Source organism: Lonchura striata, chromosome 3 (genome assembly GCF_050655825.1).
Source record: "Lonchura striata isolate lonStrDom1 chromosome 3, ASM5065582v1, whole genome shotgun sequence".
NCBI lineage: Eukaryota > Metazoa > Chordata > Aves > Passeriformes > Estrildidae > Lonchura > Lonchura striata.
In genome coordinates, this window is record NC_140705.1 from 42922028 (window position 1) to 43038963 (window position 116936).

Consider the following 116936-nt stretch of genomic DNA (forward strand, 5'->3'; position numbering starts at 1 on the left):
CAGATTTTTCAAACAAACTTCTAAAGAAATCAATTCCTTTCTTTGGCCCCACTGGCAAATGCAAATAAAGAAGGAGAACGACACGTGGAAAATAGCAAACTCCTCTGTTTCTAACATTTTCATAGAATCATTAAAAAATTAAAACAAACCCAAAGGCAAAGAAGGAGACTAATGGCTGAAAAGAGGACAGAAATAGTTATGTAAACACACACAGCCATTGACAGCTAAGAAACAGTTTGGACCATGAGCATTTCTGGGGGAAAGAAAACAAGACCCTCAATAGCATCCTTCTATAGTACATTTCATGTCCTTTTTGCTGCCAGCATGCAGAGAACATTTAACTGTAAAACTGAAGTAATTTCTGTTGGTTGAGTTTTATAGCAGACTTGAGGTGGTTTTAAAAAATAAATCTGTTGGTCAAAATGAAGCAAGACAAGAATGCAAGACCAGAATGTGAATAAAAACATAGATTAAGAGGAATAGTCTTCTGAGATCAGAGCTGTTCCAAAGGGCAAAAAGCTATGCCTGGAAACTGGGGAGCAGAGGCAGACACTCACTGCCAAGAGCATCTCAGTCATATCAGTGTGTCCATTGGCCAGCACAGCTTAGTGCATAATATGTGAAAATGAGTTTACGAAGATTGGCATTACTGTTGGCCGGAAGAGCCATCATACATATCTTCAGAAAGCAGCAGCATCTCTCCTATGAGTTGTGAGGGGCAAGAACAGAGGAGGTTGATTAGAAAACCATGAGGAAAGCATGGGAAGTTAGTGGGCAAATAGGACAGGCTAAAAGAAGGAAGAGGAAAAGGGTCATGGAATGCAGTGGAGGAGGGGAAAAAATATTTAGAAGCATGTCTACAAAATATGGATTTGGATGGCAGGCCACTTTAACAGGTCTTTAAATGCTATGGCTCATTAAAATGCCTAGGACCATTTAATCTGCATAGGAAGAAACAAAAATTTCAGCAACTTTTCAGGGGGAAACCCTATGAACAAGATCAGTGGAAAAAAAAGCTGAAAAAATGAGAAAGTAATGGGAAAAAAAGTGCAGTGTTTTCACAGCCTGTTTGCTGTGATTTATTGAAGGAGTTCAATTCTGATTATGTTCTGTATATAATTTGTTTTATACAAGCTTGCTACAAAATTAGGTTACATCATATTCTGAGGGTGTTATTTATAACAAAAAACAAAGCATATGGGGAAGCTTTTTTTTCTGCAAAAATAAATACCTCAGCAGAAATAGCGGGTACCAGGAAGGAACTCTTCCCCATCTATAAGAAATAAATAAAAAATAAGTGAAAAACCAACTTCTGACCATACTTTGGTTTTGCTTATTTGTTTTTCAGAAAAGATCACATAATCTCAAACTATTAGCCAAATACAACTAAAGTTGTGTTAAGGTAATACAGTTCTGGGCTAGGCTAGATTTATATAGGTACACACAGAGTATGTACCAAATTTTAGGTAACAGAGTCAAATATTAGGATCTAGATAAATGCAGGTACTTAAAATCTCATCTGTAAAACATGAAGCAGCTTTCTATGGCTGTGCCTAGATAAATTGAAGTGAAACAGTTTGGTCGTTTGGTCCCTGGGAGACTCCCTCCTGAGCCTTGGAAGCATCTCTGTTCCACACAAAACCTGTCTGAGCTAAGTAAGGCACAGTGTTTGAAAGCTATAGCGACATTCCACAGCTGCTTTAATCACAGGCTAAGATCACATAGAAAAATTCTGTGGAAAGCTTTTTCTGTTGAAAGGAAGTTATAAAGCAAAGTATGGTAAGAATTTTAGTACTGACTTTGTGCTTGCTTACACCAAAAAATGCTAATAAATTCTTGAAAGTCTTACTGTACCCTCAAAAAATAAATCTACAAAGGAAAGCCCAAGAATGGGAAATTCAAGGCAAGTATCCTAATGCCTAATGATAGAAAAAACATGCGAACTGGGCTCACTACAGACCATGGTTTTATCTTGTTCTCTTAAGGAAATGGAATTGCATTTGCTATCCATCTCTTTGTTCTCAAGCTAATTTTGAACCCTTTTCACAGGGTTTCAGCCCAATTCAACGTAAAGGACCCAGAAATACTACGTGTCATGACGAAAACCAGCAGTCAGGAAAATGAGACAGCAAATCAGTGTCCTCTCCAGATGGAGGACGGTGTGACTTCACCAGTTGCCTGCTGTTTGACTCACCAGTTGGCTAATCCTCAGCACATGTGAGGAGCCACACTGCTGAGAACCATATCCATTTTGCTTGTGCATGTGGAAAGTGATGACTACTGGAGCCTGTGTAGCATGGATTGCTAGCAAAAGGATGTGGAACATTGGTCCATAGGTAGCCAAACTTTGTTAACCGTTCTATTTTTAGAACAGCGAACAATATACCCTTGGGTAAAGTTGATGCTGGCTTATGACAGTATGTAAATTACCATTGGGGTAAGTCAGGACAAGATAGAAAAATAAAACTTTGGCATTTTTAAAGTCTCATATGCCAGTAAAGGAAACCAATCGTGCCGCAAGACTACTGGGAACAGACAAGTTCTGGACGAACCAGTTGTAAGGTGGGAATTCTGCCAGCTTTGAGAATGTGGACTGCACACCAGCAGACCCTCCACCTGCAGGTCGTGGCTGCATCTGGTTAAGACGCGCAAGATCGTCCACACAGGAGCGATGCCCTCCCATTTGCCAGCGGCAGATTTGAGAGTGAGCAGCAGCGCAAGAGACACCGCAGCTGGAAAGTGCAGTCCTCGGGGCGGCGGAGCCGGACACAACCACAAGTGCCAAATGGCCTCCACGATGTGCAGCCAAGGAGGCGCCTGGGGGAGGAGGTTGTTGGCTGGATGCCGCGACAGGGGCCCTCGCCCTGGGCGAGGGTCGGCTCCGGCGGAGCCGTCGGGGGACTCCCGGGGGCGCGGCCGGCCCCGCCCCGCCCGCCGGCTCCCGCTGCCCTGGAGCGCCCCCGCGCGCAGCCGCCGGTGCCGCCCGCCCGCCCGCGGGGAGGGCGGCGGGGCAGGTGCGCGGCGGCTGCGGCGGCGTGAGCCAGCGCCGGGGCCGTGTCCGCCCGCCGCCGCCGCCCCTCCTCGCTGGCTGCTGCTGCCGCCGCCTTCCCGCCGGGAGCACCGGTTCCCTCTGCGCCGCAGCTCGCTTTCTCCTCCTCCTCCTCCGTTCCGTCCTCCCAGTGGCTCGGGAAGGCAAAGCCCCCCGGCCGGGGGCGCCCGTCGGTGGGTGCGCGCCCCCAGCCCCCGCGCTCGCCTCGCCACCGCGGCAGCCGCCGGCACAGCCCCGCTCAGCCCGGCCACCATGGCGTGCGGGAGGTAAGCGAGCTCCCTTCACCTCTCCCTTCGCGGGTCTCGCCCTCCTGCCGGCGCCGCACCCGCCGGGGCGCTGGTGGGCGGCCGCGGGGAGGGGACGGCCGGCGGGTTTCCTCCAGTGCCGGCGGAAAAGTTGCGCTGGGCGGAGGCGGAGCGGCGCCGCATTGTTGTGTGTGCGGGCGCGGGTGCTCCCTGCGGGCGGCGGCGGGGCGGGTGTACTTCCGGGTTCGCACCTTTCTCCCTTCGCCACCGCCGCCGCGCCCCCTCCTCCGCCGGCCGCCGCTGCCCCCGAGCCCGCCCGCTCCGGCCCCGGCTGTCCGCGCCCGAGCCGCGGGCACGGGAGAGGGGGCGCCGGGCCGCGCCGCCCGTCAAACGCGAACGACGACGGCAGCCGCGGTAGAGGAAAGGGTGAAGGGACGAAGCCGCGCCGAGCGGGGCGCTGGGCGCAGCGCCCCGCCGAGAGCCGGTAGCGGCCGGGGCCGAGGGACCGGCCGCGGGGACGGTGCGACAGCCCGACGCCAGGGGGCGGCCCGCGCCCCGCCGACAGCCGCCGCCGGATGGCGGTGACCGCCCGGCGAGCGGCCGCGGCCGGGAGGAACGGGCAGGGACCGGCGTGGGGCGCCCGCGGCCCGGCGGAAGGGAAGGCCAGGGGAGGAGAGCGGACTGGCGGCGGGACGGGACCCGCCGGGCGACGCGTCCGCAGCGAGGCGGCTGGGGAGCGAAGGATGTGGCGGAGGCGGCGCTCCCCGAAGGGTGCGGGGCTCGGCCGCCCTGCGGTAACCACCGGCGGGGCGGGCTGCGGCCGCGTGTCACGCGCGGCGCCGTGTGCGCGGTGCGGGGGGTTTAACGCGAGTGGCGGCGGGGCCGCCATCTTGGATAGCTCCCGCCGCGGCGCGGGGTCGCGGCCGGGCGCTGCCCGCCCCCGGCGGGGCTGCGGGCACGGCGCCGGGCCCGGCGCGTCCCTGCCGGCGAGGGGCGGCGGGCTCTCCGGGCCACTGTGACACGCGTCCCTGCCGGCGAGGGGCGGCGGGCTCTCCAGGCCACTGTGACACGCGTCCCTGCCGGCGAGGGGCGGCGGGCTCTCCAGGGCACTGTGACACGCGTCCCTGCCGGCTCCGCGGGCGGCTCTGGGGTGCCCGCCAGGCACGGACGGTGCGGGACGCGCTCCGGGAGAGAGCAAATAAAGTGCCGAAATGTCTCCAACACGCCTTGCTCCTCCCTGTCCGGTTGCGCGGCCGCTGCCTCCGCGGTGAGGGTACGGCCGTGGTACCTCTGGGCTCCGCGGGCAGCGACCGCGTCTGAGCGCCGGCAGTTCCACTCGGCTGTTGTGTCGTTGTAGTACACCATACCGCGGGTCAGATAACCAGCTATCGAGGGAGAACGTTCATCTAAAAATAAGTAAACAGCAGCAATGCACGCATTTTGTCCAAGCTATAATAAAATATGCAATTGGCGTGGCGTATCTAAATAAATTTGAAAAGTCCAAGTTAATTTTAATTTTTTAAAATTTTTTAGCTTTAATGTGAGGGAATTACCCATTTTAATCTGATAAACATATTACCTAAAGAGATTTGATTCATTTACTTGTTTTTCTCTTACCAGTCATTAGCTTGTTAGTGATGGTGAGTAAGTGATGCACGATGATCTTGCAGTGATGGGACAAAACAGTAGTGCATGCTACACCGATTTGTTTACAGACTTGACTCCTTTTCCTTATGGAACTGGTCTTGCTGTTCTTTTGAAATAGGCCGTTCACAGGGCTGTGGTTTTTTCCCCACCTGTTTTGGAATTTCGCATCTTGAATAAAAGTTGAAAGTATGGAGAAGTGTCCTGTCATGGACAAGTCATCAGACACTAAGAAAATAGTTACAGCTAAATTTGGTCATAGTTAATTTAAATGTAGTTGTGTATACTTTTAGTGATACCTGGATATAACATTGTACTGAAGTGCAATGGTGCATGTTTACTCTTTGATTGATACTTGTATGCTTGGCATTTATTTTCTAAAACACAGTACTGAAAAAAAACAAAAACTCTTAAAAGCTTCAGAGAAGATAATACTAACAAACTTGTTTGAAAATTTATTTGTAATATATGCTGCTTAATTCTTCAAAGGATGATTATTTGTTTTTCCCTTTAGTATAAGAGTAGTATGAATCAATGTTGAATTAAATTATGACCTAAATTATTAATACACCAGGAAGTCAACTTTCCTTTGCTGTAGTCAAATGAATCATGTATGTAATGGCAAAGGTAGTGATTATACCTGATGTTCGTCCTGTGTAGTAGTTACAGAAATGCAGCTGTACTAAAAACTCTGCCTGTGTGTGTAGATCAAAAGTAATTGCCTTCTACTCCAATCATTTTAAAATACATTCTGTAAAGGACATGTGCTGCTGTCTCACTTTTATCAAAACTTTTTTTTTAAATTTTAATTAATCTGAAAATTTATTAGCTGGCGTGTACTGAGAATTTCATGAGAGGGATGACAATGATGCATAAATGAAGAAGGAAACCCCACATGCTCTCCCTCCTAGGCCTGAACAGCTGCAGTGTAGGCCATTTGCAGGATGCAGTGGTACGGTCACACGCAGTGTTTCATATGGCATCGCCGAGCGCAGAAGTGAATTTTGAAGCCTAAGCGGTTAAGCCATTTGTTCCTCCTGTTTTGGTGCTTTGCAACCCCGTGGCGGCGTTTTGTTTGAGCGGCAGCCGAAGCCCCGGCGCGACCCTCGGGCGGGGAGGCGAGGGAGGCACCGCGCGTCGCTGCGAGCAGGGCGCTGGGCCGGGAGGCGGCTTCCAAAGGAGCCGCTTTCCCTGGGCGGCGAGCCGCGCGTCCCCCGCGGCCGGCGGAGCGCGGCGGGGCGGGCGGCGCGGTGACCCGCGGGCCGCGCCGAGGGCCGGCGGCGGGCGCGGCCCCTCCTCCGTGGGCGCGGCGCTGTCCGCGGTGCTGAACCCGCGGCCATGTTACTGCCGGGGCCAGCTGCCCCCGCGGCTCTGGGGCGCTGCCCCCGCGGCTCTGGGGCGCTGCCCCCCGCGGCTCTCGGCCGCTGCCCCCGCGGCTCTGGGGCGCTGCCCCCCGCGGCTCTGGGGCGCTGCCCCCCGCGGCTCTCGGCCGCTGCCCCCGCGGCTCTGGGGCGCTGCCCCCGCGGCTCTGGGGCGCTGCCCCCGCGGTTCTCGGCCGCTGCCCGCGCCGCTCTCGGCCGCTGCCCCCCGCGGCTCTGGGGCGCTGCCCCCGCGGCTCTCGGCCGCTGCTCCGCGCCGCTCTCGGGAGCGCTCGCACCCGCGGCCTGTGTGTAAGGCACTGTATCGCGCCCGTGTCGGATGCTGACAGCAAAATCAATGGCAAATACTACAGCGCTTTCTGCTTTGGAACACGACTCTCCCAGCAACGCAGATTGTTTTGTAGCCAACTTGGGAAGCTTAACGTTACTTATGTGAAATGGAAATGAAACCAGCAACTAGACAAGAACTTCATATTTGCTGTTTTTAACCACAGGTTCAGTTTATAAAAGGACGTTCTGAAAGTGAATATCAAAAGAGCATGTCATCAGTGGGAATGAAATAACCACTCATGGCACAAAGAAGGTTCAGGAAAAAACAGGTATCCATTAGAAGCAAGGCAAACACAGGCATAAGGTTTTCTCCTTTTTTCCTCTAAAAAAGACAAATTTAGAAAGGTGTGCTGTCTAGCAGATCCTTTTTTCAAAATTTACTTTAATGTGCTGCAACATCTCTACTACATGAAAAAGAATTAAAAGCTTTTTTTCATCTCAGAGACAAGCATTCATTTTCTGTAATTGCACACTGGATGTTTCAAATACAGTTGCACAATAAAAAGCAAATATGCTCCTCTGGTGTGATGTGTAGAGGCTGACAAAAAAAAAAAGACAAAACCATCATAGTGTGTTTCATATGGGAAGATAACACTTAAAAATTTACATTCTAAAAATGTAAATTCTTCTAAAAATAGAATTAATTGATATGCAGAATGAATTGACCTTCAAATTAAAGGTCAGAGGTGACAAACCAGGACAAAGGTCATGCAGCTCATTTTCAAGCAGTCAGTTTCTAGTTTTTTCATAGTTGAACAAAAGCTTAATTATACAGAAGAGTAAGGACTGTAATATTTAACTAGTGAATTCTAACAGAGCTAGAAGTAGTTTTAGACAATTCCCTATTTTCTTGAATGTAGTTCTATTAGGGAATTAGTTGTGCTGTTACTGATGTAAAAATGCATGTGTCTTAAAATATTTAAATGCATTTCTTAAGTTAACATGTGATAATCCACCATCTGTACTTAATATTCCTACTTCAGATATGAGAGTGTTGTGTAGCCATTTTCTGATTTTTCAATGATTTTAGCAAAAAAAAAAATGCTGCTTGTGCTATTGTTTCAATGTTAGATTGCAGGTCCATTCATTATGGCATTCATGCATATAATTATCATTTCTAGCTAACCACTTCCCCATAATCCTACTTCCAGTCTGCAGCATTCTGTATGTCCATATGCAGTAATTAGAGAGACCTAATACCTGACTCTTTAACTAGTATGTGTATGTGATTATTACTTTATTATATGGACTAAGATTCTTTTTCTAACAATTTGAACGTTCAGTGTTTATATCAGTAATATCACATTTAGACTAAACCAAGCTTTCATAAATATTTTGAAGGTATTTAACAAATATTCTATAGGCTGACCATATGCAGTAATGAAACACCTAAGGATAATTACAAGAAATTCAACTGTTAAAATTTGTACCCTTGCTCACTAAGAATTTTGTATCAGTTATTAGGTTTTTGCTTTCTTTTCAGATACTGTATGTCCTGTACCTACTTCAAATACTGATGTGTACATTGTTTTTAAAGTTTTCATCTTTTCTTTTAGAGATTGTGAATTTTAGTTGTATATCACTGATGTTCTTGTTTTTGTTGTTTTTTTTTTCTGGTTTGAATTAATAACCTATCTCCACTAAAGTTTATAAAAAGTGACCATTGCATTACTTTATCTGTTCAGCTGTTTGAAACAATAGCTCAGTCAGAAGCCATTGACATAAAGGACTGTTGTCCACTCCAGTTGAAATTGGAAGGATATGCCTTGAACTATCCACTCTTCTAGGAAAGTGAATATTGGTGTTTAAAATACAGACACTCATCTGCTCTTTAACTTCTACAATGTTTGATTATATCCATAGCAGTGCTTGATGAGCATATTGCAAAATACAAATTATTATAAAATCCATCATTAGTAGTGCTCTCAAGTAATAATTTAAAAACCCAGTAAAAATGAAGAAAGGAGATTCTGTGGTTTGTAGTTAAATAGAATATGCAAATAAGACAGAAGTTCTGTGCAAAGGAAAAGATATGTGAAGATGTGTGAATTCCATCAAAACAAGTGTTGATGTAAAACATCTCAGGAGATCTGAACAAACCATAATACAATTTTTATAAAAGTAAATAAAAATTATTCAATTTTTAAAATAAAACTTGTAGTGCCATCACTTTTGATGGGATGATGTTAAAATCCTACTTGGCTGCAGTATTTTTATAACCCAAGTGAAAGTTGTAAGTTGTACAAATACTGAATTCAGCTTGTCATAATATTCGTTCTTAATTTGTCCTTTAGCAGGTTTTTTTTTTTCAGTACTTCATTTGGCATTGTTTTGTTTGCAAATAGTTATCAAGTGGGGGAATAATAACTTGCTCTCTATATGTAATAAATCAGTGATCAAACTCTGAAAAATGTTACATACCTATGATTTGAGAATCAGGGCTTTTAAAGTTCTTTTCCTTACAAAGTACTGACATGTAGTAATTTAAGAAGTACAAAGAAAAATCATCCGCAAACATGTAATAAGATCACAAAGTAGTTTTCTCATTGTTTCATTTGCTGTATAGCAAATCAGTGTGTAGCAATTTCAAATGTTCTTGATAACATTCAACTGGGAACAAAATAAATATGTAGGAAGTAGAACAGCAGTTATCCATTTTTACATAGTGTGTTTAAAAAATTCATGTTTGGATCACAAAATATTGTTTGAAACATACCTGCTTTACATTGCTTTTTAATTCAATAATTATGATCATTGTTTAGTATATGTATATTCAAATGCAGACCATAAGAAATTGCAGATTTTACTAAATCAAATACACTAAATATGAGAATTGTATATAAGTAATTGCAATCCCTTAAACAAAAATAACCTTTTTCAGCATATTCCATTGTTAAGTATTATTTATGTTTTAAGCTAAATAAATGCTAAATAGTTTTTGTTGCTAAAATAATTGTCAGTACAGTAGTAGCATTTAATTTTGAGGAGAAACTCTGATCCTAGAGTTGTCAGGCTTTCATTGGCTCCCATTCTGATATTGTGTGGAGTTCATTACCTTTTTTATTGCCCAGAAGAATCAGATTCCTAACAATGGTGGAAGCACATTTTTCTTTTCTTTGTTCTAGTTCTCACTGTAGTCAAATTACATTCTTACACATAATTAAAAGGTGTGTAACTGGATGTTGGTTTCTTAATTTCCTAAAAACTAAGATATGCTTAGCCTCTTTTATATCAGAAAAAAAGCATATTTGGGCTATTGCCTAGCTGTGTTATTTACTTGAAGCTGTAGTTACTCTCCTTCAGATCAGTGACAAAAGTGAGTGAAATTAGCAAAGAAAGCTTAAGTTTTCAGATGGTGGTAATTCAATTAATTTTCTTAAATCAGCGTTGTGAAAATATTTTAAAATATCTCGCACATACTTGCTTTCATCTTCACATGCTAGAAAAATACTGTAATGGTGTATAAACAGAAGCATGGAAGAAAAGCAAAGAAAAATATGGCTAAGCAAAGAATAAAATTGTGAGAGCTTTCAACTTTATCCACCCTGTGATTACATAAGGACATTAACACTTGAGTGTACCTTTTCAGGAAATGTTAATTTTTCTTATATATGTGTTTCAAAGTAACTATATTGAACTGAATGAAATGAAAAGGGCAAACAAAATAGAACAGTAAGTAAGGTTAATTTTTACTGACTGGTTCAAATGACAGCAAAGTTTGTTACTATATCTAACTGGAGTGTGTATATGGATACATTTTAAAAGCTCATGTTTTATGCTCTTACTAAGCTTGGGTTCTGTCCACAGAGTTTTAAAATTTTGTATACTTTGCAGCATTCATCCATTTAAGTCTTCACTCCTGATGAGTTAACTGAAAGAAGATCCTTTCAATACTGGAATATTTTCCTTGTTTGTTACAAAATAAAGGATTGGTGGGTTTTGTTTTCTAGTTCTTCTACTCTCTAATCATACTTACAGTACCCAGCATTCTTTAAAAAAATATTGCTGGCTTTACTTTGGAAGAAGTACTTTGGCTACCACTGTGAAAGAAACAGTTTTAACATATTTATTTTTCTTTTCAATTTACTTTTGGAGGAAAGTGTATGTCTTACTTAAGTGGAGTAACTATTTATGTCTGCTTTACTTTCTTCCAAACAATGTTTCTAAATCCTTTGGCAGCAAACCTGCTTAAGGTAATGAATTCAAAACAATCCATATTTCAGAGAATTCATTTTAAATAGATATAAACTTGCTATTATTTTTTACCGATTGATAAGTTGTCAAAAATAGATTATATGAGCTGTAAAGTCAGTTGAATTACAGAATGTGCTACTAGTTAAGGGAAAGTGGATTACGTTTGTTGGGTGTCTGTCAGCGTGCCTTTAACTGATACTGCGCTTTTCATTGTATTTCCTATTTTCATTGTATTTAATTTCCAGAAATAATTCCATATGGTGTTCTCTTGCATTAATTTTCATGCTCACTGTTGCAGTATCCTTCCACATGCTATGAATGCCTCATTAAAATAAGGATTGCTTTCAAAGGTAGTGACTTTTTCTCTGAAAACATCATACTGTCTAGTACACAATTCCTTAGCAGCATTTACTTACTTACTTGGAGTTACGAAGTTCATGTAAATACCAAGATAGTTTCAGAAGTAAAATGCCAAAGTAATTATTTGGTTTGTACAGGCATAAGCAGGTACAGGAGAGTTCACCATGAGCCACTCCAGAGCCCAAACCTGCTTCCATTTAAATCAGTTACTGATTTTGATTCTTATGCCAAGCTTTAAGTATTGTATCAGGAAGCTTTTTGTAGTAACTGTAAAAGAAATAGATATCCATTTTTCTGCTTAATGATCTATTATGTGACCCTCTAGAATATGTAATGCTTAAAAATGTGTTACAAAATGACAATACTGGAAACAAGAATAACTTGTCCTGTTTTCTGCTACAGTTTTTAAGAACTGTACTTTGCTCCTTTGAATCCAAACACCACTCCCGCAAATACTCATTTTTAATCCCCTCATAAACTGAAGCAGGCTATGTTCTAAAGCCAAGAATGGATCCTTTACTCTATGCTTGCATATTTCATTATGTTGCATAAATAATGCAAGTAAATCTGAAAGACACAAAAGCCACATAGCCACAGGTTGGCAGAACAAAGAAGCAGATACAAGAGATTGGGCTTCAGTGCTTGAAGGTGTAAAAGCAGAGTTAGGTTTAATACTAGACAAAAGTCTACACAATTCCACTGGAAAAGTTAGTTACTACAAAAGAAGAGGAGCTGAATCCGCTTGCCAGTTGTTGCACTGAAAATAAAGATTGTACCATCCTCTTTTCCAATTTCTGGTGTTGGAAAGGATTCGGGATATTTGACTGTAAGGGAAAAGAAGTTAGAGAAAGTTGGTTCTCATTTGTCTTTGTTCTTTCTTCTGACTTTGCTCACTCCTAGAAGGATATACAATTTTATTTTTTGGTTTTTAGTAAGAGAGCAGGATAGCTGTCCAGATGTTCTCTTAAACTGGAAAAAAAAAAAAATAGACAAAATTCAGATTTCTCTAATACAGAAGAGAATTGGGATTATATCTAAACAGGTTGATACTGCAATTCTTTGTTTCTTTTTGCATGGGTTTTAGTTAAGATAGTTTATTCAAAAAGACAGTAGAGGGTGACAGGAGGACATGCTTGTGGCAGGTGTGTTTGTGCATGCTTCTATGTATTAATCCTTCATTTGATAAGCAAACTGGACAGCCTAAGTAACAAGTATAGTCCAAAACAAAAGTATTTTTGTTAATGCTTCATGCCATCTGCAGCGTTTTTTTTCTGTGTAATGTTTTTGTTGACATGATACAAAATAAGCATGGCCTTTTTCAACTAAAGCAAAAGTGCACCTTTTTGAAATTTCAGTCAAGTCACATATCTGTATTTGTATGACTGATTTTGTTTAGATTGAGTCCTAGAATTTAATATTATTACATTCTGTGCTCTACAGTTTTATAAGTCTAAGTCTTTTAAAATGCTAAAAGCATTTTTCTGTTGATACTCATAAGTTGGCATTGAGTTACTATTTCGACCATGAAAACATCCAGGAGAATTATTTTTATTGGCTTTTCTTAAATCATATGCAAGGTATGACTTGATTGTTTAATATGTAAAATTTAAGCATAGTAAAGACAACTCACTAGTTCTTGGGTTACCTACTGCAATTAAATATTGATAAAGGAAAATAACACCTTCCAATATTCTGCAAATCTGTGTCTTTTCCCTGTAGCTTTCATAAGAGACAAATGAAAGGAGCAATGCTTTTAATGGTGCTGGGGGCCGGGGGGGGGGGGGGGAGGGTACGGGGACGGCGGGGAAGCAGCACTTTATTTTCTTCCTTACACCTTGGTTATCTCACTGTGATTCTGATGAGCTAGGTAAGTCTCAAACAGTAGGTTTACAGGTCACTTCATAGAGTCGATGCCCTGGCATTTTTGGCCTCCTAATGAGCTGTTAAACTGGAGATGAGGTAATTAAATACTGTAGACTGGGACAGTGTATGCAGTACTGACTCCAGCTCTCTGATTTTAGGTTCCTCAGAAGACGATGAGGTCACTGAAGAAGGTCTCCTCAGGCTCAGGTCAGTCTTCTCTCCAGCGTCTTACGTGGCTGACTGTGTATCCGTAAAACTGAGGTACTTCAGCACTTCTGTCCCGCTGACTCTCATGAACATAATCATTGGGTGGGATGAGGAAGAATCGCTAATTTTGTGCACAGGCTTCAGAGTTCTTGTTGGATGCAGTTTTGAGTGTTCTGCTTCTGTAAGAGAAATAAACAATTACATAAGGAAAGTTTATTTACAGTAACCCTCTGTCACATACCTGTCGCAAATGGTGGAAACCCATGGGTTTGTATGAGCGCGGCGGGACCACCACCCCGGCAGACGCGCCGGTGGCCGCACACACCCCAATCGCTGACTGAAATTTTAACTCGTGGAGTTATTTCCGTGCCGCTGTCACACTACCGCCACGCACCTCCTCCGACCGCGACGCCTCGGCAGTGCCGTCTGCCCAGCCGCCTGTCCGCCCGTCCGGCCCCTGCCCGTCCGTCTATCTCCCTGCCCGTCCGTCCATCTCCCTGCCCGCCCGTCCATCCCCCTGCCCGCCCGTCCATAGCCCCTCACGCCCGTCCATCCCCCTGCCCGCCCGTCCATAGCCCCTGCCCGTCCGTCCATCCCCCTGCCCGTCCGTCCATCCCCCTCACGCCCGTCCATAGCCCCTGCCCGCCCGTCCATCCCCCTCACGCCCGTCCACCCCCCTGCCCGCCCGTCCATCCCCCTCACGCCCGTCCATAGCCCCTGCCCGCCCGTCCATCCCCCTCACGCCCGTCCATCCCCCTGCCCGCCCGTCCATCCCCCTGCCCGCCCGTCCATAGCCCCTGCCCGGGCGCCCGCCGTGCCCGCCCGGGGCGGCGCATGCGCGGGCCGGGCGCGGAGCTCCCCGCGGAGCGGCGCTGCGCCCCTGAGGGACGGACGCGCGTCCCGGGGACACTCGTGAGCCCGCACCGCGGGACGCGCTCCCTGCCAGCGGTGGACGGCCTGGGACGGGCGATGGCAGGCGCCAGGTGTTGTGCTGGGGCGGGAGGAGCTGTCCGTTTCCCCGCCGGGATGCCGCAGGGCAGAGCGCCCGTCGGGGAGGATACCGCGCGTAAGCCGCGTCCCGCCTGAGGAGACGGGCTGAACGAAAGCGCCCGGGTCGCGGAGCCGCCCGCTCATCGTGCTGCGCCTGCCGGGCGGGAGGCGAAGCGGTGACACCGGGCCGTGCAGCCGGTCCCTCCGCGGGGGCCGGCGTTCCCGGCGGGGCGTTAGCCCTCTCAGACGGTCTTCCGCGACGACTTCCAGAGCCTCCTTAAATCCCCCGGGGAAGCGGCGCTATCAGTTGCAAATCCGCAGCTGAGAGACGGTTAATGTACGTGAGACCACATCCTGCATCCGAGCTCTCCGAGTGAGCGCCTCTCGCGTTCTCCTGCCCGCGGATCCGGCGCGGCATCCCAGTAAAATTGACAGTACTTTTCGGAGTCCCCCGCAAACCCCGGCACGCCCAGCAGGGCGGGCCCGCGCCGCACCCACGGCCGCCGCTTCTGGTTCCAACAGCGTGTTGGTAAAGCTCATGCTTGTAACCGGGCTCCGACCCCCAGTTCGGGCAGCGGCTCTTGCGAACCTCGGCGAGGGCTGCCCCCGTCCCATGAGGGAGCAGGGGCGGGCTCCGGGCATCCGGGAGCGCCCGCTTGGGTGTGACGGCTGAGGAGCGCCGGAGAAGCTAAAAAGCCGAGCTGCTGCGGCGGGTGGGAGTGAGGGGAGAGAGGCGCTTTCGGCGCCCTGAAACTGCATTTCCCGAAAAGAGCCGCGGTTCGGGACGGGCGCGGTGCGAAGGGCCCCCGTAAAGCCTGTAACTTCATACCCGCAGTCGCACGTCGGGCAAATCCCGTCCGTGCTCGATCCGAGGCGTGGCAGCGCGCAGTTGGGCCGGCGCTGTGTTCTGTTTAAAAAAATAATTACAAATTGCGTATTTTCTACTATTAATGCTGGCGATTTAAAGCCAGGGTAATAAGCTCGCCCAGAGGAGTTGGCAGTGTCCTGAGCGCGTCCGACCCTGCTTTCCCAAAGGCGCGGGCAGGCACGCCGCCACGTCCCCTCTGAGAAGGAGCCGCGTTTTCTGGGAAGTGTTAAAGAAAAGCCCGGGGGCAAAACCCGGCTTTAGGGCAGGATTGCGGGGACAGACCAGCCGCCTCCCGGGCCCGGCCGCTGGACCTCCGAGCCCCCGCGTCGGGCGAGCGCCCGGCTCTGGCCCTGCCCGGCGGAGGAGCAGCGGTGGGAAGCGGCCTCTGATCCCCACGGATCGCGCCGGGAGCGGGGCCCTGGCCGCCCCCGGCCTCGACCCGGGCGCTGCGCGGCGGCGGAAAGGGAAAGCGGCTTTGGCGCCCAAAATGTAGGTGAGAGGGTTTTGGCGGGAACAGCTCCGCACCGGCACAGCTTCCCGGCCGTAGGAGCGGCGGGAAAGGCCCCCTCCCACCGCACATCTGGGAAGAGCCGGTGTCCGTGGAGACCGTGTAGAAAAAACACGACGGGCATCTTAGGCGGTCCAACATCGGCGGGGCGGCGCCGAGCAGCCCAGCCCGGGCAGCGCAGGAGAGGGGGCAGGGACGGCGCCGCGGCGCCCCTGCCCCTCCTGCCTGCCCGTCGGCGAGGAGCGCTGGCTGTGCTTTGAAATGGGAAGTGGTAGGAGCACCCCGAGCTCTGCTTTCAAGTGTAAAACACGCGTTTTGTTTCAAATGCACAAATGCACGCTGCTCCGTCATTTGTCTTGGTTTGTTGTTGGGGTTTTTGTTTTTTTGTTTTTTTTTTTTTCCTGTTTTCTCCAGGATTTTTTTTTTCTTTTTTGAGAAGGCGAGTAGTATTTGGGGGGGGGGGGGGGGCGGGCAGTTGTGCGGTTTTTGCCTTGTTTTGGTTTTGTTCAAGGGAATAGAAGAAACCGAAGTTAGGACTTTAAAAGCTTTAGGAAGGTGACAAATAGGAAATCCAACACCACTGGTTTTGGTTTCATAGTTTCAAGCGAGCTCTTGCTGTGCATGTAGAAAGACAATGATTCCAGTTTCCTATAATTGTCTTTACCAAAATTAGCATATGTTTAGCGAAATGTAAGGATAGAAATAGATTTTTTAAAGATGTAAACTATTACCATTAAACTAAGTTTTTCCACGAACTGTCTTGTTCCGTAGGGTTTTCTTTCCACCCCTTTCAGAATGAAATTTGGAAGGGTTTTGGTTGGGATTCTTTTTTTTTTTCTTTTTAATTTTTTTTTTCTCTTACCCGGAGAGTTCCCAGCTGGCAACAGCTCTCTACCTTCCACAAAACTTGAAAGGCTGATGTCCCTTGCAGGAAATGAATGAGTCGATAACATCTGACACCAGTGACCAGTCCAGTGACCCCAACCTTAATTCCACTAATACTGGAGGCCTGAAAATCTCAGTAAAGACACATCGCAAATCCCACCCCCCTCCATTTTACAAAATCTGCACTTATTTTGCAACCTAAGAAAAACTTTTCTACCAATATATTTACATTCATTTATTTACGTGGTTTTGTAGTCGTTCATTTATTTACCGAAGAACATAAAGTAAATTTTCCTTTCACTGAAATTTGCTAACAAGACATTTTGTCCATTTAATGACCTCAATCAACTCGTTTGTGTCTGTTTAACCAATATTCTAGCCTCTAAGGAATTGGTATTTTTTATACCGAATACCGGTAAAATAAATCAATCTTTTAAAATAAAGACTTTTAAAACGTTATTAAAGGGGTATTTTCTGTCTTTTCGAGGGGAGTGGCATAGGGATCTTGTATTTTATAAATTTGCCATTCTGCCACAAGATATGTAGTTTCGGGCAGTTCAAGTAAGAGGTGTAAGAATTATTTTCTTTCGGTAACTCTAATTTCATTTTCGTAACTGAGGTTTCACGTGTATTAAAATCGCGTACATTTATTATATATTAGATATCGTCCGGGTCATAAGATCCAAGCATATAAAATTACTGGAGATTTAATATTGCAAAATAATCGCTATTGTAAGGGGGGAAAGGAGGTTATGAGCCAAAAGCAGTGGTATGTTGCACGAATGCGTAAAGCAGGTCAGTGTAGGAAATCGACCTGACTGTTGAAATAACCTATAGGAAATTTACGGTTGAAGACTGCAAAGGAATTTCAGGATTTAAAGCTTCTGCTCCACTTGTCAGGGTGCTTATATTTGTACACTCTTGCCCACCCTCGCCTCTTTCTTGCAAACCATCACACGGAGCTTCCACCTTGGTGTTTCACACAGAAATGAGGCGCTAGCAGGGGAATTGACGCTTTCCTGAAAGGCAACAAAAGGAGTAAACAGGCCCATGGGGGCAAAGGCGTTCCCCTTAATTGGGCAGACTGATCGACGCCACTTCCCAAACAACAGCAAGTGCTTTGCAAATGCATAAGCCCCTTGCATTCAGGTTCTGCACGGATCAGTTTGTTGCCTTGGCTTTTGTTTGTGTGTCCTTGGGATAAGAGAGGATGCTGGGGGGTGGGTTAAGAAGAAAGTCGGAGTCCAGGTTTTTACAAGGTATGAGCAACGTTTAAAGCACACACATACACACATACACACACACACACACACACACACACACACACACACACACACATATATATATATATATATGCATGCATATATATGTATAAATACTGCATGGAAAGACAGGTTAATGCGTGTAGGTGGTGATGAGGACAGAATACTTTAATCTGTAACTTTACCCTAAAGGAGATGGACAGGTGGGAAAACAAAACTAGTTCTCCGCTGTTTGTTTCTCACGTTCACAAAATATTACTTTAAAAGCGTTTGGCCGTGCGTACAGCCGCAGGAAGGGCTGGAGGGCAGGGCCATAGCAGTGTACCTGTGAGCGCGGAAGGGGAGTGCCTTTGAAAAGGGGCTGTTACCAAGCCCGTTACACATCACACTTTTCTTCTCCGAATTGGGTCCCTTCTCCCGCTGGCACTGAAGACTTAAAACAGCGGTCACCGTTATTTCTCCCCTCTTTGTCCTCTTCCCCCGAGGCTTTTTTTTTTTTTTTTTTCGCCCTCTCCTCCAGTAAATCCCTTTCTCTGTCAGTCCTCTCCCAACTGCTGATTGAGGTTCACTCCAATTCTCGGCTTGAAAACTGGGCTCTTATTTAGGAAGTCATTAATCACATCCCCTCCCCCGGAAAGAGATGGCGGAGAAACCTGTGAAGTACAATTCCTCGCCCCACCCCCCCCTCCAGAAATGTTGTGAAAAGCTAGATCTCCGCACATTCTGGGGCATATTAAGGTGATACCGCGTTTCCGGCGCGCTTGTAATTTGAATGCGAAATTAGTAACGATCCAGTTGCGCATCTGCCCACATTGTGCGCAGAGGATGCCACAGATGCCTGCCGGCGCTCGCCGTGCGTGTGTGCACACACGTGTATCCCCTGTCCATGCCTGCACACACGCGTGTCCCCTGTCCGGGAGCATCTCGCCTTCGTGTGCGCACGCGGAGCCCGCCTGCGGTGGGCGCAGATACCCCCATAATCTCCTCCGCACGGCCGCCCCTGCGTGCAGCTGTTGTTCAGTGGGCTGTATCTAGAAATACACGGATCTTCCTACGGATTTCTGCATGCACGGGAGGGCAGAACCCCCAGAATAATACGTCATCTCGATTTACCGTAAAGAAGCGTGCAGATTAGCTGTCCGAAAAGGAAGGAAAAAAAAAAAAAAAAGCGCCGCGTTGGAAATTTCTTGTTCATTCATAAATTATTTTGGTGTGTCAGGCTACTTGAAATGGCGATTGGCTGCTCCTGCCTGCTGCCAACCCCTTAAGGATCCGATGCGAAATTAGTAGCAAGAAAGCATGTAATTGACCGAGTCACGTGTGCGCAGGGGGCCAGAAACGGAGCGAGAGAGACGGGGAAAAATCAAAAGAGGGAAAGCACATTAGACCATGCGAGCTAAATTTGCGATCGTTCAAAATCAGGATGTTAGATTAATGCAGAAGACCACTTCGATCCACAGGGAAAGTTTTCATCTCACGAGTTTGGAGCAGAGGGCCCGTGGGGCAACATGGCCGAAGGTTAATTTTCTTTTTCTATTGTTTTACTATGATTTTCGCTCGCTCGTTCGCTCTCTCCCCCTCTCCCCCCTCCCCCCACCCCTTTTTTACCCAACTATGCATTACCCTTTTTTAGCAGCTCGCGCAAGGGGGCTTTCTCCAAACCCATTGTTACCCAGCTCAGAAACTGTTCCGTACCGCCCACACCGATTCACAACTTGAAAAGCTTTCAGGGGGCTATTGTTTGAATTGTTCCTGTTTGATTAAGCACAGTTGCAGTGGTGGGATGAGAAAACGGCCGTACACCTGTCCCAACTTTAATCGAAAGTTTATTCCTAGGAGGGATAGATACACGTTGGAAAATAGTGGTTTCGGCGCTGCACGTGCAATAACCAGTTGTGCAATCTACCCAATTTTGCTTATTCTCTCTCCTCCACCCCTCCTCGGCCGGCCTCCCCCCTCGCCCCCCGGTCCTGCGCCTTGCGAGGAGAGACTAATTGGGCTGAGAATTTCTGTTGAGAAATGGGATCGGTCTTAAACCAGCAATATTCAAGTAAAGTATCGCGTTCCGTGCTGTAATGTGGCTGAAAGATGGAGTTAAATGGAAAAATACACGTATGTACAGAAACGTGGGCTGCCCTGGGCTCAGAGAGAGGGAGAGCCTCCGAGCGCAGTGTTTCCTCTCTGTAACCTCCGGTGATTTAATTTTTTTACGTATTTTGGGGAGAAGGTTGTTTATTTTAGGATTTAGGAAAAATACGCATTTTTCACAGTTTGCTTTTTGATTTTGTTTTCTTCGTGCCCCCCCCCCCCTTTTTTTTTTTTACCCCGTTCCGTTTGTAATAACTGTTTTATACAGCGGCAAAAGGATGTTACCAGAATTTAACTCTTTGCTTTGCATCTTGTCCCTCTCTTCCTTCTTTTTATTCCCCCTTCCACCCCACACCCCCCGCCTTTCCCTCTACCTCAGCAGGGGCGAGTAAAGGTGGAGACGAACCCGGGAAGTTGCCGGAGCAGGAAGAAGAAGAGGATTCCCAGGTTTTGCACGGAACCGGCCATTGCAAATGGTTCAATGTGAGAATGGGATTCGGGTTCATCTCCATGAGCAACCGAGAGGGAAGCCCCTTGGAGTCTCCAGTTGATGTCTTTGTACACCAAGTAAGACCCGTTTTTGTCTTCCATCTCAGCCTGCCACATTTGGTTGAGCTCAGTGGGACTCCGGTTTTATGTGAAGAGAAGTAACCTATTTTTTCTAGGTATTTAAGTACATCTGTAGTTACAGAGTTGCCTTAGGTAGTGGTTTTGTTGGCAGTGTACAATTTGAGTAAATAAGGTCGTTAGATTGTGCTTAGTCTCTGTGGCTGGTCATTTGTGCAAGGGGTATAATGTTTCTTCGTATCTTCCTCCTTGGGTAGAAAAGTCTCCTGTGGTTTTTATTTATTTTCAAATGTCACACTTTTTAACAAGGTTTATCATTTGTCACCAGACTGATCAGGAGCAGATATGCCTTTCCTTGGAAACTGTTTAAAATTAAGCTGGAAAAAGGATAAATAAATGTCGGGTTTCATTCAGATAACATTTGAGTACAGTTTTAAACGGTTTCCTTGTAAACCTCGAATTACTTTTTAAAAGCTCATCTGAGATTAGTTAGTGAAATTAAGACATAATTATGGTGTTATTTTGCAGTAATTCAGACCTGAGAGTGTCCCTGTGGTGATACTCTGAAGCATGTATGTGGTTTGGTTGGTTGATTTTTAATTATTCCTTTCTAGGGAGAGAAAAAAAAAATAATCATTAAGTATTCAGACCAAAAGCAGTGTCTCTGTAAGGCTGTTGGGGAGACAAGGGATGTATGGTCCATGGTTTTAATTTTAAGCAGCATGGTTGGTTTTGTGTTTTGAATGTGGAAACTAGTATGAATGCCTTCATGTTGAACGAGTTACTGATGCAAAATAGGTACAAAATAATAAGGGAACTTTTTTTGAGACCTGTACTGTGGTTTGTGAAGAAGAACTTCCGTGGTCCTTCTCTAAATTTTGAATTTCACCCATCTCCTGTGTGATCAGAGAAGAGAGGCATCAGGTAAAGAGACCATTTTGGGGTGGGCTAGGGCCATGTTGAGGCAAAAGGCATCTTTTTACGTGGCTGTCCGTTTTCTATGACGTTTGCAATGACGGTGAAGGGGGTGTTCCATGACTCCCTTTTAATGTTGCATTTGGTTGCCCAGCTTTATTCTGCAGTAACTTTTTCAGGCTTTTTTAAAGCATACACCATTGATTAGTTAGTAAAAAAGGTGGCTGAAACTTCTGAAGAAGCTGCTGCTGTGGCCTGTTGCCTTGCAGTGCAGGATGGGGTGGATTTCTGGTCTTGCTGCCTTACGTGTGCCCCTGCACCTAAGGGCCTGCACTTCAATGCAGCTGCTTGCATTCGCAATTATGTACAAAGCCTAGAATCCAGTAGTGAACTCACTAAATTCCTACACTTCCTGCTTTGTACTGGCATATAAGCTTCCCCCTCTTTGCTACTGCTTTTTCTCTTTAGAACTGAATGAATGAAACACTTATCAAAAAAGGAGCAGTCTTCCTCCTTTTCCCCTTTTCTTCCCTTCTTTGTATCTTAAGTCACAAAGTTGCTTCTTACAGTTTAATAAATTTGCTTTAAAGATAAAACCTCCTCTTTCTTAATGTAATTTTGTGTTAATGTATGTATTTTTTTTGCTTCTTCACTAGAAGAAGACAAATATTTAAAACATAGTAGTGCTGTTAATAAAAAACACATTTGGAAACAAAGATATTCTTAGAGCTGTGGAAATAGAGAAGTATTGAACTGCAAGATAACCTGATACATTTAAGTAATACTAGACAAGGTTTTCAGTTTCATAATGGAAAATAGTCATAGAAAATAATAAAGTAGTAGTAAATTTGGAAGTCTATTGAGTTGTGTTCCCTAAAGGAGGGGAAGAGAAGGAAATGTTAGACAAGTTTGTTTATTACAGTTTAATAATCTACAATTTATCCATATACCCTTGGGTTTCTAAGACAATCACAGTGTAAAATGCAGTGAAAAATACCATGTTAACTGTGTGCCTCAGTCATTTTGAGTTTGCTTAAAGATATGTCTTACTGAGTGAAGTTATTATTAGTATTCTCCAATGAATTCAGCAAAGAAAGTATGTTTTTCATCATTTTCATTCTGATGAAATCGAAGGTGTGTATATATAAACTTCACTGTGATGTGAATCTTCCTTCCATCAGTTTCTGTATAACATAACAGGGAGAAATACTATCTGTTGTGTTTCAAAGTACATTCTAGATAATTGATATTGCTACATAGAATACTTTGTTGGCTAACTAGCTGTGCAGTTCTAGCAGTAGCAGTCAGAGCATAAAAATGTCTTTAAATCTATAATGTTGTTTAACGCTGCTGCTTGTACAACAGTCTGTTGCCTGAGCAGTGATTGGACCCTCTTCTTACTAGTTTCATTAATTTGAAAAAAATTGTCATGTGTTGGGTCCTTTTCATGGCAAAGATGTTAGCTTATTAATCCATTGAAACAAAACACTACTGTTCAAAACTGCTTCGAAAACACTTCATCATTTAAGTGTGTGCAGGTAGTGTTGCATGTATTCATTCGCTCATTCTGCAGTGTTTGTAGCTACTAGTGTAATTTTGTAGAATTAGGCAGTCTGAGCAGGAGAGAGAAGCTCCTAGTTTACTTAGTCAAAGTCTTTTCAAAGCTAGCTTGAACCCCACAACATTATTTTTCCTTTTTTATCTTACTCTTTTTTGGTGACGTTGTTATGCCCAGTTTATGAGATCTTGCTATGAACAAAAACTTACTGTATGTCAAGTCAAAATTCTTGTAATAGTTTAAGGTCATTATACCTAGACTTTTGAGCTTGCAATAAATAATTTTGCTTTCTTCTTGGAGTTCCCCCTTAGCTATATGTGGATTATAGTCACACTTTTCTAAAGTCAGTGCTATGCTAATTGTATATATTGATATATTTTTAGAGGACCATGCTTTTGTTTGGACTTCTCTTCCCCTTCACCCAATGAATGTTCTATTCACAAACAGCTGCAGTATTGAGTTTTTAACCCTGCCTTTTAAGTCCCCCCCTTTGGTGTTAATCATTTAGATTGATCTCCCCTGAACTACCTTAAGACTTCTGGTAATGAAGTACCTAGAGCTGGATGCATTATTTAAGGTAGAAACACACCGGCCATTATATATGTGCATCTGTGTGTCTACAACATAATTTGGTACACTTACACGCATCCACTATCTTTTCCTTTTTAGCTCTATTCTGATACAGCTTATGTCTTTAAGTCTTGTGTTTGAGTCATTCAGGGTCATGTAAAAATTACGAGTCCTAAAAATGATTTGATTTTTTGAACAGAAGCTATGCTCAGTGCAGCAATCTGCCAAGTCAACTCTCTTCTGAAAAAAAAATGGAAGAGTAGCAACAATAGTCCTTTGTAACATTTTTAAATCCAAGGACTGTGCACCTTACTGAATTTGGCTCAATATTGTCATATGTTCTCATTATGAGTTACCATGGAATGAATAATACAGCTTGTTTCTCTTTTGTTATGTGAATTCTGGACCTAGTTATGTATGACTGGCTCTTCTTAAATTTTAGAAGAAGATCCATTTGTGAAAGGTTAAAGCAGACTGGAGAGGTGAAGTGAGGGAAACCTTTTGTGGTGCACATGAATAAAGGTCTTCAGTGCAAAGAACTCAGAAGAGCTGAAGTTCTTATAGAATCAGAAAAGGATGACATTTGTTAAATGTTTTGTGCACATTCAAAATTAGACAACTTATATGCTACTTCTTTTGGATGCTGGCAGCAAGGCAAAAATGCTGTATAGTCTTTTTCACACACACTTAGTACAGACTAAGTTAGAAACAAGTCTTTTTTCTTTTGCTTAGTGTGAAGTGCAGATGTTAAAGATGATAATGGACTGTAGGGTGCTGAATGTAAACAGATGCAATTAACAGATGAACGTTTGTGAATACCAAGGGTTAAAAATTTATGTCTGTTTCTCAGTAATGTGTTTTTTCAGGATGGAATGGATTTTTCAGTTTAGATGAAGTTTGCTGGGACCTGGCTCTTCAGTCCAAAATTCTTACCACAATAAGGAATCGATATACTATTTCTGAACTGGGACCTTAAACACAATCATTCTTTGGGATCCTCTTTTATGAGATGGGGAGAGGAAGGAAGGGAGGAGCAGCATGTAGGAGCTGGTGTATTTTGTCTTCTCATTAAAGGGAACATAGTCGGCTTGAAATTTTTCACTTTCATCCAAACTTTCTTACTGTTACTACAAAATTTGATTAAAATGGAAAACAGCCTTTTTTCTTGCATTGAGTCTTTCTGCACTGCACTATCATTTGTGTGATATAAAGATTGCTCTTACTCTTTCAAGTACCTATAACAAAAGAAGGAGGAAAAATTACTGAGACTGTTTTGACTGTAAACAGAAGAATAAATGGAAAGTGAGGCATACAAGCAGCATCTGAACAGTTTTTTCCACTTAATGTAACCAACTGTCCTCTTCAATGATGAATCAGATGCCTGTTCTTTGAATTCCTAGTTTTTAGGCACAGTCAAACTGCTTTTTCTGTGACAGAGTAAGGCATGACATTATACACTTAATACTGACTTTCTTATATTGTGAGCACACGTGATCCTGTGCTTTTTCAAGGATGCATTCATTCTTTCATCTAGCATACCTTTTTTTGTTTTATTGGGAGCCTTTAAAAACTACTTAATTGCTCAGGATAACTGGAAGTTCTGGGCAAGCAAGTGGGATGAGTATTTCATTGCTCCTTATGTCTAATATGACATTGGTATGCTTGTTTGGAGTATAGAAGTCCCCATGCAGAGTATGCTGTTACAGACTTGTCGTCTTTGACTTCTCCTGGGGACCAGGCAAGCCCAGTCCTAATCAAAACAAAAGTGGCCAGCAGGATTTAGGGAGGGAGGCTGAGGAAGGAAGGAACGGGGAGTGAATGTGTGTCTGCAGTGAGCATGTGTGGGGAAGATCCGGCAGGGATCAGCTGCGGGTGCTCAGCAGCCTCAGCGCGTTTAGCATCCAAACGGGATGGATGGAGCTGCCCGAGACCCGGAGCCAAGCTCTGGCACTCACCAGCTGTGCTGCAGAGAAATGATTGTGGTGTGGAGAAATTAAACCACTGATTGTGGTGTGGAGTGCTACAGGGTTGGGATTTTTTTTTTTTTTTAACATTTGTTTTGGCTACTAATTAACGTATAAGTTAGCATAGTGTAAGGACACATAGATGGCAAAATACTTCTCGACAGCTTGATGGTTTAAGATAGTTGTCTGAAGAAACTTGTAATTTGGTTATTTGAGTTATGGAGCTGCCATTTTCTTAACCTGCCATATTTCATCTTTTTACATCTAACCCCAACACTGTAGCAAATTGTTATTAGTAAACCTATATAGTGTTTAAGTGAATGGCAACACCATTAAACCTAAGTGGTGTTGAATGAGATCAGATTTGGCTAAAGAGTTTTAAACTTTGTATGTTGGCAAGTAGAAATTACAAGTGGTCCAAAGGCAGAGGGTTGCAGTTGGACAATTTTGTTTTAAGAGGTATTCCCCTCTTCTGCAGAGCAGTAAGCACATGCTTTCCAGAGCATGCTATCCTCCTTTTCTCCAAGACGGAGGAAGTTGTGCACAGGGGTTGGGATACTGGAAGGAAGAGGATATTTTGTCTGGGGCACAAACATAAGATATCAAAGCAGATATATGAACCAAAGCTAAAAGGAAATGAATTGTCAAATTGGGAAAAATGTTGTTATTGTTGCTTGTTCTGGTTTGCAACTACATTACTGAGGTAGTAGGTACATTTAGAACCATCCAGAGTTTTGTTTCACAAAGTATACTCCCATGTAAATATTGTTTGATTCATCCTCCTTAAGTAACCCATTGCAGTAAAGGCCTGCAATATTTCCCCACTAATTATCAACAAAAGCAAAATTAGGCCCACCAGTTTCTACAAAGGTGTATAAAAGTGACTGTAAAAGTGTCCTTTAGGAATGATCCTAGGAACTAGAAACTAGAGGGTAAAGACCATTTATGATGCCTTTTAAAGTCAACACAAATAAATAAGTTCATACTGTTTAAATTTTAAATTCCCTCCATGTAGGAGCGCTTTTTTTGCCTTTTTCAAAATCAACTGAAAGTAAGCAGGACTGTTAGACAGGTATTGTGTGATGCTTGGCTCTTCTTAAAGAGCAGTTCTTCAGGGCAGATTTGGAGTGGCTTTTGCCTGATGGATATCACCGGTGAAAGCAGTGAATCCTTAAATTGCTTTTACATCAGCAGAGTATCAGTAAACACCTCTGCATGGAAGGTGGGGAAGTGCATCTAACTGCTTAAGCCTATTCAGCTGAAGAAACCAATGTCCATGCTTTTCCTCAGATTAGTCTGGCTGGTTCTGACTTAAAATGGAGGGGGGGAGTTATCTACTTAGGAGATGGCTAAAGGGAATTCCACATCCTCACTCATGGCTTGGTTGCTTGTGGAGCAGCCGTGGACCTTACTGCAAGCTTCAAAGTCTGCTGTATTATGGAAAACTGGCACTGAATTTGATTTTTTCCGAACATGCAAAGCTGTAACATGCAGCAGGTTCAGCAGCTGCTCTGCAAGCAGCCAAACTAGGCTTTGCAGCAGCAGTATGGGGTGAAGAGGTGGAAGTTTAAACAGCCACCCTTCTCGGTGGGAATCCTATGGAGATGACTTGACTTTTATATTTGGCAGCAGTGCCGCTGCCTCAGTAAGTTTCAAGAGCTTTTGTATCACTCTTCATGTTGGATTAGGATAAGGATGCAGCTTGTGGGGCTGCATTGCAAACTCAGCCGGGGAAGTGTTCGGGTTTGTATCTGATTTTTGTATCATTTTTCATAGCACAGAGTCCCCATGATTCCCACAAATAAGGGTGGGCAGTGTTGGCACCATGGAAGGGTGGCCAAGGGTACAAGCAAGCAGCAGCCAGGGTGAAGTGGGGATATTGGAGGAAAGAGCTGGAAACTTCTGTCACAGAAATGTGATGTATGAAACTGCAGTCTCCTGGTGCAAAATAGCAAGAGTTCTTGTGTTGTCCCCTTCAGCTGGGGATGGAGAGACAACGAAAGTGATAATGACATTTCAAGGAAAAGGCACTAGAGGATATCAGCAGGAGTACAAGCATCTGAGCTCTCTTTGGAAGTGAAATGTTTCATGAATCTTTCTGTCACACTTCAGTCTTCCAGTTTCTCTTTTTCTTGTTTTGTGATTACAGTTCAGTGGTAGCACTGAAATACATTGATTTGCAGTATTTATAAATAATGAAATCACTATTTATAAGGCAGACAAAAAAATCAGGGAAACTTTGATACATGTAAATAATACATGGACTTTTTCTTCTAAAGAACAGAAATAAGCATATTTACAGGGCATATTAATAATAATTTGGATAAATCTTTATCAGATAGGTGAGGTCTTAGTGAAATTAATTGATAATCTGGAAGATACAGCTTTTTTTTTTCTATATGTATGGATTTTCAACTTTGAAAAATAAATACATCAAAGCATTTGAGATTATTTGTCTGAGAGTTATAGAATATTATTATTCTATTATCAGTGCAGAAGCCAAGCAAATCACACAGTTTCTATTCCAAAATGCTGATCTGGTGCTAGAATTGCATTTTTTGGAAGGAGGAAGGGTGAAAAGCTTCAATTAGTTTCTTAGCATCATAAGTTAATATTTTCACTGGTTAAAATTGTTTAACACATAAAATCTGAGGAAAAGCATATGAAATCAATATTTGGAGTGTATGAATTTATCTACAAAATCAAAGTAATATTTCATGACTGTAACAGATAGATCTTGTGCACTCTCAAAAAATGCTAATGTTGTTATTCATAAATGTATAATTTTCATTAATTTAGCTGATAGTGGCTTTCCCATCAAACATAATCTGTTCCCAGAGAGACCTTCTTTTAATTAGTCATGCTAATTTATAGCTATGCAGTGCTGAGAGAATTTATTTTTCTTGATTCTTTTTATTATAGTGCCACGTGAGGCTACTTTAACATTTGTGTTACAGCTCTCTGTTTATGGTCATATAAATACATGAACTGAAATAAACCCTGGTCTGAAACTGAGAGTAAAAGTGATAGCTATTGTGTTTTTTAACAAGACCAGAATAAGCATAATTTAGTATTTTTTTCAAAGTACAGGTGTCTTTAAAATCCCTTAGTTGTGCACATGTGCTATAATTTAAAAAATATTTTATTTCATTTTACAACTGTGTTTTGCAAGGTGGTAATCAAAATCTTGGTTAGTTTTATGAGCCATTTGTAATAATACAATCTTAGGGGAAATAAGGGGGTTTAAAAAGCCTCTGATGACCATGTGTAATAATTTCTGACTATTCTTAGACTCATTGTACTGGAAATACTAGAAATATATAAAAGTAGTGGTATTGAACATACCTAATAGACACAAGTTGACTTCTCTAGATGTTGGATTAGACCCCCAGTTGCATCTTGTATTTGAAATAGATACTATTATCTCACCTGGTTTAATTACCTGATCTAGGACGTGCAGATTATACATCCTGCGAATCAGCCATTTTTGACACTAAAGTGGAATAAGATCCAAGAATTATTCACAAACTTGTTTGCTGCCCTCTTCCCCAGATACTAAACACAATAGTACATCAAGTGAATGGAAATGTGAGAATTGTTTCAACAGTGAACAAAATCTCTTCCTTAATGCATTGAAATTATGACATCCCTTCCCTTCTTGTTGATTACAGACCTGGTGGGCCAAATTCTGCTCAGTATTCTCACATGAAGTGGTCTTACTGACCTATGAAACTTAGAAGTGGATGTTAAGACTTACATGAATGTTTTTACTGAAACTATGTGGTTCACAGGCTTTTGTTCTCATAAGGCTGTAAGTGTGCATTTTGTGCTTAAAAGCAATCTGAGTTGTTCCTGCACAGTGCCTAAAATGTAGGGTAGTAAACAGGATTTAGGTTACTGTTGCTTAATTAAAAGTTTACTAAAAGTGATACAACTTGTCAAGTTCATGCGCACACACTGGTATGCATGTAATTTGTATATACTTTTCACAGTACGCTACTTTTTTTCCACCGTGAATGTATGATATTTAATATCTTATCTGAATTCACCTGGCCACTCATCTGCCAGTCTGCTCCGATGCCAACATGTATCAGGCTGATAATGTGGGGTTTTTTTCCATCTTCCTGTTGAAAAATTGCTCAGTCCCAAATAAGTTTCTCACAGTAAGGAGAAAGTGGGAGAAGTATGTGAAATGCTCCCAGTGTGGGAAGAACCCTCAAGTGTGGGCACAGGCAGGTTCTGTTGGGGGTGAATGCAATTCACCCTTGCAGTGAAAAGTGTCTTTGGGGTGTTGAACAGTTACTGAGTCCTGTGCAGGGCCTTTGATTTCTGGCAGGGCTGATGGGATGCAGTAGGTATTGGGAATTTTTTTTTTAAGAACCTTTTAACTTGCCATATTGCATATCTGTGTTGATGAGAGGAAAGATGTGAGTCCTATTGGCTGGATCCTTTAGGATCTGTCTTCTTCCCAGGCCCTGGTGTTAGGGATGTAGAGATACTATTCAGAGACAAGGGAGAGCACTGGCTGGTGGGGAGGAGGAAGTAGCTGAACCTTTTGCTCAGGCAGAAGCAGGTGGACAGTTCATGGATTTGAAGGCATAGTCTATTCCTATGTTTGTAAATACAGGAATATAAATATAAATAAATAATATATGAATGTAAATATTTGTAAATGCAGTTAGTCAAAAAGTTCCCATTTCACCACAGTCCTCAACGGGTCTCCACTGCAGTGAATATGTTCTCATTTGGTTGTGCCAAATCTGCTTTGTTTGCCTGCTTTGTTGTTTGGTTTTTGGAGGTTTGTGTGCCTGCGTGTGTGGGGTAATTAAAGAAAGTATGTTACATTTGAAATAGCTGTTTTACAGGAGTCAAAATCACATTTTTCAATGTTTTCAAGTAGTATGTTTTGCAGAAACTGTTTATTGGGTGGGAAATGTAGGGTGTAAGTGAACCCTGTAAGGAATGTGTGGTTTTTTGTGTAGGGATCTGTGTGGCTCCAGCATACAGGCTGATCTAAGGGCATCCTGTTTATTGCGCGTGATTCTGGTCATAGAAACTACTGCAATCTGGAAAAAAAAAAAGATAAAATAATTTCTACAAGTGTGTTTAATTGGCTTCGAATTAGTGATGATTGTTAAAGACAGACATTTCTTGAGAGTGGTTGATCTGGATGTGAAGCAGATGCATTAATAAAGCAAGAAACTCTTCATTTCTGATACTGTAGGGAACTTTACATGTCATCATTGACTTTACAGCACTAGTTACAAAGAAAGGATTGTGGGATTGAACTGTAGAGGATAAGAGAGCAAAAAATTTTAAAGGTGCATTGTTAAGATGAAAACAATATTCAAGATTTTTATGCAGAAATACAGTAGATAAAAAATAATTTTATATGAAGATAAGATTTTTGCTTAGACTTGCAGGAATAGGATTTTGTTAGTGTTAGTTCCTGCTTTTGCAAACACTAAATGGAGCAGTAATTACCACATCTTTCACTAAGGAGTGCTTAATTATCCTGGACTATAGTCTATTATCTACTCTAAGAAAGTAGGTTATCAGATTCTCTTCTTAGCAATGCCTTCTCAAGAATTAAAAAAAGAAGTTTGCAATATTCCAAAATACAATCTATTAGATATGAAAATGTCTAAAATTATAGAAATTCAAGACACTAATTGGGAGGGTTCCTTTTATTTTGATCTGTGCCTACATTGTCTTTAATAGAAATTATTAAAGACTTTAATAAAACATAAAAATGCATATTCCATTTTAGATGTATTTACTTTCAGTAGCTATATTTTTCAAGACTGCAGATGATTTTAAATTAATCTGCAGTCTGCTTTGAGCAACATTTCTTTGTGTTTGAGAATGTAATTGGTAGATCCAGATTCCCTGAAGAATTTTCACATTAATCTTCATTAATTTATTTTAATTGTGCAATTACGTATTTTCTTCAAATGGCGGATTCATTTGTTTTTGTAATATAGTTTTTTTTAACTGACAATAATGATCAGTAGTTTATTGGGAAATAATAGGCTGTTCCATGCTTGTTTATTGTTAATATTCACACAGTACTACTTCTTTGGATGATCATTCTTTAACTGGTGACAGCTGTAAATGGACTAAGATTAGACTGCTGAAGTGGCTGCAGTTGGAGCATTTGGTGAAAGATGAATTATATTTAGTCTTCATTATTAGATAGTATAATCAATGTTTTAAGATTTTCTGTGATCCACATATTAATATCTTTTTAATGGGAATCAGTATTAAAAAAAATATAGAAAACACTACTGTGTTTTTATAGTTATAATATGATTTCTTTTTATCTGAATGTCCATTACAAAGGATCTAAGCTAGCACTAACGACAATAGGTATCATGAAATGCAGCTATAGTATACTATATTGTCTTGAGTGAGCTAATGGCATAACATGGTTGATTTCATTGCAGTATTTCTGGTTTTAGGATGATGTATTTGTTAAATTCTTAAAAACTGGTAAACCTTAGCTTAGTTACTGTTTTCTCCCTCCATCTGATGTGCATTTTGAAAGTAGAGTATGTTTTATCTACATTTCAGGGACCAAATGTTAACTAAGAGATGAAATGTTGAGCCTGCTGAAGTCAGTGAAATAGTTGTCTAGAAGTTTCAGTGCACATGCACATTTTGTCTCAGGGATTTTTTTTATGTGATAGTTTCACCTAGGAGCTTAGATATTTAAACCATAAAAGCTTGATTAAATAAATGAAACGGGGTTTTGTGTGTATAAACTATCATTCTGTGAACTTGTTTTTTACTATCTTTGTGTCAGCTTTGTAATCTTTGAAATGTCCCCCAAATTAATTATATAACAGTATTATTTGTATGAACTTATCATACACAAATGTACATCTGAATTTCTTGCAGCACATTCAGCAGGATCTGCATTAATTTAAGTGTAGCTGTGCCACTTTGTGGACAAGTTTGAAATTCCTGACATTTCAGGTCTGAAAGAGGACTTGGCAGACAAAAATGTGTACTGATCTACGATTTTCTCCACTTAAGTGAACATGTAGAAAATTTAGTACAGGTTTTTTTTTTTGTTACTGTTTAATTCCAGCGATTTAACAAAGTTAATCTGAATTTGTATGTCTTACAAGTACATTGTTCTGGGCACAGTAACACCTCACTGCCAAATTTTTAAAGATGATGGACAAAAGAGCAAATTGCTTCCTTTTATTAAATCTGTATGGAAGTAAATTTTCAAACAGTAACGGACATGCTAAATGCAGAGGAAAGACATTAATCCTTTCTTCCTTTAATAATTGGTTTGTTGAAAAATACTGATTATATTATTGTAACATAATTTTTACACATTTGCTAAACAAAATACTCTGTGTAAAAAGCAGCTGTTAAGATTTTGAAATGTGAAGTTTCCATTAATTTGACAAATTTTATCAAAAGCTTACTGGTAGCAATCTTGTTATTAAAATGCTACTATTAAAAAACTACATTCAAGCATTAAGAAATCGAATGAGAAAAATTAATTTAGAAATTACGCAGAAAACCCACAATGAAATATTCATTAGGAATAGATGCTAATATAGGAAATACAAGATCCCCGAGATATCTGCATGCAAGCCTTGTTTTCATCTTCTGCAGCATTCCTGCGTGTTTCAGGAAACAGGTTTAACAATGTAGGTCAGTTTGGATTCTGCTGGCGGAGGAATGCCAGAGTGATGCAGACTTTAACCGCGGTTTTTATATTTGCCAGTTCTCTTCTGGATCAGTGCAGATCTGCAGGGGCCAAAGGAAAAGATTCTGGGCCTTAATTTTTCTGCTCGCTAGCAAGGTTTGCCAGTCAGCTGTTGGCTTCTCTGCGCGCTGCAGTTGTTGCGGGTGGCGGAAACCTCCGCTCCGGCGGGGCACGAAACTGCTTTTGTCCGGCGTGGCTGCGGCATTGATTGTGCGATGGGGTCGGCAATGCCGCAGGCAGGGCAGGTTGCTGCTGCTGCAGAAGCTGCCTGTGGCTGCTCCGGTGATGGAGGCACGGTAGGATGGAGCCGGGGTTGGGTGGGCAGGGGGTGTTCGGGGCGCGGGTGCCGCGGCGGCGCCGGGGAGGGGCCGGGCCCCCCTTGCGGCGCCCTCCGCTCCCCTCCCCGGCCCGGCTGCAGCGGCGGCCGCAGGAATTTGCCCCCTCCCGGCTCAGGTTGCAAGCCCGACCGAACCGGGGAAGCGAGGGTCAGGGCTATTCATTGCCTATCGCTTCCTCGGGCCATTTATAACCCGGTCCTCCCCGGGCAGCTGACTGTGGTCCAAGGAAGTGATTGATATGAGAGATTCAAAGATTTTATTACTCTCTAAATACGGTTTAAATGTTCTGTTTGTTTGTTTTATTTAAAAAAAATTAAAAAGCTGATTTGGCACACAGTGCAGAACTGAAAATGCTGTTTAATATCTTTGAGGATCAAAATAATGATCAAAACTGTCTGAAGGGCAGCACTGGTGGAACTAATGGGTTTAGTGCTGCGTGTGCCCCATCTCCCTGGCACTAACACACAGCCATGCCCTCCACTGGGGTGCTGGCATGGGGCAAGCAGGGACGATCACAGCTCCCCGTGCTGAAAGACCAGAATTACAGAATAGTCTGAGTTGGAAGGGATCTACAAGGATTGAGTCAACTTTTAGCCTTGCACAGGACATCCCCAAGAGTCATGCCATGTGCCCGAGAGCCTTGTTCAAACACTTGAACTCTCTCAGCCTTGGTGCTGTGACCGCTTCCATAGGGAGCCTGTCCCAGTGCCCCACCACCCTCTGGGGGAAGAACCTTTTTCTAATATCCAACCTAAACCTCCCCTGGCACAAGTTCAAGTCATTCCATCAGGTCCTATCCCTGATTTCCAGAGAGAATAGGTCAGTGCCCCTGATCTCTGGATCAGGGATGGGTATTACATCAGCCGTGGCCAGTCTGCCATCAGCCACAGGGCAGTGCAGATAAAAGCACAGTGAAGCAAACACTCTTCCCTGGAGCTTTGCCACCGCTTGTGGCAGCACTGTCCATACTGGGGTGTGGAAGGAGCTGAGCTGGAGTTCACTGAGCCCCTGCGCCCTGTGCTTCTCTGCCTGGCCCACAGGAGCTGTCACACACCAAGATGGCAGCAGGGTGACATCAAGAACAACTTTGAAAATAAATGCAGCCTCCCTTTAAGGAGCGTTTTGTTTGCTTCGTTGATGCTCAGAGGAAGAATTAAACTTGGGTAGTCACAGAATTACAGAGTATTCTGAGTCGAAAGTGACCCAGAGGTGTCATCGAGTCCAGCTCTTCAGTGAACAGCCTGTACAGGGATCAAACCCACAACCTTTGTTTTTATCATCACCCTGCTCTGACCAACTCAGCAAAAATGATAAAAAATTTGGCACACCACAATTTTCTGTGGCCTCTTGGGCTTGGCCTCCTAATGGTCAAGCAAATCATACTACTGAATAAGACACCACCTTGAAGCAGCCATATTTACAGAAATATTTGAAAAGGAATAAAATTTTAACAAATTTTTCTCCTTGAATTATTAGAACTTTTCAGTGATGTTTCACCTCATATCTTACAATTTCTTTTTAACTTCTAAGTTCTGTAGTGTGACAAGGCAGAACTTTAGAAAAATATTCAGCAGAATTATCTGCTTTTGTTTGTTTGGAAGGACAGCAAAGTCCTTCATGCTAGAAAGTCTTTCAACGAGATTAATGATTGCTGGATTCCAATCTTGCAAACACTTGTTCTTTAAAGTAAGACCTGTTCATGTAAATAAAGGTTTCAAGATTAAGACCTTAAATATGCAGCTTTTATAACTAAATGGTCTTCTGCTTTAGTCTGTCCTTGGGTGAAGTTCCACATGGACTTGATGGCATGTTTTCTCCTTGTGTTATGACTATAGCTTTACTACTTAAAAATACTTTTTTGCAAAAAGAATTGATAGTCTACAGAATTTTTTCTTTATAAAAAACTCAAAAAGTAGTGCATATACATACTTTATATACTATAGATGAAATATATATATTTCCTCACAACAACAGTTTTACTCTAATGGGAATAAAGTCAAGCAATCTTTCCCAACGCAGGTCACGGTATGTTGGTTTTTCAGTCTCTGTGGGTGAGTTGTGCAAAGCTTTTACAAGTTTTCTGTCTGTAGTTTATAACAGCATAATTAAAACAAGTATTTTTTACATTCCTAAATATAAAATGTATTTCCAGGCTATCAGCAGTGTTTAATGATTCACCCCTCTGGGACAGTCTCTCCTATGGGATGATTTTGGTGTAATGCCATTGACTGTAATACATTTGTGTCAGTTGCTCCTTCCTCCCCCATCAGCATCCTGCTTGCTGGAATCTCGTGGTTTTTTCTGATAACATTTTTTACTTGCAAACTATTTTTTTAGAAGCATATGTTATGAAAGGAGTTTTTACAGACAAGCCTAAGGTTGCTTTGGTTGTTTCAAAATAGTGCAGGGATTAAAGACTGCTTTACTTTTATTGCTGCCTTCAAATAGGTGGCACATGCTTTTAGAAAGTGTTTTTCAAGCAGAAGTATTTAATGTTTCAAATACAAAGTCTGTTGGTTTTCTGTAGTTTTAATTAATCCATGTGTGCCTTATATTTACATATTTTCAACTAAACATAAGGTTGTTTTAACAATGTACAGTTTCTTTAATATACACATTAGATAAGTTGAATGTTTAATTGATGTTTTGTATGAAGTGAGCTATTTATTTTAACCTTTCTATGTAAAATTATTTGTCTGTTTTTAATGTTACATACTGCTTTTACAATGCCAAATGGGAGAAATGTTTTTCACAAATCTCAAATGTGTGCCCAGTAATTGTCATTCCATACCCCAGTGCATAACTACATTTAGTTGATGGATATTAAACTTTTCGTTGCTGCTGTTGTGAGCCCTTGAATTATTCTGCATGGTTATTTTTAAATGAAGCAAACATCTCTATTAATCTTGAAGAAAAAAACTGTTTGTTGAAGATATGATCCATGCGAGGCTTTTGCGATTGTTTGGTTTGGTCAAAGTTTCTTTTTTTGTTGTTGTTTTCATGCTCGCTTGTTTGGTTTGGGTTTGGGTTTTTTGTTTTTTCTTCTCCTGGATGAAATCCTTGCTTATTACAGCCCTGCAGTTTCATTACCGCCTTAAGCCAACTGTAGTCTCCTGCTAGAAGAGGCAATCCTTCCCACTTCTTCCTCCACCCTGGCCTCATGTTCCCTCCCACCCAGACTCCCATGTCAATTCCACTGCTTTGTAGCTGCAGGAGTTAAAATACTTCGCTCCTTAAGCTGCAAACTAGTAACTTATTTTCCGTGTTTGGGTTTCATTTGTATCATGAAACTCATAGGACTTAGGCTTTGCTGCATGAAAAATTGGGCTAACTTGAGGAAAGCAGTAGAGGCATGCAGCCTGAGGAAATGCTGAATGCACCATTCCATTTGGTATCAGCACAGTGGTGGAGTGCAATTTTTGAGGAACTGAGCCAAAATAAAATGGGAGGTTGTGTTTCCCAAATTTCTTGTTGCTCTCATTGATTTAACATGCTACCTAGGAGAAAAATGGTATAGCAAGACTTTGCACAACTGCATCTCACAGAGCTGCCACCTCTGTTGGTGTGTGCTCACTGTGACTGCACATTGATCTAAGTGGCTATTTCAACTAAGGTTCAGCCATGAATAGCTTCTTTCCTTATGTCCAAACTGCTTCAAAGCAGTAATTTAAATTTTTCTTGTAAGGACATTTCAAAAATATTTTCACTGAAATAAACCACTGAATTATCCTGAATGACATGAAAAATGTTTTTAAAGAAATACTTCTCATGTGTATGCACATGTTTGTCATTAATGGTGTAAGTCTTAGTGCTGCAAAGCACTGTGCCACACGTACAAAGTCACTTGGATTTCATTGGATTTGGCTGCTGAGGAGTGAAGTCTGGAAGTGAGCTCTGTGCAGGACTCCTTTGCGTGACAAGTGGCAGGAGGAGTCCGCAAGTTGTGTGAGAACAAGTGGGACTGAGTTTTGTCTGTACAGGGACAATGAAATTATGCCAGGTGCCACATATATGTAATGTGAGCAAACTTAGATACATTAAAACATTGAGTTCTGCTTCTTGCTAATTTAACATGAACTCGGAAGGATGTTTTATTTAACAAAAAGCAAGAATGGTTGCCCCGAGATTGTTTATTGACACAAGTTGTTCTGTAACTGGCTAAGGTGCACTGTACTACAGATAGAGTGTAGTTCTACTTACTGTATTTTAGTGTTCACCCCTGTCCCCAAGGAGATTGGTGAGGAGGTAATACAGATGTAAATTAATTGAAAAAACCTTTATTTATATGCATATATCCTTTGTTGTATGTATGTGTTTTATACATATACAAATACATACATACATATATGCATTTATATATATGTATGTATATGTAATTTGTATCAAAGTGAATGTCCTCAGGCAGCTGAGATGGGCGGTGTAGGAGCTGTTTTTAATTGAGCAAAATGTGTGTCCTGACATTTTAGGAAATATTTCTCTTCTACAGAGAGAGATTGCCACTGATGAATGGTGCCTGTCCAGGAGCAAATCTCTGTGTAATCGCATTTGATCAGGATCCTCACAATGAGTTTGTCTTTCATCTATAAAATTTCAGATGGTTTGAATTTGTAGCTGCTTTTCTTATAAACGTGCTTAGGTATTTATTTTAGAAAGAAAAACTGATAAACTAAAAAAAATCTGTTCAAGTGCAACATGTCACTGAGATAATTAGATTTTTCAGTAACCTTCATTTATTGAGTGGATTAATGGTTGATTAAAATAATTTTCTTTTGCAGACAATAATCTCTGTGCCTTGTGCACTGATATTACATGCACAGTCTAGGCTGATCACAAGTTGCCTTAACATAAGGCTGACCGAAGTGTGTATGGATGTTTCTGGTAAATCAGTAAGAATCAGAAGAATATCAATATTAGGCATATTGTAACAAATTAAATTATTTGGCAAATGATTCTAGCAAAGAATGAAGTGAACAAAATACCATTTATCTTTATCTGTAGGTTGTTTAGGTTCTTCTTCAAGTCATTATTGATTTTCAAATTTCATATAGTTATAAGAAGTTACAACACTGACATGAAAAGTAAGCAATTTTTTCCCCCAGGGCTTGGGGGAGGGTATGTTACAAACAAGTGGAAAATTTAATGTAAGAAAGAATAAGTTGTCTGTGAGAAAACATTTTTAAAAGGAATATCAGTTGTGAAAGTAATCTTTGAAAACTACAATGAAATGTAAATTTATTTTCCATTTAAAGGTATTTGCATAGCACAGAGATTTTTTATTTAACAAAATGAAACAATATTTACCCTTTCTGAGCAAACACATATAAATCACTAATTGCAAGAGGAAGCTGTATAAACTTATTTTCTGTCCCATCAGCTTAGCATTTGTGAGCCAGCATTTTACAATAAACTCTTGATTTCTTTACAAATAGGATATAACCCACAATAAATAAATAATTTCCAAATGGTCACTGGAAATTTGTGGAGGTTGGCCAAGGAAGAGCTTTTCTTTAATATCTTTTTTTTTTTCTTATTTTTTTTAAGTTCTCAGGTAGTGATAAGGACATGCTGTTTCATGAGGGCTGAGAAAAATGCTGTTGTACGCTGTAGGCATTTCTGCTGGCTTTCCTTCATCTCCTGCGGGTGCCCCTCCTCCATTTTGTTTTCCTTTTTCACAAGTTTTCTGGTGGTGCTCTCTCTTGACCTCACTGTGTGAGCTTGTAGCCACACAGGACACTGGCAAGATCAGAAAACACTACCGTTGGATTAAAACAAGAGCACACAAGTCAGGAAAGAGTCTGCAAAGGCAGCAAAAGGAAAGTGGAGGTCTGCACATTTTTTCTGTAAAATAATGCAGTAGTCTTAAAGCAGGGCTTGAGTTTTGTATAGATTGTTTGACATGTAATTTTGAAAGATAGCACAGCTATTTGTGAAAAGTCCCTAAATAGATTTCAATAAGATCTGGTTTTCTCTTGTGACTTTTTTATGCAATTCAGAAAAAATAAGACTAGAGAAATAAGAAGAAGCACTCTCAGTGTAAAAGGACAAACAAGCACCAAATAGGATTCTTTTCTTTGTATTTCTTTCATTGTAAACAAGTTTCCGGAAAATAAACCTTTGAAAACCATGTGACACAATTTAAATATTAATTTGTCCTTGCAAGATAATTTATTCCTAAGATATGACATATGTGTATAATTATGCTTTTTTATTCAGAAGTTGATCTTAACTTAGTGTTTTGTAATAATGATATTTTAGAACATTGTATTAATATGTTTAACCTATGTCTTGGCATTAGTGTTCCACATTCCATGTTTTGTAAAACAGTGTCCAAATACAGAGTGTAAGCAGAAGGTACTTGTACTTTTGTGATAAAGCGTGCTTATTCCTGCCTAGTGAGCACATGATGAAATTCTTCAAAAGTGTTTTAGAAAGTGCTTCTTGAGACAAGCATAAGAAACTTTCATTCCTCTTGTCCTTGTGTCTCCAAAGTCATACCCACCTTGAGTTTGATTTTCATCTTCCCTTTGATAGGATTTGAACACTTCCATTTGTTAACCTTGTCATACACCCAGACACCGAACGTGTTCTGCAGTTGGTGTTTCATTTCCATGTTTATCAGTCGTGGTTCTCACAGTCAGGAGAGGCATTCACAAGTTTTGTGAATATCTGATAACAGTCTCCTTAATACTGTGTTCAGTGGCTTTGGGCAATTCTTTTAAGAGAAAGGACATGCTGCATTGCTTTATTTTGCTTACCTGTGGGTCTGATTTTTACATGTCTGACTACGGATTCAGTATCTTGGCAGCTGATAGTCAGTTGTATTAAAAAGTAGTGCAGAGATTTCTCTCAGGATCCAGAGATGAGCAAGGAGCACTGCTGAGCTATGCTCACAGATAATCAGGGTACAGGTTCTTGCTTAAATTAAGGCATGGGCCAGCTATACATAATTTCTACAAGCACCTGCCTGACCAGTAACAGAAACTCTCCCAGTTAACAAACCAGTATTGCTCACTCTGTGGGCTTTAGGACTGCATGTAGTGATAAATAACCCTGGGTTGGGGGCAGGCTGAGGCAGTGGAGTGTTATCCTCCATCATGTGAGAAATAGCACATTGTTCCCCGTGGTTTTTTTCCCCTCCACACAGCAACTTTTACTACATTTGGCACACAGAGGAGGGCGTTGCTCCATCAGCAGTCAGAGCACAGCCAGCCTGATTTTGGGAATGGGGCAGAAGTGGAGAAGGAAGGAATGCTGCCAGATGAATGTTAAATTATGTTGTGCCACCTTGCTTCAGAACCAGGGGATGATGCCCAAGCTGTTAAGTAGAGGCATATATGTAGTCTGAGAACACAGAGACTTGAGATGGGGACACATGTGTCTGCCAGCAGATGCTTGTGGTGATGGTAACATCTTTGTAACTCACACAGGTTCGTTGATTTGTTAAAAATTTATTTATCACTGTTAATGTTCTCATCACCTTTAAGTTTAATAATAATAGATTGCAAGGATGGATATTTTTGTTCCCTTTCCAAAAGGAGTAAGACATAGTAAATTTTAGAAGATGAAAGCACTACAGTGGATAGGTAAATCACACCAGGGCTGTTCCGTACCTGGTTAAGGGCAGTTGTGCAATAGGTCTCCCCCTGCACAGGTGGGATAGAGGCATTTGACAGCAGTGTGCTGGCTTGAACTGCAGGTGAAAGTGTCCTGAGCTGTGGCTCGTTAATGTGATTGAGCAAAGTACTTGTGCCATGTGGGAGGTAACAGCAATTCACTCAGCACACGTGCAAATGCCATGTGTGGATGCACTGACTCATGTTAATGTAATTACCTCACTGTAATTGAGTTAAGTACAATTGATTTAACAGTAGTGAAGATGAGCCCATAGTTACAGTCTAAAATGTGAGTACATATTTGATTGTCAGACTTACTGTTTCTTGCTGGAGGTTGAAATTTTTCTTCATAATACTGTATATGAAGAATGTGCTTAACTTTAGCCCCATCCACAGTCTGAGTGAAACTTAGGATGGTAGTTTGTGTTTTCTGAAGAACTAGATGTTTTCTTGCATGTATTTTCCAAATACTGTGTGAGCTATCGATAATGCACCTTTTGCAGAGCACAAGGATTTAGCACAGTCTGCTCAGCACCATTTTATTTGTCACCTGCTGTGTAGGCTGGGTTCTGATACTGAAGTAGAATGTCTTTTCTTGTCACTTAATTGCTTTTTGGGGGATCTCATGGCAATAATTTTTAAAGCCCTGTGGTCAACTGCTCCACAAACTTGATCTTTTCACAGAAATGTTCTTCATTCCTGTTTTATATTAGTTCCTAGCTGCTAAGAAGCTCAACTATTTACTCAGACTTAATCCAACAGCACTTGCCATCTCTAGTTTGGTATGTTAACACTAACTAATTCATGATTTTAGAGGCAATAAAAGTGTGAAGATGATATGAGAAAGGGGTTGAAACAAATTTGCATCTTGATTGGCTCATCAGTTGCTAAGCTTACCAGATCTTAATTGTATAGGTTCGGTATATTACGTTAATACAAACAAATTTACTTCCCAGAGAAGTGCAAAGTAAACTTTGAATTTTGTTTAGAGGTTCTGGTCTTTATCATTACTGATACTGATATTGAAATATCAGTATCAATATGTATTTTGAATATACATATTCAAAATTTTCATGTATTCATCTGTGTCCCTCTAAGTTCTGACCACAGTATGTGGTATTCACAGTATGTGAATACCTAAGTGAAACATCCCACAAAGAAAAATGCTATGAAATTGCTTTTAATTACTAAACTTTATTTATCTTTTAAAGTTAAATTTAACTGATGCTCTTAGGGTCTGATTTGTCATAGTTTAGCACATTTAGATTCACTGCATCGGAAGGAGCAGTTATACTTTCTTTGCTCTTTCTGTGCTGGCCCAGACTCCAGCATCAAGCAGTTCAGCAAGTTAAACTTGTTTAAAATTAAAACACACGCAACCCCACCTTTTTTTTTTTTTTTTTTTTTAATTACATTTCTGTGGACAATGCTACCGAAATTGGTGATGACTCAGATGATTGCCAAGCCTGATACAGTGGGTGAAGAAAAGAATCTACATTTTTAGCAGGAAAGAGCAGAAAGAAACTTCTCTTTTTTCTGACAAGGACATTGTTTAAATTAAAAATGATGTTAATGAGTTTATATCATTTTAGTTGTGTTGGCTTTTCAGAAATAGTTTCTAAAAACAGGATATTCTGAAAATATTATATTCTGTATTTACACATAGATATCCGTATCCCTCTCTTTGTCTACACATACTGATGGAATTTTGTAAGATATTATAAATTCAGGCTGCTGTTTAAAGACCAAACTTTCATTTTATGATCAGTTCATTTGCAATGGGTTGGTTGGTTTGTTTTTAAGAATCAAAATGTCATATTTGGCCAAAAAACTTGCCTGGATAGCTTCTTATATTAACTGTAATGGAGCAGAAAAATATCAGGGACAAGCCCACAATATTCCATACAGTTGTGATTACAGGTTGTTATAGCATAAAATACAGTTGGTATAACTTATAAATCTAAGCACATTATTAAGCATATTACCATTTCTTTATTAGAAATTGCAGTTAAGCCCTGAAGTTGAAGTATGTTAAGGAAGCTAAAAATAGTCTTGGTTTTCAGATGATTGAGTCAGAAGATGTTCAAGACTTGGGAGTAGGCTGTATCAGAAATAATGCAGTACTACTATTTGATGTTGAAAAACACAAAACAGGTGCAGCAGATGTTTTATATGTATATATATATATTAGGTCATTAATAATGCATTCTGGTGGGTGAGAGTTTTTCAAATTTCAGAAAAACAGCACTGATGGCCCTCTATCTAGTAGTGATAGTTTACACTATGAGATTTGGTGCGTGAAGCTCCTGTTGGCTGCTCTGAGTTTTATCCTGGTTTGAAGCGTGGAGCCATTTTGACCAGCCAAAAAGGTACCTTTTTCTATCAATTTAAGGGCTCGGATAGTTGTTCAAACACCATTAACTGTAATTGAGACCAAGCCCTGTGTGAATCTTTGTATAAACAAAACCAATGTTTCTTTTATGTCCTACTGGGGCATGGAAAGGGACTCTGTGTGTTGGAATAAGCTAGTGGCATTTGAAGTGCCTGCCTTCAGCAGGCACACTCTGTAAATACAGAAACTTTTAACAATATTTAAAAGCCTGTCCCTGCAGCAAAATTTTTGCTCCCTAAGCATTGTGTGTTAGTTAAGCACACAGGCTGCATTGGTAATCTGTCCAGCCTCTCCCAGGCTGAATCAGTGACCCAGCTGCTTCCTGGCTCTGAGTCATCCTGCCTCTTGTAAAAGGATCCTGTGATGTTCCTGCTCAGCAAGTGCAACTGGGCTCATAACTGCCATTTTTTCCCTTAAGAGCAACGATGTGTTAATCAGTTACCAGAAATTACCTTCAAACAGAAGTATAATTTTTATAGAACTAAAAGAAACACAGGGAAAAGCATCTTAAAATCACAAGCCACAGAGCATGCGACTGAAGAGCAGTGCTATGTAATTTCCTGGGCTAAGTGACACCTATTTTCTCCAGATGGCTTTGATGGAGTCTCTTTGGGCTGGTCCATCTTTCTAGTTTCTGAGTAGGGACCCTGCCCTTTCCTTTGAGAACAACGCTTGTCATTCTTCAGTGTTCATTTTTACTTTTTCCCATTAGAAGATCCATGTTACTTTATCCAGCATCCTAGGATATGTCCCAGTTGTTGCATGTGGCTTAGCTGGGCTGTTCCAATGAGAGCAGTGCTGGAGAGCTCTGTGTCACTGTCCTAGCCGTCTGCTTATTTGACTGATCATACGTAGCCAGTTCTGTGTCCTTTTCACCAGGCAACAAATGGCTTTGCTACTGGTTTTGATTTTATGTGTGATAAGCCTTAATTCTCTATCATATCAGGCAATGAGAAATGGATTGGATAAGAGTGTTATTTCCCAGGAGAGACACCTCGGACTTAACTATCTGTGACTACATTCACAGTATTTTTTCTTTGACGAGAAAGAAAAGTTTTTAGATGCCTGTTTTTCTTCCGCGCCCCTTGGAAGACAGGACAGCAAGATGTTTAGTTTCTAGAAGCTGCATCGATGGGAAAGCAGTCAATCCCCATTTTTACTCTCTAAGAAAGCTTCTCATTCACATTAGGTTATGTCATTTGAGAAAAAATACCAGGTCTTAAAGCTGTGCTGTGGTATCTTTGATGATTTTTACTTTTTTAACTCTCTTCTAAACAGCTGAATTGAAAATAGAAATATTTTACTGATATGGGACTAATTCTTGCATCTTCAGGTATTCCTAGTTTTAGTTGCTTACAGGAGGGAAACCTGAGGTCTTGAGTCTGTGAAAATCATGTATCTTCCAGCTCTGCATCTGTTTTTATGGTGTCTTTTCTCTATGTATATAAATGTCCTAACTGCCTGGCGTTGCTCCTCTCTCACTTCTAAGTTTCCCTTTTGTTGCTGGCGAATGGGGCTTATTTCTCTGAAAATACCTGAGTGTGATTAATCAAGTTAATATGTGTTAATGATAAAAACCCACAACAATCAAGGCATTAAATGTTTGTAGTCTAGACTTTCTATTTTCTTGTAAACATTTTTGTTTTCAATTTCTTATCTCAAAAGTGTCTTGCCTGTCTATATAACAGACATTTATGCACCTGTAAAACTCTGAAAAATATTCCCATGTTTGCAGAACAAAGCCAGCCCTAAGAAATCTCATGTGCTGTGTGAACTGCAGAAACCTGACAGGTGACTAATCGTGAAATCGTATGATTTCCTTGCTTTCTTAAAGTAATTACTTGCATGAAGTAGCAGTCACACCTAAGTGGTCTGGGATGTGTAGAATCCATGTAGCTATAAAAAAAAAAAAAGCTGGTTTGCTACTTTGTACTTAAGATCTGTTGAATTCAACTGTTTAGGAAATTTATTATGTCAGATTGGTCTCAAAATTAGTCACTATCCTAAGTTTTGTGTTGTTTTGTTTGGTTGGTTTTGGTTTTTTCTCCTCAGTCTCTGTCCATGAGTACATTTTGCTTGTGAACAGTCCTGTAGCCTGTGATACTTACTGTTCTTGGAGGAGGTGGTTGTTTGTCTGTGGTTCTTTTTCTGTGCTAGTTTTTTTGCCAGGGTGTGGAAACATATTCCACTTCATGCCCATGGTGTCCAGTCTCCTGACCAGCTGTGCTGTGTCACAGTGCCTGTGGGTGCATTGCTGTAAAGCCTGCCAGCTCTTCTTGGAGACTCATTCTGTTCTCTGACATGGAAGAGGTAGTACAAAGCTTTGTCATCTTCCTGCTGTGTAAGGTGGTTGTCAGCTTCAGGAATTAATGCACTACTTTTTGTGGATATAGACATCAGTAATGTATCTTTTTAGCCTTCAAAATACCTAAAAGGCAGATTTATTAGATTCAATTTGTCAGCATAGTGAACAGAATTGCAGTATGTTAGTGTTTACTAATCCATTATTATTTTTTGCAAGAGTCTACCACAGAATATTTTCTTAGACTGTGCCTGTCTAATTAGTCCTACTTATTGTGTAATCCAAAATTGCTGAAACATTTTTCCAGAGGACATCATAGCACCTAATTGATACCTTTGTTGTTTTTGGTTAGCGAAATTCTTACCTGCTCATCTGTTTATGCTTTTTGTCCTTTATGTGTTCTATAAGAGAAAATGAGACTCTCCGTTGTTCACATTCCCATCTGGCCAAGGCAGGCAGGTCTTCTCACCAGCTTATCCCTGTGCACCCTCTGTACAGCCCCATGGCTCTCAAGGCTCCTCTTGCATGGCAGGAGGGGGACCTACAGTCAGAATCTGTTTCCTCCCTCCTAGTGCATGGAGTCTGGATGAACCAACAACTCTTATATCCTGAATCATCCCCATTCTTACCTGTAGCAGCTTTGAGTCCTACCTGAAGGTGGAGATGGCTTTTGACTGAGTGTGCAAAATCTGGGTTGGATTAAAAACTGCTTCACTAGCTGTCCACACCTGGTGGAAATAGAGCGCAGCTATTTCATGTAACAGTTTCACTTCCCATCTTTCACCAAACCCTGAGTCATTCCCACACATAGGTGATTGTTCCTGATTTATTTCCCTGCATCTTCACAGCTATTTATAGCTATAACTGAGTCAAATACTGCACAAATGGATGTTGGCCCATGGTCAGGTGAATCCACTAGCTGTCCACACCTGGTGGAAATAGAGCGCAGCTATTTCATGTAACAGTTTCACTTCCCATCTTTCACCAAACCCTGAGTCATTCCCACACATAGGTGATTGTTCCTGATTTATTTCCCTGCATCTTCACAGCTATTTATAGCTGTAACTGAGTCAAATACTGCACAAATGGATGTTGGCCCATGGTCAGGTGAATCTACTGATAATTGTTAGAGTTAATTTAATGAGTGCTTGAGAACTTGGTCAGAAGTCTTCCTTCTCCTGTAGCTTTCTTCCTGATCCTGCTCTCTTCCTCTCCCAATGGATATCTCTGTGGGAGCTGCTACTGCAAGAACTGCTGGGCACATGTATCTGGTATAGGTACTGCCTGGATTTAAATAAACCTTTGTGGTTCAATACTGCAACACACTTGTTCTGCCATAGTGTAGTATATAAAAGAGACATCTGCGGAACTCAAGTTACTGACAAGTCACGTTTTCTGCCAGCAAGAGCTTCCTAGCTAACCTTTATTATACTTTGTAATGGACACTTTATGTGGCCTAAGGTTTAATTGGTTGCTGTTTGATTGATCAATTTGATGAAGCTAGGTTCTGGAGTTGGCTTTAAATTATATGTGTATTTTCGCATGCTCATACACATGTATGTGAACTGTGATAAGGGAGTACTGAGTTTGTACAATCAAGGAGGAGCACACAGATGATAATGAAACTGAAAGTCACACACCTAACAAGCCTAACCCTTTTTTATTTCTCTCACTTTAATTTCTACTCAATTGATTTTTATGATCACCTATTACCTGCCCCCTTCCATTCTATATGTGTTGTGCTTTCAGCTACAAGTGGCTGCGTCTTGCATCGTAACCAGAAAATAAATGTTGTCATATGTCACTGAAAGGAGTCTAGAAAAAGAGACAATACTCAGAATTTTTTGTTTCTCACTCAGCTGGGTTTCTTTCATTATGGTTACTATATGATGTACCTCTGATTCTCGTCTTTGGAGCTTTTCCTTTCAAACAGTCCAATAAAAATGAAGCCTGGGATTTGTTTACTTCTGATATTAAAAGCAAACAGCACAGGGAGCAGGCCGCTTTCATTGGACCTGTAAAGGACTAATACAGATGGTAGAGATTTCAGGGTGCATTTTGTTTACTATGGATTTCAGGTTTTTGGGGGTACTGAGTTGTTGGTGTGGGAAGAGGAGGGCTGGAAGCTTTCACTGATGTTATTTATGGCTGTCTGTGGGAACAGACCATTACAATAATGTGCCAAAAAGACTGAATGGAAATATAAATATGTTGTAGTGAAAACAATGCAGTTTTATCTAGTTTTGTTTTTTTTCTGCAATATGAAGTGTGATGTTATGAGGAAGGAAAGTCTTCAGCCAGAATTATGAAGAATAATATAATTATGACTGGTACAGTAGAAAAATAATTTCTTGGAAATTAGGAAAACGTAAATACTGCAAAAGCCTGGTCTTGTGATCCCTTGGCCTGAAAAGGGTATCTGAAAGAGAATATACTCCATCATGTGCTCCCTTTGTCAGCCAGGATCTGTGCTCCTGACAGACAGGGGAAACCTGGGTGTGCCATACATGCCACCAGTGCCTTGTGAAACAATGGGCTTCTAGTATTGAAAGAAGGACAGATGTTAGAAGGATGTTACTAGGTGAGGCAGATAAATATGTGTGTTTGGAAGGATTTCTCCTATGGATTGTTTGCCTTACAACTGTATCAGAACTAGTCATTGCCTGGGTTTCATAATAAGATGTGTCTGGCATGTCTGAGGTGTAATCAGCCCACAAAGCAAACACGTTCAGAATTAGCAGGGTGTTACTTCTGGGTCTGCTCTTCTCCATGAGTGTTGATGGGAGCTGTGTCAGCACACTGCAAGAGGAAGGACTTGTCCTTAAGGAACCCCTTTGTGTCTTCCTGCTGCAGCTGGTCTGACCCTCTTTCAGGAGGCCTCAGAAAGCATTTACATTCTTTGCCAGAGTGTGCTAAAATTAGGACATAAAAATGACAGATTCAATAATGGAGTCTCAAATAATATTTAAGTAGTGTTGTATTCTCTGCAACCTGAGCTGAAGCCAACATTGTTGTCATTTGATAGATGCAGTTGCATGCATGATATTCCAATTTCACAATTACTTCCTACCTTAATAAACATAATCATAACCATAGCAATAAAACAGTATTTTAAAAGTAAAGTTTTTCAAGCATTTCTTAGTACCTCTCCAATACCTATGCTAACATTAAACAGTTTATCATTTATAATTAAAATCCTTAGCCCTCTTCCATAAAAATCACTTTAATCTGTCTTCCATTTACTTGAGAAGGGGTTTGCCTCAAATGCTGTTTTCTCATTTTTATCACTGTAAATTCAGAGGTGTTTTATTGAAACACAGGTTGTGTCTTTTGTAACAGAATATAGGTTTGATAACAGAAGTGGCTCCAAACCAACAATTTGTCAGTTTTTAAAATGCAGCTGTTTAGGGAACTAGTTCACAGTAAAGTTAAAAAATAAGTATTCTCCCAAATACTAAGTTAAAATACCTGCTAAGTTCAAGTTACTTTTTGAATCCTCAATGATCTCTCCTCCCACTACTGTGTATTTCTAAAAAAAATAGTTTAATTTGAAGTCAGCCACTCATTTCCTCTTATATCCACTTAGATTTTTATTACTAGTTTCACTGCTATCTAGTACCTTGATTGTCATGTATTTAGATCATCTGCCACCCTCTTCTCTCAAAAAGAAAAAGTGATTAATGTTTGAAGTATAAAATAACCTTGTGCTCATTCTTCATCCAAACCAAATGGGTTCTTTTGTTCAGATATCTGAATATCTAATAGAGATTTGTAACTGATAAAATTGTATCAAATGAAAATATAGCTGTCTATAAGTTGGTAGAACTGATGTCATGCTAAATTATCTTGTTCTAGCAAAAAAAAAAATTAAAAGCTGAGTAAATGTATATAAAAGAATAGCTAAGGAAGCCATAATTAAAGAATCATGGAAATACTAGGGACCTTGAATTGTAAATTAAAAATTGTTAATATAGTATAAATGTTGCTGTTAATTTTTCATTTATTGTAAAGGGAGATGGGTTTTCATTTTACAGTACAGATAATGTTGTGAAAAGAACGAATAATGTCCAGTAAAAATTTCAGCCTATTTATTGCTTGTTTTATAGGCAACATTTGAAGCCCACCAGTTTTGTCAGATAATCTTGTTTTATTCTTATGTGCATGGCAACTTTGATTTTAGTAAACATATATTCTAACCAGTATTTTATTTTTGTGTTTTGCTTGTATATTGGCATATTAAATAAATGGAATTTAAAAGTAGATGGTAAATAACAGGTTCTAAACTCCAAATGGTTTAGCAGCATTGATGTATTGCCTGTGGATGGCTTCTTTTGTCATTTGTGTAGGACCTTGCACAGTGTAACGTGAGTCCTTGGTGGGAAGTGAAAACTGTGTTTGCCCAAAAGCTGGTGAATAGTTCAAGAGAGGTGTCTGTTTACAAGTTAATGGATTTTTATCTTGGAATTGCTTAGGGCATGGTTACTCTCAGTTGGCTAAAATACCAAGCATGTTCACTTACTCCCTCACGCCCTGGCTCAAAGGAGCTCTCGAGCAGACAGCGTTTTTCTCTGAAGAATTAGAAGAGGTCATCGAAGCATGGAGGAGCTTTGCACTAAAGCAGCTGATGGTAGTTTTCAGAAAGCATTCTCCGCAGCACGATCTCGGGTTTCTGAGGTGAAGTTGTAGTCACGGTGCTGTGCTGGGCTGGCAGGCTCCTGTTCTCAGCCCAGGGCCTGGAGAGGGTGGAAGTGAAATGAGGACAGTGTTTCAGACTCCAGCCCATAAGTAGCTGGGGAAGAAGAGGAAAAAAAGAGGTAAGGGCAGGGGTGGACTGCCAGCATGACCTAAGTCAGGACTGGCCTGTAAACCTTCATTCTGCTCCCAGTACTTGACTAGGAAGAGGGCGTAGTTGGCGTAGTTTTGAGAACCTGGAGATGCTGTAACTATCCACCACTTCTTTTTCACAGCTTAGTTTTGGCTTCAGTCTTCGCCCAGGCCATTTCCCTAGCCCATTCCCTACAAGTTACCAGCCCTGGATTTTTGGCATTACCCAGTCCTTCCACCACTCTGTCCCTGGCCTGTTGAGAAAGTCCAGTTGCTACATTCCATGAGGATCCAACAACCATCTACTCTCTTACCTCCATCCTTACCTCAATTTACTGCTCACAAGTAAGATTCTTTTTGCCCTGGTTATTAGCCTGTATCTACAAACATAACCCTGTTACCATTGCCCTAAGTTTCCCTTTTGGGCTGCAGAATTGTTGGTGGCTACCTGTTACACTACGCTTCAGGAAGAAAGAGGCAGGTCAGGATAATTGGGATATGTTTTACCATGAGAATAGGAGGTTCAGGACTGTATGTATGCTGATTTGCTGATTCATTTGTTTAAAATGCAGGGGGGTTTTAGTGTCAACCTGTGGCTCCTGTAGCTGCCCACAGTGTTAGACATTTTTATCTTTATCACCGAAGTGTGAACCACTTAATTTTCTCATGTGAGGGGTTACAAAAAGGTGGATGAACTGCTTTCTCAGAATTTTCCTGGTACCATTTTGTAGCTGGTATACAATTTAAAAGTTAAGAACAGCTTCCTCGATGGATGTTAAGGATCTGTAGTAAGAAAACATCACTCTCAGGCCACTTTTATACAGAGAAAGGGAAAGGTGCATGTGCAGAGAGACATCCTGCTACATCTGAATTAGCAGATCACAATCTGGGCCGAATTTATTTTTAATTATATGCAGTGTCGTAGGATGGTGGGAGGTGGATAAGAAGCCTTTATATAGCTCAAACATCTCTTGACACAGGGGTTGTCATTCTTGTTGCATGGGGGTGTGTAGAGTAGCACAAAAATGAAGGTCACAGACATCACAGGGCAGGCATGGAAAATAGAGGTGCTGCAGTTGTTTCTGGAAACATGGTTAATGACACCAGAAAGGTGTTGTATGTCTGCAGGAAACTGTGGTTTAGGTGACATAACTCTGCCATTGACTCTGCTTTCTACCAGAGTACATTTTCAGTACTTGAAAAATGCAGCAGACTGCAACTTGCGCCTTCCTGTGCTTTTGATTTCCACCTCTGTGGAATGATGTGCATTGAAGTTGGCTAATTTTTAGATCTGCTAGAAGAGAACTGTGTTTCAGTATATTCGGCATGGTTTTTAAAATGAGTCAAGTATAGCCATGCTGTGTTCTGTCCTCTCTAGTAAATGTACAGGAGAGATACCTGACAGGAGACTCTTAGCCAAATCCCTCTTGCAGGTTTCACTGTATTTGTATCCATTCTGGAAGAAATTAGAGGAGTGGACTTGGTGGTATTTATGGATTTTCTGGTGGCCCACTTTGTTTGTCTTCCTTTTTTTTTTTCTTCCTTCCAGAAGAGAAAGAGAAAAGGTCTAGGATTCTGTATGATGCCTCCTTTCTTCATGTAATAGATGAGCTGCAGGAGTGGCGTGTTTTGACTTCTGCCTTGAAAGTTTGTGGTTTTTAACAGAGAGGAGGCTTGAAAAATACTTTGTCTAGGTGGGCACTGCAAAGGTATGCAGTTCATGAATTTTTCAGTTCATTGCACATTGTCAGGGAAGAGGTACACCAAAGAGACTAATGATGGCTTTCTTCCCTCTTGAGAAGTTTTCCACTTGGAAGCATCACTAAAATGGATTGAATATTAGGATGCCTTAGAGAGTCTGGTCAGCTGGACATCAGGGCCTCATATCCTGGAAGAATAAAAATTGGGGGGCGGGGAAGAAAGATCCTCGTTCTAATGAAAATAGAGGATAATCTACCCTGTTTACTGATTGCATATGAGGTCATGTTTGTTTGTTCCTAATCTTTGTAGAAAAGAGCCTTCAGGTTTCTGTAAAACTGCATTACAGCAGATGAGTATTTGGGACAGAGATAGAGGTGGTTTCAGTTGCATGGAGTGACTGCTCTTGCTGAGGGTGGAATAGCTCAGTGGTGAGCGAAGGAAGGAAAGGGCCCCCATCCTGGGGTGTCTGTGGGGCTCCCAAAAGCACTACAGTCAGCTGGTAACAAGGGAATGCTTGTAGGGAGGGAGCTTGGAGGTGTTTGACCATTGGGAGACCATCAGGAGAAGAAATTGCTCCTCAGTGGGGGAACTTCTGAGGGTCTGGGATTAACAGTGTGAGATTAAACTTTCTGAGATTAATAGTGTAGTTTCAGGAGGTCACTGAAGCCATGTAAGTGTTGACGTGGTGCTACATAGGACAGCCTTACCTGCTATGGATGCACATTCACAAGGCTTCTTTTGAGGTGTGCTGGTAGGTTTTTTGACTGCATAGAACTGATTCAGGGAGCAGAAACAAAGCAGAAATCTGGCATTACCAAGAAGAGCTAAGCAATTTTCTTCCTGAGTCAATGTGAAGCTTTGCTGGGAAAAGAGGAACTTCCCTTTTGAAACTGACTGAAGTGAGTCAATTCTCTCTTGTGCCTAGTGTGACTGATGAGAAAATACTTAAACTAAGAAATGAGAGAAGAGGCTGGTTTGATTTTCATGCCTGGTATTAAAGCACACAACAAGGAAAATTGGGTAAAGGAGAATTGCATATGCAGTAACATAAATGATCTATGAAAATGAGAAAAGGGTGAAAATTACGAGCAGAACATGAGTTGTGTAAGTGCTATACTAACATAAATTACACTTACTCTAGTAAGAAAAGAGAGTTAGGTCGAGGAGGAAAAGCAAAAGATATGTTTAATATCCAGGCTTTTTTTATTAGCATAGAAAATCAGAGCAGCCACTGCTGAATGTGTAACCAGATACAGAAACAGCAAGAATATGGCCAAATTTCATTCATGGCCTGAACACAAATACTTAAAATTATGCAGGAAATTGGTAAGGTTTCATCAGCACCTAGGAAACAAAGAGTAGCATGGACACAGTAGAATCTATTTGGCAAAAATTACTTTGTGAAGGAATTATGTTGTGGATTTCTAGCTTAGATTTATATACAGACATGTCTAATACTATGATAAAATAATGTGGTTTTTCTCTCACAACCATCATTAGTTTTCTTACCAAAAGAGTAATTCAGAATAGAAGTTGTGTTATTTTGGGCTTGAAAGAAATTGTTGACCCTACAGAAAACATGCTTGTTTAAAAAATGAAGGTTAAAACTTTACTTGGTGTAAGTTAAATGAGATGACAGAAAGTTGGTAATTTTTCTAAGATTCATGTGTTGAATTTAAGAGAACTGTTTAGTAAACATAGGTGAGCTGAAGTATTGGAGACTTAAATAGAGAAAAGGTTCAACTTGAATCCCAAGTAAAGGAAAAGGAGAATTGTTGCAAATTACCTAATCATTCTAGCAGAGAACCTTTTCTTGGGAGGGATACTGGGTTGAGAAAAGGTAATGCAAAAAAGAAATAGATTATCAGAAGAAATCACTTCTTAGAAGTTGTGATGGAACAAGAACTATAAGTATTAAGCTGAGTTAGAATTAATTTAAACTTCTTAAAGCAGTTAATAGAAGTTTCTTAGATAGATAAATTGAGAAAGAAGAAATCCTTCTGTTGTGTAGGGAGGGTGGTTTTGAATTAGACAGAGCCTTTTGTTCAAAAGTTAAATAAATACCTTTGCACACTTCTCAGTAAGAAAAATAACAGTGTGGGGACAGTGACAGGATGATGAATGGAAACAAGGTTATGAACATGACTACGGTCATGGTGGAAATTCAAGACAAAAACAAATTCCAAGTAAATAAAGGTGTGAAATTGCAGTGTACCAGCTGCATGTGGTTACTGCCTACATACCAGCTTTTTCCCTACTGTAAAGTTACTTGCAGTAGCTCACCCTTTCTCATAAATATTTTATACATGTAGTGTGCATGGCTCTTCCTTGTCTTAGAGCTAAAGTTCAAATCTTTGAGAAATAGTGTTTTGTAGCTTTTTGAAAGTAACTCTGTGTTATGTTAAGCTTTGAAAAAAATGTCTAATGCCTTAGAGTTTGCTTTTTTACATAAAATATTAAGGAGCACAATCTCATCTCGAAAAGTTGCTGTTTTCACTGTGTATGTCCTAGAGCTTGTTGCACTTCTCTGTGAATAGATTTAGCTCACTGGAAAAACAAAAATCTATCTCTGTTTCCTCTTCCTCTTATCCTCCCCCCTTCTTTTTAAAGTGAGTTTGTTTCCTGTCAGATTAGCGAGTTAAATTGGCTTATGAGAAGGACCAAAAGAAGTGCCAGATTTGGTGCAAGATAAGCCTGTAGGAGCAGGAACAAGCCCTTGAGGGTCAGAAGAGCAGTGTTGAGGTATTTTGCAAGTGCCCAATCTTCAAATCCTGTATTAGTGCAGCAGAGCTGCACATTGCCCTTGGAGGGGCTGTTGTTCAGGGTAGTGAATTTTTTTGTGTATGCTTTAGCATTCTGCCTGCAAAAATACATGTCTTCACAAACCTCCTATAATGAATTTTTGGTCGACAGCAAAAGTCCTCATAGCAGGTATCATGCAACTGATAGTATTCTGCGTGGGTTTTGACCTAACACAGGGAAGGGCACTAGTATGCATTCAGTGTAAATTGTTTTACTTCTGGGTCCTCTCACTGTGTACCCTTGCTTTACTCAAAGGTTGCTGGCTCTTGATGGAACTCTACAAGGTTGTTTTGGAGAGATTTTCTTACAATCTTTATTGTGGTCGGGCTTTAGAATATGCTTTCCTTCATGTCTGGATTTAATTGTAGATAATTTTGGAGGGAAAACAGTTTTCTTACTTTGGGAAACTCAGCATACTGGTGGCGTCTGGTCATTGTACTAAGCAATCAATCAATCACTAGATAAAAAGGGTCAGAAATGAGAGATACAGAAAATAAATGAGGTAAGCAGAATGCCACCAAATAACTTTTCCCCTGGTCCCTCTAAAGGATTTAATGTCTGCAACAGCAGTTATTCACAGCCCTGATGAGAAATGGCAAAGTTGTGATTAGGCACTTACTCCCCACACTTATTAAAAGTAATGCACACATATCTGAGGCGATCAGGGCCCCTGTAATGATCCTTAATTCCAAACTTCCTTTCTTTTGTAGGGCCTGGTGAAAGCTGTAAGCACTCCCTGACACTGCCCAGGAGTTGGTGTGTTTCTTTGGGGACCATTTTGCTAATACAGTTTATACTTGTTAAGTTTTGATTTTTGACTTGTACTAGGAAATGCTTTCCATGAACTTGTGATCATGGGGTTTTCCATTCATATTTGTCCTTACCAATACTACTGCAAGATTGCCACATTTTGAATCAAGCCATTGCTTGTAACAGAGATAGATGAGATTTTATATTAGAATATCTATTTAAAAAAAAAACAAACACAAAAAAACCCCACCATAAATGGTCCTGTTGAATTGTCAAATTTAAAAAGAGGAAAAAACCCCTCCAGTCTGAAACCACTGTATTGACTGCTGGTAAAAATAACAATAAAGTCTTTGACAGCTGAAAGAGAGAAAAGAGGAAAAGCATGTTGCTTTTAAGTTTTTCCTCTTTGTTTGTTGGCAGTGTGCCCATATATCCCATTCAGGGCTGTAGAAATGGTTCACTGACTTGAAACTCTGGCTGCTTTTAATTGTGTCAGTTTTATTTGTTTAAGTAATGTGAGGAAAATATGAGCTAGGTCTCTCAACTTTAAATTATCAACTTTACAGACTTTTTTTGGTCCACCTCTTTAGACAAGTTAAGAGGGATTCAGGTTTTAGATTTGTTTTGGTGGTTTCCAAATGCCATTTTTTCACAATGGTTTTGAATTGTTACTGCACCCTCAGAGAATCTCACCATGAGCTATACATTTGCACAGTAAGTCAAACAGCACCAAATCCATCTGTAACGTGGAAAAGCTGTTGAGATCTATTCAAGTAGAGAACTGTGCAAGTCATTTGAAGTAGGGATTTTTCAACATTTTTTGTTGTTAAAAGTGCTCAGAAAAAAACACATGAAAAAATGTATACCTGCACAACATGTGATTCATGAAAGCATGATTGTTGCTTTACTTAGGCTTTTAAATGTTTAAAAATCTCTTGTAAATAGAGTGCTTTGTTTAGAAATCCAGTTCTGTTGCTAATAGTGAAATGAGAAAAAGAAAAACACTCTAGAATACTAATAATGTCCTGCTTTAAGTTACATTTTAATCAAGTATTTATTTTGAGGTAAAATAGAAGACAATGTTATGTGTATCAGATGTTAAAACTCTTTGACATTTTTTAACAATGGTGAAACTCAGGAAAAAATGCATAATAACTCTTCCTGAGACTTAACTGTATCAGCATTAAGTTGTAATTAAACAAGTAGACAAGCATCCATGCTGTGTTGAGTACTGCAGGAAAATAAGGGCTTGTTACTTTGAGATTCCCTTGTGACTAGCACCCATCTGTGTTGTACTGATTGTCTGGTTTTGGAACATTCAACTGTGTGTGTATTTTGGAACAGAATACACATTGTTCAGTTCTTTCCTTTCATCAATATTTCCCTGGTGGCCACAGAAGACTGAAGATTTGTGGATGGACCTAGAGACTGACTCAGGCCACAGGCAGTGTGTGTTGTTTCAGTTGAGGAGTGGTGGTGTCTTCTCTTGGCCTATTCTGAATTTGGATGTTTCTTCATTGTGGCAAAGATCCCCTTATTGCTAGACAGGCATTTCAAAGTGGAGAGCTTGCTTGAAATAATGCTGCCCTCCTGGGTGGTTAGTTTCATTGCTTTGTGTACAGTTACTGTCCTCCAGTTGCATTAGTAAGAACATTTACATACTTATTTTTTCATTCCTTAAATTTTTACTTTTAAAAAAGCCAAGCTAATGATTCAGGGAACACATATTATATATCTCTTCTTTCACGTGTCCCACAGCCCTCCCATGCTATTTCCCCCACCTTTTAAATAGTGTTCAACCTCTAGCCTATAAAATGAGCAATTTTGTCTTGTGTTTCACACTGTTACATTTGTGTGCAAGAGCCATGTCTACTAGAACTGCACTACTGGATAAGCAAAATCAGCCTTTGTCCTAATGAGTGAAGCTGTGCTCTTGGTTACTTTTGGCTGCTGGCAAAATTATAAGCACCTGACCCACTCAGACCAGCAGCAGTAGTGTCTTGTGCTGGGTGCACTTTCAAATTATTTTACAGTTTGTAATTTAGCCTATTAGTGCTGTGAAAAATAGATTTTGCAGTGGCACCCCTCTTCAGAAAAACATGGAGAAGTGACACAGGTGCCCCAGGGTAGCTGCTGCAGAGCCAGGAACTGCAATCCTGTTCTCCAGTCTCACCAGCACTGGGTTAAGATACCTGAATCACAGGAAAGCCTAGGTTGGAAGGCTGCTCTTGATTTCATCTGGTTGAACATCTTCCTGAAAGCAGGGCCTTGGATTGGGTTATTTCAGTGCCCTGGTAAGATCAGTCTTAACTATTTCCAGCAAAGGGAGCTATTACTTTGGGCTTCTCTGTTTAATTCTTTTTACAGTAAATAATTTCTTCTTTTGTCTGAAACTAGTTTGCTCTGTAGCAGCTCAGGGGGAACTGCTGTTGCTCTTGGTCCTGTTCTCTTGTGCATCCTGGTGAAGAAACCAGCTCCATCTTTGTGTGGAAACTATGAACTGTGTAGGTGTCAGTTGTTGGCTCTGCTAAAGCAGTGTCTTGGTGCTGCAGACCTCCTATGAATGGTTACAGGCACCCCATGTCAGGGATTGCCATCTGATTTGTACATGTTCCTAGTTGCACTTGTCAAGTAACAGATGCAAGTTGTGTGTCACTTGGCTTTTTTTTGACATGTGACTGATTTGGGATGGCACCTGCAGTGAAGATTTCCTTCTTGACTCTGTGGTTCAGCCAAGTGAATGCTAGAAAATGGACTGAGAATCAGTCAGGATACATTTTTTTTTCTCTTTCCTCTGAGGAATTCATGAGGAAAGGAAGAAAATACATGTTACAACTCTCTTGAAGGACCTCTAAATGTGTGTAAATTGAGGTATTTTGTGATATTCTCTGTGAGTCCAACTGATCTCATTCGTACCATGTAATTTCTAAAATAAAAGTGTAGTGCAATCACTTTATCTCCACTATCCCCAAAAGCCTCCCTGTCATTTAACTTGATAATAATTTTATTTAAGAGTTTGATTAATCAGATTTATCCTTGAGTGCTTACTTACTATTGTACATAATTTTATCTGGAATTGTGATGAAAATTTTCATTGGATCAGAATCACTGGTAAGCTCCTGTTGACTTCAGCTTGTCCAATATTTTTCTACTGCTGTGTGATATTAAAATATTTATCAGTATTTATTTCACTTGCCCTGATGATAAAAATTTCCTTTTCTGTGAATGAAAATATAAACCCATACATAAATCCTGCTAGGTAGATAAGATTTTTGGTGTAGTCAACAGAAATTCAGTAGCTCATTAGGGATATTTGACTTGCCCATGTCAGCACTTTGTTCAGAGTGCCTCTCATGCTTGTTGTATATTTGATTCATTTTCAGAGCAGGAGATCTATGTCTCAGATATAAAGAATGCAAATTATTAAGACTTTCATCATAAATTAATTTGCTCCAAAGTGAACATTTGCTCTCTTTCCAGACTTTTTCACTTCCTGAGACCTGTTAAGAATTTGTAAGGGTTTTAAGAATACAGCATTTCTTCTGCTTCTTCTATAGCATTCATCACGGAAAATAAAAATGTTATTTCAGTTTTGCTGATACTGAAAATAGGTTCTTTTTACTCGTTTAGTGTTGAATGGGGTTTTCAGTGTATCCAGGACTCTAATTTGTAGTATCATCTGCTATAGCTCATGCAGAGGAAACTGTTACTCTACTTATATGTGTTGTTGGATGGTAGATGGGGTCATTTGTCCCATTGATTATAAATGTAAATCCTGTTTTTAAGGCAATGGTAACCAAGAGTATTTTTCCTATTTACAGAGCAAGCTTTACATGGAAGGATTTAGAAGCCTAAAAGAAGGAGAACCTGTGGAATTTACTTTTAAGAAATCTTCCAAAGGCCTTGAATCAATACGGGTAACAGGCCCTGGTGGGAGCCCCTGTTTAGGAAGTGAAAGACGACCCAAAGGGAAGACAGTACAAAAAAGAAAACCAAAGGGAGATAGGTAATGACCTTACTTTGCTATTCCCTCTTTATTTTTTCTTTGCAAGAATTTATTGAAATTATGTTTTCAGCATTTATTTGTTTGTTTTTGAAAGGGAACCCTTCTGTGCAAATGTGGCTTTTACATGTAGCTTAGTAATTTTGTTAAAGCTGTGTCTATACAACTACATCAATCACCCATTGATTAGTTTTACTTGAGAAGGTTTTATTAAATTAGAGGGAGCCTGCAGAGGAATATAATATTATTTTGAAGATATTGCTATTAGACTGGAGAGGGAGGTCAGGCTGAATACAGGTGAAATAATGTCATGTTTAGGTGAAAATTGTGCATGCTAAACGAACTAGCAAAGCTATCATTAAACTGCATCAGTAGTTTTATCTAGGAAAAAAAGTAGGTGCTGCAGTAAGGGTTGAGACATATATAATTTGGTTAATTATATTTTTACTTAGTGAACAGAATATAAGGTGTTTCCGGTTTTGATTCTTGGTGGTCTGAGGGGCTGTTGTAACAGTGCTTTACAAATTTCAGGTTAATTTTGATTGCTGCATTTCTCTCTATGCAAGTGCAGCAGTCTGACTTGCACTGCACTGTTACCCTTTATTTTCTACTTCTGATGGCTTGAAGAAATTCTGAATCCTCTTCACTACAAAGTCACCTACACCTAGTTCACCAAGGACAACCTTCCTGCTTGAAAGCTTATTTATTTGTTTGTTTGTTTGTTTGTTTAGGTGAATTCACCCTTTTTTTTCTCATGCTGTGCCCAGCCCAGTAGCTATAATGACTGAGGCCAAGGGGAACACATACTTTGTGAAGCTCCTAGTAAGAACATCCAAACAGCCAGGTTCTGCCTGCAGTATTTAATGTATAGCTTGACTGAGAGGTGATGGCTCTCTTCCTTTGCACATTCTGAAGCAAAGAGTATCTTAGGAAAGATAGGGTCACCTGGAATGGCAATGTAGCCCAGGTTTGAGAAATTTGGGATCAGGAACCTTTACTAGCTACAGATGATCACTTGTCCTCACCTCTGTCAAAAGGCCCTTTTTTGGTCCCCCCCACCCAGTTTGTAAATTTTTTTTAGTTAAGGACTGGAGACAACATCATATTTGTCCCTCTTTCACCTTCTTTGTAAAAGCTAAAAGCCATAAACACAATTTATTGCTGCTGTAACAGATTAGAGTCCATAACCACAACAAGGAGAGACTTTGTAAGCTGGACAAAGCTTTCTTTTTGGTTGCTCTCTGTATCTGGCCTTATAGAGTCATGTTGCTTGCAATGGCTGGTTTTATGTGTTTTTTGGTTGGTTTTTTTTTTTAATTTCACCATAGTCTTTCAGTATTATTCTTATTTAAATAATTTGGGGTTTTTTCATGAATTCTAATTGCTAATTTGTTTAGAGTATTAGCATTACTACTGATCTTGATGTTTCATACTTTGGCAGCAAATAAAGGCCACAGTCATGCTGGTGTGATCCTGTTTACCTATTTGTTGCACATGTAAGTGAAGGAAGACAGTCCTTGCTTCAAAAACCTTAAAATTTAAATGGGCTGGTTGTAGGCAGTCAGGGAAGACTACATATTGAAAGAGGCAGGGATTTGAACAATCTGTAGTACACAGTGTAGTACATGCAGGAGGAAGCAGTACGTTCCAAGTGGAATGCATCTCATCCTAGGGAAGCATATAAAATCTTGGTGTTGAATCTTACCTTACTGCTGTTCCTCTTCAGGGACTACGAAGGAACCTTAGCTCCAATCCTTATAGATGTTTCCCTTACAAGTCTCAAAATTAAATGAGAAATTTCTGCTTTCAGTCATGTTTTTTCATAGCTGAAGCATAGAAAAAATTGAACAGATATACCCTGAAAAACAGTGTGGGGAGCTGATCTATGAGACAGTGTACTCTCTAATGTTCACTTGCCTTTAAAAAAAAGGGAAAATTTAAAATTAATTTGAATTAATTTGAATGTGAAAATGTGGGCAAAAACATCTACCCACTTCTGTCTCAGAATTCTTACACTTAAGTCATAAGACACCAAAAAAAGCTGAAAATTGAAATGTTTGAAGTAGCATTGACATTATCACTCAGTGAAAAGCAGTGTCTTTGCTTGAAGGAAAATTGGTTTTGAATTCCTAAACAATAAAAAAGGTACACCTCCAACATGTCTAGTGAAAAGTTTCTTGAAGATTGCTGTTGTACTGCGAACTGCCTCCATTTATGAAAGCTAATTCCAGCTTCTTGTGTTCATCTTTTTTATGTTGCCAATGTGAGAGCCCAGCCTCAGTGCATCTTTTTGTCTGGATCCCATTTGAATGGATTCTGTTACTCTTATTACTGAGAGGAGTTAGAAATAGCAAAGATGGGGGGAGAAAAAAGGGAAAATCAGCAACAGGGAGGGAAAAAAAGTCCTGACACTGAGACTACCAATGTTGGTGGATTTTGTGAGGCTTCCCTAGTAGACTCAGGGTCCCTGTAATTTGCAGTATTGTTGCTGTGAGGACTTTGCTGTGATAATATTTCCCCTTTGGCAATGCAGTGGGCCACATTAGTTTTATAACATAAGTGGAAATTCTTTGTAATTGTGACGAGTGGTAGTGGCCACTTGGTCATTCTTGCTCAGTCACCTTGTTGGCACATGCATGTGTGAGGAAGAGAAAATCTGTGGTCCATGTGGAATGAAGCTGTGGCTCTGAGCAGCCTTCAGACTTCAGGTTCTCAGACCTCACCTCAATTTATTGTAATACATGTATGTACTTTCTCACAGTATTTTGAGAAATCTGGTCTAGAGGGGAGGTTCCTAAATTAAGCTCAGCTGGGATTTTCATCTGGCAAGTTCTGGGTTCAGAAGTGGTGTTTTCTGGCAGAGATGCACAGTGGAGGGACTGTTCTCTTCCTACCTGGCTAAACCAGGGGATGAATCTGTGAGGAGTTGCATTGTAACCAGCTGCAGCTCGCTTTGTAGGAGCTCTTAACACATTCCTAACACAGTGTGCTTTGTCAGTTTTGGCAGTGAGCTGACACAAAAGTATGCTATGCTGCTCTCTAGGAATGACCACGGGGATCCGATGGAGAAAAGATAAAGTACTCTGAAATCACACCTAATCAAGTACTTACTAACTTGTAGACACATCTATGGTTTGGAGTAGAACAAATGAAATCAGAACCTAACCCACCATCTCAGAGTAAAGTAGAGAGGAAGAAGGAAGAAATTATGCTACTTTCTTTTTATTTTTTTTTTTTTTTGAACAAGCACTCCCAGTGTTTCTATGTCACCTAAAATGAAACCAGGTAAAGGACTGTTTTATGAGTTGGAATTATTTATATAGATGGGAGAATATTCTTTAGTGCGGTGTAATTTAAATAATTTGACCCACAGACCTTTGGGACAATATTAATAAAGGAGCATGATGCTCACAGGACTAGAAGCTAGAGTTATCTTTGGGACCTAGAGCTATTACCCAGTATCTGTAAATATCTCTGTTAGGAGCTCAAACTTGGGTACTTTTTCTGCAAGAGTGTCTGTTATGCTGTGTTTTCTTAGCTTGGTGCTTCTTCATGTGGAGTGTTTTGGGGGAGATGGGGGATTGACAGCTTTTTTTTTTTTTTCCTTTTTTGGTTTTGAAATCTTTACACAAAAATGGAAGCAATAAAATAAAGGAAGAGGAAGAGAACAAGGAAGAAACAATTAAGGGTATAACTCCATCTCCCTGTTATAATTTATATTATTTCTGTCCTCTGATACCTTCTGCTAACATCACACTTGTGGCAGGGAAACTTTCTAGTACAGGTGACCTGTGTCAGTAAGTGGTTTAAACAGGTAATAAATAAGTACTACATTGTGAGACTGGAGATTGACACAAAACATTTCACTGGCTTGGTTTATAATGCAGCCCTGCAAGTAAGCTTTGAGGAAGGTGTTTGAGAGCTGCTTAAACCATCAAAGAACCATTGCCACTGGATACATGGTGATGCCGAATTACACCCTGATATATGGCTGGTGAAACAGCTGGGTATTTGTAGCTCAGTTGGCTAAACAGTAATGAGTACTGCAGCATGGCTATAACACTTTGAAAACTTTTTTTCCAATATAGATAAATATGAAGGAGGAGCAGTTAGAAGTGGTTTTGTGTTAAGATATTATAAATGGTGTTCACCAGTAACTCTTGAATATGACCAAAACCATAGTTTTTAAATGAAGAAGAACATCGTTCTAAACCACCCACAGGGTGGAAATACAGCCACTTAGGGAAGGAGGAGTTGTAATTAAATAATACAATTCTCCCCGGGTGAACTGTCACTTAAAACTAGCTTGTGTCTGAGTCAGACAGAAAATGGTTTTAATATCTGAAGACATTTTGTGGGTGATCTGAAGTCAGACTATATTAAGAAAATCTTAAAGGTCTTCTTTAAAAGCTCGTGATCTGCACAAACAGCCACTAAGCTGGTGAGATGCAGGAAGGGATGACACATGGTGGCATGCCATGGGGGAAATCTGAATTAAAGTTAAATGGACTAGGAGAGCTAGTTTAGGACAGCAAAATTACATGATACTAAGTTACTTCAAACTTGATATTATATCAATTCCATCTCTACTGATTGAATCACACTCAACTGTATAATGTCACTTTCACAGAGAAGCCTCCTACGGCTTGAACCAAACAGGTTTTTGTGAAGGAGATATGAATAATGGGAGTGGTATGTGCTGGGAGGGAGAGCCCTGAGCTAGGACCAATGTGGGAGAAGCATGTAAAACCTGTGTGCAGCAGATGGACGGGGAAAGCCTGTCAGTCCTTCCTCCTGAGAGTGAGCAAGGCCAGGCTGGTTGTCACCACGCACAGCTACAACCAAGGGCATATGTCCACTTGGCCAGCCCGAGGGACCTGCTTTGGGCAGGTCCTGAACTTGTCACCCACTGCGCTGGGGTGAAGTGGGTAATGGGCAAACTGAGTTATCCAACCAGGGAAATGGTCAACAAGTTCAGGGAGTTGTTGCCTTTGGCACAAAAGGGTGCCAGCATATTACTGTCACATGATGAAATTTTCCTACTCCTCTTCAATGTAGATTGCATTCACAGTTCTGCCATTTTCTAAAGAGGAAGCTCACACGCAAGTAATGCAAAAATTGCATGTTTCTTAGAAATACAACCTTGCATAAGGACCTTACTCAAGGGTGGTGTTTCAGCAATTAGAACATGAACACCTCCTGGTTCCCTTGCACCTGGTATTAGATGGCAAGAATCTCTTCATTCTGATTTTAATTCTTGCTTTTCCCATTTTTCAAGCATAGGGCATTTTCTTGACTGTTTGCTCTTTCCCTCCATCATAATAATTTTATTGGGAGTTTGATTGCTCTTTCCAGTCATGTCTGAGACAACCTTTTAAACTTAGTATGGAAAAACGGCCATCATTTTGTTCTCTTATGTGAAAATTGCCATGTGAAATGAGGTCCCTCTGGCCTACTGTCATCTTTCCAACACTGGCACGTACTTAAGCAAAGACTGTAAAATATAGGGAGGTATAGCTTTTGATCTTTGGCAATAGTGATATAAGCATTTCCTTCAGTATCAACAACTAATCTGCACAAGACAATTAGATGAAGTGTTAAGTACCTGAATTTGCTGGATGCAACTTCCTTTTGGATCCTCAAGCAAAGCTTGGTATTATTTGTGCAGAGTTTTATCGAGTTAACAATTTGCATGTTTAGACAATGGGTTAGCATGAGGATAAACCACTCCGAGTTATGCTTCCTTACATAATTTTAGGATTGATATTGCTGACTATGCCACAATAAGCCACTAAATTGGCAAGAATTGCTTGTAATGGGAACAGGAGTTAAATTTTAAAAAACCCAAAACCAAAAACAAAAAAAAAAAAAAAACCATTACACCTTGCGAGCTTTGTAATACTCTAGGTACTTTAAGAAGGTTTTATCTTCACAGGGCTACAAATATTAGGGACAAAGTTTTTTCATCCTTGCTGTTTTTCTCAGTCTGACAACTCTTTGGAAATTTTGGGTTTTCCAGGAGTGAGCTAAAACCAGAAAACCAGAGGGTCTTGTTGGTAGGGTTAAAAAGTAGGTAACTTTTAAAAATAGCTGCCACTTGGTGCCGTGGATTGGAGGCTTGAAAGCTGGTTTGGAGATGGATCTCTAGGGCAGGAGGTTAATCTTTGCTTGTCTTTGTGCAGACCCATCCAAGACTTAAGTCAGAAGCCTCTGAAAAGTATTGCTGCATATATTCATTAGACAGCCCTTGTTAAAATCTACGTCACCCATCTGTGTTTAAAGGGAGCTCAGCAATCACAGCCCTCCTGCATAACAGACACACAGTGTGCTTCCAGGACTTGGTCTGTCCAGTCTAAGAACAGAAGCAGGTCTTCAAGAACAAGTATTTTTGGCATGAAAAAATAATGAAAAGTAGCTTAAGAGAGAAAAGGGAAAGGTGTGTATAGCTCCCAGTACCTATGGACCACACACTATGTGCCATGATTTCTTCTTTGGCACAGGGTATAACTAAACCAGTCTTCCTGAAATGCCTGCTGTAGAACTATGAGAAAGTGTTCCAGAGTGAGAGCAGAAGCAGGAAAATCTCACCTCTTGGAAGACGGCAAGCCCACAGTTAGGCTAGCTTCTACCCTCAGATCCAGCATACAGCACTGGGAGCTGCCTTTCTCAAAAGATGCTGGATTTCTCTTCCATAATTCTGTAGCTCAAACAGTCAGGAGCCAGGATACAAAGCTGACACATCAATGCTTGCATGTTGGAGCAAAGTGTAGAAATTATTACAGTTGTGAATAACAGCATGTATAATGTTTGAATATAAGTTTCATTTTTCAGAAGACATGGAAGAAATCCCATTCAAAGTTTTAAATTGAGAGAACATGGTTAGATTTGTAAAGCCAAGTGCCCACAGTTAGATGCAGGCTGCAAAGCTTAAATTGATCCAAGGTCAGTTAGATATTTTGGGGTACCCTGGCACACTGTAATGTGCTGGGTGCTTATACAAGCAATTCCTCATTCATTTGAAAGGCCATTTTCTGATTTTAGACCATTTAACTACCAAATTCATCACAAGGCCACTTAAAGTAAGGTCTCTTTTCAAATCCTCCATTGCTGTTGGACTTGAATAACCATGCAGTGTTTCAGCCTGCTCACTTGGATGCAAGCAGGAATTGGGCTTTGCACTTAGGTCAACAAATCATCAAAACATGTAAAAATATGTGCTGCCTTTCCATCACGTGTCTTCTGGTGGGGCTTTTCATGTGCTTCAAGTAAATGCAAATATCTGTGCCAAAGGAAGAGCTTGGAACCTGGTAGCCATGATACCACTAAGCAATATCATTGCAAGCTTGTATTAAGATCAGACTAGAGCCTGGATAAAGTTTTTTGGTATCTGTTTGTATGCATGTACAGCTAAGAAGAGAGGGGCCACAATTTTTTCACAGTGTTTATAATAAGAAATCCAAATTTGATGCTAAAGTAAGTAGATTAAATTCTGAAAACATACCAGGAACAGATGAAGTGAGTAGGAAGGTGTTGTTTTTATGCAGCCTCATGTAGAGTAAAGCTGTCCCTGCACAGCAGATGGGTTTCTTAAGTACATACACTGTTTTTGGAATACAGAATATTTTTCTTTAATTGGATGTCTTCTCTAGGCATCATGTTTTCTGACTATTCCACTCACTTTTATCGAGGGGTGAGCTCTCTCTCTCTTACAGTAAACTCTCAGTGCATATTCAGGCCTTTGCCTGCACTGATGCACCTAATGATCCCACTCCATTCTTACCTGTACTAATGATTACACATACCAGAAGGAGTTTAGAAGCACAAAAGAATTGAGAACTTTGCTCAATTTAACAGACATTATGCATAAATCCAGCAGAGTATATGTTAAGTATGTCAGTAAATAATTTTCAAAAAATCATTCTGTTTCTAAAAAATCTTCCTGATACAATAGGCATCTTCTTCTTTAATTCAAATTGGATTCTCAGTGTTTAATTTCTTACCACTATGCTATTTTCAAGTAGACAAAAATAAACAAAAAAATGCATACATTTTCAGGGGCCAAATCAGTAAATACTTAATCTTGTGCTTTGAAAGTAGCAGGGAACTGAGCATTATATGAAGATACTTCCCCGATTGTGAAAATTCTGTTTTAAGCTGATACTGATCCTGAGTACAGACTGTGCTGCTTTCAGCTCGTGTGACGTGCTATAGCTGTCAATGGACTGGGAGCAGACCTGCTCACAGAATAAGCTACCTTTTCAAAAGGTTCAAACTGCTTGTGCTTTATGTTATGACAGAAATATTAAGTGTAATTAAACCCCAAATCTTATTTTTATTTTAAGAAAACAATTGCATTGCCTTGGTTGTTGTTTTTTTTTAATATATGTTGCACTCCAGCATCACCTAGCAAACATACTAAAAACATGTAATAAATAAACTGCACTGAGGACAGATTATAATGGTGACTCCAGATGATGGAAATAATTGTCATAATTGTTTGTTGAAAAAGATAACCAAAATTTTGAAAGCTGGAGAAAAATTAATTATAGCATATCTGCTAAATCAGATATCCCCATAACATTGCCTCTGATTTACCACTTTAAAAGGAATAAAAGTTCTGGAGCCCTTTAACTTCAAATTAATAAAGACTGTGCAGTAATGTAATTCCAAATTGCTACAGCTGTTTCTTTTATTAGCTGTGGCTTCATGTTTCTGTCCTTGACACTTAAAGATCAAACCTACTTAAATATGAATAATTTAAAATGTGAATTTACTTCAATATCTTATTTTGCCAAGAAGCTCAGCAGCTCATTATATAAGAGGAATGTGTCACGGAGGTAGTCATCTCCGTAGTGGTGGTGCAGGCACGATGCTGCTCTTCCCACTGTGCATCCCCCACCCCCAAAAGTGCACCTGTGCTAGAGCAGTTGTCGAGCAGGTAATGGCACACAGGACACCTGTGTCCTGAAAGAAGTCACGAGTCTGTAAGGGCATATTTACACAAGGAAAGGGACACTTATTTCAGGAAAAACATACCAGTTGAAGCCACCCCTGCACAGCAATGTGGCATCCTCCAACCAGAAGTAGCAAAACTGAGTGGGACTTTGCAGTTGCTTCTTCTGGTTATGACAAGCTGCTCAGTGAAGAGACAGTGGAACTCAAATAAAAATGCTCCTGTGGTATCCACAATCCCTCAGGCAGGGAAAAGAAGATATTTCAAGGATAAAAGGTAGGGTGAAGATTAGGAAGAAGCAGGAATAGGAACACAAACACAGGGAAGATGAGGAAGGAGGTGGACCACCAAGAAGAGTGTCAATGTGAGAAGCCCAGATCTTTTCCAGGTTCCAAATGGTTGCCTCAGCGCTGGTAGTTCTGCTGCTCTTCAGGGACTACAGAAAAACCTGAATCTCCCTACACACACAGTCAGGGATTCAACTGAATTTTCCTGCATTTTGAAAAATTGCTGCAAGTCAGGAGCTGAAGCACAGGTGGCATGTGAGCTCCTTCTCTGCCGCTTTGCAACAGCTATGGTGATTCCAGTGGATCTGGGAGAGTTGACCTGAAATAGGACTTTCTGCAGTATTCTGCTTATTGTGTGTTCCTTGTTTACCAGGTGACAAGTGTAACACTTCTGGAGTCTGTTTTGCAGAACCACCAAATGTAGCCCTCACAGATGCTCAGTTTGAGCTTTGCCTTAAATGCATCAGGTGCTATAAAACAGTAAGTGCTCCAAGGGCACTGGTATTTCAAATTGTGCACTTAGAATAATGCTCCTCTGGAAAATAAGTTTGGCATTTTTTTCTTGTGCTCCAGAATCCTGTGCATTTCTCTGAGACCAAATAAACCACACAATTTTGTGGAGACATTGCAAAGTAATTAATGTTTGCAGTGCACAAAGAGATTCTGGTGAGAGCCCCAAAATCAGTATTTTTTGTGTTCATGATTTAGCTGGATTTAGTGGTGAGTTCAAGCAGAGAATTCAGTAGGCTAAGGAAAAAGGATACAATAATTTGTATTTCATGCAGCAAATGAGAAAAGGAGAGCTCACATGTGGGTTCACAGGCTGTTACTGCAGTGTAAATTATTTCCATCTCTTTCGAATACTGAATTGGTAGATAATAGGATTTGTAGAAATTAGGCTGCATTCTCCTCTCACTAGTTTGGGGGTTTGGATTAGTTTTTGTTTGGAACTGTAGGATGAGGATGTAGAGAGTTTCAGGGAGGAAGTGGAACACTGCACAAGAGAGCAAAGGTGCTGTGGCCAAGCTGGAGGAATAGCGAGCCAAGCATGGCATTGTGGATTGGGAAGATGGAGCTGGGTTTGCTCAGTAACAGTGGAATGGTTAAGGAGGAAAGAGTTGTGAAAGTTCACAGTGAAATACGGGAATGAGCTAAACAAATTTGTTTCTTTGATCTCCATTAATTTATAATCTTATGATGTTGAATCTCCTGGCACTACAGCTTTTACAATTAATAACTGAAAGTGCAAAAATTGATTTAAATTGTACTGGTCTTGTGTTCAATGTCTAACTCTATTCTAGAAGTCACTTGGAATTTTACCCTTTTAGCTGTTAGATAGTTTAAATGCTAAGCATTTAATGTTTTTCAGAGAGCTCTGCAAACAACAGCTAAGTACAGACTGCTCAATTAATGTTGCAACAGTGTTTGTATCAAAGTTTAACCAGAATGCTTTGATTTCTTTTAATGATAAATGAATACATTCTCACCAGTGTAAAAACCTGAAATAGTTCAGTGTTTCAAATTCAATTTGATTTGCTAGTGTTTAAAATTACTATCTTTGCAGTTTTGTTGTGCTAAACTAATACTGTAAAACAAACTATAGTGTCAGTGTGTGTCTGCCTAAGATGAGTTGTACTGCAGAATTGTGCAGTGTTATTTCTTCCATCAATGAGAAGAAGCCATCAATAGTTGCACTAGGATTAGAAGCTGTATGTAGCTCAGCCTATTAATTTACCTCTTTAAAGGTTTTGTTGTATTTACATTCTTTCTCCCTATGCAAATCACTTTTTATTAATCACTTCTTTCTAGTAAGTAAATGAAAAATCTCTCCTTTTCTGTTTATCAGACTAAATTTTTCAAGTTCTTATGTTCTGATATATTTTTTGGAAGACTAATGGTTAGCTAGTCAAATAGTAATTCTTAGAAACATGTACCTACACCTCCTTGTAATAATTACTTAAAATGTGTAAGCATTTTTGTTTACTAAGTCAAAAAATAATCCTCAGAGTGGATTTAATTTACTTGGTAAATAATTCAATGTGATTTTATGTTATTAAATGTGGGAATATCATTGCTCACTTCATTAGTAAGAAATCCTAGAATTTTTGTCTTTATGTTCATTGTGTAACATACAGATTTTCCTTGGATCCCAGAAATAATTTTATCAAATGGTTCTCTTATTATCTCTGTATTTCTACCTCCCTGGAGCCTTCTGAAGTTATCTTTCTCCTTCACAATTTTATACATTTCTCTTATACATAGAAAAGAAACATCTGGCATTTTTTTTTAATGAGAGCTGTTCGCTCATTGACCAAACAAGCAGCAAGGAATCTGTTGTGTGGTTGATTATTGCAAAATAATGAGGCGGTAGTCTCACTAATAATCACTAAAATTTGTATTAACTGCTGCTGTTTCATTTTCTGAGTCGGCTAATCTCATACATTTGCCCTTAGAAAACAAACTGTGCTTAAAAATGCCTGGTGTGGAAAAATGGTACTTTCAAATGTAGAGATTATAAACATTTAAAACATACATATCTGTGGTTAAAGATGCCGGCTCTTAATTCTCCCCTGTCTAGAGCTTTCCTTTTTTATCTTTGAAGTTCCGTCATTATTCCATGTCTATGCCTTTGGTTTATTTTTGCATCCTACATAAATTAGTTCAAACTGTTTAGATCCAATCTTTTTAGAATATTTATTAATGCAATTTATTGATAAGTTTACATTTTATGCAGCCTGTGGAGTTGGATTTTGGAATTTGCTTTTTTAGTAGTTCTTTTGTGGAAGAGAAATCTTTCAGGCATGAATTGATAGTCCAGATCTTTTGAGGTCTGTCTGTGCTAACCTATGACCTCTGTTCTTAGGAGGTCAACATCTGAGGGCAGGAGATTAAGGCAGTTAAAAGATTGGAATGGGAACTGGAATGGAAAAATTAGCCAGCACATTTTGGGTGGAAAACATCAAAGTCATCAAACAATTTGCTTATTTTAAACTCAGTTTAAGGGTAACAAGCTAATTGTACTGTGTTTGTTGATGCAAGCAATTTATATTATTTGAGAACATTAACCCTGAAGAATTTTTTTTATTGGAGAAACATAATGCCTCTTCAGTATAAATGCACTATGTATTTTGTATTCTAAATGCTTTTGTGCAAGATTTTTGGATAATAATTCAGGATCTGCTCATACAGTCTCTGTGTATTTAATTAGCTGTATTGCTTACAAACAGCAACATTAAATGTTGTGGAACCTGAAACTTTCTTGTAGTCTGCTGAAGACCCCTTGATGTCGTTGGAGAATGCAGGTGCTCTCAGTACAAGGGAAAAATTATTCTCAAATTAAAATTTCTAACTCCAATGCTTAAACTCATTTGTAAGCATCTCTCCTTGTTTCAGTTTTTGAAATGTGAATTACTTTCCTATACAAATTTGTGACCAAGACATGTTCTTTTATAGATTATAAATTGACTTACAAGAAAAGACACCATTGTCTCTTTGTTCTTGTCTGACATAGTTCAAAATTCATTAGTGTGTGTTTTTAGAAGAGTGACAACTTCATCTTTCATCTGTGCATTGATTTCAAAAATGTTATTATCTGGAAGAAGACACCTTCCCACATCTGAACAATTATGCAAGTTTAAGGATTTGTGTAAGCAATCACATTTTCTTCTTGGTTGTTTAATGTGCAAATGAAAGTGGTTTCAGTATCATAGGCAAAAGCCAGACTAGTGTTTCAGCATGCTAGCTCACCTAGCAGGAAAGAACACAAAAGTTCCAGGTACATCTCAGCCCAGGCTCTGACTCACAGCACATGGATTATTGTACTTCTCCTATAGGTATGGCTGCTGATTAAATTAAAGTGCTATAATACAGTTAAACTCAAGAAAACAGCCATCTGTAAAACCTCCACATGTTTTTTTGTTCTTTGGATAGTGAAGGACATGAGATTTAAACCCCTGTGCAAGCTTACAACTTTACAAACTCTTTCTCTAACTGTGGAAACTTCCTTTTTGCAGTTTTTAGCCCTGATTTGCACCTGAGGGTAAATGGAACAAAATTCTCACCATAATTTCTTGTTCTTTCATGGAGGAAAAAGAAGGGAAAGCGGGAGGAGCTGTTGCAGACTGCAGCAGCCCATGGACTGCTCCCAGGGGCGCAGGCACTGCTTTCCTGCCATTTCACTGGGGAAACTCTGCCAGCTGCAGGGGTGGCTGTGCTCCACCATCCCAGAGGCACTGCCATTCCTGGGTGTGTCCTGCATCCTCACTGCTGCTGCCACAACTGGCTGTGACCCGCATCCCTAGGAGTGCCACAGGCATTGGGAATCAGAGAGCATTTGAAGGGGCAGAACCAGCCCTGAAGGTTATTGCATCTTGGAGACCTGTTCCTTGTTTGAGTTCTTGGGATAAAATGGGGTAGCTTCTGATCAGCCATTTTGGGATTCTTGCTTGTCAGCGTTCTCTGGTTGAATGATCGATGGTTGGAGAGCTAATTCTGTTTTACAGAATGGTTTTGGTTACCCGCTTCTGAGAACTTGTGAATCCATGTGAAGGAACAGAGGATTTGTTAATTAGTAAAGAAAAAAATGTTAACTACAACGATAGTGTGCCTGACATGGCTTAAGATAAGATAACTTTCTTGTTTGCCCGAGCCATTTCTATACCTTCCTTGTGTTCTCTATGTTTACCATGCAACTCTTCAATGCAATCCTTCTTAGTCCATACAATACTTAAAATCACTGTAGTTTTTCATTAAAATAGTAACTGTGATTCTTGGTTATTTGAATTATTAGTGAGCAGTGATTTTTTGATCTGGAAGGCCTGCTTCCCAGGATTTTTGCTGCTGGATATGTGTAGCCTCTTGTTTCATGATGTTTGATGATTCAAGTGCCCTGTCCACAAGCCTGCTTTTCTTAATATCTTTGCCCACTCTTTAAAGTAATCTGCAGATATCTGAGATCTGCAGATTGAAAACTACTCTAGTGCAGACTCTCAAGGTGCTGGAGGTTTTCATCCCTTAGCAATTGTGGCATTAGTTCTAAATGTGCTAAGAGCTACCTCCGAATTTTATGTGCAGTAGCTTGCGGGACAGAGTAGACTGCTTGCTGAGTTTGTGGAAAGGTAATTCAGCACTCAAGAAAGTTATAATGCAATTTTTGAATGACTTAGAAATTAATTTGACTTACCTATGATGAAACCATGCTTTGTTTTTGTTTGGTCTTTTTGAGAAATAGCTAGAGAATATATCCTCAGTTCCCTCACATATTCCTTTCACAACAAAAAAAGATGCTGTAGAAATATTCAAAACTTTTTAGAATTACTGCAAATAGTATTTTTCAGGCTTATATGTTTGTGAAGGTTGAAATTTCTGGCAGTGCAGCTGTGCCAGATTCCTGACTGCAGACCCTGGTGCTCTTGGAATCAGTGTCTCCAAATGGACTCTAGTTTTCCTCAGCTGAGTCACTTCCTTACTGTGAACTATCATAAAGAGATTGTTACTTCTGCTTTGCTTTCTAGGGTTTAGCCTGCACTGCCCCCCTCCTTTTCAAAATAAGAACTCATCAGAAAACACTTTTTGTAGAAAATTGAGTTCAGAGGATTTCAGAAAACTGGATTATTGATTGCCTTTTTTTTAATGGGCTGTTGAGGTTTGTGTTCCTCATCTGTTTCTAGCTGCTGATTTGAATGAGAAGCCAGCAAAAAATGTATGTTGGTTTTGTTTCTAAGTAGTGGTTGAATTGTTTCCAACTGCCAGGAGATCATGAATATCTAAGAGATATTTCAGGTGATAGGTATCCATAAAATCTTTGGAAGTATATGGTAATAAATCTAAGATGTTATATATAAATTTTCTTCATGACCCACATTTCTTGCTTAATTCTTGCATAAAATACAGATTAGTCAAATCTGAAAGCTTTTGAATTTGTTAGAATAAGTCTTTACACCAGTGCAAAGTTAAGATGCATTTTATAGAAAATTGGCTTTAATTGTCAAGAGGAAAAAATAATGTTTAAATCTGTTGTATACACGTGTTGTCACACATATATGGTATATACAATAGATTTATTGTATATGGGTATGTACAATAGATTTATGAAAGGTTACCTCAGTTGCATTGAAGAAAGTGGGTGCCAAAAGAAAGGTGACTTAATAAGTTATAAGGTATCAGACAAAGTGAAGCTATAATTATGTAGCTGTGTTAGCTTGCTCCCATTAGGCCAGGTAACAACAGAAGTAAAAATGTGACATGCCCTTTTTTCTGCAGTCTTGCCTATGTAAGAAAGTCAGTTGAGAGTTTCCAAAAACCTGGAAAAAATTACTGAATTACAGATTCTGGTTAAGATTGTAAGTGAAAAACTATATGAAGGTGGTATTAGTACTGGGAATTAATTGTGATGCTGTATGTACACTAATCACTGTAGTGAAACATCTGGCTGCAATAATGAGATGCTGTGTTGTGAACAGGATTCCACCATGTTCCCTTGCTATGGTAGCAGGTGGTAAATTTGCTTAAGCTTGCATATTTTTGTTACATTGTAGAGTACTACATTTTGTGTGTGGCATATAAATCCATTTCCATTTAGCTTGGAAATTATTTCTTCAAGCAGATTCTCATTTAGTCAAAGAAAAAAGAAAGATTCCACAGAGACATGTTTATTATTACTATTACTATTATTATTACAAATTTGTTTTTTAAAAAAAACACTGCTTTGTTAAATGATAGTTCAAGTTTGTCAGTTTATAAATCCTTATTTCCTTGAAGTAGCCAGCTGTGACCTCTGAAATGGTTAATTTCAATCAGTGCGTAAAGGCTAAATCAGTACATAAAAGCTAAATTAGAAGCAGAATCAGGATGGAAGTGAAGGTAGGGGTGTGAAGAACTGGAGATGGGGAGGAAATGTGGTAACAGGTATTACTGGATATGAACTAGTAGTTTGTGGGACTGGTGCTGACTGAATAAAGAGAAGTGGTGAGTGGGCAGTGTTCACCTTTTGTGATAGACGGAGGCAGGGCTGCTTCTGATCTGATGCTTTCTGTGGACTGATGACTCTTGATGCTGTAGACAGGTCTTCAGCATCTTTCTGCCCCAAAGCAGGCCATCTGTAGTGCTCACTCTCCTTTCCCCAGCAGAAAGCTAGAGAAGCTTCTTTAAAGTGCATATTTCACATGATGCAGAGGGAGTACCAAACATGGGTTGGCTGCAAGCTGATCAAGAGAGAAAACAGCAGAGATTGTAGCAGAGTGCTTTGCACTCGTGGTCCAGGGTGCATGGCTGGCCAGGGCTCTGCTTGGCTGGGGTACAGCTCTTTGCTGGGACAGGCTGGGGGCTCATCCCCTTGTAGGCACCCAGGAGCCCCAGACACTCTGTGCATGGGGATGTACAGTGTCTGTGAAAGCCAGCATAAATGAAAGTGTGTGGCACAGCTGTGGCTGCACTGAAATCTGGTGGGACAATGGTTTGGTGCCAAGAACCAGGTTCCCTGTAGGTGTGCTGGGAGGACGGGAGTCCCAGGTTGCTCTCTCCTGGGAGGGGATGGGCTGCACTGGGCTCTGTGACAAGACAGGCACTTGGTAAAATTTCCCCTCTTGGTTTTCAGACAGACAGCACGCACGACACTGCAAAACACAAGCTGGTACTGCTGAGACGGTCAAGCAATGTGGCCAGGAGAATTATCCTGAGGATGCTGTAATTGACACAACCCTGGAGACCTGTCTGGCAGAGTGTGCCAGTCAGATCTGCACATGCCACAGTCTCTTTCCACAAGCGAAAAGAGCCGCTCTGAAAGAAAGACAAAAATGGGGAAGGTACACAGGTGGCCTTGGCCCAACCTTAGGCCATACCCTTTCTCAGAGGTATTCAAGATAGATGCCTTCAGATTTTAAAGTTAACTTAAAATTTCATGCATCAGTAAACATTCTTAAATGTGCAGTAAATTGAGTACATTTGAGTTATTGTCAGTGTTGTAGGTACTGAACACCCTGAGAATTTTTTTTCTTTATTTGTACTTTTAAATCATATATATGGAATATATAGCGTGTAAAATTTCATCCACTGGTTCTGTATCTCATGCCTGTGTCCATTAATACATAGTTGGGTGTTGGGAATCTCCTCATCACATGTTGACATTCTTCAGGGACACATAGCTGGTGTTTAATTATATCTGATTTACGTTTGCCAGAACTCTCCCCAACAACTGCAGCAGAATTCTTCAGCCAGAACTGCTAGAGAGCCACCATTAACTTGAAAATAATGTAAATTATTATTTATCTATGTATATAAAAGCATTGCAAAGCAAAGTATAAAGCATAGGAGGTTTTTAGCTGTTGTTGATTTTTCTGCACTGTGCTGTACAAGCTGAAGTAATGGTAATCTTCAGTGTTCTGGGCTGTGTTAACAGATTGAATCCCTATTTATTATTTTTTCCTGAAGGGGAACCGTGACTTTAAAAGAAAGGGATGCTGCCCCTGACTCTGAAGCCAAGTCTCTGCCAGGGCACATTTTCGAATGGCAGCTGCCACGGCCCCCCAGCACCCACAGCCAGCCTTGTGGTCCTCTGCCTACAGGGTCGCCAGTGCCCATCTAATTCCTCTGAGAGCCACTTCAGGGAGCGTAACCGAGAAAAAACTAATCCTGCAAAAATAAAAGGTACCGAGCAGCAAACGGATAGAGAGGTGACAGAGTGGGGGACGCCTCTTGGTAACAGCTTGGCGCTCGGTGGGTTTGTGTGGAGTGAGAAACCCCACGGGCAGCTCGGCATGAAGCGTGTTGTGCTCTCTGCTCAACGTGGCGGAGACATTCCCTGCTGGCGGCAGCTTTTTGGCCTCTGCAGTAGGAGCGATAGGAAGTCCGCCCTCACTGGTGGCAGGTGGTGATTTAAGAGCCAGCAGGGCTCATGGGAGGAAAGTGTCAGGAACACAAAACCCAGCAGGGTGTTGGGTTTGGCCTCTAAAAGGCCAGAGGTATAATTAGGCATCAGCAAGACCTCGCAGAGGGTGTGGGGAGTGTCCCAGGCGAGATCTTTTCTATTTGGGCTTCCTCTGTCAGACTGCCAGTAGATCCCGCTGCACACGGCTCCCCACAAGAGTGATGCTCCGTGTTTTTTAGCAGGGCTGCAGCTCGTGGTTTTGCTGGCCAGGGAATGAAAACAGGATGCAAAAAGCAATCCAACGTATTTTAGATGCTTTGGTGCCACTGGTGCCACCACACCATTAACTTGTCTCTCAAACTGTACAGTACCAGGAGGTTGGCAGCTGACTGGGAAGGTAAGCGGCATTCCTCAGCTCTGTGCCTGGCATCCCTGTGGGGCCGGAGAGCAGCCTTTAAAAGCTGCAGTGCTCAGGCTTAACTCACTGGTAACTTCCAGTCTGGCATTTTAGTACGTATGCAGTGGTCTTTTCTCAGTTCCCTTCCTGCCCTTCAGCAGCTGCTCCTCAAAATTTGCAAAATGCAAGCAGTAGGCTTGGAGGAGTCAGTGTGTGGTGTCATCACAGTTCTTCCTTCCCTGCCAGCTTCCGCTAAACAATCAGTTTCATTTTTTTTCTGCTTCTGTTGCATTAGTTTGAAGTGCTGTGAATGATGTGAAGGCAATTGGAGATACATACTAAAACTAGCATTTCCTGTTGTAGTGTTCTGCTATTTCACATCAATCATATTATCTGAAGAGTGTTACAGCTTCAGAGGTTCACTTAGGAACCTAAATGTACTAAAATTATAGCCTACGTTCTTCATGACAAGGAAAAAAATAACATAAATTTCACATACAGTAACAAAAAACCATATTCTTTCCATCTGATTTTTACCACATGCACCAATTACAGAGTGTTTTTATGTCATACAGAAGAAGTTAATATGTCAGGTTTCTTAATGACAGATCTTCAAAATAAGTTTTCTCTCCAAATGCAAAGGATTATATAGAATCGGCACTTGAAATTAGTAGTACTGTAATGCTAGAAGTGCTAAGTGTCAGTAACTTTGTGAAACTCAGTCTACAATTCACTCAGTGTTGTGTTTTTCAGGCTTCCAAAAAAAAATGAAAATGTATATTCCCTGGAATTTCCAGGTATGCGTATTTTCCTAGTCGTTGCTAGGAATCAGTGAGTTATCAAAGGATTCATTAGTGCTACTCAAGTAAAAGTAAGTTATAAAATGCTATTTTGTGAGATAGTAAACTAGCATTATTGTGAATCTTTCAATCACCCTCAGTTACTAAGAAATTTGAACAGGTGTCTTAAAAAACTCCAACCAACCAGTTAGTTTTTAAAAAAAATAATTTATGGTAAAGCTCTAGAGTGATACTAATTTTATTCAGAGTCTCTTTTGTATAAAGAATGTGCTACTGGCAACTAAAGTCCTGATTTATTGATGACTTCCCTTTCTGTAAGACAGCTTATGGTTTTCTTCTTGTCATCATCATCAAGAGAGGAAAGTTACCAGCTGAACTAATTAATTCTGCAAGACTTCATAGGAAAAATAATTTTACAGCTATTTTTTCTAACTGATACGCATGTGATTTAAGCTCTGGAAGCAAGAGGCAGGGTAAGGTATGGAAATGCAAACAGCTGCCTCTGAAAGAAACAAATCTTCAAGGAAGCTTAACATGCTGAAATCAAGAGGGGCACATAATCTCCATCCTAGGGTGCTAAAGTACTGCGTGTCACATCAGTCCAGGGTTATTAACAGCTTTTGCTTTGAGATTTGGACTTAGGAATAAAGAATGTTCATGAAAAAAGGACATAAGAACTGCAGGCAATGGCAATCAATCCTGTCCAATCTCAAAATATTTATGACAGTTTTGCATCCTGCTAATAGAGAAGACATGGGAAAATTAGAAAAAGTGGATGAAGTGCAATGTTAGTTTATCAGCTCCAAATTATGCCTTATTTTTATTATTTATTTATCTAGTATTTGTATTCTGTTAACTAGATAATTTTTTTAGACAATGGAAATGCACTAAAAATGGTCTGGCCTTCAAAAATGAACTGTTACAATGTGCAACGGAAAATTTATTAGTTAAAAGAAAGTTCAATACATGAACTCTGAAATGGGTGTAAAATAGCTTTACTTACCTTCTCCTGTAATTTATTATTTAGAAATAGAAATTGTTTGAACGACACGCTGGATATAAAAGTTCTGTGCCTTGTGCAGCATCTCCCACTGATGCCAGCACCACCACATAGGTAGCCTTTAAGGACAACCATATTAAAGAAATATTCAAATTAAAAATAACTTTCCTAAGTTGCACCCTACTATTTATGGTAAAAGATAACAGGGTAAGGGACAGATTTCAAACTTGACATTTGTGGGGGAAAGCAAAAGCTATCATGTCCTGCCTGTCCTGCCTTTCTTGCTGGTGTGTCTCCTGTTGTTGCCCTTGGTCATTGGGGTAGATTGATCTTCCCCTTTTTCTGCCAGCCATGGTTGCCCCCAAGTTTTTGTGTCAGGTTACAGGGAACCCTAGGAAAGAGTTTGGCTGGAATTTTGCTGTTTTTGGGAAACCTGTAGAACAGTGGAGGCAGCATCTAGAGCAGTTCAGGGAAAGAAGATAAATGATCAGGTCCTTGATTCTTTACTCCAGTCCATGCCTACAGCAGGGTAAGCACTGCTGTGCTTCAGATGCCTCCTGACTCCCTTTCCTAAAGGCACACAGGCTAACTAGGAATAGTAGGGGTATAACATACTTCAGTGAGTAGCATGTCTCCTATACCAGATGAGGAGCCACTGGCCTGGGAATCAGGCTTTCCTTCCCTTCCTTACTCTGCCAGTGTAGTGCAAAAGCAAGCCACTTTGAACTGATCAGAAATTTGCTCTAATGCATTGATTATGGTTTCTCAGTTCTTTTAATAGCTTGATCGGCCTCGGTGTTGCCAAAGCCTTTGTGTAGTTTCGGTAAGATAATTGTTTGCAGAATCCCTCTAGTGTCATTCACAGGTTGTGCTAACTGCACTGTCAAGTCCTCTGCAAAGAGGGAAACGCATTGTCTGTTGCTCAGTGGTGCAATTCAGTAATTCCTGGCTGCTGCCTCCTTTTCCTGAGATGCAGTTTGCTTTCTTGATGGCAGGCCCATTGGGTAGAAAAGGCTGGAGAGATGGTTTTGTGCTTTTCTCATCCTGTGCAGTGCAGCTTGCACCACAGCTGGAGTAGACTGGGAGAACAGTACTTCCCTCTCGCAAAATTATGTTATCTTGCCCAGCAACTTCTAGGCAAATACCTTCTAGGCAGCCAGGTGTAGTCTCGTGGGTTTTCTGTTACCTCTGTTAAGTCATGGGTTGCAGCTTTTCATCAGCAAATGTTTGACAATTCTGCATCATTGCACAGGCACTGCGAGGTATCTTTTTCTACATCACAAACGCTGTACAAACGGGTCTTGGCATTTAACAATTTGCAAGCATCCCCTTATTTTTCAGGCTGAGTCATCTGCTGTGGGCTGTCTTTGCTCAAACTCCTCTTACATCCTTTTTCGTCTCAAAGGCACAAAAGAGATCAAGACAGGGAAATACGACCAAATTTTCAGAAGGCAACGGTCATTAACAAAAATTATTCAGTCACGGGTTACCTGGGTTTGGTAGGAAAGAAATTACAACCTGACTGTTGATGAAGTCAGTGATGATTACTTGTGTGATTAAGAACTGCTGGGGCAGGATCTGAAGCTGCAAGAGAAGGCTGCAAGGGAGGGAGAATCTGAGGCTTTTGATGAATATTTGGGGTAATGACCCCAAGGTAATGTATGATGTGCTATATAGGTCAGAGTTAGGGTTTGGTTTCCCTCAAGAACCAACAGATCAGGATTTTAAGAAGGGCAGAGGAAGAATAGGGGAGTAGAATGGACCTGCTGCTGCTGTTAACAACCATTAAAAAAATACAAAGCCAGCTGCTCTCAGAGCAGAGCTTGATCCTTTCAGTGTCTTTAACAGCACAGTATATATTCAGAGGAGGGGAATTCATGAGGCCCTATGGACCTACACCATGGCATTACAAAAAAATGCAAACCTGAACAATGGGTGGCCTCAGCGGTTCCATCTGGCTCGCCATTAACAAGGTTAAAGTAAAGTGGGTTTCCTTGGCTGTGTCACACACAATTTACACTTCAGATGCTTTAACTTTGGAGCCAGATCGAAGGGAGCACCACTCTAAACGCATGCGGCAAGAGTCGCCTAAGATGTGTGGTAAGCACATTTGGTATTGATGCTCTTTCAAAGATACAGAGTGGTAGCCTTTAGATTGTTTTTAAGTACTATTTCCAAGTGCAGATTTTTTTTTCTAAATAATTTTTTTAATATCCTGTCAAGAGTCTAGAATTGTAGTCAGATATTTTTTACTCCAAGTAATTTACAGGTACGGTAATATTAGAGGCTGGATTCAGTAACAGCAGAAATTATTAGAAGCCCTAGAAATGTTGTCATCAGCATTTCTGGTATGAAAACCTCAAAACATCAAACTGCACTTTGAAGCTAAAAGGGATATTAATACATATAAGTGTATTCTGTTGTAGAGCATTCTTCTTTCAGAGCCACCAAAGTACTTAGTTAATAGCATAGTTAAACATGGCAGATAATAACCTTTAAAAAACTTCTGCTCTAGAGGGGCAGTGGTATGTTAACAGGTATGTCGGCTTCTTAACTTCTCATGCTCATTGAGTGCAATAAGGCATGGGAATTATCCCAGCATTTTGCAGAAATCATGTTCTTTGTCTCAGTTTTGACACAGTTACAAGAACCCAAGCATTCTCTATGGTGTCCCATTCTTTAATAAAAACCAATTGTTACTGAATAAGTCGATAAAGTTGATAGTTGAATTTCAAAGCTGTTTTGTCTCTAAGACAAGCATTTGAGCAGTTAAATCCATGGTAAAGAGCTAAGGTAATTTACAGAGTGAGGATAGACTATTATTGCTGCAGAGGTGTTCAAGGCATTCCCCAGAATGGAGCGAGTGTTGCTCTAGATGACCTGGCCATCTTGGCTGTCTTTGACTATGAATTGTGAGTTCAGTAGTGGAACAGAACTTTATACTGCTCCTGAAGTTAAACAATTGAACTTGCATACCATGACAGCAGCGGACATGGCTGACTCAGTTATCCTGGCAGTGTCAGTAGTCTCACATGGGAAGGCCTTTAGCTGGTGCCATACTGAACTTCCTCCTTAGCGAGCTGCGCAGTACTGCTGTGATGGGACACACTTCCTCCTGAGCATGCTGCAGAAGGGTTGGCATCAGCCTCACCAGGGTTGAACAGCTGCTTTGTGCCTTCCAGGCTTTTCCAGCAGATGAGACAGTGCCATTAATGATGGCCTCCCTTGCCTTTAATAAGGGGCTTGGGGTGGATGACCCTTTTCTTGTTTATCCCTCTTCTTACTCAGTCATTCAGCTTTGTGACCCATCCTTAAGGCCCCTCCATGCTGCCTTTTCATCCCTCTTGCAAAGACAGGAATATTCTTGAACATGACACTTGAATTTCTGACTATATGCATCGATCCTGTAATCGTAGCCATGATTATTGTAACATGCAGTAATTTTACAAATTTACAATATTTGACAGGCATGTCAAAGTTGCCAAGCTCCTCTGAAAGGTTTCCTGCCCACTGAATTTGAGGTAACTACAGGCAAAATAAATTGAGCTGAGAAGTCTTCTCATCTAATTGGTGACAAACCATTGACATTTCCCTTCTCTTCTCCCTTTTTAGCTGCTGGTCTGTCCATGAGCAGCTTTTGACTCAAGCTCTACCTTAACAATAGCCTCAAAAGGAAAATAGAGAACTATTCTTGCTGAGCTGTGACAGGTGCAGCGCTTCCACACGAAGTGTTGCAGTGGTGGGAAAATGAAGAAAGAATAACACAGCAAGGCAGAACTTGTGAAGGAGTAGAAGGAAGATAGGCTGCAAGTTCAAGTATATGTCCAGCTGCAACTTGCATGAGCATAAAGTAGGAAATGCCCCAGCTATCTCTGCATGAGTGGAGGGATAGTTCATTAAAAAAGCATTAGTTAGCCTGAAATGGGGCTAACTAACTGATTTATGGGGAATATGTAAAAAGAATGGTGTAAAAACTTACTTCCTTAGAGGAGGGATGTTAAGCATCTCTGTGCACTATATTTAGAGTGTATTTGCCTCAAAGCACACAGCTCAGCTACTTTTTGTCAGTTAAGTTCTTTTCCAGCTCATTGTCTCTAACTGAAAGGAAATTCAGCCACAGCCACACAAAACTAAGTTGAACATCTGCATCTTCTGTCTGGACTTGTGTGTGATTCTCTCATCCACTCTTCACATGCACACCTACTGGTGGAGATCAGGTGGAATATTATGATATTGACAAATGCATTAATTCAGATAGAAATCCAGTATAGATTTTTGTGAAAGCCATGTGTGTGCTGTGACCAAGGGTAAATCCCAGACAGTGTGCCCATTCCACATTGTAGTTCTTCTGCAAGAGTGTTTGAGGACAATGGGAATGCATTGCTTAATCTACTCCCTCCCACCTCCTGACAGTGTTTATCACACCTACAGTTGTGCCAATGCAATGATTTATGATTTTGTCTCAAAACTGGAGGTGTGATATGAAGGAAGCTAAATAAATGCTACAAACTGGGGGGAAAAAAAAGTAAGTGAATTAACTGAATTTTTTTCCTTTGACAATTGGCTAGCATTTTAGTGACTGCATGGATCATCTCAGGGATCATCCTTATCACTTTTAGAAAGTAGTTTATATGCCCTTGGAAGCATTCTTCTTGGAAAGGCTATTTACTCAGTAACTATCTTCCACTTATTTTTACATTACTCAAGGAAAAGCTGTTAATGAAATGCAAAATAGTTGAGCTGGAGCCCTGGTCACCTGCTGATGGTTCTGCATGGTTTGCAGCATTGGAGTGGGATCCCTGACACTCCCTGCATTCTGCCTGTCACAGCACACTGTTGCTGGCTTGTTTTGCAGTACGGAGTGTGAAAACAGAAGGGCACCCTGGGAACAGCTCCTGATGCTGCCAAGGCAGCAAGCAGCGGTGGCACTCACTGTGCAAACCTTTGCAAGAAACTGAAATGAAATCTAAGCATGGTAGCTTATTGAGGACATTCTAGTTTAGATTTTTTTCATCTTTTTGAAAGTGTGTGCATTCTTCATGTGATTCTCAAATTTGTGCTGCCTGCCAAAAAGGAATGTGAAAGACTTGTGGAGGGGATTTCAGCATTTATGTGAAGTCCAGTTAAGCTCATCTTCTGTGTTATGTTTCTGATGTAATTGAAATTACCTTTCTCAACTTGTCTATGACTTTTTATGATAATAGTTGGACAGTGGTGAAATAGCTGTAACAAAGAGAACAGTTTCAAAATCAGGTATTTTATGCATTTTGCAGGATGTGCTTGATTCCTGCATTAGTTCAGTGAATGGCAATTTGTGGACTGATCACCATATGGTTGTACTCTGTTTTACCCTAACTTTCCTTGGTGTACCAGATGCAATCCTGAGGGGCACAGACTCAGATCTTCTAAGCTATGAGGACCTTGCTTACCTCTGAAGTCAGTGGTCAGTGGGACTTAGAAATTTAAATAATGAATATTTAAATTTAAATACATAAATTTAAATACATAAATTTAAATACATTATACCTAACTGTGTCACACAGACTGCCTGTGTCAGAGAAAGAAGTTTCTATTACCAGCATCTGAGTCTGGGAAGGATGAGACTTTTCATAAGGGAAGTTTGTGGGCTATGCTTGAAATCCAGAGTCCTGGGTGGCTGACATAGTTTCCCTTCATTTTGTGGTTATGTGGAATTGTGTATTTCTAGGAATTTTGGATATTTTGAATAGAAGATTTCTAAGGAGGAGAACCAAAGGATCTTGATTGGGAGCAAAGTCCTTTAAGGTTTTCAAGAGTGAGATTGGTTTAATAAATGATTTGTTCCTGGAAGTATCCAGGAGTATTGTAGGAAGTTACAGATTTCTAAAGGCCCAGTCCCTTGTCTTCTATGGCTAACATTGTTCAGATGTGATTATTTCCAAGCTTTCACGAAAGGTTCCTAAAGCTCATTTGGTTCCTAGATTTGATATTTAGGTGCTGCCAAGAGACTCAAATGCCAAATTTAACTTGCTGTCTGTGTCTTGTGTCAGCTGGGTTTTTTACTGGACAGCAGCACCTCTGTGCTCCAGTTCTTACAGCTGAGTCCCTCAGGAATTACCAAGTTGGCTTCAGAGTTCTCCTCTTCACTTGTATGGGTCCAGCTAGTGAGCACACTTCTAACCTACTCAAAAGGTCCCCAGTTCACCACATTCCTCCCCCAGTGTGAAAGACAAGTTTGGATGCAAAATTTCCCTCCATCAGAAAGTTGCTGTAATCTTCAGATAGTTGTTCAGGCTTTTGAAGGAGGATTAGTAGGTTGTAGATATGACACCCGGGTTTCTCATCTTCATTCTCTGGGGAGAATGTAATGCAAGAGCATTACACCCAATGATGGAAGCAGCAGAAGATATGGGGGAGACTGTACCTGATGAGGACAGGCAGTGATGGAGACTCTGAAATTCCATCAGGTGCAGAGGGTGAAGAGTTCAGCTACAAAGCAGCTCCTGAGACTGGTGGTTTGGTTTTTCCAGTGGTGCAGTGATACAGATCTCAAACACTGACAGCCAGTATGATTTGTTATTGCGCTCACTAAGGATTGTGGCACCCATGTGCCACCTCTCAGGAGCAGCTGTGAGAAAGGACACTGCCACTGGAGGACACCGGCTGGATGGGAGGGGCCCTGCTCCAGCCTGATGCTGAGAAGCTGTGCTCCCTCACACTGCCTGCCAGTGAGCTCCCTCCTCCCTCAAACACTGAGTGTTTATCCAGAATGAAAAAAAATAATAAATTTGGTTTGCTGTCCAGCTGTGAGTTCAAACCTGCTGCCCTAGCTGTGATATTTTAAGGTCTTGTGGCAGAAGGATACTCTCAATTTTTCCTGCAGTAGGTCTGTCACTAGAATAATTAACAGCTCAATGAATAGTAAGTATTGTCTCCATAACCTTGTAGCAGTATGGTAAATAATCATTAAAGCAGGAAAAAACTCAAGTTTCAGTCAGGGCTAATGAAGTCCTATGGATTTGACATGTTATATATTCCATTCCTAGCCCCTGCAATATGTCACAGTCACCTTTCTGTGTCTTCTAACGTGCCCCAGAGTCTGGGATCTGAGGAGAGCAGACAGGCTACCAGCATAACTGAGTAATCCTCTATTTTACTGGAAGTCAGGATTTTCCTTCCTGTGGCCTTTGCACACTTCACTGAGTGACTGCAGAGACACACATGCCTTTTCCCACCCCAACCAGTGGTCTTCATGTATCACTAGCAACTTGTGGGCTTGCATTAAAACATGTTGCCCTTTCTGCCTCTGTGCACTTCCACTCTTAATGGACAGTGTTCCTGCCCTGCACAGTGAGTGCTAGTGGATAACTGGAGGGCTGTTTCAGATATAAATGAATTGTTAAATCACAGACATGATGCTGGTGTTAATTGTTCCTCTGGTTTGTGACTGCTTTCAAAATTGTAAATTCAGGGCTTATGTAGTTGAAACTGTGGCTTGGGTGTGAATTTCTGATCAAAACTACAGGAAGTTTGTTGTGCTGTGTTCAGTGAGCATATCCACTGTGTTTCCCTGTGGCAGCTTTACTCAATGTCCACCTTGTAATCTATTCTTCCCCTGCCATGATCACAACTGGGCTGCTCTTATCTGAATTGTGCTTTGCTTTTCAAACATAAATATAAATATCCTATATCCTATAAATATCCTTATTTTTGAGATAATTCATTCTTTCTTAGGCTGAAAGGCTGAGCAAAAATGGGCAGAAGACATATCACTCCTCTACTCTTGCCACAGTTCTTTGGTTTTCTTTGTGATTTATGTTGTGTTCTGCTTTCAAATGTTACATCAACCAGCAAACACAGATTTACAGGTGGAACGAAGGAACTTCAGTCTACATTACTCCATGGCCTCACAGCTTGTATCTGCCTGACCTCTGCAACCAGCCTTGGCTACTGCAGTGCAACTTTTCAGAATCCACAGTGGGGAATTTTCTGTGTTACATTATTAAAGATATCAGAAAATACGATCAGTGAAGTCATCAAAATTGCTCTGGATCTACACCCTTGTGACTGTGATCAGAACTGAGACCATTAAGATGCTCTGTTTCTGGGAACTAGCAATATTTAGGAAAACTTTTATTAACTTCATTGCTATAATTTTACGGCAGTGATATCACTTAATCTACATAATCCCAACCAAGAGGATAAAGTGATCTAGTTTACCACGTATAGGGAAACTGTTTATGTTTTGTTATTTTTAACTGTACACAGAATTAACAAAATTCAGAGAAATCAGTATTAAACATGTGCACGAGATTTACCATCCTGAGGCCAAACAAGGAAAAAGGAAACATGAAGTTCTCAATTAACAATAATTTTTATATGCATAAATGTGCTTTTTATTCTTATGTACACAATTAATAGTGAGAATTAACAATGAGGAGAAACCTGGTTGTGAAATACGGCAGAATAGTAGAAAATGGCATTATTTCTGTTTTAATGCTCAGAGATCAGGCAGTGTGAGACCAGAATACCTGCCTCAGGTGGGAATTAGAAGCTTTAACATATAAGGCTTAATCCTGTTGCAGCCAAAATCCTCTTTTCACGCTTTACTGTTGCTTGCGCATTTTAATGTGAAAGTTGCAAAATCTTTTTTTTTTCGAGATACTGAAAGCCTCTTAAAAATGCATTACAGAAAATGCTCAGCCCATCCATTTAGTAATAATGTCAATATATGAAGCTAGTCCATTTTAGACATCTTAAGGTGCAAGTTCAGAAAAGTGAATAAGGTGGCTGCTGCTTCCTTTCTCAGTCAGTGCAATCAGAGTGATGCGGATTTTCCTTACCGTTAAAGTGTGGCTATAGAGCGTCTGAATTTTGTAATTGTTCTTGTGGGCTTTGAATGTGTGAATTTACAGATGCTATTTCAAGCAAAACCAAGCACCATGTTTGATGCCCTTTTGTTCCACATGTGATTCATGTGACATGACTTTATCAGTGCCATTAGCTCTGGAAAGAACCCCTATAGAGATAGCTGGCGTGGTCTCCTTATAGAGAGTGTGTCATGGAGACAGTAACCATCCTTTTGCTTCTGAAGAGTGAAATAAAAACATGAGCTGCTGGTTAAATCCTGCAATCCTTAACACTCGTGAAGCCTGTATTCATGTAAGTCATCTAATTCAGTGTATGTAACAGGAGAATTCATTTCAAGGCTAGCACCTAAGTCAGTCCATACTTCTGTCACCAGATATTTCTGAAACTCTGTCTGTGAAACTGATTTATATGAGGTATCTAAAGTCCCACCACTCATAACTGGTATTATATAGTTCATATAGGTTATGAACTTCCAGAACAACCTTCTTCCTCCTCTTTCTCTACCATGGCTTGCTTCAGTGCTCCAGCCTACTGCCAGGATGCCATTTGCTGTTTCCTGCTGTTGTGAGTTGGCGTCACTTGTACTTGCCGTATTTGTTGTTTTTGCCGCTAATATTAGTGATGAAATAAGGAACAAAATAGAAAAGGCAGTTTTTTACAACTGATTCCCTACTGCCTTTTTATCTCATCTGTGGATTAACTGATCAGTGGATGTGGAAACCCTGGAACCAGCTCTGCTGAGAGGCAGATAAGGTCAGGCATGCCTCTTAGCTCATGACCAGCACCTCACTGACCCAGAAAAGACTTGAGCCGGTTTTATGCAGCGTGCATCCTTATCCACATGGCCAGGAGGCTCAAGCCACCTCCGTGAAAAGCTTCTAGTGTTACTGGGCTAGGCTTCTGTAAACAGGGGCACGGAGCAGTGCTTTCAGACACAGGCAGCCGAGCTCTGCTCAGCTCTGGCCACCCCCGTGCCCGCCCAGCGCCGCGCCCCAGCTGGCTCTGGCAGAGCGCTGCAGACATGGGTGCACATTGCAGCAGCATTGCCCAGAGCAGAGCCCAGACAGCCTTTCCACCAGCAGCAACTGTGGAAAATACGTACTTTTAAAAAAATTACTGCATACAGAGCTGTTCTTGTTGAAAAACTCTGTTCTTTTATTATTCCCAGAGAAATTAATGCTTACAAGGGAAATTTGTGGTTGAGAGTATTTGTGTGTGTGGTTTCACAGTGCAAAACAATTAACTGTAGTAGACTTACTTTAAATACTTTCATGTTTGAAATGTGTTATATATGTCTGTTTAAAACATAACTTCCTTAAACCATCTCTGATTTTGTATCTGCTTTATCTGAATAGGTTAAAGCCATTAAAATATACATATTCTTTCCATGCTATATTGATACTATAGGAGCAAAACCATCTTTCATGTTAGTTAGAAACAAAACTTCACCTTGTAAATTGTTATTTCAGGACTTTTTAGCTCTTAATATAAAGAAAACCCTTTGTTGTAATAAATGAAAATGCATCCAAGTAATTCCTCCACAAAGATGCATTTCCTAAGGATTTTTATGTGATTGTGTGAAAAATAATTTTCCTCCATGCCTGTAAAGGCAGCTAAGTGGATGGTAGAGGTAAGGTTTTGTGTAAAGGAAGAATGGAAACAATGTTGTTGAAGTTATTTTTTAAGGTCTGCTTTCTCTGTAGTCCTTTCCATTTTTGTGGAGAAAAAGCTGCATTTTGTGCTTTTTGGACCACCTTTCTGTTTCATTGTTGTTCTTGGTTGTATAAAAACCAAAACAAACCCCCATCACCTTCAGTAAAATTGTATTAGCAGATTTTAAACAATTTTATTTCCTCATGAACTTAAGATGAATTGTATTCTGACAGGCCTGATTTATCAGGCAAATGCCTCACGTTGTTTGTCAGCTTCTTTGTTGGGGGGAAGGGGGAGGGGAAACCCGAGCAACAAAAGACCGTAACCTATTGATATTACTTCTGTGATACACTGGGGAAAATAGATTGATTTAGAACTAACCACAGAAAACTAGTCGATCTGATGAGTTTACAGCAGAGCATTTTTATTTATTTATTTGTAACAAGAGTAAACATCATCAATATTCTACCCTGTGTTATTGGAAGCTTCGCAGACAGTGTGGGTTTGTGTCAGTGTGTTGGGCCTATCTGTAAAATGAAAGAAGGCAAGCTTAAAAAAATGGAGGGACCTTGTTTCTCTCACAAAATTGAAAGTCTTGGATCTCTGGTACATTATCATGAGTTGTAGGATTCACAGGATGAATAGATGGATAAGCATTTTTATTGTATTTCATCCTTTTTTCTTCAAAAGGTTATCTTTTTTTAAAAATTATATTTCTGTTAAATATCTCAAAAAGCTAGTAAAGCACAGGAAATTTCCTAACTGAATTTCACTGAAGAATGCCAGCCTGCAATTAACTTTCCCAGCATGTCGCCTCTGCATAGTGTTTTGCATGAACGAGAAGTTCAGGGTAGCAAATACTCCCATGACCAACCCAAACCTAAATATGGCACCAGTGTGCCATTTTCTGCATTGATAATATGCTATTTTACAACATTCTTGATTAAAAATACTTACAGTTTTAAAATGAAACTGATTTTTTTTCCCATTGATTGGTAAATGTAGGTGCCAATGAGGTTTTCTGCCTCATTGTCAGCCTGCTTGATGGACAAGCCATAAATGCTCTGATGAAGGTGGTAAATACTCCTTTCTCTAGTTTATTTAACAAGATAATTTCACTTGACCTTACTTATTATTTCAGTATGCACTACTTTTAATTCTAATACCTGTTAAGAGAGTTTTCAAAGTTAGCTGTGTTCTCTCCTGCATTTAGCTACAGCTTAAGAATTAAAGGTTGATAACCAGAATGGTGTAAACCCCATCAATGCATGTGTGAGCAGAAACATCCCGTCTATTTCCCTGTCAGAGGGCACGAGCAGAGAGTACATTCCACTCATCTTTATGTCTGTCTCCTTAGCTCACCAAAATGCTTTGGGTTGAAAGGAACCTTAAAGACCATGTAGTTCCAACCTCCCCTGCCATGGGCAGGGGCACCTTCCACTAGACCAGGTTGTTCAGAGCCCCATTCAACCTGGCTTTTCAAGCTGCAACAAAGACAACTTGAAATTAACAGGTCCTCGATAGTCCAGAAGATCCTTTCTGAGAATCCTACAACACCTGCTGAGGTGTTGGAGGTTTCTCATTTGTCTAAGGTGGTGCCTGAGCAAGCACCCTGAGCTTTTTCAAGTGTCACATTCAGGTAGTGAGAAGCATCCCTTTGCAGTATTTCATGGCATTATTTTCAAGACAAGTCACTGAAGCCTTAAACAGTGGAAATGTTAGTTATGTCTCAGACCCATTTTTCTGTTAGATCATGGATAGTTTAACATCCCTTTACAGCCATTTACTAAATAGAATAATTTGAATGATCTGCTGCCTGTTCCATCTTGCCTTTCTTCAGTTATGTTGTGAAAGTAATGGCTGAAAAGGACAGCACATTTAGGTACAATTTTAAACATTTCCTTTGTGCTTTAACTGCACAGTTGCATTCAGTGTATTGTAACAGCATCTCACATGCACACACTGCCAGAATTCCATTTTTCATTAATGTTGCAAGATAGAGTATTGTTAGCCAAGAATAATTTTTTTGTAGTCTAATAGCATTCAGAAAGGAATAACAAAAGAGGAATTGGTGTGGGGTACATCCTGGTGAATTATTTTAGTCTTCCTCTGACTTCCCCCTTATTTTAGTCTTCCTCTGTACCCCCTTCCCTCCCTTTCCTATCCCTGTTAGATGTTAACCCCTTACTCCCTGCTCCCCCTCCCCCAAGTCAGTCCCTAGGGTAATTTTACAGTTTTTTTCTCTCAACAGATAACAGTCTGGGGTTACAAACATTTTTCTCTACTTGTCATATATATTGGATTATCATCTAAATTATGTTATAAAATAGCTCAAATAAGCAGGCAGTTGTGTTTACTCTAACTAGTACTGTTTAACCCATCTGAGTTGTTACTGTGGGAAACATATTTGCAAGGCAAGGGTATTATTGTTTTAAAAGTTTAGGGCTAGGGTGTGCTTCCTGAGTAGGAGTATCTGATTGCTGGAGCAAGGAAAAAAGACTAAAGACTAGATGGTATTATTTGATTGTGAAATTGAGTACTTCTAATCATTTTCAGTCATCAGCAATTAATACAGCATATTTTATGTTGGAATCTGTATGCTTTTTCATACAGATTCATGTATTCTTCTTCATTCATGTTTCCTTTAATATGTATTGTTTTATGCAATCACAAATCCATAGTGAAGGAGAATTTTGGAGGTTTTCTTAACCTTGCTATATGCTCTCTTCTTTCTTCATTAGTAGGTATTATTGTTACATTTTTTTGAGAGTATTGAAACATAATGCTAGACAAGTTCCTCAAGGTGTTCCTCTGTTAAGATGTTAATCTTTTTTATATTAAAAAAATCACCCTGATTCACCTTCCTGTCAGTGCTATAGAGAAGAAAGGATTTCCCATTAGGCTAATTGCCATCTCTTTATATTTTTGAGCCTGAAGCTAGCTAGCAAATCATAGAAGCCTACTGTGAGAAAGACAATCCTATTTTAACAAATCTTACTTTTGTCCTTTGTAAATGCTGATTCTGTTATAATTGCACATTTAAAGGCTTTTTGTGTTTTATTATCTCACAGTAGAATTTACATATAAACTTTTATTTAAGGTAACATACATTGTTTCCGTGGTGCTTCGGAAGAGAAGAGATACTTGCAATGGTTGCACTAATCTAGAGTTCCTGAGTGCAGAATTGAATGAGAATTGGTCAGTTTTCACGGCAGGAGTCAGCTTGTGTATTGTTCTGTATATGTATGTAGGTGGAGAGTGAATGTGTGAGCTCCCATGTGCACATCGTGCTCTCAGCTTTCGTGATGTTGTAGCAGAAGTACACGCAGCAGAGAGGAGCAAGGGGCTGAAGCATCCAGCAGGAAAGAGTTAATGCCATACCTTAATGCCTGGGGATGATGCCATGCTGTCATTTGTGAGCTCCGAGGTGGCTGGCCACTTCCATTTTGGGATAAATCCCTTGGAAAGGGAAGGTGTTTCAGAGGAAGGTGTGATCTGTTCTCCTGGTAAGAGTGTTTGACAAGGAATGAATTAATAGCTAAAAGAACTGAATAAATATCACCCTCCTCTGTAAGTCCAGGCACACCCCGGCTGGCACATATATACTCTAATGTGACACTTTACCCAGATGCTTGAATTGACTGGTAATGAAAAACATCCCCAAAAAACCAAATTGGAGTTTAATCACAACTGCTTCTGATAAGAGTTTTTTTTTTCTTTTACAATGACATTTGAATGAAAATTTAAATAAATGCAAGGAATTACAATATTTTGCAAATAGAATATATTGATTGAGTATATATGCAAAGGGTGAGAGGGGCTGCTTGAGTGGAAGCAGGGGCCCTGACAGCAGGTTCTTTGCCAATTGGTGAGGTGAAATGGTCCACTGAATTGGATAACACGGAGCATACCATAGTGACTGATTAAATTGATTTGTCCATGGCTACTGCCTATCCTGCTATGGAGGCCCTTTACCCTATTTTCAGACTTTTTCTTTTTTTTTTTTAACTGTTCTAAATAGATGTGGTAAGGGAGAAATGTGCTGATTCATTCACAGCCATAAAATTCCATGTTCTGATTTAAGATAAAAAACACAGTTTCCAAAATGACTGCACACTCCTAGGCTATACTGTGTTATAATGCATTTATCTCAGGAACAAGTACACTGATAGAAACTGATGAAAAAGGTAATAATAAACATTATTCTTTAATATAACCTAAACTACAACCAGTACCACATCTGTGAATCCTTAGATGTATTTACTGGAAAGGGAAAAAGTAAAACACTTAAAGATTTTTAGTTGCTGCTGTTGTTTCATTTCTCTAATTGCAAGGCTTATTTCCTTACTATTTTTTTCCAGAAGATGTTTAGAAAGCTTGTGGTGGAAACAGTTGAATGCCAGTTAGGAAGACTGAATGCTGAACATACTGTCAAGTGGGGGTCACTAATTTGAAAATACTGCAATGATTTGGCAAACATAGTCAGAGGGATAGTGTTTAATAACTTGAATTTTTTTTTTTTAACTATAGGAGAAAAAAGCTTTGTGTTTTGGTCTTAGATCAGGATGTTTGGATTTTACAATGTACTTAGTGTGTCATTTCCCTTTTTGTGCTAGAGAAATCAATACTAAGTGATAATAGGGCTGGTACATGTTATTTTCTTTGTGATTCAAGGGAAGCTCTGTTAGACTCTGTTCATGGGTTAGTCTGTAGTATATGCAGACAGAGTAGTGTAATCATAGTCTTCAAATTCCACTGAAAAATCACATCAAACTTCAGTGCAGTGGTGACATCAAAATGGAGCCAGTTCACCTAAAATATGTTATTGCAGTTGTAACAGTGCAGAGTTCATTGTACGGGGCTTGGTTTCTTATTCATTTTTAGGGAAGATACAACAATAAATCACAGTGATTTCTGAAAGGATAATGAAGTTCTGTTCATTATTTAACTTCTTTAAATTATTGGTCAGTCTTGTAGGACATGTTTGCATGCAGCATGCCCTGAGCAACTTGCGCTGTTTTTTCATTTGTCTGTGGAAATGAAGATACGGTTTTATCAATAACATTTCTTTGCAAGGTAAAGCAAATTCAGTAGATGAAACTCTGCCTGTACATAAACTTTGCTTGGATTAAACTTCTTGATATTGTATAAACTAGTAGGGACACTACTAAATACTAGGTGAAATAGTCAAGCAGCGCTTTGTTACTTTTCAGGAATCTGAAAATGTAACATACCTTTATGTGGGCTTGATCCGGAGCATGTTGCAATATTTTATTCATAGTTACAGTTACAGGGTTTTTTTTAATCTTTAAATTATCTTTGCAGACCTACGTATTTGTGAAATAATTGTTTTTAATTAGTTGGTTAAGGGAAAGCAAAAAGAAAAAAAATATAGGTTTAGTTCTTTCCAGTAATGTTTGACTTATAAATGAAATGTCTATGCATTCAGTGCAAATTTTAAAAAAACAAAGAAACAGAAGCCATACAAAAGCAGCCAAAGTTGAAAACCCGGTGGTGCACATAAGGTCACCATGACAAAGGCGTGTAATTATTTCTTTGTGTCGTATGTTAGAATAATGTAATCCAATAACTGGTGTTCCTGGTGTGTGTTACAAAGGATTCAGTAAGGAATTGCTTGAGAGTTCTTCAGGACTCCCCTGGCTAACAAGGTTAAACAGAAGAGGTTTTGTGGGCTTCAGCCGTTTCTGAGGAGTGTGGGAGAAGCCGTGTCCGTGCGGCTGGAGGGGCCTCTCTGCATCCCTGCGCTCCCGGCAGCGCATCCCACGTACACACACACACAGGCACGCACACACACACACACACACAGGCACGCACACACACACACACACACACACACACACACACACACACACACACACACACACACACACACAGGCACGCACACGCACACACACACACACACACACCTTTACTGAGTTTATTTTGAATCGAACCCCTAAGTGCCACTACAGACCACGCGTCCCTACTGGCCCGGAGCCATTGCCCGCCGTGCCTGGGTTGAGCCAGAGGAGCCGAGGAGCCGGGCCATGGGGCAGAGCCGGGCCAGGGACAGAGCCGGACCCGGGACAGAGCCGGGCCAGGGACAGAGCCGGGCCCGGGACAGAGCCGGACCCGGGGCAGAGCCGGACCCGGGGCAGAGCCGGACCCGGGACAGAGCCGGGCCAGGGACAGAGCCGGGTCATGGGGCAGAGCCGGGCCAGGGACAGAGCCGGGTCATGGGGCAGAGCCGGGCCAGGGACAGAGCCGGGCCCGGGGCAGAGCCGGGCCAGGGACAGAGCCGGGCCCGGGACAGAGCCGGGCCCGGGACAGAGCCGGGCCCGGGACAGAGCCGGGCCAGGGACAGAGCCGGGTCATGGGACAGAGCCGGACCCGGGACAGAGCCGGGCCCGGGGCAGAGCCGGACCCGGGACAGAGCCGGACCCGGGACAGAGCCGGACCCGGGACAGAGCCGGGCCCGGGGCAGAGCCGGACCCGGGACAGAGCCGGGCCCGGGACAGAGCCGGACCCGGGACAGAGCCGGGCCCGGGACAGAGCCGGACCCGGGACAGAGCCGGGCCATGGGGCAGAGCCGGACCCGGGACAGAGCCGGGCCCGGGGCAGAGCCGGGCCCGGGGCAGAGCCGGGCCCGGGACAGAGCCGGACCCGGGACAGAGCCGGACCCGGGGCAGAGCCGGGCCCGGGGCAGAGCCAGTCGTGGGTCGTGGCGGGCGCCGCGCCCCTCCTCGCGCTGGGTGTCCCTGCTGCCCGCACCGCGTCCCTCGGTCCGGGTTCCGGCAGCGCCGGGCCGCAGCATCCCCGCTCGGCGGGACGCGGCTCGGGGCGAGCGGGGACACCGCGCGGCGATGGCTGGAGATCTGGTGCCCTCTAGTGGGGCCGGGCCCGCCGGAAACCTTAACTCCATCTCTGTCTCTGTTTGGTTTTAGATGCTACAACTGTGGTGGCCTCGACCACCACGCTAAAGAATGTAGTCTACCTCCGCAGCCAAAGAAGTGCCATTACTGTCAGAGCATCATGCACATGGTGGCTAACTGCCCCCATAAAACTGTCTCGCAGCCCACTAGTTCTCAGGGAAGACATGAAGCCGAACCACAGCCTTCCACTTCTGCCTTCCTGAGAGAAGGGGGAGGAACGCACGGCTTCTCGTCTCCATCGTACTCTCAGGAAGGCAGGTCGGAGATCTCGGAGCGCTCGGCCAGGTCACCACAGGAAGTGTCATCCAGTAAGTTGTCTGCATCACCTGAAGAACCAAACAGAAAGGGGCCTTCTGTTCAAAAAAGGAAAAAAACTTAATGCATTTTTCATAATGTTCTGTTTTCTTTACCCTCTTGGGATGTCTACCTCATGCAAGTACAGGGGAAATAATTCATTATCAGTAGCTGACCTGGAATTTTAACTACTGTTGAGGAACTGTGAATGTTTTGTTGTTTTGTTGTTGTTTTGTTTTTTTGGTTTTTTTTTTTGTTTGTTTGTTTTGTTTTGTTTGTTTGATAGACAAATCACTCCAAACAAAATATATCTGAGCAGGGTGCATTATGTTTTACTTTCCGTGTGTATGTGTGAGTATGCATGCGCGTGTTTGTGTGTGTGTGTGTATACATATCTATAAATATATTTTTTCCATCAGACCATTCTCTAGATCCCACCAGACATTACTGTGAAGCAAAAGTGACAGTACCCAATGTTCCTGAACTCATTCCTAGAATGTTTCAAAACGTGTTCAGAAAACAAACAAGAAAACTCAATTTTCTCAAATTTCACTCAGAAACAAACCAAACCTGATAAACCACATAAAGAACTGAGATCAAGACTGTTACATCACTTGTGAACCAAAGGATATTTCATATTTTAAAGCTGCCATATGGTACTAAAGATACTAAGACATCCCCCGTACCATCAATTTGAATTACTTCCTTTTTCATCTCCAAAAAGTACCAAAACCCCTCCCATCCCCATGCCAGTGCAGGGCAGTTTATGACTCAAGATGACTCTCATTGCCACCACCCTTTGTTGGTGAGGGGTTTAAAGCTCCAGAAAAGACAATGAATGTGTAGTTTCTGGGATGGTTTCTCAAAACGTTTTGTTAAATTAATATGATTGTAACTGTAACTTAGATGTCTGTTGTGTAGGGGAGAATGTGTAAGTTGTTACCAAACAGACCCTTTTGAGTGGTGCCAGGATGCCATCCTGGTTAGCCATTTGTATACTGTGAACAATTAGGGTACCTTGGTGGCAGTAGTAGCCGCAGCAGCAGCAATTTCTCTTGGTCCCAAGTAGTGTCCCTCAATTTGAAGGGTCTTTGCCCTTATTTCCTGTTGAAATACCATGGGGAGAACTCCTTAGGGATTTTTATTGTTGTTGTCCTTTTGAGTTTTAAAGAAAACAAAATGCAAAGTTAATGAGATCCTGGGCTGAATAGTTCCTGAGACTAAAGGTTGATGGGCACTTGGGGTTGCTCAGCTAGGCTCCCTAGATGATGATACAGCATGGGTACAGACCAGCCTGAGGGAAGGGACCTGCAGATTTGCCAGGAGCCCTGGGCATCATCTCCTTCTTGTGAACTGGGGGCTGCAGCTGACCAGCCTTGGTCCAGAGTGCCCTAGGACCACACACTTCTGTGTGAAAGAGGAGGAAGATTGGTGGCCTCAGAGTGAGACTCCCCGGGCTGCGGGCCTTGCTCGGGGTTAATAGAGTTGGAGCCTATCAAAACTTCAAGTCGCTTTCCATTTGTAACTTTTGAATTACCAAGTCATACGTAAGATAACGTACTCTGACAAATCCCATTGTGGATGTAAGTTAATTAGAGAAACCTGTATAATCCTTAACATTGGCAATAAACACAGGCTGTTAAAGCTTGAAAGTGTCGGGTAGGTTTAAGCTCGGATAATCAAACTAAAGAAACAGCCTGCGTGAAAGGCTACAGCGAGCCGAAGTCTTACCGTGGTAACTCCTCTGCAGCTGATGGTTGCAACAGGTATGCAGCTGGCTCAATGCGTGGCCTTTCCCCTTCCCACTTGTCCTGCCAGATGAGACTTTTACTGGTGCTGCTGCTGCTTCAGTGAACAGGTAGTCATCAAACTCCTCAGTGAAGGGCACAATTTTATTTTGTGTGAATTCCTTGCCAATGTTTGCAAGAATCTCAAGGTTTGTACTGAAGTTTTCAGTAATGCTAATGCAAAGCTTACCTTTGACGATATTGAATGTGATATATCTATAGAGAACATCCTTGCCTTATGTAAGGATAGTAAACTTATTTAAATTATGTAGACAAATCAAAGTGGCATTGCTTAACCTTCTAGTCGGTGTAAAAACCAGGTTAAACAGCAAAGATGCAAAACTTAGGTCACTTTGAAAATTTAAACCAAAGTTCCTTATAGAAATAGGCAACTGTGGATTTGAAAACTGGTCATTCCCTGTTTATATGTAAGAAGTTCAGAGCTGAGATAAAGAAATGTTTTCAACATGCGGATTTTTATTGGTGCTGTTTGAAATCACTGTGTGCACCAAAGTCAGACTGAACTGCTAAGAGCACATACCAAACCCTATCTTATTGTTGAAAGCTTAAGGTTTTATTTTTATATATTAGAATGTTATCACTGTTACATAACATACTCAGGACAAAGAACTTTGCTCAGGGAATATACCATGTAATGTTTTTTCTTTACAGAATAGTCTACAGACCTGCTTACTCAGAACAAACCAAATAGTCTTAGACCTTTTTATCTCTGTATAAGTATTGTGTACTGATATTAGTAACTACCTCTGAGTTGACGTAGACCTACGTTTCTGATAATCAGATCTCAGCGTTTTGTATTATAAGTTCCTGTGAAATGTTGAAGTGGTATTATGTACTGGTTGCTTATGTGAGCATTTGTGTCTTTATATTCACAGGGTGTGAGTTTTCAGAGATGCTGGGCAACCACAGCTCCCACTGACTTCCAGTCGGAGTTACTGGTGCTTGGCTTTTCTAGGAGGGGAGGGATAGGGGATGGGGGTGGAGGGGGACGAATAAAAACACAAAAGCATCAAGCCCACTTTGTTTACATAGGTGACAATAAAATTATTATTCTGTTTACAGCAAAAGGCTACCTCATATCTACTGCATGAATACATCTTTGTGCTGCTGTGGCCTTAAAGGTGGCTGTTGATCTATGGTACATACTTTTAATCTGTACTAAATATGTTACTGTTAGTTCACCATTGTAGACGTTATGGTAAATACTTGTTTAAGAGGAAGCATCCATTTGACATTCCAAGACCTTTCCAAACATTTCTTTAAAAGTTTTTATTTTTCTGTCCAAAGGATTATGGACACCATTCACGGGAATAAATTCAGCTCCAGAAGAGATAAAAATGTACATGCCTAAGTTAAACATATAGCAGCATAAGCTGCAGCAGGTAACAACTTAGCACTGGGCTGCAGTAGGAAAAAAAAAATATAGTTATACTTCTTCAATTGGCTGCTCCAAATAAGCAAAGAACCTTTTAAAGGAGGAGGCACAGACTGAGTTTGGGATTCTTCCTTCATGCTTAAGGACGAAATTAATATTTGGCAGCATTTGCTCAGGCTAGATTTCCCCCTATTCACCAGCCTGTCCTTGCCAGAGCTCTCCACAATAAAACTCGTTTGAGTAGAAATAGTTAAAATATCTGCTCAGACAGATGTATTTTTCTCCTAACAATAGTGGAGATAAGGTTAAACCTGAAGCAAGAATCTCCATCCCTCCCCTTCCCCACCCCCAAATGCTCAATGTGATTTAATTGTAAGGGACATTGTGAGATACTTTTTACTCTTCCCCAAGGAGAGGTCATGATATTTAATTACACGCTACAAAAGATAGACCATGAGGAAGACTTGTATTTGAAGGAAGAGCCAAATAACTTTTTTCTGCAGTTAGTGGTAGATCTGGCATTGTAATACCATTTGCAACATTTTGCCTTTAGCCAGCTTTCAGGGAGTGCCAAATCCACATTTGGATCCTACCTCTTCCCATTGCAGGCCACCCTTTTCAGCCATTTTATTCTGCACCAGTGTTATCCTGGAGTTCCTGCTTGGTTCCTGCTTAGTTTTGTTAATAGAACCCCATTTAAAAAAAGTGCTTATAGATCTTGTACCATTCTTTGTAAGAAGAATTATAAAAGAACATGGGAAATTGCATGGAGTCTTAAATTTAATTTAATTAATTTATCTGTAAGAAATGTTTATCATAAAAATATATATGTATTCCCCTGTGCTAGATATTAAAGTGATTGGGAAGATATGTACATGTGCAGATGCACTGATTTTAATTTCCTAGAAGTCTTAATGAGATTTGAGTATTGTTTTAGAAACAAGCAGAGCCTTGTTAAATGCATCGATCTTATTTTGCTTAGTTTTATCAACAGCCTCTTTAAGATCCAGTGGTTGTGTAATCCCTGTTACAACTGTTGACTGATAACAAGAGGTTGATCTATGAACACACACTTCTTTTTTGTTTTGTATAAACCAAAGCTGTGCAGTAACAGCTGTGGCAGTATTTTTCTGAGAATGTTGAAAAGTAGCAAGGTATTTGCTACCATTGTCATTGAACCAAATGTATGAATATGTTGACAAAGGACAATGGTTTTGACTACCTCTTGGATTACTAAGTTAAGCAACAACTGTCTGACAAACATCACCAGACTGGCTTTAACTAGTATGTGTTGCTTGTAATAATAATAACAATAACCATACTAGAGACCAAAGTGAACACTGATTTCTATATGTCTTTAATACTGTGTCTTATCTAGTGTTTTTAAATTATCTTCTGTAGTATAGATTACCTCATTGTCCATTTTGACTTGTATGTTGTTTACAAGGTGAAAAGAAAAATCACTTGAATTTTATGTTGTAAGAAATAAAACCTTGAGTTGAAGTTTTGAAAGTCATTTCACCTGTTTACTGTCTTGACGGACTAAAGCACTGATTGCCTTTCTACATACCATGTATTTTATATCCTTGTTTCATGCCTAATGTCTTTTTTTTCCTGTCAGTCATGGATATTGTGAGGTTTAAAAGAATTACTTGATTAAAAATAAAACATATAACATTGGCATTTACAGTGAGTCTTTGAGATTTGCTTTATTTGCATGGTAAAGACACACTGCATGTCACTGGGAAATTTTCTTTTGCACCTATGCTCACTTAGTTTTGGGACATTACCTTCAGAAAAAATAATTTTAGTTATATAAGTCATTGTTGGGGGGAGGGAGAAATAAATGATTCATTCATATCTGAATCACAGTTGCGGTGCTGCAGAAATTGTACCCCAAAACCTATTCAGCTATTGAAATTAAACTGCAGGATTATAGCTTTTGGTACTTATTCTCTGTGAGAATACACTGGATATTAAAGCTATCAGACATTTAGACATTTAGGTCATTCTCTCGCCTGAAAAGCTTTTGGTATTTAGGCCTCATCCCATCTTTATTACTACTTCCATAATCTGTAAACTTGTATATATCTATTTCATGGTAATTTAAACTGAATTGAAGAGAGGTTTCATTTTAGAAAATAAAGTGCTGTCATTTTTCATTACCTGGAAATTCCTTCTCTAAATTACATATAGTGTTATTAGTGACTTGGATAGCATTAGCTCATCATTCTGTATTAAAATATTTGAGGACGTGTATATGCCAGCTTTGTTTTAACACAGGGCTCTGCATGGAGTGATTAATAGCAAAATTTAACAACCTCTGCTAATACAAGGCAGATTTTTTTTTTCTAATTGTACAAACATCTGCATGAAAGGGTGACTATCTACTCCTCCTATAGTCACAGAAAACTTCCATTTATTTCCCCTCACATCACCCCTCTAATACATGTTCTCAAAAAAGAGTGAGCTATGGAGATGTGTCCCAGTCACATGTCTAGTCACACCCTGTCGTGTCCCCAACCTGTAGCCAAATGGTTTCATCACTCTCCTGAAATGTGGAAGAGGTGACTCTCAATCCCCTTGGCTAAGATCCTGCACATGTCCCACTTCTGGTGTCAGTCATGAGGAGTGAGGCTTTCTGTGAAACATCTGATGAGTGCTCTGTGAAGAGCACGGTTCACACCAGGTGTTTACGTGACCTCCTGGCCCAGTTTCAGGGTATGGGAGGGGACACCTTGGGTGTGCCACCACCTAACTCCTGGAGCACCCTGCAAGGTGACACAGGCAGGAGGAAGCCACCTCGGGGAGTGCGGAGCAGCTCTGGCCATGTACAGATGTGGGAAACTCTTGGAACAAGTGAAATTAAGAAATGTCCTCTCCAGCAGTGTCTAATGTTGACTGAGACCAAAGCACCTGGAAGAACAGCAGCACCTAATTCTTCCCACCTCATCTCTCAAACAAGCAGCCCTCCTTCCCAGAGCCACTAAAAGTCAGTATTTTTATCCTTTTAGCAGCTGCCCCAGGACAGTTTAGAACTATTGTCTTCATCTTATGGACAGGAAGCTTGTCTTATGCATTAGGCAAAGGCATCAGCAGCAGTACCTAAATCCACTGCTGCAAGCCAAGGCCCCCCTTCCTAACCTTGCAGAGAAGTGATCCCTGCCACACAACACAAACAGCCTTGCTCTGTGCCAACAAGGAGAAATCTTTGGGTTGAAACTTCTACGTCAATACAAAAGCCTTTTGAAATAACAATAAAAGTAGCATGTTTATTTTCTTCCCTGTTCTTTGGGTCCTGGGATGCATGCTTTCGAGCTATCTCCAGCCTTTCTGTAACCCTAAGTGCCAAAACAAATATAGCCATTTATAGAAAGAACTGCATTTTTTTCTGCAATCTCTTGGGGGCAAGCCATTACATTTACACAAGCCATTAATTTCAAAACTACTCCTAATTTATGATAGACTCAGCATACCTATCTCCTTCCCTCAACACCAGTTGACTTTTCCCCAATAACAAAAATATCCCAGATGCAAGTAATTGCATGTGCTTTCAAGTTGTTTACATAATTATCCCTCGCACTTCCTGTATACTTGCACGGGAAGACACTCTTTGGTGGACAGGAGGGAATTCATTCTGTGGATAAATATGTGACGTGAATTCTCCTGATAATAGTATAATTCAGGTGATGTCCCAATTAATTAAACACCATTTTGGCAAAGTGCTCTGCTGTTTCCAGTGTTGTCTGCTGCCTGCAATGCTTTTGACCTCTAGGATGAGCAGTCCCCTCAAGAGCATGCTGCTCTGCACCAGTTATTACTTTTTGCAGCCATTGGCCTGCATGGTTGCCAAGTAGCTGCCATCGAGCCCCGGGCACCTTTTCAGGCTGCTGATGCTCAGTTAACATGCAGCTGGTCGATTTTTGTTTGCTGGCTGTTCAATATTTGGCCCCGGGCATTACTTGCTGCACAGCTCTTAGCCTAGATATTCTGGATATTCAGGGTTGGAGCAGCCAAACAGTTCATAAAACAACACTGGTGGTGTTTCTAATGTTGGGCCAGCCAGGAGAAGGCAAAACTAGGCAGAAAGAATGACAAGCCCTGAGCTTAGGTATCCATACAGGTTTAGATGCTTACAACCCATTTACTTCCAAATAATCCAGGATTCCAGGCCAGGAAATACCAGCTGTTTATCTAATTTGATCTGCTGGACTGACCAGGCAATTAAATTCAGGGCAGTTACTAGGGCACTGAATTTTAGCACTCAGTTTTAACTGGAGCCTTATTTGCTTGGGTGCGTTAAGCGTATTTTCTGGTAGGGCTTCAGATCAGGCCTGAATGCCTTTGAGAAACAAAAAGAGATGGTCTGCTGCATGACAGCTTGTTTTAATCACCTGCTGCTAACAAGTATTGCCTCATTTCCAGTTCCACTGGCTTCAACTTCCAGTTCTTCCACTGTAGTGAAAAGTCCTATGTGTACCAATAAGGAAATTCAGCCTTCTTTCTTTGGTTTTTAAAATAATAGACAAGACCCAGTATATATATATAATTTTTTTATGTTCCTTCTTTATCATGATTTTGAGAAACCTGCTACTTGTCTCATTCAGAATCCTTTAACTTCTATGCTGGGATAGCATATCAGCTCTGGCTTTAAAATCAGCCTTATTGAGCTGCCAGTGTTGGTCCTCAGTGTCCTAGAAAACTGGTTCTTTTGTCTTCTTTCCCTTTAAGAAATGTGCTGGATTATCATGTGCTGGGTTCTTTAAAGCAATTAGCTAAAACTGCCCCACCAAAACCAAATCAAACCAAATAATAATAATAAAAAAAAAAACAAAGCAAGGAACAACTGAACCCACCTCAGTTGGAGCATCCAAAATATTTGAGGCAATCAGACTAATCAGACATTTTGGGAAATACTGGTTGAAAGTTACTAGAATAATGTATAATAAGTTAAATTTGGAAATATTTTGGGAGTTGCCTATGAAAGAAAGCAGCAATGCCATTTCTCCCCCAAGGCAGCATAGCAAGGGTGGGGGCTTGAAGCACAGTTCCTTTCCATTCAGCCCCCGTTTCTTTCATCTCTCCTTGACCTACACTGACAGCTGTGACAAAAAGTCACAGTCAAGCCTGCTGAACCGTAACTTCTCTGGAGTTTCAAGCCTGAGAGTTTCTGAAAAGCAGCTGTCTTGCACAAAGCTGTGCAGAGAGGAGCAGAGGCTGCCCCCACAGAGACCCTCTGCTCGGCTGCTCTGGTGTGGGAGAGGGAAGGGGACAAGCACAAGCACCACACCAGTAGCCCCTGAGCCCTAAGATCTGTTTGTCTGTCAGCAAAAGCCAAAGGGAATTAAAGCAAAAGAACTGCAGGAATAGACATATGGTTTCACCACCAGGTGATTAAAAAAAAAAAAAAAGAAAAAAAAAAGAGAGAAAAGAAAAAAGAAAATAAATAAAAGAGAAAAGAAAATAAAAGAAAATAAAAGAAAAAAGAAAAGAAAGAAAAGAAAAGAAAAGAAAAGAAAAGAAAAGAAAAGAAAAGAAAAGAAAAGAAAAGAAAAGAAAAGAAAAGAAAAGAAAAGAAAAGAAAAAGAGGAAAAGAAAAGATAAAAAAGAGAGAAAAGAAAGAAAATAAAACAAAAAGAAAAGGCAAGGTTTTTCCAGCTACTCTGACCAAAGAATCTGGAAAAAATAGGATTAGTGGCAGCTCCTGGAATTTGGAGACAGTGTATCAGGGGGCTTCAAAGAGCAGCAATAGGCTCAGGTGCCCTTCCAGTTTTAGTAATGCTCCATTTTCAGATCAGTAATTTGGGTTGTTTCTTCCAATGACTCCTGAAGAAGTGATGGCCCTGAATTGACCTGAATTCTAAAAGCTACAGCCTTGTTCCCCTGCCCATATTTGGTTTGCTGGCAAGGTTTGGGGGTGTGGGGGGTTACTCCTGTAACTGGGGGAACAGGAAAGCTCCTGTGAGCTTCCCCCACACCTGACAGAGCCAATGCCAGCGGGCTCCAGGGCAGACCTTGAAGGCTGAGCCCAGCAGTGCTGGTGGTACATCTGGGGTACCTCTTAACATATTTAAGAATGGGAAAAATACTTTTCACATCTGCAGCTGGAGAGAGGAGTGAGGACATGTGAGAGAAAGGGCTCTGCAGACACCAGGGTCAGCGTAGAAGCAGGGGGAGGTTCTCCAGGTGTGGTGGAGAGATTCTCCTGCTGTCCTTGGTGAAGACCATGGTGAAGCAGCTGTGCCCCTCCAGCCCATGGAAGTCCATTGGGCAGCAGGTGGATGCCCAGAGGACACTGTGACCCCATGAGAAGCCCACACTGAAGCAGGATTCTGCCAGGACCTGTGGCCCCCACTGGACCACTCTGTTCCTGAAGGTCTGCACCCCATGGAAGGGACCAGGACTGCAGCAGTTCATGAACAACTGCAGCCCATGGGAAGGACTCATTTCACTGGAAAAGTTTATGAAGGACTGTCTTCCATGAGAGGGACACCACTCTGGAGCAGGGGAAGAGTATGAGGAGTCCTCTCCCTGAAGAAAAAGGAGGAGCAGAGACCTGTGATGAGCCTAACACAATCCACAATGTCCATTCCCTTGCACTGCTGGCAGGAAAGAGAGAGATTTTGGGAATAAAACTAAGCCCAGAAAAAAGGGGTGTTGCGGGGAAGAAGTGGGGAAGTTGCTTTTAGATTTTATTTCTCATTACCCTACTCTGATTTGATTGGTAATAAATTATGCTCATTTCCCCAAGCTGAGTCTGTTTTGCCCATGACAGTGGCTGGAGATTGGTCTCTCCTTGTCCTTATCTCGACCTATCAATCTTTCATTACGTTTTCCCTCCCCTGTCCAGCTGAAGAGGGAGGAATAGAACAGCTTTGGTGGGCATCTGGTGCCTAGCTGGGTCAACACTCCACGCTGCCCAAAGTCAAGAGAGGCTGAGAGTATTTCACCTTGAGCCAGTACTAGTAAGAAATAGCCACCTATGCAGGCATCCTCTGGGTGCTGAGCTCTGCTTAAGAGTCACCACAGTCCTGCTGGTTGAAGGCCATGAACCACAAAGAGGAAGATAAAAGTTTGTTTCTAGAAATCCCACATAGCTTCCCAGAAACTGCAAAGGGTGGCTGAAATTCCAGCTGTTTGACCAGACATCATCATCTCTACAGGTAGTGGTGTAAAACCTCCCTTCTTTTGTCTGCTCATGATTTCCTGCTCTTCACATTGACAGAATTGTGGCAAATCTCCTGCATTTACAACACAGAGTGGCAAAGATAGGCCTAGGATTCTTCACAATTTTTCTGCAAAATGAATATTTTCTGAGCACTCTGGCAACTGGTAGGTTTTTGGGATTGGGAATTACAATATGCTGATCTATTTCTGAGGCTTAAAACAGGTCTTTTTCTCTACAAACAAGAAATTTTTCAAATCAACAGCACTGACAGTGTTTTCCACAGCAGGAATTAGGACCAATTTTCAGGTGAATTTTTTCAGTGAAAACAGACCACCTGTCTGTTTTTACGTGGATTTGAAGCACTACAGCAAGACATAGACACCACAAGAGCAGGGAAGGTAATGGAAGAAAATACACCAATCAGCACAGATCTTGAGCCCCTAAGTAGCACAAGGTATTTATTAGCTTGCAGCTAAGAGCTACAAGCTGTTACCAGAAAAACCTTGTCACCCTCATGAGTCACACAGGGACATGCTATACTCACTCAAAATCAAAACAAAATCATCCATTTCCTGGAATACTACCAGCACAAAGCCTAAGTGAAGTGACAGGATACAAGAAGAAAGGGCTGGTAGAAGAATAAAGAAGGTCAAGAGTCTCTTTCAGTTGGTTTTCTCTCGGTGCAGAGAGACTCTGGCAGGTCCCAAGAGCCACGGGGACTCCTGGGGTCACCCGGAGCCCCCAGCTGAGCTTCCCAGGCCCGTGCCAGCACTGCCCGGCTCCAGCCGCACTCGTCACCCGCTGCCTCTTAAGTGTCCATCTGACCCATTGCTTCTGAGCCTGGCTTTGTCCCCACTGAGTCAAAGGGGGAAGGATTTGGGTCACTGTGAGCTTTTGTTGGAAAGGTTCCCTAAATTAGCTCCTCTGTTTGCGATGAAAGAAGAAAGGGGTCCATCTTTATTTTCCCCATTCACCCACTGTAATTACTCCATCTCATCCCTGTCTGCTATTCACTGGCTCTCAGCGAGGCCTTGGCAGCCAGGTCACAGGTCAGCAGGGAGGACAAGCCCCTGCTTCCCTGAAAAGGATTGAAATGTTTTAAGTACAGCTTCAGCGGCTTCCAGAACGTGCCAATCCCTTCTGAAAAAGTGGGCTTGGTGAACCACACCGGCAGTGACGGGGTGAGGAGACCACAGGGCTGGAAATCCCTGCTCCTGCACTTCATTCTCTGGTCATCACTTGGTTTGCTCAGGTTCTCAGAAAAACAGTTAATATACCCCAAGTATCTTTATAGTGCACTGCTTTATTTCTCCAGATTACATAGCAAGGGATGTGAAGTTTCAGATCTGCTCAGTTGCCTTGTTTATATCTTTATTTTTAATTCAATGTGTAATTTTGGTGTTGTTGGTAGAGAGGATGTTAGACAGCTCTGTACATGTCAAGTACTAGCTCTAATATGAAATGTACAGGTAAGATCTCCCAGGCCTTAGAGAAAAAGTGCAATTACCCTGTGACTATTTGTTTGTTTGAAAAGATGCACATCAAAACACCATAAAACAAAAATTGGGGCAATTTTCTCTGTTCTGGCATCAGTGCCAAGGACCCAGCTGGAGTCCTGCTTGAAGGTACCACGCACAATAAGGTGACAACTTCTGGTACAAGCAATAAATGCAAAAAAATGCAGCTGTGGGGGTGGGCTGAGAGAAGAAAATTTCTCTCTTTTAGCAATTCCTTTTTGCAGGGAAGGCTGGCTCAAAGGGATTAATAAACGGTTGTTCTCCAAGTCCAAAGAAGAGGGAAAAGACCCCAAAACAACAAACCAAGTTTCCTTTAACACTTTTAAACAGGTCAGGTGTAGGTGAGCACTGAACACCCATCCCTCTGACCTTACAAGAGCGGAACCCTGGGCTGGGCCAGACAAGACCAGCAGAAGGGGTTTTATTTGCCCTGTCCCATTTCTGAAGGGATAGAGGCAGTCAGAGAAGAGAAGAGCTGGCTGGAATCTTGAATGGCTTAGGACTGCCACAGCAGCAGCTGCAAAAAAGAATCTGCTGCCTCCCTGCTCTACTGCACAGTGTACAAAGTCCTAATGAGGCAGGTTTTGATGAGAAATATCCCATTTACACAGGCATGAGGGTAGCACTCACTCTGCAAGAGCCATACTGCAGATGCCAAAATTTTCCCTAATAACAGCTCAGTAGATGTTATCATTTTCTTTTCACAGTAAAGCCCAGAGCTGGGCTTGGATATTAATGCATTACAGATGATGTACATATCATTCAGTCAACAGAGCTGATAAGCAGAACAAAAGAAGGGTTAGAAAGCATATAAGAGGCTTTGATTTTCTAAACTGAAGTGCTTGGAAGTACCAGGTGATTGTGGAAATTCTCCCAAAACTTTTCCCCTTTTGGAAAAAATAAATCATTTCTTCCTCACTGCAGGAACTATTAAAATATTTCCCATAATATTTATATACAGCATCTCATTCAGATTTACTCTATGGGGGATTTCCATTAATTTCAGCAGTCAGCACTTTTTAGTGCTTATAAATGCACTGTATAGCATGATAAATATGGTGCTGGACAAGAGCGGAACTCAGATCAGCTGCTTCAAGGCACAAACAGCAGAGTGATTATTCTTTCCATGACATGATTATGCTAGTGCACAATTGATTTTTTTTTTTCTCCTTGTCTTTCCTCAGTAGGCTCTACTGCACCTCTCTCAGAGAGGCAGAGAAAGCATCTCCAAGAGGAAGACAAGAACCAGATAGGAGCATGTGTCTGGGAAAGTTGTGCAGGGGCAGCTCACGGATCTGCCATGTTTCAGCACAATTCCATTCACCTTAGTATTTTCCCCTGAGAGTCTGTGATCACAACTATACTTAAGCACCCCAGCTTAGAGCATTGTTGCCTCCATTGCTTACTTTGGCACCAAAAGACGTACTCTAAGCTCATCTGGCTCATCCCCAAGCCTGAAGCTTGCATACGCTATCACAGCCTCTGCCAAATCCATGTCTTTCCAATTAAGTGCTTTTTTTTTTCCTTTTTGACAATGTTTGCAAAAAGCACGGGAAGTTTCTCCCCAGCAGAGGCTGCTGTTTGTCTGCATTGTTGTCTTCCAACACGAGCAATTTTTAAGATTTCTCCTCTGATAAGCAAAACAGCCCAAATTCCAGCGTGCTCTAGCATACAGCTAATTTCTGACCCTGACTGACAGTCAGAGTTCATCTGCATTCATGCAGCTCATCTGCATTGGGCTGCACTGGAAGAAGCACTCGTGCTGGCTGAGTGCACTCCAGAAGCAGTTCAGGGACAGGCTTGGCCACAATACTTCACCTTCCCTGACCCTGATGAGGTAGCTGCAGCAGAGAAAAGGTACCAATCCAGTTCTCTTTGCTCCTTCCATTTTTAAGGCAACATTCAGAAAGCAATTAGTTTTCTGAGAGGTTTGTGATGAATGGAGGTACGATTTAAAAGCAGGCTCCATCCATTAAGATAGTCAATGTAAAAAGAAGCTGGTTTGAGCTGAATACAATGAAAACAACTTGTGGACGTACTCCACTCCAACACAGTTGGATTAGCTCCAACTGCCTAATTTAAATTAATGTCACAGAAAAATTCTGTGGTAATAACCCTCAGGTAGATACTACCTGTGTGTTCATGTGTCATTTAGGATACAAACTAAATAAGCTAAACCCAAAATATTGTTTGTTCTACAAAGAAAACCACAGTTCCCAGCCCACTAAAACAAAACATGAAAACAAACCCCACTCATTTTGTTACTGATTCGCTATCAGAGGTTATTTTAAGGACTTTTTATTTGTTTCTTCACCTGCAAAATTTCAGATTACCTTTTCTAGGAAAAGGCAGCAGAGGGAGCAAACATTTGCTGCAGTTTTAAGTATCCCAGTTTCTCCAATAATCACACATTAGAAGCATATTTTCTTGGTCTTTTATTTTTCCCACCCTCTTCAAACAGTAGAACAGCTCACAGTAGTAGGTTTAAGCACTTAAAGGATGTCCAAGACACACCAAGGGAGGAGTCTTTTTTCTCCCAAAATAAACCCACAACTTTTTAACAAACTCTACTTTTGTTTTCTTTTTCTATATAAGTACTATGATTTCCCCTTTGATATTTATGTAAGTATTTGTATTTAAACTTTCACATTCTGTAGGATGTTTTACAGCATACCCTGTGCACATAAAAAAACATTTTCTATTCAATGCACTCTAAGTCAAAGAAGCAGTAATCTGTTAGGCACTTAGCCCTCCAAATATAATGGTAATTTATGTCAGTACAAGTCTTTTTTCCTGTTGCTAATTGTATAGTTTAGTGGTGAGCATATAAAGGGTACAAGTGAACATAATGATGTTTCCTTTGATAACTGTCTCTATTGCCAGATGTGTTCAAAGAAAGAAATAAGGAAGGCAGCAGGAAAGACACAGGGAGCCAAGTAATCCCCACAATGCTTGTATGAGCTTCATTTCTCTGTGGGATTTTCAGAAGAGCAATTCCAATTTTGCATCCTCATCACAAGCACCTTTGTATTTTGCACAAAATTGTGTCATTCACCATATGCTTACGGAGATGAAATAGCAGCTGGAACATAAGCCTAAACCTGCCTTAATTCTCAGAAGAACAAACTCCTGTGAAGGAATAAGGTGCAGGGAGCATGCAGGCTCTTTGCCCTGCAGTCAAGGCCACTCAGCTGGCAGATGACAACCGCATGCACCACTGCAGCAGCTTAAGTACATCCCAGAAATGCATTTCAGTGGATTTTCCCAACCCCTGAAAATGATCTCGCTCAACTCCAAGAAAACAGATTGTATCTTACACACCTGTATCCTGATTTTATCCTGCTGACTTTCACTCCTCTTTTCTCACACCCAGCCAAATGAACCAGCCATCTCCACCTGGATTTCCCTATTCCACTGGTCCTAGTACAATCCCAGTGCTGTACAAGCCTGATTCCCCAGTTCATCTCAGAACTCAGTCCTGACTGTGTTTTGGCACAGGCCAATGATGTGCTCCAGGAAAGGAAAGTGGGGGAGGTGTGATAGGAAAATATCCACAAAGCAATAATACTGTGATCTTAACGTTTACTTGTATTTAAAAAATGCCTCTGAAGTCCTGTCTCTGAGCAGGTTTCTTTCTCTCTCTCCTGAAAGTGACTGCATGCCTCATGCTCCACACTCATCCCAAAGCCCTTAGAAATCAGGACAAGTCCAGTTTAGCCAGGAGCTGTATGTTACCTGCCCTTTCTAAGACTTAAAACACCAACCCAGCCAAAGAACAATGTCACTGACAGCATTCCTGAGCACATCTGCATAAAGAAGTAGACTAAGGAACCGGGCTGTGGACTTGACTGGAGGAGGAAGTTTAAAAAGCCTTTTGAAAAGGATTCCTTCCTCTCTTGCCTCTTTGTGGACCTATGACAGTTTTTGAAAAATTAAACAATGAGGAAATGCAGAGAAAAAACATAGATGACGGTTTGGTTTTCTAAGTAAGTTGTAGTCCTCATAAAGTGTCCCCGAAAGCCTAACAAAGTACTTGCAGATATGAGTCATGAAACCTTGGAAATTTTTGACCACAAAAAGTTTTTTATTTAGAAAGCTTTTCATAAAGACTTGGAGAGAAGCCCAAATATGCTGAAAGATAAAAAAAATTACAATGTAAAACTCCAGAGGGTTGTGTGATCAGGAAAATTATTTTGAAAAAAACTGCAGAAGAGCATGCATTTAAAAGCTTAGAAGATTCATATTTCTTCACAGTATTTTGGCAGACAGTGTCTATACTATTATTAAGTTCCTTAGTTTTCTGGAACAGGATGGAGCACTGAGTGACAGCGAACACAAGAGTGTTAACGGAATAGCACACAAGTAGATGCATGTCAAGAGACACTGCCTTTGATCTCCTCTTTGCTATGAAGGATGACAGGGAGTTGTTATCCCAAAAGCACTTTGCACAGGAAATCAGGATGTGGCTGTAACAGATATTAATCCCCCAGGAGAAAGCTAAGGAGTAATTCAAGCATGGTAAAGTGCAGCTACAGTAGGTGTAATACTGGAGGTTTTAGTAATACTTGAACTCATCCCTGTGCAAAGGGGTACTAATATCTACTTTATCTCTGCCTTAGGGGTCTTAAAGGGTTCTCTGGAAAAAAACAAAACAAAACAAAAGAACAAACTCTCCAGGCTTCTAGAGGTATTTAGCAAACACATAGGCATGACATGGCACCACTGTAATTTACGTTTGGAACTTACGTGCATTAAATGCTAAGTAAATATTCTTGTGAACTAAAATCCAGCTAATATTTAACCTCACTGAAAATGCTTTGTTCTACCTGTACTCATAATAACTTTATCAACTGAAAAGCATTTTGTTCTGTTAAATGGCCCAAAAAGAGCCCATCAACTTTTGCAGTGTTGTTGAGCCACTCCATATTGCTCTCCCTGTAAGAACAGTATAGAGACCATATTGCAATCAATACCGAGTGATCCCCCACAACTTTTGCTTTGTATTGCATCTCTACACTCTCTAATGACTTTCATATTATCATCAGCATTCTCTCAGGAAGTTTACATGTCAGGGATAATTAACTAGGATGGTTTGTCTTCCCTTATTAATCCCCTAAGTACTGAAAACCCATTCACCTTTGAGCAGGAGCAGCTGTGACCAACATGGCATCAGAGATGCAAAGCCAGCATTTTACTCAGAAGCACTTACTGCAATATTTCTGAGAGAATAATTAATATAACTGTTGTTGTAATTCCAGTAATAAGGTTAAAATTAAAGGCCTTTACAATTTGATTTCCCAAAACTCCATCCAAATGATTTGTGAATATGTATGTGATAGCCTGTCATGCACAATGTTGCTCTAAAAATTGCTGCCTTCCATCTGCAGAGATACTTTCCAAGTCTGTACTTTTGCAATTAGGCTCTACCTAGATGCCAAAAATTTGCTGAAAAATGAAGCCCTTGCTTTTTAATTGTATCAGTTTGCTATTTTTTTAAAACCAAATAGCTTCTTTTGATAGATCTTTGTTTTGCTTACTAATGCATATATCAGGTAAAGTAGCCTGTTTTCCATAAGGAGATTTTAATTCTGTTGTCCTAATTTTTTAGAGGGAAATAGTATAGGAAAGAAAGAAGATGTTACTATTTGCATACCAGTTCATGACATTTTTTTAAATTTAAATACATTTAGTTTGTTTGTAAAATGATTCAAAACAAGGGTTATCTAAAATACATTCATATTATTGAAAGAGTTTTGGTTGCTGAATTAACCTTTTCTAAACTTGCCACTTAATAATGTCCATCATGGACTAGAACCAGAGAGCTGTTTTTCAGCCTGTAGCAACATGACATGGATCATGGCTACCATGTTTCTTTATGTTAATTAAGGTATAGTGGTTCACCAGCTCTGCCACTACACACCTAACTTCCCGAGTGCTGGGCTGCAGCTGATTTTCCGAATCCTCTCTAAAAGCTCAAATTAATTTTTTCCAGCTTTTGCCAGTTTCTCTGAAGCAGATTCACCTCCTGGTGTAGGAGTAGACATGCTCCTGTGCGTGAGAGCTGCAGCTCAGTCAGCTCCACATTAAGTTCATTCCACAAAATTTGAGACAGTGCTTTGCTATGAGAATGGGACAGAGCCTTAACTATATCTCTAAGACAATCCTTGATAGAGCTAATTGATACCTTTTACTTCAGTCTCCCTGACACACATGGTACTCAAGATGCATTTTTATATATACAAATTCATTGAAATCACAGAATTCTCAAAAAAAAAAAAAATAAAAAAATGGTGAAGTACATTTCATTTTTCCCCACAGGCATTCTGGTTAGCAAAGCCAACAATCTGCTATTATAGTTAACATTGGCTACTTAGGTACAGTTATGATCAACAGAACCTGGTGTTCTGATTCTAAAATATATGTTGTTTTATGCTTACTAATTCAAATTAGTTTTACCTTTAAATGAGTGAACCGTGTGTTTACAGCACATCGTCTACTCCTCTACAACACCCCTCCTTTAACTCTGAATGATTACATGATGCTTTTCCTTACCTTCTGCAACAGCAATGAAAAGGGGTACCTCATTCAATACAGAAGATCAGTTTACAGTCTGTCTTAACTTCTGTTGTCTGAGAACAATTCTATTTGAAACAGAGGGACAGAAGCAAACATACTCTGCAAGTTGTATTTATCAATAATCTCATTTCCTATTAATTTTACCCATCTATCAGGAATTTTAAAGTTTTCTGTTAAGAATTTCAGGTAATAAAATGTATTCCCTTTGGTAAACTGACAGAGTTAGCTATCATTATTCGCAGTGTTACTGCTGTAGCATTCTTAGTTTTGGTGATGACTTGGTTCATGCTCCCAGGCACCAGACAAGGGTTCACAGACCTGAGCCAGCGGCGTGTAGTGGGTGCCCAGATCTCAGCTCCTGCAGGCCCTCCCTGATTATTAAGACAAATTCTATGATAATTCAGGAGATGCAGCCTCTCCAGGCACTGCATATTGATTGATTTGGTAACTAAACACAAGAAATTGCTCAGGTGAAGAAGGAGATTTAGGAGCTGCTATTTTCACTTTAGACACTCTGCATCTTCTTCTTATTGCTAAACTGCACGAGTTCTACTCCACCAGCT

At 40.9% G+C, this 116936-nt stretch overlaps 1 protein-coding gene and 1 long non-coding RNA gene across 11 annotated transcripts; one reads left to right on the plus strand and one right to left on the minus strand.

Annotated features, from left to right (window-relative positions):
• The first annotated feature begins 2995 nt into the window (after nt 1-2995).
• LIN28B (lin-28 RNA binding posttranscriptional regulator B) lies at nt 2996-102801 on the plus strand. 10 transcript variants are annotated; one of them, XM_085574937.1, is made up of 5 exons: nt 2996-3315; nt 13223-13271; nt 20252-20439; nt 59719-59903; nt 97648-102801. In XM_085574937.1, exons 2-5 carry the CDS (start codon nt 13238-13240, stop codon nt 98012-98014), a joined length of 774 nt encoding a protein of 257 aa, XP_085431063.1. In that variant the 5' UTR covers nt 2996-3315; nt 13223-13237; the 3' UTR covers nt 98015-102801. The 10 variants fall into 10 exon arrangements, with proteins under 10 accessions (XP_085431063.1, XP_085431065.1, XP_085431064.1 ...); XM_085574939.1 differs by having other exon boundaries at nt 2998-3315; nt 20255-20439; XM_085574938.1 differs by lacking the exon at nt 2996-3315 and having other exon boundaries at nt 6529-13271.
• On the minus strand, nt 12280-18949 carry LOC146767875 (uncharacterized). The gene is made up of 2 exons (XR_014953702.1): nt 14196-18949; nt 12280-13450 (listed from the first exon to the last, which is right to left on the minus strand). It is a non-coding gene; the product is annotated as an uncharacterized LOC146767875 (long non-coding RNA).
• Nucleotides 102802-116936: the final 14135 nt, after the last annotated feature.

What these genes read in the sequence shown, in the direction of transcription:
- LIN28B (XM_085574935.1), top strand. Translation starts at nt 19,860, where the DNA reads ATGTGGCTGAAAGATGGAGTTAAATGGAAAAATACACGTATGTACAGA. An exon ending in TTGATGTCTTTGTACACCAA is followed by an intron (nt 20,440 to 59,718) that starts GTAAGACCCGTT and finishes TCCTATTTACAG; the next exon opens with AGCAAGCTTTACATGGAAGG. An exon ending in AGAAAACCAAAGGGAGATAG is followed by an intron (nt 59,904 to 97,647) that starts GTAATGACCTTA and finishes GTTTGGTTTTAG; the next exon opens with ATGCTACAACTGTGGTGGCC.